The sequence below is a fragment of the Gossypium hirsutum genome, chromosome D02 (assembly GCF_007990345.1).
Source record: "Gossypium hirsutum isolate 1008001.06 chromosome D02, Gossypium_hirsutum_v2.1, whole genome shotgun sequence".
In the NCBI taxonomy this organism is placed as follows: Eukaryota; Viridiplantae; Streptophyta; class Magnoliopsida; order Malvales; family Malvaceae; genus Gossypium; species Gossypium hirsutum.
This window is the reverse complement of record NC_053438.1, coordinates 37,465,520-37,609,698: the sequence shown is the minus strand read 5'-3', so window position 1 is coordinate 37,609,698 and position 144,179 is coordinate 37,465,520. Positions and strand designations below refer to the sequence as shown.

General features: G+C 36.1%; 2 protein-coding genes, 4 non-coding genes and 1 pseudogene across 6 annotated transcripts; all 7 read left to right on the top strand.

The window, feature by feature from the left end:
• Nucleotides 1–20,516: 20,516 nt before the first annotated feature.
• Nucleotides 20,517–20,623, top strand: LOC121214996 (small nucleolar RNA R71). Its single transcript, XR_005910731.1, has one exon. It is a non-coding gene; the product is annotated as a small nucleolar RNA R71 (small nucleolar RNA).
• A 6,926-nt stretch (nucleotides 20,624–27,549) lies between these two features.
• Nucleotides 27,550–27,636, top strand: LOC121215125 (uncharacterized; annotated as a pseudogene).
• A 14,905-nt stretch (nucleotides 27,637–42,541) lies between these two features.
• Nucleotides 42,542–42,648, top strand: LOC121215238 (small nucleolar RNA R71). The gene has a single exon (XR_005910967.1). It is a non-coding gene; the product is annotated as a small nucleolar RNA R71 (small nucleolar RNA).
• A 40,100-nt stretch (nucleotides 42,649–82,748) lies between these two features.
• LOC121215228 (small nucleolar RNA R71) lies at nucleotides 82,749–82,855 on the top strand. Its single transcript, XR_005910957.1, has one exon. It is a non-coding gene; the product is annotated as a small nucleolar RNA R71 (small nucleolar RNA).
• Nucleotides 82,856–104,789: 21,934 nt separating this feature from the next.
• Nucleotides 104,790–109,009, top strand: LOC121214546 (uncharacterized). Its single transcript, XM_041088316.1, has 5 exons — nucleotides 104,790–105,023; nucleotides 105,173–105,904; nucleotides 106,178–106,390; nucleotides 106,859–107,289; nucleotides 107,464–109,009. Exons 1-5 carry the CDS (start codon nucleotides 104,790–104,792, stop codon nucleotides 109,007–109,009), a joined length of 3,156 nt encoding a protein of 1,051 aa, XP_040944250.1.
• Nucleotides 109,010–131,855: 22,846 nt separating this feature from the next.
• LOC121215237 (small nucleolar RNA R71) lies at nucleotides 131,856–131,962 on the top strand. The gene has a single exon (XR_005910966.1). It is a non-coding gene; the product is annotated as a small nucleolar RNA R71 (small nucleolar RNA).
• Nucleotides 131,963–137,505: 5,543 nt separating this feature from the next.
• On the top strand, nucleotides 137,506–140,274 carry LOC121214545 (uncharacterized). Its single transcript, XM_041088315.1, has 4 exons — nucleotides 137,506–138,237; nucleotides 138,513–138,751; nucleotides 139,134–139,616; nucleotides 139,791–140,274. Exons 1-4 carry the CDS (start codon nucleotides 137,506–137,508, stop codon nucleotides 140,272–140,274), a joined length of 1,938 nt encoding a protein of 645 aa, XP_040944249.1.
• The last annotated feature ends 3,905 nt before the right edge of the window (nucleotides 140,275–144,179 follow it).

The following is a 144,179-nucleotide window of genomic DNA, read 5'->3' as shown; positions in this document are numbered from 1 at the left end:
GAACTTTTCAAGGGTTTTAGACTTATGGCGCATGAGATAAACATACCCATATCTACTGAAATCAGTAGTAAAAGTAATAAAGTACTAAAATCCACCTCTAGCCTATGTATTCATTGGTCCACATACATTAGTATGTATTAGGCCCAATAAATCACTAGCTCGCTCACTTTTACTAGTAAAAGGAGCTTTAGTCAATTTTCCCAAAAAGCAAGATTCACATACTTCAATTTGTTTGAAAACAAATGAATCCAAACCATCTTTATGGAGTTTGGATATGCATTTCTCGCTTATGTGGCCCAAATGACAATTCCAAATATAAGTTTGATTTGAGTCATTTATTTTAGATTTTTAGTATTTATGTTGTAAATGGGATTAACTTGATCTAAAATATAAAGGTCATTCACCAATTGTGTCGAACCATAGAAAACATTATTAAGATAAAAAGAACAACAATTATTCTTAATAATTATCTCAAAACCAAATTTTGTCTAAACAAGAAATTGAAATAATGTTCTTAGTCAAACTGGGCACAAAATAACAATCCTCTAAACATAAAACAAGTCCACTAGGCAAAGACAAATTATATGTTCCTACAGCTAATGCAGCAACTCTTGCTCTATTTCCAACTCGTAGGTCCACATCTCCTGTAGTCAGAGTCCTACTCATTTGCAGTCCCTGTATAGAAGTACAAAAATGAGAACCACAACCAGTATCTAATTCCCAAGAAGTAGTGGTTGATAAATTAATATCAATAACATAAATACCTGAAGTAGACACTCCGCATGCTTTGGCCTTCTTGACTTCCTCAAGATGGACAAGGTAGTACCTTTTCTAATGTCTAGTCACACCACAGTGGAAGCAGTTTCCTTCCTTAGCCACCCCTCCTTTTGGCTTCAGTGCAGCCTTTCCATTTTTAGATTTGGGTCTGTCTTTTCCCTTAGACTTTGCCTTAACTTTAACTTTACCCCCTTCCCTTGTTATTATAGACCATCAGAATGGGCTTAGGTCAAGCCTTTTTAATGTTACTTTTAGCAGTTCGCAACATGCTGAGTAACTGTGGTAGAGTCTTGTACATTTTATTCATATGGAAATTGAGGACAATTTGGCTATAGCTATCAAGCAATGATTGCAGAGTAACATCAATGACCAACTCTTGGCTTAGTGGAAATCCAAGTTTAGACAGGCTTTCTATATAGCCTATCATCTTAAGAACATGAGAACCTACTGGGCTTCCTTTTGCCAGCTTACATTGGAAAAGGGCCTTAGAGGTATCGAACCTCTCTTGTTGTGAAGTTCTTTCAAATGCTTAGGATTCATTTGGAAAAGGGCTTTCTATATGTCCTTGTGTTGCTTCTACAGCTTAGGATTCATAGTGGCAGGCATAAGACATCCAACGTCTACCATGTCATTGAGATGCTTCTTATAAACATCTCAATCAACCATCGAGGCATTACTAGGTGGTTTATTAGGCAGGGGTTGTTCAATGACATATAATTTTCGTTCTTGTTTGAGGACAATCCTCAAGTTATGGAACCAATCAAGGAAATTCAAACCATTCAATTTGTCCTTCTCAAGGATTCATCGTAACAAAATGAGTAAATTTATGAAGTTTATGTTAACCATTAAAAAGACTTTACTAAATGATGCTCCCACTATTTTATTCAAAACTAATAACCCTCATATTTTAATTTCGGAAAGACTTTTTTAAATTTTTTTCTAGTGGGTAAGGATCCATATTTCACCTCTTCTTAAGATTATGGTAATTTAAGTAAGCAACACTTGCTAATTACATCACATATAACTCCTAAATATTTGGTGAACAACTCTAGTTCTAATCATATTATGATTTATCCAAATCACTTGCCTCTAGGTTTCTAATCCTATTAGAGTAACCTAGTTAAGTCACTAACCAATGTTTTAACCAGCGAATATCACTTGCTTATTCTTCGCGTTTAACCAAGATAGATACTAGTACTTTACTTTAGCAGAACCTACATAGTATCGATCGAGGCCTTAATGAGGCCAATGATTGGAAGGCTATGTCAACTTAATATTTTGATTGAGGGAATTTTATTGAGGTTGCATCTCACCAATTATGGTCTACATTAGTCCATTTAGTCCTTTAATTGATCTCATCAATTAATATTGTTAATTGTTATCAAATTTTAACATTTGGCATCTTTTAAACCTCCATAGAAACTCATACATGAATAAGTAAAGTAGTAAATAAATGCAATAGTTATAGCCCGTAAACTAAGATGGTTCCTCCCAAGCCAATGGGAGAACCAAAAGGAAACATAAAGGTGTAAGTCGTTTCATAAGCTTCTTGTCCACTTTATTTGGCCCATATTTCTTCTCGTCTGGTCTATAGCAACTCATGCAATTTACAATTTGTAGAAACTCATTTACATACAAGAGAGTAAGATAAGAAGAGGAATACAAGAGAAAAGTAGTAAGGCACGACACGTAGGTCGTATTTATAAAATTTACAACATTTTCAAATGGTTATTGGGCTATAACTATGCATTTCAAACATCGTGCATGTCAAACATAGCAAATAGAATACAACGTGTTTTATCCAACATTTAAAAAAAATTTAAAAGTGAATCATTAAAAGTCTATTCTACTTTTGTGACCTACACTCGTGGTCCTTGTTTTGATCCGGCTTGAAAAGCTTGCAGTGCAACCTGCTTGGGACAAGAAATAAATTAAGAAAAAAAATAGGGATTTGTGATGGATGCCGAGGTGTGGGGGCAGAGCCCCTACAGTATAGACCGCACACACTGATGGGATTACTGTTCAACCGGATATGCTTGAAACATCACGATTTGATAACTTTTATGAACAATATTGTGTTTTCAGGATTTTCATCCTTGAGGTTTCTTACTGGAACAAACCTTGTTCCAAGTCCAAATGAAAACAACCAGTTAACTTTTAACTGGAAATCGCAACTTCAACACTGTCATCAAAGTAACAGATTTGTTAACACTTAACAAAAACTAAACCAAATAGGCCACAAATTGTAATTAACATTTAATCGATAATTGAAAGGAACAGATTATGCATATCACGACTTAAAGGAGTATTAACAAATATCACATATTCAAGTTAAATAAAAATTGCAACAAAAATAAAGCATGCATCTCATACAATTGCATCACCCAAGTATTTAAACCTGAGTCTGTATCGCACAAGTGGCTCTGATACCACTGTAGGATCATCGGCAGACCCCATGGCGTAGCGACAAAATTAAATCAAGTGTTCACATCCAAGGATCCATGTGCGAGGAACTAATCGGGGTAAGAAGGGAATGAATGATTACTTTTAATCATCTGGAAAAATCAAAGATAACTATTGTGAAACTGATTGCACAATTGTATGTCGATTCCAAGCTACTATGAAAAGTTTCAGCCTCTACCTAATCCACCTAGTGGACAACGAACGTCACAATCTCTTTAAAACTTTTTCAAAAAGAATTTTCTATTGACGGCTGCTAGACCTCACTCTACTTATTTCAGGATTATTAGGTTTTTCTTCAAAACCCTATGTTTCCTAATTCGAAAATAGTTGATATTTTAATATGAATCAAAATTACTTAAAATAATTAATCGAATATAATAATTATAATTACCATAATTATAATAATGTTTGACCAAATAATTATAATTATAATAATTATAATAATATTCGATCGTAAATTATAATTATAATAATTATAACAAGGATTTTGGTAAATTATGTTTAGTTAAATTCTATATGAATCAAATTCATATATATCAATTTAACCATGTTCTCATTATGTGTACAACATACTTGTACATATAATTCATTCAATATTTAACTGTGCAATAAATTAATTCTATAATCAATTTAATTCATGTGACAGCTAAAAACAATACCAACTATGTTTGTATTTCGTTCGTTTCAACCATAGGGTGTGACCCTGTAGGTTCTTGTAACGTTAGCAGTAATACTAAAATGATTCTAATATTACAAACAATGAGTGGCATCTAGCGATGCATCATTGCTACCTAAGTTACAAGAAGTAATGATTCAAGATAATCTCTCTGTGATTAACCTTTCATGTATTAAATCATTTTTTGTCCTTTATATCTAGAATGGACACAAGTCATGGAATAATCACAGTTGTATAGTCCATCTAATGTTTCTTGATATCCTAAGTACTATGATAAACAAATAAGTATGATGTCTCATATCAACTTATTCGAGCATGTCCATGCATTTCTTTTCTCACTCAATCAAGTGGCCTAAGATATTGCTCCCATTATGGAGGAGGGACAAATACTGTATTGATCAACCATATCCCACTACATAGACTGTGGTATATCCAACATCAACCTTTATAGAACAACTAATTATGATGGACATTTGACTAAATCGAAATAAGCAACTCACGATGTTGGGATAATGATGATCTCAAGTCTGAGGATCATATACATAGTAATCACTATAAGTGATGTTGTGACTATGACATAATAATCCAAGAAACATACTCATAGCGGGTCAGTCCAATATGTTGTTCTTTAACACATACTCATGTATGAATTTTGACATCCCATGTCAATGACAACACTTTGTCATCAATAAACTACACGTTAGTCTTAATGCATTATTGTTGTCCAAGCCCATAATAATACTCGACTAATGACCTTTTAAGAATAATCATATTATTCTTAGGACATTATTAGAATAAAAACTAAAATAATAATGGTAATGCCTTATATTAATAAAGGAGGTAAAACAAATATGTTATTACAATCATCTCATAATTGATTTTTGGGCATACTCTCACACAGGGACCTCCAAATTAATTATCCCAATGCTAATTTGGGTTTCTCCTAATGCCTTAGTCGAACTGGACTACTTTCCCCTACTTGGACAGCTTTGTAACCCAAATAACTATGAGACTTGCTCTTTTCAACAAGACAACTTCAACTTGATCAAATTGACTTCTCTTGACTCAATTTGTTGTCTTTACCATACAATTTAGGTGGTGTATAACTCATGTCCATGTATGATTTAAAAGAGCCCCCACAGTTATTAATTCAATGGTCCCACTACAATAATTAAAGCACAAAAATAACTATGTAACATAAGATAATTAAATTATGCAAAATTTAATAAATAAATCCATAAAATTGCATAATTTACTAAATTATGCCCATTGTCTCAATATGAACAAAAATCACCCAATTAAATATCCAAATACTCGAGAATAACATAAATTCTAAGTAAAAATATGATTTAAATAGCTATAAAAATCTATATAATTTTAGTTTACACACCCCAAACTTAATCCACTGCTCGTTCAAAGTAATCTTTCACGCAAAGAAAAAGTTTAGGGCAATCTTGTACAATATTTACATAGAATCAACTTTTCAGATAATCATACTGCAACAAATTTTATGCACACAAACTCTTCTTGCTGATAAGTTGTTCATATGCAATAAATAATTTCAAATTTTCATATCAAGTAAAAGAAGATGTCAGTAATAATCATAATTCGTATGCTTTTCAAAGTTATACATAAATCCTACCATCCAATTATTCTTCCTTATTGTTTATTTAGCAAAGCAATCCTGAGGTCTAATAGTGGTCTTCATATGTTGAACTTAGTAATTTCTCTCCACTAATGTGGTCGACATAATGATAAAAATCAATAGGTCTTTCATAGCATTGTAATGGGGCTAGGCTCAAGGAAAGGATTAAACGAAGTGGATTTTAGGCTCAAATAACCTTAAACTTGCCTTGGACCTTGCACAGCACAATTCACCTTTCTCTTTAGGGTTAACACCCTCAAACTTAATTTTGAAGCTCATATTTCTCATCACTTGATCATACATTTGATCGTACATCATTTGATCAATTTTTTCCACATTTGATCTCTTTTTTTTAATCACATCAAATACCTTCTTTTAACTTCTCCCCAAAATTTATTCACCAAAAAAAGTAAAGTTTGTCTCAAAAATTAGGATAAAATTTATAAAAAGATAGTAAACGGGCTTATGATGTATGTAGATCAAATAAATAGGTCGTATAGTTTAAATTAGAGTTTCAATGGTTAATTTTAATTACGATAAGCTTGAAAGGCTCAAACGATCCAAAAAAAATGTGCCTATATCATTTTCAGATTCTTATGTCTCCTAGGATTTCACCTCAAGAAAGTTACTAACCTAATTCTAAACACTTAAACCTCCATGCATGTATAATTCAAAGAGAGAAAAATTTTCATGGCAAAATATTGTATTGAACTTATAAAACATAACTAATTATGATTATGATAACATAAATTCAAAAAAAAACTTAAACAAAATTAGCAATTATAATTTCATATGGTCTAACTTATAAACAAAAATTTTCTCTGAGCACTTATTTATTTTAGCATACTTATGTGTGAAAATTGAAAAAAAAAACATAAACAAACAAGATTAGCCCTTACCCCCCTTCCCATTTAAAAAGAAGCAATTTCATCATTACATAATAACAAAGCAATGAATGAAAACTATACACTAGATAAGATTGCAATCAAGAGAGGTGAGTTATGAAGATTGCATAAATACCAAGTCTTTTTTTTCCATTCCAATCCTAGAAATGTACATTCACATTACCACATGATTTTGCTTTTTATTAGAGAATAAAATTTGGACTTAATTTATTCATGTATTTCCAATTATTCAATTTTTATTATGTATAAAACAAAATATTCCTAAAGTAAATAAAGAAGCTTAAGAATAATACTAAGAAAAAGAACAAGAAACCCCCATTTTATTCATTTGTATCAACCCATTTGTCGTTCTCCTTTGCCTTCTCGTTCTCATTTGTATTCATGACCTCTTCTTGCCATGTCTCGAAGATATGATCTGGGAACTCAAGAGTGAAACTATTAGAGATATTCTTAAAAGTATTCCTTATGGAATCATCTCTAATTTTTGCATATTTCCAATAAGTCTATTGTTGGTTATGCATAACTTTCCACATATTCATCATAGTGGAAAATTTTGATTTATTTATAGTGTTTGAAGAAGGGGTCATCAGAATGGTCAACTCAGAATTAACACTTGGCTTAACTGGTTCAACAATATTTTCTTCCACCCTAGGTTCAGGGTTGTTTGGTTCACCTTCAGATTCTACTTCTTCTGTTTCATTTATTGAGTCAACTTCTGATTTAGATTTGGTTGATGACTCATCAGATTCTGGTTCGTTCGACTCATTTGGCTCCATCTCATTCAACTGTTCAACATTCTTCACTAACCTTTCAAGATCATGTCTTGTTATGCAACATTGGACATAACTGCCCTTTAGGTTTTCTTATGATTTAACTTGGGCCCTCAAGTAAAGTGAAGTAATCAATAATGGAAAATAATCACTTCCTGCCTTTCTCCTAGCACAATTTTGGATTTCTTCAAGAATAATTTTCCCAACATTGATAGATCTTTCTGTCATAATTGCATACAACAAAAGCATTCGTTCCATCAAGATGGTGGAACTATGTAAGATAGGTATGAAGCTATATCGAACAAAGTAGAACCATACCGTAGCCACTAGTTTTAAGTACTTCCTTCAACAAGAATGACTTTTGTACTTTGTTATACTCCATTAGGATCCTGGATTTGTAACGACATTAAGTATTTGTTGAAGAAAATCCTAATTGATATTTGTCATCAAGACAAAGTATTCATCTTCTTCAATATTAAACAAATTAAACAAATCATTAATTGATTTAGAAGTAAAGGGTACCTTCTTCTTACGAACAAGAACTTCAGGAATGTGTGGCACAATTAAATTGGCATAGAATTCTCGTACTAACTCCTCTTTGGGGAATTATTGTGTATCACAAAACTGATTCTAATTTAAGGCTTCAATTGTTTTTCGAATTGACAAAGGCACAATCATATTATCATTTCTCTCCAAATTGAAACCTTTTTCTGGCATCATAGCCTGATTTTTTAATATGGAATCAAATATTTCCCTTGTTTCATCATATTGAATCACAACCGAATTTTTGACTAAATTTTTGGAAGATCTAGTTCTTTTACAAAACATGGTGACTTTTCCAAAAAACAAGAAGAATTTCAACTTTCTAAGGTGAAGGTTGCGGTGGCAAAGGTATTGCGATAACAAAAAGGGAAACTTTGGGGTGTGGTGCTATGGTGACGGTGATAGAGATGATTGCTACGACAAAGGAATGTTGTGGCGAAAGGAAGAGGTTAAAACTAGGAAATTTTGGAAAAGAAATTTGAGGACTTCTTAAGGCAACGGCAAGGAGAAAAGAAGTTCGTCGCTAGGGTTAAGGCTAATTACTTGAGTGGTGTCAAAAATATGATGGAAGAGAGGGGTTTATATAGTAGTAAACTAGGGCAAATTGTTAGGTAAAAATTAGCTAAAAGGGATGCTTGGGCAACAAGGCATGAAGGGAAGGAGATGTGGCAGAAAATTAGGGTTTTGAGGGGTCGTATAGATGGCAAAAGTGGGTATTTTTCCTCCTCTTTTGGGCCTCGAGCCTAGACTATGATTATTTCTTAAATTAAACGAAAAATAGACTGATTTGTACTTGGGCCAACTTAAATCTCTTATTGAACATAAAAATAGAAATAAAATTGAAATTGAAAACAATAATTAAAAAATCATTTAGGCTACTTAGAAAATAATTCTCAGAAAATTACATTAAATTAAGTTCTCTAGATAGGTTGGGGGTCACAAATGGTCCCGCTTAAGTCTCAATCTCTTCAAAAAAAATTAATTTTATGTACTAATTCAAGAAAATTTTCTAATTGTGTCATTTAAAAATTAAAATTAAAACTAAAATTAAGGATCCATTAAGTCGAGCGCGATATTAGCTCACTCAACATCATTATTCCAAAAGTATTTGAAACGATAGCTATTAACTTTAAAAGTACGTCCCTTTTTATCTTGTAATTCCACCACTCCCTACGGATAAACTTTGTGAATGATGTATGGTCCTTTCCATCGAGATTTGAGATTTCCAGGAAATAATCTTTGCCTTGAATCAAACAACAAGATTTCTTGACCTTCTTTTAATTCCCGAGGTTGTATACGTTTTTTTATGCCATCTCTTAGTCTTTTCTTTTTACATGCTGGCATTCTCAAAAGAAAACAATCTTAACTCCTCCAACTCATTAAGTTGTAACATTCTTCTCTCACCGAATTGCTTTAGGTCTAGATTTAATTATTTCAAAGCCCAGTAAGCTTTATTTTCCAACTCAAGTAGCAAATGGCATGCCTTTTCAAAGACTAAATGATAAGGAGCCATTGCTAACGGTGTCTTAAAATTTTTTTGATAAGCCCATAGAGCATCATCAAGCCTCCGAGAGCAATCTCTTCAGTTAGGTCAAACTTTTTCTCAATAACTCCTTTGATCTCACGGTTTACCCGTTCAACTTGCCCATTTGACTGTAGATGATAGGCAGTAGCAATTTGTGTTTCACATCATACTTGTCAAGAAACCACTTAAGCCATTTGTTTAGAAAATGAGATCCTTCATCAATAATTATAGCTCTTAGAGTCCTAAACTATGTAAAAACATGCTTATGTAAGAATTTCATGACTACCTTAGCATCATTTGTTAGGTATGCCTCGACTTCCACCCACTTGGATACATAGTCAACAACCACTAAGATCTACCTGTTACCATAAGAAGAAGGAAACGGGCCTAGAAATTTAATGCCCCAAACGTTAAATAATTCTACCTCTAGGATATTTGTCAATGGCATCTCATTTCTTATTGAGATGTTCCCAGTCCTTTGGCATCGATCACAATTCTTCACATCCTGAAACACCATTGGCCAGAAAAATCCAGCTTTTAAGATCTTTGCTGCAGTGCAGGAACTACCAAATTGTCCCCCACTTGGAGATGAATGGCAATGGTATAGGATCTCCCCAATCTTACTTCTAGCTACACACTTGCTGATTATATTATCTGCAAATTGTTTAACCAAAATGGGCTCCTCCAAGAAATAATACTGATATCGTGAAGGAATTTCTTCCTTTGTTGGTATGTCATTTCTAGAGGCATTATTCCATATGCTATATAATTTTCAAAATCGGTAAACCATGAAGTTTCATGGATTTGATTTACCTTGAAGATATGCTCATCCGGAAAATTTTCATTATTTGGAATGAGTGACAAGGTTACCTCGTTTTGTTCTAACCTCGACAGATTACCAGCTCCTTGATTTTCAACTCCCTTTATGTCTTAGATCTCAAGGTTAAATTCTTGGAGTAGGAATACCCACTGAATCCACCTCAATTTAGCATCTTTCTTCGCGAGTAAGTATTTGATGGCCGCATGATCAATAAACATTGTGACTTTTGTACTTATAAGATAAGAACGAAACTTGTCAAAAGCAAAAACTATAGCAAAGATTTCTTTTTCAGTTACTGTGTAATTAAGTTGGGCTCATGTCAAAGTTCTACTTGCATAGAAGATCGGATGAAACACTTTTTTTCTTCTTTGCCCCATCACATCCCTCATAGTAAAATCGCTTGTGTCACACATCAACTCAAAAAGTGAGTTCCAATAAGGTGTAACGATTATTGGGGCTAAGATTAATCGATTTTTCAACTCTTCAAAAGCTTCCAAGCATATTTTTCTAGAAAAGTACACAAAGGTTTGGAAATTTTTTTAAAAATATTTAATAAACCTTCGGTAAAAAACCAACATGGCCTAAAAGAACTTTTAACACCTTTAACAATGACTGGTGGTGGCAACTTTTCAATCACATCCACCTTTTCTTTGTTGATTTCGATCCCGTTTCAGGAATTTTTGTGTCTTAAGATAATTCCTTCCTTAACCATAAAGTGACATTTCTCTTAGTTAAGTTAAAGATTTGTCTCCTCACATCTCATCAGTACCCTAGCCAAATTACTCAAACAAACATCTTAAAAATTGCAAGTGCATTACATAAACTGAAAGGCATTCACCTAAAAGCAAACGTACCGTACAGGAAAGTAAAAGTCATTTTTTGTTGGTCTTCCAAGACTACAACTATTTCGTTATATCTCGAATATCCATCTAAGAAACAGTAAAATTCTTTATCTACCAGTCAGCTCAACATCTAATCCATAAAAGGAAACAGAAAATTATCCTTTCGTGTAGCTTTGTTTAATTTTCTATAATCAATACAGATTCTCCAACCCGTGACCATCCTCGTCAGGATTAAATCATTTTGTTCATTCTCGACAATCGTGATTCAACCTTTCTTTTGTAACACCCCTAACCCAAATCTGTCGTTAGAATAAGGTTACAGAGCACTACCGGAGTTTACATTTCAAACTATCAAAATTTTATTCATTTAATTCACAACATCAATCATAGTAAAATCAATCAATAACATACATATTTTTCCTTATATGAGCCCTTATACAAGCCCTCAAGGCCCTAAAAACACATTAGAAACAAGCCGGGACTAAATAAAAAACATATAGAAATTTTCAAAAAAAGATGAAAATTTTCAAACTATAGGGGTCACACAGCCATGTGGCCAGGCCGTGTGGGTATTCGAAGTAGGGACACAAGGTCGTATCCCAGCCCGTGTTCGTGCCCGTGTAACTCTCTGACTTGGTTCATATGGCTAAGCCACATGCCCGTGTGGTAGGTTGTGTACCCTTCGAAATGGCCTGGAACGACGGAAATATGCAAGTGTACACAATCGTAACAACTAATAAAGTGACAAGTAAATGTCGAGTTATCGAACCCACAGGGACTGTGAAAAGAATTATTTATGAATGCTATTTAAAACACTTTGGTGAACAAAAATATTTTGTTTGAAGAGGGTGATTAAAAACTAAGATTTTAAACTAAGTGAACTAAATAAATAAATCTTAAATGCACGATTTCAAAATACAATTTTAATCAAGATGACATAATTGTGTTAGATTAATTACATTTCTTAACTTAGAATTATTAAAATCATGTTTATATTGTTACGAATAAGTTTACGGCAACTCAGTAATTTTATAACTTATGAACATACTCACCTACCAAAATCCATTTATCTCATGAATATATCCCTATGTCAATTCAACTGATTAAACAAATCTTAATAGGCAAATATGTTATTGCACATACATATTTATTAAATCAAAATAATCTCTTGTACATATCCCTATGTCAATTCAAACAATTAACTTGATTTAATAAGCACATAAAAGACTATGTGAGGTAACAAAGTATCCTTACCTTGAAACAGTTTAATCACAATAATCTTGCAAGTTATGCAAGGCAAATGCAACGTCAGATACCATTGCTAATCTAACCTTCAGCTACCTTAGATGATTACACATGCACTGATTAAGTACTGTGCCCATTAATTAAAATTTCAATCCGTTTAAATAATTTATTCATTAGTTACCTAACAATTGTAATGCAAGAATAACTTAGTCATGATTTTACTTAATCAAGCATCTTACCGAGACCCATAATAACATAAACACAATTTTAATAATTTTAACAAACGAAATGAAATCAACCTAACACGAATTAAATTCATGATAATTTGATTAAATTAACCATTCCAACAACATAAAAATTCATAAATATGTTTAGCATAACAACAACAAAAATTAAAGAGACAGGGAACAAGAATCAAATCTGGCATTTTTCTGTGCCTTAACTAGTTGCTCCGTTATTCCTTCTTCATTGTCCTTGTCGACCAAGGCTACTATGAACACTTAATTGCTACTCCAAATAGCTGGTGAATGCCCCTTTCCCAAGAGGAGAAATCGGCAACAGAGCAAGGGAATTTTCGAATGGAAAAGAAGAGAGGAAAGATGTGAATGCTTGAGGTGTGTTTTTCAAATGACCGGCCTAAGGGGGTTTTTATAGCTGAGGAGGGCTGCTAAAAATAGCTAAAATTATCTGCCAAAGAGCCCTCCCTTGGCCAGCCACACATGTGGCAAGGTTGATAGTTTCAACTTTGCTAATTTAGGCTTGGGGCAAATCTATAAAACCACCAATTGTGGAGGGGTTTGAATACAACTTGAACAAGTCTTCAAAGGCCTCTTTACAAGCTTAAATAATCAGCTAATAAGCTGATTTGGGTAAGCTCTTGGGACGGTTTTTGGGCTGTCCATTTCTTGGTCGATTCAGTTCACTCGGTTCAGTTCAACTAGACCACTTTTCCATAATTAATTAATAATAATTTATTAACCCAAATTTAATTGGATATAAGTTAAAATTAATTATATTATGAATTAATATATATAATTTTGGACCGTCTTAGGTTGAAATTTAGTTCACCTCGATACTTCAAATTGCTTATCGGTTTTGCGCTTCTAGTAGTGTCTACCGAGCCATTTTTCGCCCTTTGTGCAAATCTGTCGAAAATAACCGAAATTCATCAAAATTAATTATAAAATTAACTAAAATTAAACATGTTCATTTTTTAAGTGCACTTTAATTATTTTGTAAAAATTAATTATTTTTTCGATAAGAATTTTATCGAAACTGTATGATTTTAAGTTAAAATGGGTATGTAAAAATGTGTAAATTTCCGTGTTTCCACACCCCCAAACTTAATTCATTGCCCGTCCTGAGTAATGCACAAATTAAAAAGAATTACTCAGAAAACACCTTTGTAAAATTCCTTCAAAATAATATTCTTCCCAGAATTATGAATTTAATATACTTATGCTCAAAAACAAGAAATTTTATAGTTATGCTACTTAAGTATACATATCGTTCAAGTGAATCTCAACAACTATTATGATAGCACAATTAGACCAAATGCTTCCTTAACAAGACATGTTAACCCTTACCAATTTGATTTTATTTTCCTTGTTCAAGATTAAGCTGCAAACATTAAGTTTAACTTAAGCCTTCATATGTTGAACATAACAATTTCTCTCCACTAATGTAGGTAGCATAGAAAACTTGAATCAATAGGTCTTTAAAAAGGTTGTAACGTAGCTAGGCTAGAGGTAGGTAAAAGATAGATAGATTTAGGCTTTTAAACCCTAGACTCGGCTTCAATCAGAGCTTTGGAATAATTTCCCTCAATACACCAACTTACTTTGCTTTGTACATCTATTTTCTTTCAAGTACATGTGCTCTATTTTTTTAGCATTTTACTGTACGTACTATAATTTTTAAAGCATTTGATACTTCTTTCAACTCCCCAAAACTTATTTTCAAAAAATATTCTAAATAGTACTGAGTCTAGTGTTTGGGACAATTTAAAGATAATTAAGAGAGAAGTGATGGCTAAATATTGCAAGGGTTCAAATAAAATTAGGCCATATAGTCTCAAAGTTGGGTTTCAAAGGATAAAATTTCATCAAGGTTGGCTTGAAAGGCTCAAACGGTCCAAACAAGAGTTGCCTAAATCATTTTCAACATTCCATGCTTCCTAAGATTTCACCTCAAGAAACTACTAAGTCAATTCTAGAGACCTAAACTTTCATGTCTTCCTACCTTTCTTAAGGAACTAAAAATTTTATGGTACGATTTGCATGCTTTATTAAAAATACATTTATATCTTTATCCAGCTAACATAACAATTTATTGAAATAATAAAACTTTATTTATATTGAAGTTTAGCATACTTAACAAAATTTCAAATTATTGAACAAAATATATCCTAATCATAATTAAAAGAACTATTTATTCTGAATGGAAATAATTTCAATTTTTCGGTCCCCCTACTTAAAATGAACAATGTCCTTATTGTTTAAAGCGAATAGATAAAATTTAGGAGAAAAATTGGTCTTACCACCTTTTTTGTAAAAATTAAGAGCTCTTAAGAAAAACAATTTTGAATCAAAAGATGGAAATTAAAATAGGTTGAGGTGTTTTTGGCTAAGGACGGGTGAAAGGGTGATGTGTCGCTCGGGTATGCAAGGTAGCAGCGCACAGCAAGGGATGGATGTGAGCAGCATGCGGATCATTGAGCAAGCCTGGTGTGGGCACGCGCGGGGTGCTGCTGACCGATCAGCTGGGCGATGCTGTGACTAGGGAATTTTTAGGAGGTTTCGGCACTTAAGGGTTTTGGTGTTTTTGGAGGGAATGGTGTATGAATGAAAAAAAAACAAGAATAGATGGGTGGAATTTGTAGTGAAAGGAATAGGAGCTAGAGTAGAATTCTTAAAAATTCTAAGTTCTAATTCTACTCAAAGTAAATAACAATTAATAATTAATATAATGCATATTAAATTATTATTTTCTATAAATTTATTAAGATAAAAACTTATCGAATAAAATATGATTAAATTAAAACTAATTCTAACTCTAAATAAAGTTGATAATAATTAATATATATTATAATGGATATAATTATATATTAATAATTATCATCTTTTCTTTTTTTCTTTTTTTATTGAACTAAAAACATTTATTCTAGATGCTTTTTGAAAATATTTACAAAAAAGAGGCATCTAATTTTTAGTATTTGCAAAAAGAGCAACCAAATTTTTTAAAAATAATTCAATTAAGTTCCTATACATAACGAAAATTCAAAATTGAGTTGTAACATAAAACTTGGATCAAAATTGACCCTTTCATTTGAAAAACTAAAAATTTATTTTGTCATTTAGGGAATAATTTCTTGGGAAATTATGTTAAAATAAATTCCCAGGAAAGATTGGAGAGGTCACAAGCGGTCCCGCTTAAGTTCCAATCTCCTAGATAGAATTTATTTAAGCATACTAATTCCGAAAATATACCCTAAATCATTTATTCAAACAGAAGAACAAGAAAAATTAAATATCTGATAAAATGAACGAGGTTTTATTTTTTCAATTTTATCTCCCCAGTAATGTTTCAAACGTTGAGCATTAACCCGAAAATTACCTCCCTTACCTTGAAGTTCAACAACTCCGTATGGATAGACTCGATGAATCATAAATGGACTAGACCAACGTGATTTTAACTTACCTGGAAAGAACCTTAATCTGGAATTGAATAATAAGACTTGCTGACCTGCTTCAAATTCTCGAGCTCGAATGTGCTTGTCATGTCAACTTTTGAGTCTCTTCTTAAGTAATTTGGCATTCTCGTATGAAGACAATCGAAATTCTTCTAACTCGTTAAGTTGAAGCATCTGTTTCTCTTTGGCACTTTTGAGATCCAAGTTGAGTCTTTGGAGAGCCTAGTAAGCTTTGTGTTCTAAATCCAAGGGTAGATGGCAGGCTTTCCCAAAGACTAACCTATAGGGTGACATCCCTAAAGGTGTCTTGTATGCTGTCCTGTAAGCTCATAAAGCATCGTCCAGTCTTTTGGACCAATCTTGTCGGTTCAGGAAAACTACCTTCTCAAGTCTACCTTTGATCTCCTTGTTTGCCAGTTCAGCTTGCCCATTCGTTTGCAGATGGTAAGCTGTAGCGACCTTGTGTTTCACTCCATGTTTATCTAATAACCATTTCAACCACTTGTTCACAAAATGGGACCCTTCATCACTGATGATGGCTCTTGGGGTTCCATACCTTGTGAACACATGTTTCTACAAAAACTTTATTACAACCATAGCATTAATTGTCGGATATGCCTCTGCCTCAACCCACTTAGACACATAGTCTACTGCTACTAATATGTACTTGTGACCAAAAGACAGAGGGAAAGGATCGAGAAAGTCAATACCCCAAACATCAAATAATTCTACCTCAATGATGTTTGTTCGAGGCATCTCATTTTTGTTGGTGACATTTCTGACCCTTTGACATTGATCGCAACTCTTTACGTAAGCATATGCATATTTGAATAGTGTTGGCCAAAAGAATTCAGCTTGCAATACCTTGGCTGCAGTACGTGTACCTCCGAAGTGTCCCCCACTAGGAGCTGAGTGACAATGGTATAAAATCTTATGTACTTCATCTTCTGTCACACATCTCCTGATCATTTGATCTACACACTTTTTAAACAAATACGGTTTTTCCTACAAATGTACTTCACATTGTAAAGAAACTTTTTCTTTTGATGATACGTCTTATCAATCGGCATCAAACCACAAGCTAAAAAGTTAGCAATATTAGCAAACCAAGGGGTATTATGGACATGATTTACCTTCAGTATGTGTTCATCTGGAAATGTCTCTCGAATTGGTATAAGAGGAGAGTTCCCTTCTTGCAGCTCCAATCCGGACAAGTGGTCTGCTACTTGGTTTTCCATTCCCTTTTGATCTTGAATTTCTAGATCGAACTCTTGAAGTAGAAGTACCAATCGGATCAGTCTCGGCTTAGCGTCTTTCTTGGCAAGTAAATACTTAATTGCCGAGTGGTCCATATAAACAGTCACTTTGGCACCTACAAGATAAGATCGAAACTTGTCAAAAGCAAACACAATAGCAAGTAACTCTTTTTCTGTTACTGTGTAATTCAATTGAGCTTCTGTCAGAGTCTGACTCGCATAGTAGATGGGATGAAAAACTCGGTTCCCTCGCTGACCTATGATAGCTCCGATCGCGAAGTCACTTGTGTCACACATCAATTCAAATGGCAAATCCCAATCTGGTGTGACTATTATGGGTGTCGAGACTAACCGACTCTTCAAATCGTTGAAAGCTCTTAAGCACTCCTCATCAAATTTAAATGTCGTGTCCTTCTCCAATAATTTGCAGAAGGGTTTAGCAACTTTGGAAAAGTCCTTGATGAATCTTCGATAGAAACCGTCGTGACCCAAAAAGCTCCTAACACCCTTTACAGATATTGGAGGTGGGAGTTTCTCAATAACATCTACATTTGCTTTATCTACCTCGATTCCATGTCTTGTTATCCGATGCCCTAGAACAATACCTTCTCGTATCATGAAATAACACTTTTCCTAGTTAAGTACAAGGTTTGTTTCTTCGCATCGCCTTAGTACCTTGGATAGATTAGCTAGGCAATCATCATCTGTATCTCCGAATACTAAAAAATCATCCATAAAAACTTCCAAATATTTCTCAACCATGTCAGTAATAATAGACATCATACATCTTTGAAATGTAGCAGGTGCATTACATAAACCAAATGGCATGCGCCTAAATGCAAATGTACCATATGGCCAGGTGAATGTTGTCTTGTGCTTATCTTTCGATGCTATAGTAATATGATTATACCCCGAGTATCCATCAAGAAAATAGTAATAGTCTCACCCTATGAGTCTATCCAGCATCTGGTCCAAAAACGGCAAAGGAAAGTGATCTTTCCTAGTTGCCTAGCTTCTGGTAATCGATGCAAATTCTCCATCCTATAATCGTTCTAGTCGGTATAACCTCGTTATTCTCATTTTTAATGACCGTGATACCTCCTTTCTTTGGCACACACTGGACCAGACTTACCCATGAACTATCTGAGATGAGGTAAATTATACCCGTATCTAACCACTTGATGATTTCTTTCTTGACTACGTCCTTCATGATGGGGTTCAGTCTCATTGTCCATCAATCGTCCCCTATTCGCCATCTTCTAAGATAATCTTGTGCATGCATACAGATGGACTAATTCTATGAATATCGGCTATGGTTCATCCGATAGCCTTCTTGAACTGTTTCAACACCAGGATGAGTTTCTTTTCTTACTCAGTAGTTAATTCTGCTGAAACAATCACAGGTAGAGTAAAAAAGTTACCTAAATAAACATATTTCAAATGTGAGGGAAGTACCTTTAGTTCTAATTTAGGTGGCTCCTCGATTGATGCTTTTGGTTGGGCATAATCCTTTTTCTCTAACTCCAAATATTCAAAGCGGGATTGCGGGTTAAATCCCCTTTGATTAGCTTCTAACAAAGCTAAGTATTCATCCTCCTCTTCATCATTTGGAGGATCTGATGTCAAAATTTGTTCCAATGGGCCCTCAACATAATTGAGTTCCTTCTCCATGATTAAATCCTCTAAATCGGACACTATAGAACAATCATCAATTGTGTCAAGAAATCACATGGACTTAAAAATGTTAAATGTTACCTGATCATCCTAAACACGTATAGTAAGCTCGCCCTTCTGCACATCAATAAGGGTCCTTCCGGTTGCTAAGAATGGCCTTCCTAAGATGATTGGAACCTCTTTGTCTGCTTCAAAGTCTAGAATCACAGAGTTAGCAGGAAAGATCAATTTGTCTGCACGTACCAATACATCATCGATTTTTCCTTTTGGATGTGCTAAGGATCGATCTGCTAATTGAAGTGTAACCGTAGTAGGTCTAACTTCACCTATCTCTAACTTCCTAAATATTGACATGGGCTTCAAGTTGATGCTCGCACCCAAGTCACGTAATGTCTTACCACAATATGTTGCTCCAATATTGCAAGGTATGGCAAAACATCCAGGATCCTTCAATTTTGGGGGTAGTTTGTCTTGAAGATATGCACTGCATTCCATCTTTAGGGCTACCGTCTCAAATTCTCCAAGCCTTCATTTTTTAGACAGGATATCCTTCATGAATTTGACGTAGTTCAGCGTTTGTTCGAGTGTTTCAACCAACAAGATGTTGATATGAAGTTGATTGAGTACGTCTAGGAACTTCTTGAATTAAATTTCCTGCTTCTGCTTCTGAAGTCTTTGAGGGTAGGGTGGTGAAGGTTTCTTTACTGGAACTGGTTAATTCGTTTTCTATGGCAATTCTGCATCTAACAGAGTTATTAGTTGATCAGAATTACCTGGTTTAGAAGCTACCTTGTTAGATTTTGCAAATTAAATTTCCGGTGAGACTGGAATTTCAACACTCGGTTGAACTTCCTCTGAGTCTTGAGCGTCAGCTGGCTCCTTCTCAACATCGACAGAATTGGGATCTAAAGTCTTTCCGCTCCTCAATGTTAACGCTTTACAATGCTCCTTCTCTAGACTCCTCGGATTATCCGTATCACTAAGTAAAGCACCTTGTGGTCGGTTTCTGAGTTCAGTTGTAAGCTAGCCCACTTGATTCTCCAAATTCCTTAGAGAGGCATCATTTTTCGCCATGTATGCCTTTAATAGATTCTCTAGGCTATGGGATGGTTCAGCTTGGGTTGGTTTCTAAGCTTATTGGGAAAAACTAGGTGCTTGGGTCGATCTAGGTTGGACATAATTGTTACTGGTTCCTACCCTACTCCAGGAAAAATTTGGGTGGTTTCGCTATGATGGGTTATAGAAATTGGATTGCAGCCCTTGCCTTCCTCAATTTTGGTTCTGGTTACCCACGTAATACACAGATTCTGGGTTTGATGGACATTCTTCGAACAAATGTCCTTCCCCACAATAAACACAGGCTACATTTTCAAATTGATTCAGTAGTTGTGCCGCAAATCTATTACACCCATTAGTAGTAAGATTTTTTAACATTGAGGATATTGATGATACTTGAGATGCGAGTGAAGTAAGAGCGTCTACTTCATGTATTCCAGTAACTCGTCTTCCTGACGCTGCTTGATTGGTTGGCCATTGATAATTGTTACTGGCAATCCTCTCGATGATTTCATAAGCCTCATTATAAGACTTAGAAAGGAGAACACCATTAGCAGAAGCGTCCACTACCATCCTCGTGTGAGCATTGAGACCATTATAAAATGTCTCAAGTTGTATGCAATGTGGGATTCCGTGATGAGGGCACTTCCGTAATAATTCTTTGTACCTTTCTCATGCCTCACATAATGACTCATCATCTATTTGTTGGAAAGTAGTGATCTCGTTCCTCAACTTAGCATTCTTGCTAGGTGGGAAATACTTCATAAGGAATTTTTCTGCTAACTCTTGCCATGTTGAAATTGTGTTTGGCGGTAATGAGTTCAACCAAGCTCGAGCTCTGTCCCTTAGTGAATATGGGAACAACTTCAATCGTAATGCATATTTGGGTACTTCGACTAACTTAAAAGAATTGCACACCTCTATAAACAGTCTTAAGTGTAGGTGAGGATCTTCGGTAGGCATTCCACTGAATTGGCCCACTATCTGATTCATCTGGAACATGACTGGCTTCAACTTGAACAGTTGTGCCTCAATTTCTGGTCTCCTAATACCCGGATTAAGGTCATGAAATACTGGCATGGCATACTGTCTCAAAGCTCTATCCCTATCATCAGCAATAAGGATAGGATTTTGAGCAAGGTTTGCTCCGTTTCCTTGATTAAGATTTTCGAAATTCATCTCTTCAGTCCTTATCTGACTTGCTTGTCTTCTTCGCTGTCGAAAAGTTTGTTCAATCTCAGGGTCTACAAAGAGTAAATCGATGACTCGGTTAATACTCATAAACACCTGAAATAATCACAGAAAAATTAACTAAGTTAAAACAGAAAAATAAACCGAAATGCAAAACTAACAACTTCACAAATAATGACTTTTTAAAACACAGTCCCCGACAACGGTACCAAAAACTTGGAACGACGGAAATGTGCAAGTTTACACAATCGCAACAAGTAATAAAGTAACAAGTAAATGTCGAGTTATCGTACCTATAGGGACTGTGAAAAGAATTATTTATGAATGCTATTTAAAACACTTTGGTGAAGAAAAATATTTTGTTTGAAGAGGGTGATTAAAAACTAATATTTTAAACTAAGTGAACTAAATAAATAAATCTCAAATGCACATTTTCAAAATACGATTTTAATCAAGATGACATAATTGTGTTAGATTACTTACATTTCTTAACTTAGAATTCTTAAACTCATATTTATATTGTTACGAATAAGTTCATGGCAACTCGGTAATTTTCTAACTTATGAACATACTCACCTACAAAAATCCATTTATCTCTTGACTATATCCCTATGCCCATTCAATCGATTAAACAAATCTTAATAGGCAAATATGTTATTACACATACATACTTATTAAATCAAAATAATCTTTTGTACATATCCCTATGTCAATTCAAACAATTAACTCAATTTAATAAGCACATAAAATACTATGTAAGGTAACAAAGTATCCTTACCTTGAAACAATTTAATCACAATAATTTTTCAAGTTATGCAAGGCAAATGTATCGTTAGATACCGTTGCTAATCTAACCCTCAGCTACCTTAGGTGATTAAACATGCAGTGATTGAGTACTGTGTCCATTAATTACAATTTTAATCTATTTAAATAATTTATTCATTAGTTACCTAACAATTGTAATGCAAGAATAACTTAGTCATGATTTTACTCAATCAAGCATCTTACTGAGGCCTATAACAACATAAACACAATTTTAAAAATTTTAACAAACGAAATGCAATAAACCTAACAAGAATTAAATTCAAGCTAAATTGATTAAATTAACCATTCCAAAAACATAAATATTCATAGATATGTTTAGCATAACAACAACAAAAATTAAAGAGATAGGGATCAAGAATCAAATCTGGTGTTTTTCCGTGGCTTGACTAGTTGCTCCATTCTTCCTTCTCCGTTGTCCACGTCGACCAAGGCTACTATGAACAATTAATTGCTGCTTCAAATAGCTGATGAATGCCCCTTTCCCAAAAGGAGAAATCGGCAAGGGAGCAAGGGAATTTTGGAATGGAAAATATGAGAGAAAGTGGAGAGAAGAGAGGAAAGATGTGAATGCTTGAGGCGTGTTTTTCAAATAACTAGCCTAAGGGGGTTTTTCTAGCTGAGGAAGGCTGCTAAAAATAGGTAAAATTATCAGCCAAAGAGCCCTCCCTTAGCCGGCCACACATGTGGCAAGGTTGATAGTTTCAATTGTGGAGGGGTTTGAATGCAACTTGAACAAGTCTTCAAAGGTCTCTTTGCAAGCTTAAATAATCAGCTAATAAGCTGATTTGGGTCAGCTCTTGGGATGGTTTTTGGGCTGTCCATTTCTTGGTCGATTTAGTTCACTCGGTTCAATTCAACTGGATCACTTTTTCATAATTAATTAATAATAATTTATTAACCCAAATTAAATTGGATATAATTTAAAATTAATTATATTATGAATTCATACATAAAATTTTGGACCGTCTTAGGCTGAAATTTAGTTCGCCTCGATACTTCAAATTGATTCTCGGTTTTTGCTTCTAGTAGTGTCTGCCGAGCTATTTTTCGCCCTTTGTGCAAATCTGTCGAAAATAACTGAAATTCATCAAAATTAATTATAAAATCAATTAAAATTCAATATGTTCATATTTTAAGTGCACTTTAATTATTTTGTAAAAATTAATTATTTTTTCGACAAGAATTTTATCGAAACTGTTTGATTTTAAGTTAAAAAGGGTATGTAAAAATCTGTAAATTTTCGTGTTTCCATGGCCTCACATGCTCGTGTGCCAGGCCGTGTAACTGCCTGACTTGCGACCCTTTTGTAAGCTATAGGAGACACACGACCATGTTGCCTGGCCATGTATCACACATGACTTAGACACACGCCCGTGTCTCTAGCCGTGTGGACGAAAAATAGGCCATTTCCAAGCCATTTTTTCTCACCCATTCATGCACAAACCTAAAATCAATTTTCTACATACAAACAAGCTTTCAAGTTGCACTTAGAACATGTATATCAAAGCTAAATCAATATGGCATATATTCATACAAGCAATATCCCCAAAGGGCACCTCAATCACAACAACTAACATGTACTTTATAGATGCATAATTTAGGCACAAAACAACTAACTTGTAAACCATTTCATATCAATATTTACTTCTATGTTCACATATTATAGCCACACTCATTATACCAATTTGGCCATTCAATGTTCATTAACAAGCATTAGCACAAATAGTCATAAATGTCAACTACATCTAATACACCAAAATAACCACATTCAAACAAATGTAAGAACACACATAGCATATATTTTAACTACCATTCCATCTTCCATCCTTCAAGCCATAAATATACATGCCAACGTAACAACTTAATTCATCAACATCAAAACCATTCACAAGTATTTACCTTCATAACATTATATCAAGTCAAAATATTTATATACACAAACTTAGAAAACAAAGTATCTAAACACCTAACTTAGTAGTTCATCATTATACCAGAAACAACTAACACATATATATACATATATTGCCACATATACATGTCACAACCCTAAAGAGTTCAAAAGCTACCAACAACAGTGGATAGTGTGAGCCGAAGATTCGATCCGTTCCAAGCCAGCAAAAGTAATCTACAAAATGACACACAAACACTTATAAGCTTATAAGCTTAGTAAGAACAAGAAATTTAAATAACTTATCAGTAATTGAATGAAACTCTTATTTTACTTGATTGATGTTACTGAAACGTTAACAAAGCACGTAAGTGCAATCAAAGGTACTGAAGTACAACAGGGGCACGTATGTGCAACCAGGGGTACCAAAATACAACAGGGGCACGTATGTGCGATCAAGGGTTCCAAAGTACAACAGGGGCACCTATGTGCAATCAGGGGTACCGAAGTAAACCAAGGGCACGTATGTGCGATCAAGTATAATTGCATAACAATTAACTACTTAATTATAAAATACGAATACATATGGAAATTTAATTATACCATTTAATACTATGAACTTACTTCGACAACTAGCGCGTAGGAGCAGAATCGACTAATCCGCAACTTTCGTCTTCCCTCGATTTAAATTATGCTGAGGTTTATCTTGATCTACTAAATAAATTCAACCAATTTAATGACTATTCTATTGAATTCAACCCAAATTCACATTTTTGTAAAAATACACTTTTCCCCCTAATATTTTGATTTCTTTACAATTTAGTTCTTAGGCTCGTAAAAATGAAATTCATGCACTTTCACCCCTATCCAAGCCTAGCCAAATTTCATACAAGCTCCTACTAGCCCACACATTTCATTATTTCAAAAATTACACCATGACCATTTCACATTTTACAATTAAATCTCTAATTGACAAATTCATCAAAAATCACTTAACAAAAGTTATTTATCTAACAACAATGTTTCATTTTCTATCATCAAACTTCACAAACAACATAAATTCATTCTTGGAAAAACTTAAATATTTTAACAGTTTTGCAAATTAGTCCTTAGGCTAGCTAGATTAAGCTACAACCAATTTAACCTTTTACTAACCTTTAAAAGAAACATAAATAATGGCCATAATAGTCCACTCAAATTATCAATGGAATAATTACTACATTAACCCTCCAAATATTTAATTTCATCGGTAATGAATCCCTTTAACTTATAGAACTCAAATTTTTACACCTTTTGCAATTTACTCCTTTTTATCGAATTAATGCAAATGGTAAAATTTCTTAACGAAATTTTTATACGATACTACTAACATGCTGTAAACATTGAAATAATAATAAAATAAATATTTTCACATCGAATTTGTGGCCCCGAAACCACTATTCTAATTTCACTAAAAATGGGTTGTTACATCTTTGGTACACACTATAGTAGACTTAACTACGAACTATCTGAGATGGGGTAGATAATTCCTGCATCTAACCATTTGATAACTTCCTTTCGAACTACCTCTTTCTTTATTGGATTGAGTCTTCTGTTCCCATTGATTCTACCTCTTTCACCCTCCTCTAGGATAATCTTGTGCACACAAAAGGACGGGCTTATTCCTCGAATATCAACTATGGTCTAGCTGATCACCTTTTTAAATTTCTTTAAGACTTCAATCAGTTAATCCTCTTAGTGTTCTATTAGTTCCACTAAAACAATCACAGGCAAGGGAGAAATATTACCCAAATAAATGTATTTCAAATGAGAAGGAAGTACCTTAAGTTCAAATTTGAGTGGTTCCTCGATTGACAATCTGGGTTGCGCGTATTCTTGAGCTTCTAACTCCTATGATTCAAACCTTGCTAGTTGAATATAGTCCCTCAGATTGGCTTCCATCAAAGCCATACTTTCCTTACCTTGTTCATCTTCCAATGGCTCAGACCCTAAAGTGTTTTCCAATGGGTCTTCTATAGAATTGTTTTCCCATTCCATAGAAACTAAGGTTTCTATTTCCTCCATTATTGAACGTTCCTCCGTCGAATCAGGAAATTTCATTGCTTTATGAACATCGAATGTTACTTGATCATCTTGAACTCTCTTTGTGAGTTCACCTTTTCTCACATCTATTAATGTTCTTCTTGTGGCTAGAAAAACTCTCTCCAAGATGATCGACATTTCTTTATCTACTTCAAAATTTAAGACAATAAAATCAGAAGGAAAAATAAACTAGTCTAGACATATCAGAACATCCTTGATATTTCCTTCTGGATATGCCAAAGATCGATCCATTAATTGAAGTGTCACAGTTATGGGTCTTACTTCACCTATGCCCAACATATTAAAAATAGACTTTGGCATCAAGTTGATGCTTGCTCCAAGATCACATAAAGCTTTACCATAGTAAGATTCTCAAATATTATAGAGTATAGTATAGCTTTCGGGGTCCTTCATTTTTAAAAGTAGTTTAATCTGTAGGAATGCACTACACTCCTTCATTAATGCTATAGCCTCAAACTCGCTAAGCCTCTTTTTCTTTGACAGGATATCTTTCATGAACTTGAAATAGTTGGGAATTTATTCTAAAGCTTCTACCAATGGTATATTGATGTGAAGCTACTTTAGAATATTAAAAAAATTCTTGAATTTTACCTCTTATTTGTGCTTATGTTGTTGGAGTCTTTGAGGATATAGAGGTGATGGAGCTTTGGCTTGGACTGGTCAACTCTTCTAGCGTATTGTATCTGCATCTAAAGAAGGTGTTAGCTTATCAAAATTCACTAGTTTAGATTTTACCTATTTAGACTTGGTAGAATCTGGCTTTTCTGATACAGAAATTTCAACTGTCAGTTGATTTTCCTCTTCCTTGGTGGGCTCGTCTACAACCTCAACTACATTGAGTTCCAAAGTCTTCCCACTTTATAAAGAAACTATTTTGCAATGCTCCTTACCCGAATTCCTTGGATTTTTTGTGTCACTCGACAAGGCTCCTTGCGGTCTATTACGAAGCTCCGTAGCTAACCGACCGACTTGGTTCTATAGATTTTTCAGTGTTACTACTTGACTTTGGATTAAGGCATCATTCTCCTCCATGTACGCCTTCAAAAAATTCTCTAAATTGTTGGACGATTCAACTTGCAGTGGCTTCTGAACTTGTTGATTGAACTCTTGGGGTTGATTTAATCTATGCTCATGTAGTTGTTGTTCGATCCAAATCCTTGGTTACTCCAAGAAAAGTTTGGATGGTTACGCCATGAAGGATTATAGAAGTTTGACTATGGTCCTTGTCCACTTCTATTTTGGTGTTGATTCCCTACGTAGGAAACAAACTCAGGATTTGATAGACAATTCTCGAAAGAATGATTGTCCCCATAATATACGAGGAAATAACATCAAAGTGACTTGGTGGCTGAGTTACAATGTGATTTAAACCATTAGTAGTAAACTATTTCAACATTGATGAGACAGAAGAAACCTGAGCTGATAATGAAGTAAGGGCATCTAGTTCATGCACTCCAACTACTCGTATTCCTGAAGCTACTCGATTTTTTGGCCACTGGTAGTTGTTACTGGCTATTCTCTCGATGATCTCATAAGCCTTATTATAAGAGTTCGACAAGAGAGCACCATTTGCAGAAGCATCTACTACCAACCTTGTGTGTGCGTTGAGACCATCATAAAATGTCTCTAATTGGATGCAATGTAGAATCCCATAGGCATCTACGAAGTAACTCCTTAAATCTTTCTCATGCCTCTTATAAGGATTCATCATCCATTTGTTGAAAAGTGGTGATCTCATTCCGCAACTTAGCATTTTTGCTAGGTGGGAAATACTTTACCAGAAGCGTTCAGCTAATTCTTGCCATGTTCAAAATGAATGTGGTGGCAACGAGTTAATCCCTACTCATGCTCGGTCTCACAATGAGTATGAAAACAACTTCAATCTCAATGTGTCTTCAGTTACACCAGCTATCTTAAAGGAATCACTCACCTCCATGAATAGTCGAAGGTGAAGGTGTGGACTTCTGTGGGCGTTCCACTAAATTGGCCCATTGTTTAAAGCATTTGAAACGTCACAGTCTTCAATTCAAATTGTGGTGCCTCGATCTCCGGTCTCCTAATTCCCAGATTTAGCTAATTAAAAAGTGGCACAACTTATTACCTTATAGCTCGATCCCTATCATCAACAATAAGGATTGGATTACGAACATTAGCAGCTCCATTCCCTTAAACATCATTTTGATTTTCAAGGTCCATCTCTATGGCTTGTCTTTGGGCTAATCTTTCTCATCTTCTTGGTTGAAATGTCTGCTCAATTTCAGGGTCTACAGGAAGTAGATCGATGATTCGATCTATGCTCATAAGCACCTAAAAAATCAAAAAAAATAAAAAATTAATTAAATAAAGAATAAAAATAAATAAACTAAATTGTAAGAAATAATAATGACTAAATTAATAGTCCCTGGCAATGGCGCCAAAAACTTGTAATGTGTAGGTTTATGCAAGTGTCCACAATCATTATCAAGAAATAAGTAAGTAAAAGAGTTATTGTCTCCATAGAGGTTGTATCTATTAATCAAATAATTTCAAAATTATGGATTTACAAGTTGGTAAAGAAAACACAATAATTTTTAAGTGATAGATGTTAAAATTAAATTAATTAACTAGATGCAAATTAACCTAAATGCAAATGAGATGAACTAAAATGCAGGGTGATAGCAATTTCACAAGTTCAACAACAATAACATGAATAAGCTAGAACAATTACAACACTTGACTCAATCCATTTTCATCATGTTTAACAATGTTCGGAAAATATTCCATGGCAACTAGATCGTTCATTAACTGGGAATCTCATATAAGTTCAACCGAATCTTATACTTAGAAAAATATGCATAAACCAATGTCATAATTTAACTAAGGATTCCTTAGGATTTATGTGAAGTAACAGGGATGAATTAGATTTGAAATAATTTAATCACATAAACCTAAAGTTATCTAAGGTGATAAGTTATCTTAATATATTATGAACTCGTAATTTATTCTATTAGGATATAAATTAAGCCAGCGCCTTCCAATTATCGTGTCCATTAGTTATCATCTAATTAGGCTTGACTAACTAATTCTAATGCATTCAAACATATTTTAATGCATGAAATATATAATTATTTTAAATGGAAGCATGAACAACTAATGCACAAAACAATATAAACATGAATTAAATGAATTTTATCTAGTCATTACAATTATTATAACTAAACAAAATTAATTCATCATTGTCAATGGAAAAACATCACAACAATTTGAAAATATGTTGAATAACTAAGAACAAAATTAAGGAATAGGAAAGAAAAAACTTTTGATGATTTCGGTGATTCTTTGAAGACCGATCATGGTGGCTTCCTCCGATTCTCGTGATTCCTCCATTGCAAAATGCTCCTCAAGGTGGCCGGCCAAGAGTGGTTTTCCTTAAGGGAAATGCTAGCTAAGGGAAGTGGAGAAATGGACTGCTTATGCGTGGAAAAGAAGGGAGAAAAGATGAGAGAAAGATAAGAGGAATGTGAATTGAGAGATGCCTCAAATGGGAAATGATGGGTGGTATTTATAGAAGAGGGATGGCTAGGGTGTTTGCTAAAAATAGCATGGAGATCCCTTGAAATGCTCCCTTCCTTGGCTGACCATGAAATGTGGAGGAAAAGGTTGATTGTTTCTTGATTCATGCTTGATTTCATGCATGAATCATGCAAGGGGTTAGAAGGTTTCTTAGGTATTAGTCGGGGGCTAATTTTTTATTTTTTCACAAGTGTAGGGACCTCAAAATTAATTTTCCCAAGCTAATTTGGGTTGTTCCTGATGCCTTAGCCGAATTGGACTACTTTCCCCTACTTGGACGGCTTTGTGACCCAAATAACTATCAAACTTGCTCTTTCCAACAAGATAACTTCAATTGGATGAAATTGATTTCTCTTGACTCAATTTATTGTCTTTGCCATCCAATTAAGGTGTAGTATAACTCATGTCCATGTGTGATTTAAATAAGCTCCCACACTTATTAATTCAATGGTCCCACAACAACAATTAAAGCACAAAAATTACTATTTAACATAAGATAGTTAAATTATGAAAAATTTAATCTGTAAAATTGCATACTTTGACTAAAACTATGCCTATTGTCTCAATATGAAAAAAAATCACCTAGTTAAGTATCCAAATACTCAGGATTAATATAAATTCTAAGTAAAAAAGTGATATAAATAGCTATAAAAAATCTACATAATTTAGAGTTTACAGTGCCTAGGTGGCATTCTGCTAGCCTTTATGGCATACTCTAATCTGGCCTTTATGGCATATTTTGATATGTCCTTTTGTGGTATTCTATTAGCCTATGTGGTAATCTGACATGGCCTTTGTGGTATTCTGCTAGCCTTTGTGGCGTACTTTATAAATTGCATTTGTGGCTAAATCTGTATGTCGCCTTTATGGGGGTATTTTGTTTGGCCCTAGTGGCGTACTATGGTAAATCTGTAATAAGAATATGTTTTGTCTGAAGCTTTAATATGATTCAGCATGTTCAATTAGAGTATATGCTGTGATTATCTGCCAACCTAGTATATAGGTGTATTTAGTACAAGAGTTCGTCAATTCGAGTTAGAACTACTATGGTAGAATTCTAAGCTATTTGACATATGTGTTTAGAATCATGTTTTGTTCTAAACTCTGTTAGAATCTATGATGTTTGGTATATTAGATATCTAATGTTCGTTACAAAGATGTGTATAATTCTTTTGAACAATTTGGAGAAACTCTCATCTATATGGTTATGTGTTGGGATAAATCATAGTTCAGTTTAGATTATGATTCGATTTATCAAGATCAATAAGGGTATCCGCTAAAAGAATGATTAGTAAGGTATCCACCAAAAGTATGACCAATTAGTGATATCCGTCAAAAATAGTGCTTGCGATTAATTGTTTAAGAATAATTGTTGAATTTTTTTAAAAGAAAATGAAAAGTGTGGTGTTTGAATGTCGAGACCTAGAGCTAGCCAAATAGTTGAATGAATGAGGATATGGCATGAATGATGAGAGGCGTATAAGTATGAAAGTATACAATTGAAACTGGGAAAGTATTCACTAAAGATAGATACAGGAAAGTCCAATTATTCAAGATGAAGAATTTCATGAAAATTTAAAAAGGTAAGTTGTATTCATAACTCACTAAGTTCCTTTGAACTTACTAGCGTCATGTTTATGATTCAGGTTTTGTCCTGTCAGTGTAAGAACTTGAGGAGATGATGCGAGGATTGTGCCAAAGAAGCAGCATAAGGGGGATACTATGCATACAATAGACGTATAAGAAGAATTTGCATTTAGTAGGACTACGCCATTTGAATTTGTCTTTTGTAACTTACGTGTTATACTAAAATTTTAGCAAGATCAATATGATATGTTATTTGCAAATACTTCTTTTGTTCACTAAGTAAAGAGTTTTTAATCAAATTATTGAGAAATGTTTTCAGTAATGAGTTTTTGTCTTTTATTTCAAAAATTTTGTTAAGTTTTCTATGTAGTAATACCCAAAACCCGGACTTGGTGAATTGGGTCAGGTGAAGGGCATTACAGATGATTTCCAAGTAAGTGATTCTAAACTGTCGTATTTACACTTTAACCCCTCAAATTTTGAGTATTTACCCTTGGGCAACAAAATTTTTCTTACTTTTGCGATTTAATCCTTTCTTGAATTAATATGTCATAATATACTTCCCAATGTTGACATAACTCAAAATTACCCTTTTTATCACTTTATTTCCTTATTTTACTATATCAGGAATATTATCTTACTTTCTTACTGTAGTAATTTTCGGGGTATTACATTTCTCTCCCCCTTAAAATAAATTTCATCCTTGAAATTTCCTTGTTTTCTTTTTTTTTTTATCATGAACTTCATTTTCCTTTCCATAAGAATAGAAGACCTTTAGTAGATTACTTTTGGAGTTATTCATATAATCTTATATTTCATTTTTGCTTAATTTACAAGGAAATTCATAATTAATATACATTCTCAATTTCCTTTAAATATCAAACATATAATGATTTATTGGTATATATATTAATTCATACTTCAACTTCAAATTTTCAAATTATATTTCACTTAGTCATTACATGATCTCATGTATTTTTACTTAGTCAATTTCCCGATGAACACTTCGGAATAATAACAGATACACGATGGATTCAGCACACAGCAATCACCCTTTGTAATCAATGATATCCGGTGAAATTAGCACATATCAACCACCTTTATAAATAACGATATCCGGTGGAATCAACACATAGCAACCACCTTTATAATTAACAATATCCGGTGGAATCAACACATAGCAACCACCTTTATTTTCATGGATATCTGTTTTATTCTGAGGGTTCAACCGGGAATTCTCACTTTTTCTCACTTTCTTTTCACTATTTCTTTTCCTTATAACCCTTTTTCTATTCTCGATCATTAATATCACTTCATCTCTTCTTATATCCCGAATAATACGTTCTCTTGTTACTATCCACCTATACTCTTCTTCTTCTTTTTTATTCAATATTTCAAATATGAATCAGAGATAATCTTTTATCTTATAACGAAAATTGTTTTCCTTTTTAGCGGAGGCCTAGTAGACGAAACAGAACATTTAGGATATACGGGATTGACACAGAGGTGCATTATTATGCACTATTAAACAGAGAGCACTAAAGTGTTATACAGAGAGCACAGATGTGCTAAACGGAGAGCACCAATGTGCTAATAATCGGAGAGCACTAACGTGCTAGTAATCAGAGAACACTGACGTGCTAATAATCAGAGAGCACTGACGTGCTAATAATCAGAGAGCACTGATGTGCTAATAATTAGAAAGCACTAATGTGCTAATAATCAGAGAGCACACTAAACTCCCTTAATATCCTAATAGTTCTAATCTCATCTATTTGGGTAAGTTATTTCATGCATGCATATCACTTTTACACTTTTCGCCTAATGCTTTTACATGCTTTTCAATTTAATTCTTGTACCAATAATTTGTGCATTTATATCCTCTCTATCTTTAACAAATGTAATATATTTCAATTTAATGACATTATTTGTTAAGCATGAAAAATAAATCGTGCCACTATTTCTGTTAATGAAAATATGATTTACATGTTAAGCATGCCCACTGTAGTGTTTTGTAATAGAAAGTTGATTCACATGTTAAGCATGCCCTCTAAAAACTTTTGTTTTTGTATGTCATATCACATGCATAGGGTTGGGATAATATTGAGAGGAGGAAGGTTCTGTCAGTTTAATGATCTGCACATTTTGGTGGTCAACCATATTTTCTAGCAGTTTATCTGCAATTGTGGTGGCTTGTCTACATATATCTGTCTCTGGCAGCTTGTTTGCATTATCTGGTGGCTTGTCCACATTTTGAGGCAATATTTGGTTCGTGAAATACGAGATTTGAGGCAATGCGAACAAATTTTCATTGGTAATAAAGAATTCAAGCCTATTTCTTTAATGAGATGATGTACCCCATAATCTCTGTATTTCGATTCTACACTAGATCGAGATAAACATTTTGCTTCTTACTTTTTCAAGACACCAATTTTTCTCCTACAAATACACAATACCATGTAGTGGATTAGCATCTACAAAACATTTAATGCTAGTATGCCCATGATTCTTGTATAGTTGTTCTAGGTGCTTCTTTTGAGTAACATAAAATCTATTCTCAATGTTGAATTGTTGGAGCTGTCATAAATTGGTTGACAGCAATGATTGCATACGCGATATTTGGACCATACTTCTTAGACTTCTAAAGTAGACCACCATTTTCTTTCATGAGATGCAAATTAGGAATCATAGGAGGGCTGCAAGGTTTCACTTCTATTTTCATTGTTTTTGTCAACAAGTCAAGCTACTTTACTCCTTGTCACCTCGACTCCCGAAAAATATTTCAATACCCCCAAATCTTGTGTGAAATTTACCATGAAGAAATTACTTAAGAACCAAAATTCATGCACCATCATTTTTCCATAATAGCGATGTCATCGACATATACAACTAGAAGAATGATGCCAATTTCAAAATTTTCGTAGAATACTGAATGGTTGCTTCTGCTTTTCTTCATACCATAATTTTGGAGTACTTGATTAAAATTTTCAAACCATGCTCGAGGGATTTGTTTTAGGACGTACAAGAAATTACTCAAATACCAAACTCTCTCATAGTCCCCCTTGAGCACCGAACCTTGGTGGCTGCTCCACAAAACTTTTTGAAGGCCATCATGCAAGAAAACATTCTTAATACCCAGCTGATGTAATTGCTAGCCATGATCTGCCAAAGATAGAAATAGGCGATTGAAGGCTATCTTAGCCACCGGAGAAAATGTATCCAAATAATCCACTCTATAAGTCGGAGAATATCCTTTGGTAATAAGACAAGCTTTAAGACAAGCAAGAGACCCATTATGGTTAACTTTGATTGTAAAAATCCACCAAAATCCTAATACCATTCTTTTCCAGAGCATTGATTTCCTCAAGCATTGCATTTCACCAACCGATATGGCTCAATGTCTCGTCTACAACTTGGGAATAGACGCAAAATCTAAAGAACAAGACAAAGGGGAAAGATGGTTATAAGAAATGTCATTAGCAATAGGATAGATGTATTGATGTTTACCTATGCGCAGGGTAATAGGGAGGTCAAGATCAGTTGGAGTGTAACAACCTACACCCGACTTGATCGTCGGGTCTAGGAATGGAGTGTCACAAATTAAAACCAAACTTAGTGGGGGAATCAAATTAAAAAATCTAACACCTTGAGCTTAGCAAACTACTATATGAATTGTGGCGTTAACCCAAATATCGAATGACATATAAGCTTTAAAAGCCGACTTTATGCAGTAATACACTATGTACAAATAAACAACATAATTTCAACATTTGGTGAAAGCCTTTTGATCCTTGATATATATACTGTTGGATCGCTTGTACGCCCTGTGGTGTAGTGGAAAAAAATATTTCAACAATCATCAACCATGGGTCCATGTACGATGAACGAATTGGGTTGAAAAAGAGTTGAAGATATACCTTTAGGATCTAATTTCTTTTTGCGATGCCGATTCCAACCTGCAACTAAAAACGTCTCGGCCTTTATGTAGTCCACCCAGTCAAAATAAACAACAAAAATTCTCTTGAACTTTTCAGAAAAAATGTTCAAAACGGCTGCTAGACCCTTTTTTACTTTTTTTTCTTTTCTTGGTAACCCTAACGCACAAAGGACTTATATTTCTTTTATTATTCTGACCTAACAAAAACGAAATAATTCCCTTATAATATTTTAAAGAAACATATGAAAAGCATATTAAAAAGATTATATTCTTTCCAAAAGAATATCAACTTCCATGTCATTTTATCTTTGACCAAAATTATTGTTATAATTATTTATATTAATAATTTTGGTAAACTATATTCAGTTAAAATTTTATATGAATCAAATTCATATATTAATTTTAACTATGTTCTCTATTTGTATATAACAAGTTTGTACATATAATGTGTTCAAATTTTAACTATCAAATTAAATTAATTCAATAATTAATTTAATTCATGTGACAACTAAACACAATACCAACTGTATTTGGATTTTATTCGCTTCAACTATAGGGTGCGACCTTATAGGCTCTTGTAACGTTGGTAGTAATACTAGAATATTTCTAATGTCACAAGTAATGACTGACAACTAGAAATGCACCATTGCTACCCAAGTTACAAGAAGTCATGATTCGACATAATCTTTTTGTAATAAAATTTCATAAATTATATCCTTTTATCCTTTATATTTAGATTGGATACAAGTCATGGTATAGTCATACTTGTATAGTTCAATATCATATTTATTGATATTCTGAGTAGACTACAATAAACAAATAAGTGTAATACCTCATATCAACTTATTTGAGCATGGCCATTCATTTCTAGTCTCACTCTATCAAGTGGCCTAAGATATTGCTCCCATTATGTAGAAGGGATAAATCTTATATTGATAAATCATATCCCACTACATAGATTGCGACATACCCAATATTAATCTTTATAGTACACCCTGTTATGGTAGACATTTGACTATATCAAAGTATACGACTCACGATGTTGGGACAATGATGATATTAAGTCTGAAGATCGTATACATAGTTATCACTATGAGTAATGTTGTGACTATTACATAATAATCTAAGAAACATACTGATAGCTGTTTTGTCCAATATGTTGTTCTCTAACACATACCCATGTATTGATTTTGACATCCTTATGTCAACGACAACACTTTGTTATCAATCAATTACACATTAGTCTCAATGCATTATTATTGTCCAAGCCCACAATAATACTTCACTAAGGACCTTTTAAGAATAATCATATTATTCTTAGGACTTTATTATTAATCAGTTTATTTACACATAGAAAAAGAAACTAAAATAACAATGATAATGCCTTATATTAATAAAAAAGGTTAAACAAGTATGTGACTACAATCATCTCATGATTGATCTTTGGGCATACCTTAACATATAGAACATAAAATATGCTAACTCTCATTTAAAATTTCAAAATTTATTTTTGGCTGACTGCCAACATTTTAAAACAGTTTGATTGAGTGCCCAGTAATACTACTCATAAGAACCCAAGAGTAGAAAATCAATTGTTCAGACACAAGTTTTTGAATTTGAAACTGGCGGAATTTAACATTTATCCTATCCTAGTTAGTACATGTTATGAACGTAAATAAGAGATGGCTCATGAAAGAGGCTGCGATTCTAACTGGATCCCTTCAAAATATAATCTTTCAACCTAAACACCTGAAAATAAGAAAAAGAAACTATGTAAATTCATAAGAACTTATTGATTTTCGCAGAAGTACAACCTCGCAATACATGACCAAATTAATTAAACCATTTAAAATACATACCACTATAGACAGATGCAATTTTCCCTTTTTGAAGTATCCGCTGGCGGATACCATCCGCAAGTGGATACAATCAATTATTGGATATTATTTGCTACCGGATTCTAATATTTGTAGACACATGCCAACGACGACTCTATTAGCATGCCACCATTTTAAAACTAACATTTATAACCATTTCAACGTACTATTTACACTTCATGCAAATATACACACATCATCTAAACATATTTATGCACCTCTATACTAATACACCCCATTGCTTGTACTAGCTTCTGATCTTTGTTCTGAAAAGTCAATATTCCAGTTCCACCATGCCGCTCTATAGAGCCAGTAGACCAATTATACCAATCGAACCTTTACAAACCCTTCTTGTTAATTCGAACACTTAAGTGTTCCCTGTAAGGTCAGGTATTCAACAGTCATGATTTGCATCAATGTACCATATCAGAGGTGGAACATATAGTAACAATTTTCTTTTCTTTTCACCATCAAACGTATCAACACTCCGATACCTCTTTTTGTCGATCTGGATGTAGAGCTTATGCACCAAGAAAGGAGTATTCATATTGATGCACATGGAAGAATCATATCTATGATGTACTGACCTTACCAATACATGCATTGTCTCACTTCCACATTCCTTTGACAGACACAACAAAACCAAAGGTTAGGACTTTCATGCAGAAGTTAGGACAACTCACCAGAGTAAATAGTAGGACAATTTAAACATGTTGATACAATTAACAGACACAGAGTACAAGGAACTCACTAGAAACGTTCATATAGGGTTTTATCTACTCAATGTGTTCTTTTCCCTTTGCACTAGGACATTCTCTCGTTTCTTTGGCTGAAAACAATAAAATAACTATTTTAAATACAAAAACAATCGAAATTCATCATAATAGTAAGAAGTTGTAAACATGTAAATAGTTTGCAGAAGGAAGTTTTCTTCTTGTCAAACATTTTAGATGAAAACCCTAATGAACAACTCCTACAAATACCTTTTACTTTTTGGTGAAAACTTAAAGAAGGATTTAAGGAGTTTAGTAGCAGACAACATAAAGAAGGTAGCTTCTATAAGCTTAACGATCAGTTCTTCTGTTAACAATAAAGAACACTTCTAAGTTTTCTTCGATGATAACAAAGGTGAGTAGAGAAGATAAAAATAAAAGTCTTCTCTCCACTCCTGGGTTGTATTATTTATAGCAAAACTCTAATCCAAATCCCACTCTAAGTAGGTTCTCTAATCAATATCCATGCACACACATTTCCACTAATTAATTAATCATATTCTACGCATTTCTCCAAGTGTCTTGGTTATTAAGATGTTAACCTCACTAGGATACCACTTGATTTATACGTGTCCCACTCACCATGATTTCTTACTCAACTAATACATTTACAACAACACAAAACACTGGTGGCAGACTTATTAGTGGGAGGATCCGCCAAACAAAGAACTCACCAACTATAGAATGAGAGTCCACAAGCTTGGAGAAGCTCAGCGAAACACTTCGACAAGGAATTCGCCAATGCCAACTAGTCTAAATCTCGCGACTTAGGTAGCTTCGCTAGTACAATCTTCCAAAAATATTAGTTCACCAAGTGAGAGTTTGGTATGAAGGCAAATTAGATGACGTAAATGTTGGTATAGAACATGTATCTTGAGTTTCTTGTCTTATGGAATACACTTGAATGATTGATGGTTTCTCAAATGTAGGTACAATAGCAATAGAATCAAGACCACTAGAATGTGAAGTGAAACAACTTGCAGATGAAGAGGAAATAAACATAGGCTAATCAATCATCATCCTCCCACTAACTAGTGGAACTCGAAGGTATGTCGTCAAAGGTCACAACAGTTGACACCAAATATTTGAGGAGCTCAAGGCAATAACATATGTACCCTTTTTGAAGACGAGAATGACCTAGGAAAACACATCTCAAATATTTTGGATCCAATTTAGTGGCATCTAGCAATGCATCATTGCTACCCAAGTTATAAGAAGTCATGATTCGACATAACCTTTTTGTGATTAACCTTTCATGCATTAATCCTTAAGTCCTTTATCTCTGGAATGAACACAAGTCATGGAATAGTTACACTTGCATAGTCCATCCCATGTTTCTTGATACCTTGAGTAGACTATGATATATAAATAAGTATGACATCTCATATCAACTTATTTGAGCATGGTCGTGCATTTCTAGTCTCACTTAATCAAGTGGCCTAAGATATTACTCCCATTATGTAGGAGGGACTTATCCTATATTGATCAACCATATCCCTCTACATAGGTTGTGGTATATACAACACCAGCCTTATAGAACAACCAGTTACGGTGTACGTTTGACTGTATCAAAATATACAACTCACGATGTTGGGATAATGATGATCTCAAGTCTGAGGATCATATACATATTAATCACTATGAGTAATGTTGTGACAATTACATAATAATCCAAGAAACATACTCATAGCGGTTCAGTCCAATATGTTGTTCTCTAACACACATATTCATACATTGATTTTGACACTCCATATCAATGACAACTCTTTATCATCAATCAACTACATGTTAGTCTTAATGCATTATTGTTGCCCTAGTCAACAATAATACTTGACTAAGGATCTTTTAAGAATAATCATATTATTCTCAGGACATTATTATAAAACAATTTATTTATACACACAGAAAAGAAACTAAAATAATAATGGCAACGCCTTATATTAATAAACATGGTAAATCAAGTATATTATTACAACCATCTCATGATTGATCTTTGGGCATACTCTTACAGGTTGGTGTGAGGTGGCCGGTCTTGTGAGGGGGATGTTTGGCGACGACGTCAGGGGGTTGTGGTTGGGAGCTTGGGAAAGGGCGGTTAGAGGGAAGAAGGGAGGAAAAAGAGAAAGAGAAAATAAGAGGAAAATTTAGGGTTTAGAGTTTAAGTGGGTGACACAGTCGTGTAACGACCCGTGTTGGGCCACGCGACTGTGTCACACGCCCGTGTGCAACTCCCTCAAGCCGTGTACGTTTCAAAATTTGAACCCAGTCTTCACACGACCTCGGACACTCCCGTGTGTCCAGGTTTTGTGTGATCTCCTTTGCTTCACCCATGCCCGTGTGCAAGGCCGTGTGGGGTACACGGTCTCACACAAGACCGTGTGTCTCGGCCATGTCTCGCACACGGCCTTGTCTCTTACCCATGTAACCCACTGTCTTTAAATTAAAATTGAAAAATTAGCTCTAGTGCTCACACAACCTAGGATACGCCCATGTGTTCAGGCCGTGTGTGCTAGACGGCCATGTTCCCAGGCCATGTAAACCATCTTAGACAGTGTAACAATCGAATTTTGGAAAAATTAAGTCCAAATACTCACACGGGCAAGGACACGCCCGTGTGTCCAGGCTGTGTGACATACACAGCCATGTTTTTATATCGTGTAACGCTCTATCATTTGCTCCCTTATGCACACGACCATGTCGCCAGGCCGTGTGACTCACTGTTAATTCCCTTATTGTGCACACGGCCTGGGACATGCCCATGTGTCCAGGTCGTGTGGGTCAAAAACAAAATTTTATTTAATAAATTAATTTAATTATTATGCAATAAAATTAAAAGAATTAGCAGAATTTAAACACTTGGGTTGCCTCATGAGAAGCACATATTTATAGTTTAAGCTCGACTTACCTTGTGCACGCGCGGTCATGGTGGTTCGCGGATCCGAAGCTCCACTTTCTCATTATTAAATATTCTACCAAGATAAGGTTTGAGTCGAGTATTGTTTACCTTAAATATGCCGAACTCAGAATGAGTTACCTCGACTATACCATCGGGGAAGATGTTCAGTAACGTAAATGGGTTTGATCCGTTTGCCTCAAGCTTCGAAGGGGCAATTGGTGGATCCGTTTTTTCCAGTAGTACTTTGTCCCCAACCTTAAATTGGTTCATTCCATTCACATGCTCATTATGGCATCACTTTGACTCTTCATTGTGTTTTTTTGGTTTCTCATTGACATGTGTTCGCCATTAATCTAGTTCATCGATTTGCACCATTCGTTCTTCATAAGTTATTCTGTTTTTGTCACCTTGATTGAAACATGGCTCCATCATGCTTTCACAAGGAATTTCCTGAAAAGAAGGTTGAGCCACATGGTTACTAACATTCACAGAACATTTAAAATCATCTCGATCCCTAAAGACTCTCACAGAATCACGTGGTTGGAGAATAAACTTCTCGTCACCTACATGAAGTACAAGATCACTTGTACCAACATCGATAATAGTCCTAGTAGTTGCTAAAAAGGGGCAACCTAAAATCAAAGGTACGTCACTACCCTCATCTATGTCTAACACAACAAATTCAATAGGGAATATGAATTTGTCAATTTTTACAAGCACATCCTCAATAATACCCTTAGGATATCTAATGGTTCTATCCTCTAATTGAATACTCATCCTAGTGTGTTTAGGTTTCCCGAGACCTAGTTGTTTAAACATTTTATAGGGCATAACATTAATACTAGCCCCTAAATCAGCCAAAGCATTATCGATATTTAAACTACTAATGAGACAATGAATAGTAAAACTCTCTAGATGTTTTAGTTTGTTGGGTAGTTTATTCTAAAGAATGGCCGAGAAGATTGCATTAATCTCTACAGTCGATGAGTCGTTTAACTTCCTTTTGTTTGCCAACAACTCTTTTAAAAATTTAACGTAATTTGGCATCTGCGAAAGAGCTTCAACAAACGGTAAATTAATATGTAATTTTTTAAGAGCTTGAGGAATTTACAAAATTGTTCGTTTGTGTGGTCTCTCTTCGTCGCGCTAGGACATGGCACTCGAGGTGTATATTTTTTACAGCCGACTTTTTCTCTTTCCTATCGTCCACAACCTTATCATTCTTTACCATAATTTCTTGCCTCGGTTCTTGTTCAAATTCAACTAACCCTTCTTCGTCTCGAGTAGTAATTGCATGAAGCTGCTCCCTTAGGTTAGTTTCAGTGTTGCTAGGCAAGCTACCTTGTGGTCATTCCAAAATTATCTTAGCAAGTTGTCCTATTTTGTTTTCAAGTCCTTGAATTGATGCTTGCTGGTTTTTTAGTGCTACCTCAGTGTTTTGAAAACGGGCTTCTGACACTAAGATAAACTTTTTCAACATCTCCTCAAGGTTAGGCTTTTTCTCTTGCTAATAAGGTTGTTGGAAGCTTGGAGGTGGTTGTGCTCTTTGATTTCCTTGACCACCCTAAGAGAAATTGGGATGCTTCCTCAAACCTGCATTATAGTTATTACTATAAGGGTTATTTTTATGCCTAGAATTATTACCCATATAATTAACTTGCTCGTTCTCTGTGCTAGGACTGAAGGGTAAACATTCTAGATTATTTATTCCACCTTCATTTGCATCGCATTGCATCACCCGATGTACCTGCATGGAAAGATATAAACCATCAATTTTCTTATTAAGTAATTTTATCTGGTTTGATAACATGGTGACTGCATTTAAATTAAAGACACCAGCTGTTTTCATTAGCTTTGTCCTCATGACTTGCCACTGATAGTTATTCAGTGCTATCTCTTCAATAAATTCATAAGCCACTTCGGGTGTTTTATTGTGTAGTGTACCACCAGCTACTGCGTCAATTAATTGTCTAGTTGAGGGATTCAAACTGTTATAGAAGGTTTGAAACTGTAACCATAAAGGTAACCCATGATGAGGGCACGTTCTCAATAAGTCATTGTATCTCTCCCATGCATCATATAAAGTCTCTAAATCGATCTGAACAAAAGAAGAGATATCATTCCTCAACTTGGCTATCTTAGTCTAAGGAAAGTACTTCAGCAAGAATTTTTCGATCATTTAAGCCCATATAGTGATGGAACCTCGTGGTAAAGAATTTAACCACTATTTTTCTTTGTTCCTCAACGAGAATGGAAACAATCGTAAATGAATGGTGTCATCAATGATGCCATTAATCTTGAAAGTGTCACAGATTTCCAAAAAATTAGCCAAATGAGTATTTGGGTCTTCATCTTGCAAACCATCGAACTGAACATAATGTTGTACCATCTGAATTGTGTTCTGCTTCAGTTCAAAATTATTTGCAGCAATGGTGGGCCACACAAACTCTATTCAACCCTAATTAGAGTGGGCTTGGCATAATCGTACAAAGTACGAGGAACAAGAGCTACAACAACTATAAGAGGAGGTAGCTGAATATTCTGATTATCACCCATCTCCTCAATAATAATGACGTCCTCTTGTTCGTCTACTATATTTTGTCGACTCTGCCTTACTCCTTTATGGTTTCTGAAAGCAGTATTTTCAATCTCGCTATCAAAAAGTAATGGTCCTGACAGGTTACTTCTAGTCATAAACCAAAAGTATTTGCTAGAAGCAAATGAAAAGAAATAAATTAGAACGTAAAAATTAAACTAAAAACAAATATATAATAAAAATAAAAAATGGTTAAATTAATAAAAATAAAGTGTTCCTAATATTTTAGTCCCTGAAAATGACACCAAAAACTTAATGTGTCTCACTTGACTAACTAAAAAATACAACTAAGGTAAGTGCACGTATCGATAAATAGTATAGCTATGGTGAGTAGACATATCGTATCCACGAGGACTAAAAGTATTAGTAATTTTTTTTCTATTATTTAGCTGACAATTTGGAGTGATGGGTTTTAAACTAAAATTACTAAACTAATTTACTAAGAACTCAACAGAGAATGAAATAGGAAAATAATCGAAAGATAACCAATGAGAGAGGCAATACCCAGGAATGAATCCACCTAGACTTCACCTATTATTATGAATCTTAATTAAACGATTAATTCACTTAGTATCTTGATCTGTAGAAATCCTTAAATTATGCAAATATCTCTTTCGAGAGTAAGAGCAACTGACTCTAGGTTGATTAATTGAAATCTCTTTCTAATTAAAACCCCTATCGTCGCATTAACTCGATCTATGGATTCCCTTATTAGATTTGACTCTAATCCGGTAGATTTATGTCATCCTATTTCTAGGATTGCATGCAACTCCACTCAATTATGCTAGATCTACTCTTAAATAGGGACTTTTCCTCCACTGAATTAGGCACATTAAACATGTATTAGTATCCCAAAAATATTAAAATAAGATATAAGCACACATAATTGAGAATAAGAATCAAGTATTTATTGCGTAAAAATAGTAATTAAATAATAGAGTTCATCATAGGTTTCATCCTCCCTAGCTATCTAGGGAATTAGTTCATAATCCTGAATAAAAACATCTCAAAGTCAGAAAAACCACAAGAAACAAAGAAATTCATAAAAACTTCAAAAGAAATTAAAATGAGGTCTTCGATCTTGACGGAAATTTGCTTTGGAGTTGGCTCCAAAGGTGTTCTTCGAGTTGTTTCTTCAATATTCTCTGATGGCTCCCATATCTCTTCTTTTATTTGGTATTTATATACTTTGGAATGCCCAGAAAGCCTAAAAATTGTGTTTTTCCACATGTTTGGAAAGCAAGGTATGAAATCGACATGGGTTGGCACATGGGCGTGTGTCTAACCTGTATGGCTCCTGAAATCTGCTTGATTTGTCTGATTTTAGCTCGTTTTTCACTCCTTTCGCTCCCAAATGCTCACCTAAGTATAAGAAAATGAATTAAAAAGGATTAGGAGCATCAAATTCACCAATTTGCATAAATAATCCTCCAAAAATGCATTAAGAATGAGATTAAAATATGTTAGTTTTATCATTTATCAGACTTTAATTAGGGTTCAGAAAGAAAATGCATCAAGCACAAAATGAGGTAGCAAGGGATATAGTTTTCTCAAAGTGACAGAGAGAACAAAAGGATGCCATTTATCATTTCAAAATATGGTTAATCTCATCACAAAGGTCATTCTTGGGAATGCGCCCATCTTTTCAATTTGAATTGCGCATAATTTCATGTTTGCGTCACAATGTTGTAAAATCATCGATCAATACCTAAAACCTCACAATTTGTTCCCAATGTGGAAGGTGATCCTTCGATAAGGGTCAATTTTGAACAAACAAGATGGCCCAAAGTGGTTAACAGGGAATGAAATATTTTCTTCTAGTGAAGGATATTTCAAAAAAAAAACTATCCTTCGTCAGTTTGAACATGGCCAACTTATTAAGTAATTAACCTTAAGGAGAATGCAAGATTCCAAAGTAAAATGTAACCTCAAACGTAATTCACAAGAAAAGAAAAATAAAAAAGGCCAATATTACTTAATGTGAATAACTATTTAAGAACAATCAAGCTTAGTTTTTAAGCAAAGTGATGCAATCGAGACCCATGAGCTATCAAGTGCTACTGACACTTCTCTCGAGCTGCCCAAAGGACCCATTACTCGAGCTAGGGCTAAAAAGTTCAAGGATGCAGTTTCAACTTTGGTGGATCGGGTTTGGGGTGAATCCGTGGCCGGCCTACTTGAAAGCTCATGGACCAGCAAGATGAGCAAACCGTGCACTCTACTTCAAGCTCATTTAGCTCAACTTTAGCTCATTGAGCTTGTCCTTAGCTTATTCAGCTCAACTTTAGCTCATCTTAGCTTGCAATTATTTTGCTGAAATAATTATTTAATTTGTTTTTAGTTAAAGTAGTTAAGTAGTTAATTAAGTTTAATTCTGGTCAAATAATAATTGAATGTTATTAAATATGTCCTAATTAGTTTAAGTGTTTTAAATATGTCCTAAACTCATACAAATATTTAATTAGTTCACCGAATTTTATGTGCAGATTTTTATTCATTTGCTGCCGAAAATAATGTGCTTGATACATCATTAATTTGCTGCTTTATTTTGATGCAGGAATTTTCCTTGGGCAGCATGGGTGCATGCATTCATCCTTGTGATGATGTTCACACCTCTCGAAAATCGAATGTTTAGCCAAATTTTTTCATCTCCAAACATCCACATGCAGCTCATTTTAAGCATTCACACTAAGGACCTTTCAGCTGATGATGTCCACACCTCTCGAAAATCGACTTTTCACACTTGTGTGGCTGTTCAAAGATCTCTTCAATGCTTCTATCTTTTCAGCCAACAAGTGCCAATTTAAGGAGTCATTTAAAAGCCTGGCCGAATCTAGACAAGGCCATTTGTCTATCAGTGCATTCATCTCTACAAGATTCATTTGCTTAATGTTTAAGCTGCCCATTGGAGCTCCCATTCAGCCGAATCTTTCTAGGGAATTAATTCTGGAATTTTCTTGATTTTTCTTAGCTTTTAAGTCTGTCTATTCGGCTAGCTTATGCAGAACTATAAATATTTGCTTGATCATTTGTAAAAGGACTTTTTGCCAATTTTATAATATACTGAATATTTTGTGAGAATTTTCTTCTCTAAATTTCGTCTACAGACTCCGTTGGCTTATCTACTAGTTAGTGGCGTTAACCCTGCTCTTTGCAAATCGAACTTATCACTTTTTCAACCAAAGTGTGGCGTTCTTCTTATACCGAGGTTCCTATCACTGATAGATAGTGGGTCGAGGTCCTTTTACATCATTCATCCTCCTCCTTAAGAACATATAAGATTCGGGTCAGGACTTAACCTTAGTGTTGGTTCTTTCTTGTTTTTAATCCTATTAATTCGTTTTCCATTCAAACCGAAATTATCTTTTGCCAACTAAACCTTTTCCTTTTAGTAACCGAACCATTGTACATAACAACTCCCTTGCACATAATTTGAACCCCAAGTGCCATTTCAAAGACTATTACATTTATAATTGAAGCAATACGAACGAGACTACTTCGTTAGACGATCGGACAACAAAAGCGACTCAACTCAATCAAACGAGGCTGGTTCGCATCAGTTGGTATCAGAGCTACTTAAAACAAAGAGTTCAGACGTTCGAAACAATTCTAGAGTAGGTCTATTGTAAAAAAAATTTGAAAAAAAATTCGTAATTTCAAGTTCTAGTATTTTAATTAGCTTGCTAATTTCGAATATATTGTTAAAGAAAAGAATACGAAAAAAAAGAAGAAATCTTTTCAAAGTGTATGTTGGTTGAATTCTCAATCAGCAAAAGTTCTTTCAAGTCTTTCATCAACCTTTTGCGCCACACTTAAACCCATTTTTACCTTTATTTCAAGCCTACCCATCACCATTACATCTACCGTCCTTTGTAACCCTTTGAAACCGACCCTCTAAACTAAAGATTTAGCCTTACCGAGTCTTATATGAAATTACAAGAGAAGAAACAAGAGGAAAAAGGCACGAATGTGTGAGCACATCTGAGAGGAGGTAAAAGCCAAAAGAGTGTAAGCACGAGTGTGAGTGTCGTTCTATCTTTCTTTCCTGAGTGAACGTGAGTATTTGTGGTGAGGAATTCTTACTATGTCACAAAGTCCCCAGCGAAACATGGCAGAAAGACCCGAAAGGCAACCGGTAAGAAATGTTGTTCCTAGAGGAGGAGGAGTTCCCGATTTAGGCCAACAAGCCCTCTTAAGAGAATTTCAACGAATGCTTCGAAATGAACTTGAATCCATCAATGAGAGGCTAGATCGAGTAGAAGGAAGGGGAACACGAGAAGGAACCCCTCAAGGACCAAGACGGGAGCGAGGGCGAGCAAGACTTCCTGAAGATGAACTCTATGAGCCAAGCGAGTTGGAGAGTGACCAAGCGTCGAATCAAAGTAAAAGACGACGTGGTCCAAGGCAACGAGGTCCTAGGGAACGAGATCGAGTTGATGAGGACTTAAAGAATATCAAACTTTCTATTTCCCCATTCCAAGGGAAATCCGACCCGGAAGTCTATCTAGAATGGGAGAAGAAAATCGAGTTGGTCTTCGAGTGTCACAACTACTCGGAAAGCAAAAAGGTGAAGTTAGCCGCAATTGAGTTCTCCGACTACGCAATGATATGGTGGGATCAACTTACCACGAGTCGAAAAGGAACAGAGAGCGGCCAATCTCTATGTGGATCGAAATGAAAGTCGTAATGCGTAAGAGATTTATACCCTCTTATTATCATCGTGAACTTTATCAAAAGTTACAAAATCTTACGCAAGGAAATAGAAGCATGGAGGATTATTATAAAGAAACGGAGATCGCCATGATAAGTACGGACGTGGAAGAAGATCGTGAAGCAACCATGGCCCGATTCTTAGCCGGCCTTAACCGAGATATAGCTAATGTGGTGAACCTTCAACACTATGTCGAAGTTGTTGATATGGTGCATGTTGCCATCAAAGTCGAAAAACAATAGAAGAGAAAAAGTTCTAGCCGAGCCTTTCCTAGCACCAACAAGTCTCAAAGTTGGAACCAACGCACGAGTAAGAAGGATTTTTCTAATCGCACTAAAGATCATCCTTTGTCTTCTAAGATGAATAAACCCGTTGGTGAAACCAGCAAAGTCAAAGAAGTTGCCATGCCAAATCGATCAAGAGAAATAAAGTGCTTCAAGTGTTTAGGGAGGGGCCATATTGCGAGCCAATGCCCTAACCGAAGTAACATGATCGTGCGGGCTAATGGGGAAATTGAATCTGAGGAAGAAGATGATGAAGAACCCGTGAAAACTACCGAAGAGGAGGACGAACTTGAATACGCTGTTGATGGCAAAATCCTCATCATTAAACGAAGCCTTAGTCTTCAAAGTGTTGAAAACGAACAACAAAGGGAGAACATTTTCCATACATGTTGCCATGTGCAAGGCAAGGTGTGTAGCTTGATCGTGGATGGCGGGAGTTGTACAAATGTGGCCAGCACCTTAATGGTTGAAAAACTCGGCTTGCCAACAACTAAGCACCCTCAACCTTACAAACTTTAATGGCTTAATAACGGAGGGGAGTTGAAGGTAACTAAGCAAGTTTTGGTGCCGTTCACTATCGGAAAATATTCCGACGAAGTTCTATGTGACGTGGTACCCATGCACGCTGGTCATATGTTATTGGGTCGTCCATGGCAATTCGATCGTAAAGTCATTCATGATGGCTTCACAAACCGCTACACTTTCAAATATGATGGGAAAAATGTAACCTTAGTTCCAATGACGCCGAGGCAAGTTTATGAAGATCAATTGAAACTGAGAGTCTGTCGAAAAATTTCGAGAGAATGTACAAAAAGAAAAGAATGAAAAAGAGAGTAAAAAACACATTGAGAAGAAAAAAGAAAAACAAATGAAAAACGTGAGAGAGAAAAATAAATCGAATGAACAGAAAAAGAGAGAAGAAAAAAAGCAAAAAAAAGATGAGTGTTTATGCGAAAGGGAGTGATTTTAGGAAATCTTACTTGATGAAACAATCGGTTCTTGTACTTATGTACAAGGAAACTCTTTTCAACACTAAATTGGATCAAAATTTTCCCTCTTCGATTGTTTTCCTTTTGCAGGAATTCGAGGACGTATTTTCAGAAGACATTCCTAGTGGGTTGCCACCCATTCGAGGAATAGAACACCAAATCGACTTCATTCCCGGAGCGTCTATTCCAAATCATCCAACTTATCGTACTAATCCCGAAGAGACCAAAGAATTGCAAAAAAAAGTTAATGAAGTTATGGAGAAGGGATATATACGAGAAAGCCTTAGCCCATGCGTTGTACTGGTATTATTGGTGCAAAAGAAGGATGGAACATGGGGTATGTGCGTGGACTGTCGCGCGGTGAATAAGATCACTATTAAGTATCGACACTCGATACCACGTTTAGATGACATGCTAGATGAATTGAGTGGTGCTCAATTATTTTCCAAAATTGATATAAAGTGCGAATACCACCAAATTCGGATGCGTGAAGGGGACGAGTGGAAAACTGCTTTTAAGACGAAGCATGGACTATAGGAGTGGCTGGTCATGCCATTCGGGCTTACCAATGCGCCCAGCACCTTCATGCGCTTGATGAACCATGTTCTTCGTTCTTTTATCGAAAAATTTTGCGTTGTCTATTTTGATGACATACTTATTTATAGCAAATCTTTAGATGATCATTTGTTGCATTTAAAATCTTTTTTGGATGTGCTTAGAAAAGAATCATTGTATGCTAATATTAAAAAATGTACATTTTGCACTAACAAGGTTATTTTCTTAGGTTTTATGGTCAGCTCGGAGGGACTGGAGGTTGACCAAGACAAGGTGAAAGCGATTCGAGAGTGGCCAAAGCCCACGAGCATCAGCCAAGTGAGGAGCTTCCACGGGTTGGAAAGCTTCTATCGTTGATTTGTTCCAAACTTTAGCACGTTGGCAGCACCTTTAACTAGTGTGATAAAAAAATCTTCTACCTCTTGTTGGAATGAAGAACAAGAAAAATCCTTTATTGCTATCAAATCTTATTTAATTAATGCTCCATTACTTGTGTTGCCTGACTTTGCTAAAATGTTTGAAGTTGAATGTGATGCATCAGGTGTCGAAATTGGATTCGTTTTAACGCAAGATGGGAAGCCCGTGGCTTATTTTAGTGAGAAGTTAAATGGAGTTGTTCTTAATTATCCAACGTACGACAAGGAAATGTACGCTCTAATTTGAGCTCTCGAGACTTGGCAGCACTATTTATGACCAAAAGAGTTTGTCATACACTCGGATCATGAGGCGTTGAAACATATCAAGGGCCAAGCAAAATTGAACAAACGACACGCTAAATGGGTAGAGTATTTAGAATCTTTTCCTTATATCATCAAATACAGGAAAGGTAAGGAAAATGTTGTGGCTGACGCATTATCTTGTCGATATACCTTGTTATAACATTTGGATGCAAAGTTGCTTGGATTTGTCTTTTTAAAGGAAATGTATGTTGATGATGCTGAATTTGGTGCTATTTATAAATCTTGTGAAAATAAAGTTGTTGATAAGTATTTCAGGTTTGACGGATTTCTTTTCCATGAAGGCAAGCTCTGTGTGCCGCAAAGCTCAATACAGAAATTGTTGGTGATCGAGGCACATGGTGGCAGACTCATGGGCCATTTCGGAGCGGCGAAGACATTGTCAACCCTCTATGAACATTTCTTTTGGCCTGGAATTAGAAAAGATGTTGAACGGGTTTGTAGCCAATGTATAACTTGCAAGAAGGCCAAGTCCAAGATTAATCCACATGGACTCTACAAACCATTGCCCATATCTAACGCACCATGGGTCGATCTTTTTATGGATTTTGTCCTAGGTCTTCCAAGAACTAAAACGGGGAATGACTCTATCTTTGTTGTTGTAGATAGATTTTCGAAAATGTCACATTTTATAGCTTGCTCTAAAACTGACGATGCTGTTCATATTGCCAACTTGTTCTTTAGGAAGGTTGTACGACTTCATGGAATTCCGAGAACAATCGTATCCGATCGAGACACAAAGTTCCTAAGTCATTTTTGGAGGTCTTTATGTGGAAAACTAGGAATGAAGCTATTGTTCTCCACAACATGTCATCCCCAAACGGATGGACAAACGGAGGTTGTGAATCGCGCATTATCAACTTTATTGCGAGCTATCATTCAAAAGAGCCTCAAATCATTGGAGGAGTGCCTACCGCATGTGGAATTTGCTTACAATAGATCCATTCATTCTGCCACTAAACATTCACCGTTTGAGGTCGTGTATGGGTTCAATCCTCTAACCCCATTAGATTTGCTTCCCTTGCTTAATGATCAGCTTGTTCATGCTGATGCCAACCGAAAAGTCGATTATGTAAAGCAACTTCACCAAAAAGTGAGAGCCAACATTGAAGCTCAAACCGAACAATATATGCGAGCTACAAATAAAGGAAGAAAGCAGGTAGTGTTCAAACCTGGAGATTGGGTTTGGGTGCACATGAGCAAGGAACGTTTCCTGGCCCAACGAAGGTCAAAGTTGCTACCAAGAGGATATGGTCCCTTTCAAGTTTTGGAACGAATTAATGAAAATTCTTACAAGCTTGATCTCCCAGGTGATTATAACATTAGCGCAAGCTTTAATGTCGCTTATTTATCTCTGTTTGATACAGGTAGTGATTTGGGGACAAATCGCCTCGAAGAGGGAGGGAATGATGCAATCGAGACCCATGAGCTATCAAGTGCTAACAACACTTCTCTCGAGCTGCCCAAAGGACCCATTACTCGAGCTAGGGCTAAGAAGTTCAAGGATGCAATTTCAACTTTGGTGGATCGGGTTTGGGGTGAATCCGTGGCTGGCCTACTTGAAAGCTCATGGACCAACTAGATGAGCAAACCGTGCACTCTACTTCAAGCTCATTCAGCTCAACTTTAGCTCATTGAGCTTGTCCTTAGCTTATTCAGCTCAACTTTAGCTCATCTCAACTTGCATTTATTTTTTCTAAAATAATTATTTAATTTGTTTTTAGTTAAAGTAGTTAAGTAGTTAATTAAGTTTAATTCTGGTCAAATAATAATTGAATGTTATTAAATATGTCCTAATTAGTTTAAGTGTTTTAAATATGTCCTAAACTCATACAAATATTTAATTAGTTCACCGAATTTTATGTGTAGATTTTTATCCATTTGCTGTCGAAAATAATGTGCTTGATACATCATTAATTTGCTGCTTTATTTTGATGCAGGAATTTTCCTTGGACAGCATGGGTGCATGCATCTTAGGTTCATTGCATTTGGGTGATACATGCATGGCACCCCAAATGAATGTTCAGCCAAAATTTTTCATCTCCAAACATCCACATGCAGCTCATTTTAAGCATTCACACTAAGGACTTTTCAGCTGATGATGTTCACACAAGTGACTCTCGAAAATCGACTTTTCACACTTGTGTGGCTATTCAAAAACTCTCTTCAATGCTTTTATCTTTTCAACCAACAAGTGCCAATTTAAGGAGTCATTTAAAAGCCTGGCCGAATCTAGACAGGGCCATTTGTCTATCGGTGCATTCATCTCTACAAGATTCATTTGCTTAATGTTTAAACTGCCCATTGGAGCTCCCATTCAGCCGAATCTTTTAGGGAATTAATTCTGGAATTTTCTTGATTTTTCTTAGCTTTTAAGTCTATCTATTCGGCTAGCTTATGCAGAACTATAAATATTTGCTTGATCATTTGTAAAAGGACTTTTTGCCAATTTTAGAATATACTAAATATTTTGTGAGAATTTTCTTCTCTCAATTTCGTCTAAAGACTCCATTGGCTTACCTACTAGTTAGTGGCGTCAACCCTGCTCTTTGCAAATCGAACTTATCACTTTTTCAACCAAAGTGTGGTGTTCTACTTATATCGAGGTTCCTATCTCTGATAGATAGTGGGTCGAGGTCCTTTTACATCATTCATCATCCACCTTAAGAACATATAAGATTCGGGTCACCACTTAACCTTAGTGTTGGTTCTTTCTTGTTTTTAAGCCTATCAATTCGTTTTCCATTCAAATCGAAATTATCTTTCGCCAACTATACCTTTTCCTTTTAGTAACCGAACCATTGCACATAACAACTCCCTTTCACATAATTTTAACCCCAAGTGCCATTTCAAAGACGATTACATTTATAATGGAAGTAAGACGAACGAGACTACTTCGTTAGACGATCTGGCAACAAAAGCAAATCAACTCAATCAAACGAGGCTAGTTCGCATCACAAAGTATTTTTTCACTGCATCAGAATTTACAGGGTTCAACATATTGTCTCTGTCCATTTCAACAAGAATTAGTGCTCCACCAGAGAAAACTTTCTTCACCACATACGATCCCTCCCATTTTGGTGTCCATTTTCCCCGATGATCATGAACATATGGCAAAATCTTCTTCTGTACTAGATCCCCTTCTCTGAATTGCCTGAGTTGTACCTTCTTATTATAGGCCTTGATCATTCTTTGCTGATACAACTGGCCATGACATAAAGCTGCTAATATTTTTCCTCAATTAAATTCAACTGCTCATATCTCTCTAGCACCTCCCTTAACACTTGTAGAGATGGGATTTGCACCTTGATAGGTAAAACAACCTCCATGTCATACACTAATGAAAATGGAGTAGCTCTAGTTGAAGTCCTCACTGATGTACGGTATACATGGAGAGAAAAAATGAGTTTCTCATGTCAATCCCTATACATTTATGTTGTCTTGGAAATGATCTTCTTGATATTCTTATTTGCGGCCTCGACTGCCTCACTCATATTTGGATGATATGGTGAAGAATTGTGATGCTTGATCTTAATTTGTGTACTAACCTCTTCTATCAAGGCATTACTCAAGTTCTTGGCATTTCTGAGATGATTCTTTTTGGTAAACTGTACCGACAAATGATCTATCTTTTCAGAAATTTACAGATCACTGATTGAGTTACATTAACATATGAAGTGGCTTTGACCCACTTGGTGAAGTAATCAATCACTACAAAGATGAACTGATGTCCGTTTGATACTTTTGGTGTGATTGGGCCAATGACATCCATGCCTCAAATTGAGAACGACTAAGGAGTTGTCAAGACATGAAGATTGGTAGGAGGAGCATTAATATTGTCTACATAAATCTGGCATTTATGACATTTTTGAGCATAATTTAAACAATCTCGTTCCAATGTCAACCAGAAATATCCAGCCCTCATGATTTGCCTTGCCATCGTATGTCTGTTACTATGTGCTCCACATACTCCATCATGGATTTCTTTCATTATCTGATTCGTCTCTTCTGTGTTGACACATCTCAATTGGGTTTGGTCACGTCCTCTTTTGTACAAAAACTCATTGTCCAAGAAGAAACCCATAGCCAGCCTCTAAAGTATTCGTTTATCATTTTTTGAGGCACAATCCGAGTATTGTTGGTATTGCAAATACCGCTTTATGTGAACAATATCATGGTTTCCCATCCATTCCCGATCCTACTCCTGCGCAATGGGCCGATAAGTTCTTGACCCTTAGCTGTATAAGTTATACTTCTGTTTCGAATCCTACTTTGAACATGGCGGCTAGAGTAGCTAATGCATCTGCTAACTGGTTTTTTTCTCTTGGCAAATGACAAAATTGGACATCATCAAATTCTTTGATTAGCCTATGCACATATGTTTGATAGTGAATCAGCTTGGAATCCATTGTTTCCCATTCTCCTCTTAATTGCTAAACAACTAATGCTGAGGCACCAAAAACTTTTAAAACCCTGATCTTTTTTTCAATAGCGATCTGAAGTGCCAAAATGCATGCCTTGTATTTAGCTAGATTGCTCATACAGGTGAACATCAATTTAGCTGTAGTAGGAAAGTACTAACCACTTGGGGAGATTAGTACTGCCCCAATCCCATGCCCCATCATGATGGATGCTCCATCAAAATACACCCTCCAAATTTATTCTTCGCACTTCGAAATTGACATGATCTCTTCGTGTGGGAAATCAAAACTCATGGGCTCATATTCCTCTTTCGTACGATCCTCCAAAACTTTCGCGACTATGCTTCCTTTTATAGCCTTTTGGGACATGTACATGATGTCATACTCAGACAATACCACTTGCCAACGAGCAACTCTCTCTAACAATGATGGCTTCTCGAAAATGTACTTCAAAGGATCTATTTTTGTGATAAGGAAGGTGGTGTGATACAACATGTATTGCCTTAGTCAACGCGCAATCCATGCTAAAGCGCAACACATCTTTTCCATATAGGAATACTTGGCTTCATATTCTATAAACTTCTTGCTCAGATAATAGATTGCATGCTCTTTCTTGTTTGAATCATCTCGTTGCCCTAGAACACAGCCTATAGAATTATCTAGCACTATCAAAAACAAAATCAAAGGTCTTCCTGGCACCGGGGGAATCAAAATTGGTGGCTTAGCCAAATACTCTTTTACTTTCTCAAACACTTTTTGACAATCTTCAGTCCATTCAGCATCACTATCCTTACATAAGAGCTTAAAAATGGGATCACATTTATCCGTTAACTGTGAGATGAAACGAGACATGTAATTTAACCGTCCCAAAAAACCTTTTACCTCATTTTGATTTTTAGGGGATGTTAAATCTTGAATTGCTCCAACCTTGTCCGGATCTATTTCAATTCTCCATTCACTCACTACGAAACCTAACAACTTCCCCGACTTTACCCCAAAAGTACATTTTGCTAGATTCAATCTCAATTTATATTTCCTCAATCTTTCAAGTAGTTTACGGAGGTTTTCCACATGACTTTCCTCCCTAGTGAAGTTTGTTATCATATCGTCAACATAAACATCAATCTCTTTATGCATCACATCCTGAAACAGTGTTACCATTACTCATTAAGACATGGCCCTAACATTTTGTAAACCAAACGGCATGACCCTACAAAAAAATTTCCCTAGGTAGTGATGAACGTGGTCTTTTCCATGTCCTCCATCGTCATTATGATTTGATTATACCCCGAGAATGCATCCATGAAAGAGAAAACATAATGTTTAGCAGTGTTATCCACCAGTGTGTCTATATGAGGTAACAAAAAATTATCCTTGGGGTTGGCTCGATTCAAATCTCTATAATCAACGCATATTTTGACTTTTTCATCCTTTTTAGGCACTGGTACAAGATTTGCCACCTATACTGGGTATTTAGCTACTTCTAGAAATACCCTATCAAATTTTTTCTTGACCTCTTCTTTAATGTTCAACAGCATCTTAGGTTTCATCCTTCTCAACTTCTGGTATACGGGCTTGCAAATTGATTTCAAAGGTAGTCTGTGTTCCACAATATTGGTGTCCAAACCCAGCATATCTTGGTATGACCATGAAAACACATCTAAGAACTCAATAAGTAGATCCTTCAACAATTGACTTTGCTCTGGCATCATCATCACCCAGATTGATTAAATATATTCCCTCCAAGTGGAGTTCTATACGCTTCTTTTCTTGTTCAAATAGCCTCAAAAACTCTTGTTTAAAATAATGTTTATAAATAAACAAATGAGTGAATGAGTGAATGAATGGATGGATAAATGATTGAATGATTGAAATTGGGGCACATTGTTGTAAATATACTCGAATATAAACATTTTCATTCATGGAAGGTTCGAAAATTGTTCAACTTACAAATTTTTTTTCCATTTTTCATTCATACTTAAAGAAAATCCTAATCGATCCTATTGCCATAGGACAAATCTCTATTTGCTGTTCTTCTTCTTCCTCCTTATGATCTTGATGAAATTTTGATAATGTGCCTGACGCACCTCCAGAAGTTCCATTGCAGGCTCGTTCCTAGTCACAAAAGGGGTAGATTCTTTTTTGAGTTCTTCAATCTGTTCACATATGTCTTCGACTTGCTAAGCGAAAACCTAACCTTCCCTGTACATTGTTGTAAACACCTCTTGTTGGCTGACTGCCATTTGTTCCACTGCGATAAAATGCTCTGCAAGCTCCTATATTCTTTCATGACCTCTTTGTTTTGCTCTTCTTTTGTCTTTAATTCTTTAGTCAGACGACAAATTTCCTCCTCCAGCACCTCCATTTCAGCAGTTTTTTCCTGCTCTAAGTTTGCTCTTGTTCTCGCACTTTCTGGAGTTCATTAGCTCACAAACTCGGATCCGCCTCCAACCTCTGAATCTGAGCAAACAAGTCAAATCTTTCACATTGACGTCGTTCTAACTATATTATTAGTTCTTCCCCTCTTCCCTTCATGTCTAATCAGTTTTGTTGTTGTTGCCTCATGATTTCTTCTTGTTTTTCCTTTACTTATGACTGATGCTACTCTCGTTGCTATTTGACCTCTTCATCTCTTCCCCTCAGATGCATCTCTAAATCATGTATATTTTCTGTTAGCTCAGCTACGTCATCTAGGACTTTCCTCTTTCCCTTGAATTGCGCTGACATAGAGATTTTGCTTCTTTTCTTAGGTGCCACTGGATATACGTTTCCGAAGGGGAATGGTTGAAACAGGTTCCTAATTGCAAGCTCAAGGTTTGACCCCACTTGATTCATATCTCTTCCAATTTCTTCCAAAATCCTGGGTCATGAACCAAAGCTTCCATCTTGTTTAGACCAGTTGTAGCAGGTACACATTGATCATACCTATATTGGCTCAAAACCATCAATAAGGAATAACTGATGGCTCCCCATATACCAATTAAGGGAACCCACAATTGACCACCGTACCCGTTAAGTATCGTGCTCCAAATAATCATGGAGCCCTTCCATTATGTTTCTTGGTATGTCAATGTACTCAGGTTCTGAACCCACTACTCAATCAATTGGTTTGGATGCCACTCATTTTTCAGAAATTCCTCTATAGGCCTGGTCCAAAGAACAAACACCTGACGGAATCGCTTATAGAGGCACCTAATATGACTTTCATCCATACGAACAACAATTGTGCGCATCCTAAGAAATGCTGTCTCCTTTCCTTCTAATGAAATTGAGTGAAATGATGGTTTCAGCTAAGACTGCTAGAGCAAGATTAACCATTTTTCAATCTGAAATAGAAAATTAGCTAGCTCTACACTCACATATCCCAGAGCTTTTAGGAATACAATCAACCCATATACGGTAAACGCGAATAATGCCAAATGTCTATCATTGCTAGCCTTTCCCATAGCATCCCTAATGTGGGACTAGGAAATACAGGGACCATTTTTATCTTTTAATCTTGCTTTCACTGTATCTACAAGTAATCCCATCAGATTGGTTAAGGGTTCCCAGAAATCGACGTTCTATTTCCAATATATCCTGAGCAGATCTCTAAAGTTGTAGTGGAGAAGGGTAGAATATTCATTGATACTCGGTACCATATCCACTTCATTAAACGTAAAACACCTATAAGTGGGAACCCAAAAACATACCATAGCCTTCAATAGGGCATCATCCGGTTTAACGAACAAAAGATATGCTACATCGCCATACTTGTCTCGAAATCATGTTTTCTTAGCCTCGTCCCATTATTTCCATATTCTCTTTAATTTATCTTTGTGATTTCTCTTACAGTCCATACGGACTGTATGAGGCATGCTCGAGTCAAAACTAGTTATCTGGCAATCACCTTCTCTGCTCTGAGTATCCTCTGACATTCTTTCTATTATCCCTATATTTTCTACCCTATGTCGAGCAATCGAATCTTCTCGAAGTTTGTTCAAGTCGAATATAGTTGCTACACTGTGCCCCAGGTATTTGAATGATGCATGAATTATGCCATGGAGAGACACAAACACAAGAAAAACAATGTCAGTAAAAAGAAGAAATACAGTGAAATGAAAAAAATGTCAAATTCATTCATAGAGCATTGCAGAAAAATTCAAAACAAAAAACATACGAATAAATGATCTTGAGGTCCTATAGAGTATTATTACGATAGGTAAGGTACGGTTCTTATGTCTAGGCTTCACATTTAAAATTGTCATTACATGCTGGCTTACAGTTGACTCTAATGCACAGGGAACCTAGGGCTAAAATACGACATCTATAGGGATGCGTTCCCCTTTAAAAAGGGTTGACCCTTGGGTGGTAAGACTTCCCTAGTGTAGACGGTAGCATTCGCTACACAAACATCTTTGTCCATTTTAACCATGGAGTAGTCCTTTAAATTATGCGGTGACATATTGCCACACGAAAACCTAAGGCTACTCCTCCTAAACGATATGCAACATGAATGACAACTATAGTCGTGCCACGATGGTAGAGTCGACATACGCATTAATCAATTTCATCGATAAAAGAATAAACAAACACATTGGCATACACATCAAAATAGGATAAGCAAATGAAAGGAACAAATAAATCAATATTTAATACATTTTCAAAAATTTAAAATGACATTAGACAATTAAATAAATCAAGGCACAAATAAATAAATCTAATATGCAAAAATACTAAAAAACCTAGCTCTCAAACCTAAGTAAGTCGACTTACTAACATCCCTAGTGGAGTCGCCAAGTTGTCATAACGTTGCCTACATAAGAGTACGGGGGCCTAGTAAGCAAAGTTAGACACAGAGGGCCTAAATTAACATAGAGTCACCACTAACCAATTAGGGCTAGGTTGGTTAGCCACCTATCGTCTAAAAATCTAGAATTAATACTACAGAAAAATCCTAAAAGTCTAGACTCGATCTCATCACCAAATTTTGGGTTCGAGAGTATGATTACGTGTGGGGAAGGTTATAGCACCCCTACAATGCTTATCCGGGGATAGTCCTACAGGGTCTTAAGAGCTTGATTTTTTTATTTAAGCATATTAATGTCTTAATCTAGGCTAAAATCTTATGAAAATCTTAAATAAAAACTCTAAAGAAAATGCCTCCGGTTTACTTGTAACTCGATTAAGATGTGTTCATCAAACTTACCTAATTTGAAACTTAAATTAGAGATTTTTACTTTTAATGGGAACCCTAAAAGATACCTAAATAATTCTAGTAAAATACTTTCAATTCCTAAAATTAATTCTATTTTAGAATTCTAAAGAAAACGTAGAAATTACCAATGAATTAAGAGAAATATTAAAATTCATCTACAACTTATTCGATCTTTTATTTATTTTTTAACAAATTTAATTAATAACGTTGAACTTATCAAGATCTTACGAAAGTATCCTATGTCAGGTTTATGCTTTACCTTACTTTAAAATTCTTGATATAAGGCTTAAATTCGTCAAAATCCTAAAATAATATATCTTAAATAACATTTATTAGCTTTCTTAAAAAGTTTCTAAAGTAAAATACTTAGACCTACTCATGATTTACAATTCACCTACAAAAATCTTTAGCTTTAATCTTGAACAAAGTCCTAAAGAATATTTACATATTAATTTAAGATTATAAAGAGGAATCCTATACAATATTTAAAATTAGTTTAAAACCCTAAAAAAATCCTACATATTATTTATAATTTTTCTAGTGTAAACGGTAGACAAGATCTTAAAGACTAACCTAAATTCAAATGTAAAAACCTTATTGTTTCATTAAAATGTAACACCTACTTACCTAACTTCATGTCAACAATTATAGGATGGAAAAATGACTTAAAGTTCCCTCTTTTAAAATGAATAGTAATAAAATAGAAAAATTAATTAAATTGGCTAAAGTTAATGAAAAGTTTAAACTCTTTCAAAAATGGAAATAATAAAAAGAAAACTTAAATAAATGAAATAAATAAGACCTTAACATGATGATGATAATAATAACAATAATACACCTTAGTCACAATACAATAAAAGAATCAAAGTAACATAAGTAAATAATATTAAAATGTATGTAAGGGGAATGTTTAAAAAAACATAAATATAAATAGACATGAAAATGAATAAAGACGAAATAAGAATAAATAAAAATTATACAAGTGTGAATAAATATAAAACATTAAAATAAAGTGCATAGTTTACATTAAATATATAAGGTATAAATGTAAATGAAAGGGAAGATATAAGTGTAAATAATTTATTAAAGATGGAAGCAAAATGACATAGTTGATTTTGGGACTAAAAGATAAAAAATTGGAAGACAGAGGACTGATGTAGCAATTAATTTGCTTTTAATTTATAAATTTCGGATTAAATCGAAGGCTTGAATAAACAAAATGGTTACGGGTGTAAATAGGCCAGAGAGTGAGGGCAGTGTTGTAAAAAATGAGGTATTTTTTGTAAATTTAAAAAGTAAGGGGTGGAAATAAATTACTCATTTTTGGCACCTATAAATAATAAAAAAAAAACTATTCACTCTTTCATTTTAACCTCATTTTTTTCAAAAAAAATATTTTCCTCTTTCTCTTCCTCTTTCTATGTTGGCCATGGCTCCACCACCAGAGAGGCCAACGGCTCTCCAACCTCCAGTGGTGGAGCCACCGCATACGGTGGCCAAAATTTTTTAAATTTTTTTTGTAGAATCGAAGTTTTCTTTAAAAAAATCACTACTTTCTTTAAAAGTCAAAGTTTTATTTCGAAATAGTTGAAAAAGATCAAAACTTTGTTTTAAAAAATTTAAATTTTTCCTTAAAAATGACTAAAAAACATATTTTTATTTTAAAAATCTAAACTTTCTCTTTTTTTAAAAAATATTATTTTTTTAAAATCAAAGCTTTTATTTCGAAATAGTTAAAAAAAATCATAACTTTGTTTTAAAATTTTAAAATTTCCTTTGAAATGACTAAAAAAATATTTTTTTATTTTTAAAATCTAAACTTTGCCTTTTTTAAAAAAAATTCCCAAGATCAAGCCTTTTTTTTCTAAAAAAGAATAGAAAGGGGAAGGGAAAAAAAAGATTTTTGGGGCTCTTAGGGGTGGACGACCGACGGTCCGATGACATTCCCTTCATTGGAGCCCAAAACCCGATCCCTCATGACATGTCTATGGCCAAAAAAGAAAAAGATAGAAGAAAAGAAAAAAGAGAAACTAGAATGCTTGTTGTTGTTGTTGTTTTACTCTTTTTTAAGAACAAAATATGAAAAGCCTCCTATTTTTTATTCTTTCATTTCATTTCATGTATATATATTGTTTTTAATCTTTTTTATTTGTAAAAAAGATAATAATAATATTTAATAATAATAGTAATGATAATGATAATAATAATTTGAGCCCTTGACAGGCCCAAAAAGGAAAGAAAAAGGAAATAAAAACAAAGGCCTCCATTTGATCAAAATTGAGTGGGCTTCGAACGGGACCAAGAGAGAACAAATATACAAATGGGCCCCTAATTGGGCTCAGACAAATATAAAAAAAATTTACTAATGGTAATTAATGTTCCCAACCAAATTCGAATTCAGTAACATAGGCTCGAAACATATCTTTTAGCACTTGAATAATGCATTTTGATTGGCCATCAGACTAGGGATGGAATGTTGTGCTGAAAGTCAACCTTGTACCTAACGATTCGTTCAACTGCTTCCAGAATCTTGAGGTAAAGAAAGGGTCTCGGTCGAAGATAATAGACACAGGCACACCATGAAGTCTAACTATCTCATAGATATACAGTAACACCCAAACCCAGCCCAGTCATTATGGCCAAATTCAGAAAGCTACATTGGACACCAGAATGGACCAGGAAAACTTTCTTGAATTTGAACGTACTTTTTTAAACCATTTGTGTGGTTCGTTCAAATCTAGTAAAATCAAATGTTCAACTTTATTTTCAATCTCATTTCAAAAACCATTTGTCGACGAAAATGGTCGAAATAAACTTTCAAAATTTTGAAAATTATTTTAAAACTATTGGTTTATCAATTCAAAGCAAATTAAATAAAGCGTTTATTTTAATTTCATAAAAAACCGTGCAAATTTCAAGAATCAAAATAAATAATATCTCAATTGTAAACATTCAATCATTTATTCAAAACTATTTCGACTTTTCAATCGTACTTCTAAATCATTTGTCTTTTTATTCAAAATTGGAGAACTTGGTTTTTCGTCATTATTTCGGAAATAAAAACATATTAACTTCATAAATCAAATGTCTTTAGAAAACTCATCTGTAAACATTAATAATTTTGAAAACTAAGTCTAATTATATTAAAAACTCATTTTTCATAAATGCAGCGGAAAAATGTGTTATTGACAGATTCTATTTTAAAAATTCAGTTTCAAGTGAAATCTTATCAAATATTAATTTATCCAGTTTTTAAAACCTAATGTCATGGAAGCAATTTATGCAAATCAAAATAAAAAATCCCCAAAATAAAGCCCTATGCCACAGTCCATACTCAAATTTATCACAAACCCAAAATATCAAAATAAAATTTAATTACTTTAATTTAAAAAGACTTTCGAGAAACTCTTCAAATGCCACCATCAAATCCTAACATCGGGGTTATATGTAAAATCAGAAAACTAAAGGTGTAACACCCCAAACCCGGCCTAGATGTTATGGCCGAATCTGGCGATATCACATTGAAGTGTTTTTCGAAAACATAGTTTCAATAAAAAAACCCGTTCCATATTAATTCTCGTTTATTGAAAACTCAAGTTGTCTTTAACAGTTTTTTGATCATATTAGTTTGTTACTATATTTAAAACATTGTTTGATGCGGAAGCTTTTACAGTATTTTACGAAAATGTGGTGTCTTGAAAAGCATACATCTTTTGAAAAGCCGCGTCCTACTACTATCAATAAAATTTTAAATATTTAAAATCCCAAATTAAAAATTAACATTTTAAAAAGGCCTTATTACAATCAAATACCCAAATTAAATTATTACCAGTAAAAATCCAGTATAGAAGCAGGTGCAGTTGTGTGGCCACCTCCAAGTCTCTCGCAGCACCGGTCCCTAGGACTGGGGATTACCTGTAAAATAAACAGAGGGGTGAGTTTACAAAAACTCAGTGTGTGACCCCATATAAGCAAAATGACCAAACAGGCCCTAGGCAAGTACAGTTTGGGCCTAAGCCCAATTCAATAACAGTTCAGTTCAATTAGGCCTTAGCCCATTATAGTATCAGTAACAGTTCAAACATGCAATCAAAAATCCTACCCAACCAGCCTCTACACTCCACTCCGTCTAGCCCAACACTCTATGTGGGGATAATATCACCCACCCATCCTTACATTCCAAAATTAGCACTGGTTGCGGCACTAAACAGTATTTGCAGTAGAGCTGCCAGTACGCTACACTTCTTCCAATAATAATCCCATTCTCATGCAACATATCATACATGTATGCAACATATATATATCGTGGCATGTTTATATACAGTCATAAATAACATAGAGCATGTAGTCATTTTATAACATAGGGGCATAATAGTCATTTTACCACGTGGGGGCATAACAGCCATTTTATATCAGTTTAGGAGTCTAGGTGTACTTATCAACCCATCAGTACATCCACAGTCATCTCGGGCGACCCGTGCAACCTTAACAGTCAAACAGTGAAATTGGGCCTAAGGCCCATAATGCGAGCCCATATGGGCCTACACACTCATGTGGCCCACATAGCATAGGATTGGTCTCGATCATGAAAATCACACAGTTTGGCCCAATAATCTCCTCACGTTCGTGTGTTTTACCCATGTGGGGCATACAAGCCCTTTGGGCCCACTCGGCCCATCAAGGCCTAAAACGGCCTAAGACCACGAAATCACTCATGGTGGCCGCAACAGTCTAATGCCCACATTTTATGCATTTGGTTTACCATACGAGTGAGCATACGCTCGTGTAGCGTTAATTGTCATATTTTTCGGCTTTTGCCGGTTTACGATTTGGGCAGTGTTTACACACGTATTTCGGTATTTCACCGATATTGTTTACAGAGTACTGTTACACACCTTGGTTCTATTTGTTGAGAAAATCGCCCACACCTTTGGAACCTACACTTGACCAACAATCCTCAATTATTCACTTAAGCAGTTACTTAATCGAACAAGCATAAGTTATCCCAATCGTTATAACCACAACAACCTACCTTTGATCGAGTGATGAAAAAATTTCAAATGCTTCAATACCACTTGCAACTCCTTCACTACTCGAGGAGTTCTAAAAATTGAAAAGAACACAAGAGTAGTCGGCTTGTTAGTGTATGAAAGGAGTAGAATAGTTACAGATTAAGAGAAAACAAGAAGAAGTCGAGTGCTCTTACTGATTTGTCGGAGAATAGTCACTACACCTAGGACACAGTAGCGATAGGGGAATGAAGTAATCCACTTAGATACCAAGATGATAAGGGAAATCAGTTTAGAAGAGAAAGAGCAAAGAACACGAAGGAAGGGTAGAAGGTATATTCAATCAGTAATAGAAAAAAAAGAGAAGAGGACTAGCCAAACACACACCTTGCACCATTCAGAAAAAAAAGAAAAAAAGAGAGATACGGTAGACTTAAGCAGAGAAAGAAATTGCAAACGAGAGAAAAGAAATGAGACACTTAGAGTAATTTCAACCAAAAAGGAAGGTTGTCAAAAGTGGAATAGAAGAATATGCCAAAAACTCCTACCACATTCGGCCAAAGAGAAGAAGAAAGGAAAAAAAACCTAGAATGAGGCATACCAAATGAGGAGTACCACTCTAGCCAAAATTCTTGAGTGCCAGAGTCCATTCCTGCACAACACTCTCTCTCCCCTTATTTCCCTTAATTTTCTCCTAAAATCCCTCCTCAAATCTTTCCACCTGATCACACCTCCCCTCAACCACTCAATTTGAATTCTCCTCAACCACTTCAGTGTTTCAGTCAAACTCCAACACCCCCCACGGCAAAGCAGCAAGATAAACACTCCCTTGCCTCCAGCAAGATTCGAATCTTAGACCACTGGCATAGGTAACACGCCACTTACCCCCTAAACCAATAGGCTTTTTATGTCATGCTTTACCCACAATAATTTAAAAGCCTACTAACTATAGGCAAGGGTTTCCTTCCTTAAAAATATATTTTTTTGCACAAGCCCAGGCTACCCAAGACTTCTCAGACACTCCCAAACACACCCAAATCACTAAACCACTGAAGCAAACAAGTAGTTGTGTTACAAACATGCAAAAATAAATACTTGGATTTTTGGGGCGTTACAAAAGGGGGTGGGCTCTTAAGCTTAGTGTGAGATTAACATAAACACAATCACTTACATATAAACATATACATTATACAATTATAATAATCATATCAATTTCATATAACTCAATATTTCATACTTATACTATGCATGATCATGTCAATACACATTTCGTAAAACAATGTAGATTTTATGAAAACGGTCCTACATATCTCTGCTATGAACCAAAATTGAGTTCCCCAGAACTTGTCCATCCAACACACCAAATTTGTGAACAGTGTCACCAAAATCGCAGATATACTGCCACATAATCAAAATTGTGAACAGTGTCACATTAATGTAGATAAACTGTCACATACTTCCACCTTTCACATATCCCACCCCATGCATGTGATATGGCCAAAATCACTCAAATCATATAGGCAACATGCAAATCACATACGTACACATGGTACCAAAATTTCACATTTTATAAATCATGCGAAAATCACATATGTCATAAGATCACATAACATGAGAATGAGGTTTTCATAATTTTCATATCATTAATAATAAACAAATCACACATCATACATATCACCAAAACCAATGGTTTTAAATCACTTACTTGACATAGTCCATAACGATGGGTTTTATCTCTCTTAATGGATACGTAAAGTATCCTAATCAAACATAACTTAAAATAATAATTTTAACAATATACAACATAGGTTTATTTTTGTTTAATGTTAAAACCCACATTTGATCATAGATCCGATTTGCAACAACTCTCTAAGAACACCCACACGGGATCAAACAATTAGATTACATATTCAATACACAATAGTGATCTTACATTAATAACGATCATTATTAAGGTTGATACGATAATTGTAATATCCCTAAACTGGGACTAGTAGTTTCGAGTATATTTTTCGGGTTCTGAGCGTGAATTTAGGAATTTATCGGGTTAATAGTAATTTTTAATTTAATTTTGGAGGTCAATTTCATCTAAAATCATTACACAATAATCTGTAAAAATAAAAATATTTTTTGGGAAAATTAATTTGAAAGAAGTTAAAAAATTATTAGTGAAAATAATTAATTTTGGTCGAAAAATAATTTTAAAATATTTTTTATTGGGGTTAATTTGAGTTAAATTTAAATATTAATTAAACTAGATTTAATTGTAAAATAAGAGAAATTTTGGAGTATTTATTTGGAAAATAAACCTTTAAATTCAGAATTTTGGAAGGAAATTATTAATTGGTAAAGTAAGGCAAATGTGGGCTGGTCATTGGGCAAATTTCTCAATTTTTAAATTTCTAGTGGGTTGTTTCACTTTTAAACACAATGCATCTGGCCTACTTTTCACACCATTTACATCAGATTAGGGAGCTATAAAATTCATTTTCTTTGCATGGTTTTTAAGATCTATCATTAGAGAATAGATTCAACAAATTTCCTTCTCAAAATACACTCTATTTTCACCCGAAATTAATCACAAAAATAGCCAAAAATATTTTAAAATTTCTCAAGATTCTTGAATCAAGATTTCCAATCAAACGATTTAGAACGAATCAAAGGTAATTATTATTTCTAAACTTATTTTAGGATGATTAGAAGCATATTTACATGATTTGAGTGATAATTACATTATTTTTTATCAATGTCATCTTCTTCAAATGCTTAAGGTGATTTAATGGTGAATCTTGAATTTGGAGAGAAAATCCACAAATCAATGGATGTTCCAAATCAAAATGGATCTATTACAAGTTTTTTTATCTTATTTTTCAAGATTAAACATGTTTTGTAATGTAATTTAAAAGAATTCGAATTTCATCATTTTCATGAATCGATTTTTTAGATTTTTGTAAAATTGATTGAAATATGAAATTGATGCTTAGTATATGTTTAATTGGTCTAGTATTGATGTTTGGAAGTGATTAAGAGGGCTGGAGTGATCGATTTTGTGAGGAATCGAGTTTTCTACATGATGATACAAATTTGGTAAGGTAAATTTGAGTGAGAATTTTGTGTAGCCTAGTTGATGAAAATTTGTGTTTATTATATCTTTTGAAAGGTGGTAATATCTATTTTATCTCTATTGAAGCTTTGAATCTTGAAGAGGATCGAGCTAATCGAATTGAAGCTTGGATTTGCTTGTTGATCACTTGGTTGTGGTTGAGTTGGTTGTGTGGTGAGTGTTATTAAAGGGCAATTTGGTAAATTGACTCTCACTTATGCTTAATTAGATTATTAATTACTGATTGCAAATATTTAATTGAGTTTTGAAATGTTAATTTTTCAAGATTATTGATATATGTTTAAGTGATGAAATTTTTGTTAAGTGTTGGTAAGTGAGCATCTAGTGATTTTATGTGCTTGATTTGATTAATTATAACGGTGAACTAAGAAAGTATATTTGATTTTTTTATTCATGGTATGTTGATATTTCAATTGATAAATGAACATTGATAATAGGTAATTGGTATGCTAGATTTAATTTGATGTTAAAATGGCTATGTTACATGATTCACATATGCATTTTTGCACTTTAAATTGAGCACATTATTGACTGAAATTATGTTATGATTGATTGATTATATTGGCATTATATCAGGGTGGATCCACTGGATATAGTTGGCATGTCACAGGATTTGTGAGTACTCACCATATTAATATGTTATTTGTGAGCAATGAGGCTCTAGATAGACTGATTTGGAGTAGATAAGGGAGTGTTGAGCTTGTGTCTCCACTCAGCGGGACTGATTTGAGGATATATAATAGAGTGTAGAGCTTGTGTCTCCATTGATTATTATATGTCATGATTATTTGAGGAGCCGAGCAAGAGAATTCCAAGAGATTAAGGCTCAATAGAGATTTAGTTACACGTTTTAGAAATGTTAACTGGGCATTATGGAACTTCTGGGACTTAGTTTAATTTTTGTTGTAATTGGACTTGGACATTGGACATTTTTAATTTTTGATGGTTTTATAATATCATATATGCATGTTTGAGTTTGATTATTGAATAACTTACTATGTATTGTAGCTTGATAACATAGTGATTGATAACACGGTGTGTGAGGCATGATGTTTACACTAACCATTGTTTAAATAAAGCTTCCATTAAGTGGTTTACTAGCGACTAAGGTGCGTCACTTGTTTGAATTAATCGGTGGGTGATATGCAAGAATGTTTAATTCTATTTAATTGAGGCTTAATTGGTATTAATAAATTCAACTGAAGGTGTATGTATGATATTTAAATGTACTTAAATCAGGTTTAATTGGCCATTAAAATACTCAAAATCAGGTTTAAAATCGAATATTTCGTACAAAAAAAACTGTAGTGGACTATTGGGAGTTTGAATTCTGGTCTTTTTAAATTGATTCACAAATTACTTCTGCATTAATAAATAATTAATAAATTGATAAGATTAAGGTGTTATAAGGTCAGGGCGTGTCTTGGGAGGTCGTTAGCCAGAGAGTCACTTAGGTGGCTAATGTAACACTTTGAATTCAGGTCGGTCTGTCTCGGTCGAATTTGGAGTGTCAAATTTGGTGGTATCAGAGCCAGGTTAGGATTTAAAACATTAGGTTAGCTTCGGGTTGTTGAATATTAAAATTACGATCTTGTATTTATGACATTTACTTGCTTATGTTGTTTAAAACCACATGTTTTGCCTATGCATGTTCTTTTCGATATAAATTGTTACTAAGGTAAGATTTGGGAACACAATGCCCTATAGGAACTATACATAGTTAATCTTGGGCCTCTTGCCGCTACTCACTCTTGGTACATTTTCTTTACTCTTGTCTTTAGTATATGATAGTCGTTATGCCTCCGTGTCGCAATCAGGGTAGTATGGAGGACGATGCGCCGCCACGGGATGATGCTCAAATAGGCCCATCAAGCACTTCATATCAAAGATGGTCGGGGCACTACAGCGTATCGCTGATGACAGCGTTACTTCGGCTCATCAGGGTTTACCGGTGGTAAAGAGTTTCGTAGTGTTAGGGAAGGTGATTCGACACGTGTCAAGTATTGGTTAGAGGGTGTTGTTCATATTCTTGGTCAGATGGGTTGGTCTGAAGAGGATAAGTTAGGTTGTGCTGTGTCACGGCTGACGGATAAGGCTCATAGATGGTGGTTGATTATCAAGAGGGGTACTACGCTGAATCGTTTAACTTGGGACTTCTTCTTATCGTCATTCTAGATGAAGTTCATGGGCGAGTAGTATCTCAAGGCTAGGAGAGGAGAGTTTATGGGTCTCGTCCAGGGTACTCTATTAGTAGACGAGTATGAGGCTGAGTTTTTTCGGTTGAGCTAGTATTCTCCCGAGTTGGTAGCTCATGATGTGAGCCATTGTAAGAGGTTCAGGTTCAAACTAAACTGCGAGATTAAGTTCTATTTGGTTGTTCAGAGTACCGAGGTCTTTAATGAGTTGGTTGAGAAGGATCGTGCACTTGAGAAGACTTTGGGAGAGGAGCCCAAAGTTGTTTCATCTAGATCTATTAAGAGGACGACCGATGCTGCTAGTGGGTCTGGTCGTAAGGGGAAGAGAGGTTGTTTTGCTAGATCTGATTGACATGTTGTTTGTAGTTGTGGTCAGGGTAGACAGGCTATGAGAGCCGAAGCTGGTCCTACTAATCAGGGTTGTGCTATATGGAATTTGTGTGAGCACTGTAATCGTCAACATCCGGGAGATTGTTGGAGGTTGATGGGTGCTTGTCTGGCTTGTGGTTCAATAGAGCATTGAGTTAGCGACTGCCCGAGGAGAGCGCTTGTTGTTCACAATCGACTTATTGTTGCTGCTACTGCACCTGCTGATACGAGCCAAGGAGGTGACACTCAAGGTGTTGTTTTTCCTAGTGGTCCAATCACTCGAAGCAAGGCACGACAATTAAAATCAAAGATGAATGCTTTTGTCCAAGACTTTGTTGCTACAAATTTAATTCATCATGTTTGTGACGTTGACAAATACGGGAATGCAATTCACTGGACCAATCATGGAATAGTGCAAGCCCATAAATTGGTGGATTAATCTTTTATGTATCTTATTATTATTATTTACTTAATTCTCATTAGTTGGGACACATCACTTATGAGTTAAGTAATTTTATTGGTTTGGTTATTATTTATTTATTTTCTTAGATAATTTTAAAGAGTTTTATTAGGGTTCAATTACTCTTGTATTTTGCCTATAAATAGGCTTGCTTTCTACACATTGGGGGGGTCGAATAAAAAGAGAGTATTTTTTTCTTCCAAATTTGTGTGAGGCAAATTTTTGAGAGTAGAGTGATTCTTCTCTTGCTATTTAATTTGGAGTTTGTTACTTTCGAGGGTATTCCGGAGTTACAAATATTTAAATTTCTTTCCCGTTCATCGGTGTTTCTAGAGGTTCTTCTTCTAGGGGTTTCGTAGGGAGCCGCTCAATCATTGGCATTTTTGGTTACAAGTTAACCAAGGGTTCCATAGGGCAAATCTATCCTTTTTTTCTTTTATTATTATTATTTAACTAATTTTATTTATTCTCTTTTTATTTCTAATTTGTGTTTCTCTTGTGTCTAGATCCGGGTTTTTTCATCAGTTGGTACCAGTTTTAGGCCATTCGGTGTTATTTTTGAAGCTAAAAAAAAGTTGCCTACCTTTCATACGTAGGTTTCTTCTTTTCCTATTATTGTTATTATTTTTATTTTTATTTTTCCCAAAATTGAATTTCTTTTCCTTCTTCTTTTCTTGACTCAAGTATAATTAAAGCTTCAATTTTTTAAAATCTTAAGACACCAAACGTTTCCGATTTTTTTTTAAATTTTGGGTAGAGTTTTCTTAAGTTTTCTTCTTATTAAAGCTTTCCTTTGACTCTAGAGTTAGGGATCGTTGCAGGTCTACGTTTTTTTGTTTCTCTTATGCTTTCTAACACTTTGTTTCTTCTTGTGCTAGCAAATATTAAAAGCACGCACAATTCCTTCATCCGTGTAGCCTCCATTACGAATTGCCTCGTCAAGTTTATTGGCCTCTCAGAGCAATTAGGGTCTTCATTGTTTCTTTGAAGTTTGCACCTCCGTTATTTGATCTTGATTAGTAACCCTCTCCAAACATATTTACAAGTTTTGAATCATTCAGAGAGTTATTCTTTTGAGAGCTAACGAGTGAGGTTATTATTATTTTTTCTTTTTTGTTCCTGTTTGTTTGATCTTTCACAGATACCATGCCGCTCACTAGATCCCAAACTAGTAAAAATGAAGAAGATGAGCAAAAAAGAGAGAACGATCCTTTGGTCAAGTTGTTACAAAAAGAGATGAAAAAGTTGCAAACTCAAATCAAACATTGCATGACCCAGATGTTACAAGAGCAAAGGGAGTATCTTGATACAAAACTTACAACTCAAGAGAGATACATTACCGATAATTACAAGAAGTTGAACGAAGCCTTTATAAGCCGATCAAATTCGCGAGATTGAACTTTTAAATGAAGGGAGGACCATGTTTTTGATGATAACTTTGAGTCCGAGTATGTACCTAGAGAAAGGTTGGAACGAAACAATGACACCCCCAAACCAAAATTTCCTTCTTTCTCAAGGAAGAATGATCCTGATACTTACCTTGATTGGGAGGAAAGGATGGAAGCAGTCTTTGCTTGTTACAATTACTCTGATGAGAAAAAGGTAACATACGCTGTCGCTGAGTTCATTGATTATGCATTAACATGGTGGAATCAATTATGTAAAAACAGGATTCTTTATAGAGAGCAACCTATTACTACTTGGGTTGAAATGAAGCGCATCTTGCGAAAACGGTTTGTTCCACCATACTATTATCGAGAGCTCCATCAAAGACTCCAACATCTTGTTCAAGGAGATAGATCTGTGGATGACTACTACAAAGAGATGGAGACTATTCAGATTAGAGTCAATCTTGTTGAAGAGGCTGAGGTGACTATGGCTAGATTCCTTGCCGGCCTAATGCATATCGAGTTGAGTCACAACACTACATGGATGTTGAAGAGATACTTCAAACCGCACTCACCATTGAAAAGAAATTACGAAAGAAAGGGACAACGAGGGGTGCTAGTTCTGTTTCTAATCCTACTTGGAGAGGAATTGGCAAAAACAAGATGATAGATTATGGAATGGGAGAGATGCACGGTTCAAGCCAAATGAGCCTAGAACTTACTCCAAAGATAGAGGCATGCCTAATTCATTTAAAGGTTCTACTTCTACTAATTGAGCTCCATCTTCTTCTTCTACTTCTCCTAGTGCCATTAAGCAGCCAAAAGATATTACCTGCTTCAAATGCCAAGGAATGGGTCACTATGCTCGAGAATGCCCTAATAAAAAGTCATTGGTGATTCGAGAAGATGGCGAGGTTGATTTTGAGTCTGATAACGAAGATGAGATGCCTCATTTGGAAGATGCTAATGATGTGCATACTCATGATGGGTATGAAGAATACTTGGAGTATGGTGAAAAAGCACTTGTTGCTCGAAGGGCTTTAAATGTCCAGTTTAAAGAGGAAGGGCGCGAACAAAGAGATAACATTTTCCACACGAGATGTTTGATTGGTGGACAACCTAGTTCATTGATCATCGATAGTGGAAGTTGCACCAATGTGGTGAGTTCTTCCCTTGTTGAGAAACTTGGCCTACCTTGTGTGAAGCATCCAAAGCCATACCGCTTGCAATGGCTGAATGATAGTGGAGAGGTAAAAGTATCTAAACAATGCTTAGTTTCATTTTCCATTAGTAGATACTCTGATAACGTTTTGTGTGATGTTGTTCCAATGCAAGCTGGGCACATATTACTTGGACGGCCATGGCAGTTTGATCGACGAGTAAATCATGATGGTTTCCTTAACCAATATACCTTTGTGTTCCTTGGAAAGAAGTTTACTTTGGCTCCACTTCCTCCTCAAGAAGTCTACAATGATCAACTCAAACTTGCTAGTGAGATGGGTAAGGGAAGTGAGGTAAAATCATTGAAAAAGGCTGAGAGTAAAGAGACCCTTAATGTTAAAAGCCAACTTAAAGGCCCAACATTGGTGAGTGATTGCACACACAAGTCACGAGATGAGAGAGTGAGTTTATTCGCTAGGTTTCGAGATATCAAATTTGCTCTTTATACAAAAAAAACATTTGTAATTATTAGGTTTAGGGAAAACTTTGTTTTGACTAACTCTAATAGACATTTACCTAGTTGTTTTCTTGATCTTTTGCAAGATTTTGAGGATGTATTTCCTTCTAAAATGCCTAAGGGATTACCTCCTTTACGAGGGATTGAACATCAAATTGACTTTGTGCCTGGTTCGAGTATTCCGAATAGACCAGTCTATCCAAGCAATCCTAAAGAAACTAAGGAGTTGCAAAGGCAAGATGAAGATCTCTTAGAGAAAGGGTAGATTCATGAGAGTCTAAGCCCTTGTGCGGTCCCTGTACTTCTCGTCCCAAAAAAAGATGGTTCTTGGAGAATGTGTGTTGATCGTCGTACTGTCAACAAGATTACGGTAAAGTATCGATATCCAATTCCTCGATTTGATGATATGTTGGATGAGCTTAATGGTGCATGCATTTTCTCTAAAATTGACTTAAAAAGTAGTTACCATAAAATAAGAATGAAACAAGGTGATGAATGGAAAACTGATTTTAAGACTAAGTATGGCCTGTATGAGTGGTTAGTCATGCCATTTGGCTTAACTAATGCTCCTAGCACATTCATGAGATTAATGAACCACATACTTAGACCTTTTTTAGGAAAATTTGTCGTTGTGTATTTTGATGACATACTGATTTATAGCAAAACTTTGAATGATCATGTTGGGCATGTTAAATTAGTATTGGATGTGTTAAGGCATGAACGACTCTTTGCTAATCTTGGAAAATGCACCTTTTGTACGGATAAGCTTGTTTTTTTGGGTTTTGTGATAAGTTCTACAAGAATCCATATGGATGAAGAGAAGGTAAAGGCAATTAAAGAATGGCCTATCCTAAAACTGTTTCTGAGGTAAGGTCTTTCCTTGGGTTAGCCGATTTCTACCGCAGGTTTGTTCGTAACTTTTCCACAAGTGCTTCGCCTTTGACCGCACTTATTAAAAACGATGTATCTTTTCATTGGACAGATAAGCAAGAATTAGCATTTAATGAACTTAAAGATAATGTAATGCTCCTATTCTTGTTTTACCTTTGAGATTGAATGTGATGCTTCTGGAGTAGGTATAGGTGCCGTCCTCATGCAAGATAGTAAACCACTAGCCTACTTTAGAGAGAAACTTGGTGGAGCACATTTGAACTATTCAACCTATGATAAAGAGTTGTATGCCTTGGTAAGGGCATTAGAAGTTTGGCAACATTACCTTTTACCAAAAGAGTTTGTGATTCACACTGACCATGAATCACTTAAGCACTTAAAGGGACAAGGTAAGTTGAACAAGCGACATGCGAGGTGGGTTGAATTCATTGAATATTTTCCTTATGTTATAATGTATAAGAAAGGTAAAGATAATATTATGGCTGATGCTCTATCAAGGAGGTACACTTTACTTAGTACTTTGCATACTAAGTTATTAGGTTTTGAGTATCTCAAAGATTTATATGCCACTGATTCTGATTTTGCAAGCATTTATGACGGATGTGAACATGGTGCATTTCACAAATTTTATAAGCATGATGGCTATCTTTTTTGAAATAATAGACTATGCTTACCAAAATGTTCAATGCGAGAATTGTTGGTTCGAGAGGCTCATAGTGGTGGTCTTATGGGTCATTTTGGAGTCACTAAGACTTATGATGTTTTACATGAGCATTTTTATTGGCCTAACATGCGAAAACTTGTTGAGAAAATTTGCTCTACTTGCATTACTTGTAAACAAGCTAAATCCACTGTGATGCCTCATGGTCTATATACTCCTCTTCTTGTTCCTAGTTCACCTTGGACTGACATTTCAATGGATTTTGTAATAGGTTTACCAAGGACAAAGCATGGACGAGATAGCATCTTTGTGGTTGTGGATCGATTTTCTAAAATGGCTCATTTCATTCCATGCCATAAGACTAATGATGCAACCCATGTTGCCGATCTATTTTTCCGTGAAGTTGTGAGATTACATGGAATCCCAAGGACGATCGTTTCCGATAGAGATGCAAATTTCTTAGTCACTTTTGGAAGGTGTTATGGGGTAAGTTAGGTACTAAACTACTTTACTCTACTACATGCCACCCTCAAACTGATGGTCAAACCGAGGTGGTAAATCGAGTTTTGGGATCTTTGCTTCGAGCCATAATAGGTAAGAATGTTAAATCTTGGGAAGAATGGATATCCTATGTTGAGTTTGCTTATAATCGTTCTGTTCATTCTTCCACAGGTTTTACTCCTTTTGAGATTGTGTATGGCTTTAATCCACTTACTGTTTTAGATTTGCTTCCTTTACCTTTGAATGAGATTGCTAATTTAGATGGTGAAAGGAAAGCTGATTTAGTGAAAGAGATCCATGAGAAGGCTCGTAAAGCCATTGAGAAAAAGAATGAGTCCAATGCACATCGAGCTAATAAAGGGCAAAAGCAAGTCTTGTTTGAACCTGGAGATTGGGTATGGGTGCATATAAGGATGGAATGATTTCCTTCTAAGAGAAAGAATAAACTTGATGCACGAAGAGATGGACCATTCCAAGTACTCGAGAAAATAAATGACAATGCTTATCGCATTGATCTTCCTGGTTAGTATAGTGTTAGTGCTACTTTCAATGTTTCTGATCTTTCTCCTTTTGAATTTGATGTAGGTTCAGATTCGAGGATGAATCTTCTTGAAGAGAGGGAGAATGATACGAGCCAAGGAGGTGACACTCAATGGGTTGTTTTTCCTAGTGATTCAATCACTCGAAGCAAGGCACGACAATTAAAATCAAATATGAATGTTTTTGTCCAAGACTTTGTTGCTACAAATTTAATTCATCATGTTCGTGACGTTGACAAATTTCGGGAATGCAATTCACTGAACCAATCTTGGAATAGTGCAAGCCCATAAATTGGTGGATTAATCTTTTATGTATCTTATTATTATTATTATTTACTTAATTCTCATTGGTTGGGCCACATCACTTATGAGTTAAGTAATTTTATTGGTTAGGTTATTATTTATTTATTTTCTTAGATAATTTTAAAGAGTTTTATTAGGGTTCAATTACTCTTGTATTTTGCCTATAAATAGGCTTGCTTTCTACACATTGGGGGGTCGAATAAAAAGAGAGTATTCGTTTTCTTCCAAATTTGTGTGAGGAAAATTTTTGAGAGTAGAGTGATTCTCTCTTGCTATTTAGTTTGGAGTTTGGTACTTTCGAGGGTATTTCGGAGTTACAAATATTCAAATTTCTTTTCGTTCATCGGTGTTTCTAGAGGTTCTTCTTCTAGGGGTTTCGTAGGGAGCTGCTCAATCATTGGCGTTTTTGGTTACAAGTTAACCAAGGGTTCCATAGGGCAAATCTATCATTTTTTTATTTTTTTTTATTATTTAACTAATTTTTCTTATTCTCGTTTTATTTCTAATTTGTGTTTCTCTTGTGTCTAGATCCGGGTTTCCGCATCACCTGCTCCGGCTCAAGGCTGAGACTGTGGCAGAGGTGATGGTGGTAGAGCTGTTGGTCAGTGTGGTGTCGTTCGAGGTGGTGATAGTGGTCCAGCCAAAGTTTATACAGTGACGGAGCCTCGGACTAGAGAGGCGACTGATGTTATTGCAGGTACTTTCACGCTACAATCTTTTCCACTTCTAGCTTTAGTTGGTTCTGGTGCGACGAGATCATTTATTTTGAGAGACGTAGCTAGAGAGTTAGGGATTGCTATAGAGATTCTAGTTCAAGTGTTGTGGTTAAAAGCCTTCTAGGTGATAGTGTAGTGGTGGGTCGGGTATATCATTGTTTTCCTCTGATGGTTCAGGGACATGTGTTTCTAGTTGATCTGCTTGATTTGCTATTTTGGGGTTTCAATATCATTCTTGGCATAGATTGGTTGTCTGAGCATCAGGCGAAGGGGGATTGCGAGGCAAAGTTGGTGACCTTGTATGGTGCTGGTGGTTCCGAAGTGGTTGTTGTGGAAAAGTAGGTTTTAGTTGTTGTCGAATGTGATATCTTCGCTCCGCGTTAAGAAGTTGGTCTGGAAAGGTTGTAAAGCTTATCTAGCCTATGTCCTGAATACTGATAGTAAGGAGATAAAGTTGGATGAGATTTAGGCTATTTGTGATTTTCCAGATGTGTTTCTTGAAGAGTTGCCTGGTTTACTGTCAGATAGAGAAATCTAGTTTAATATTAAGCTCTACCCCGGTACTGCTCCGGTGTTTGTTGTGCCACACCGCATGGCACCAAAGGAACTGGATGAGTTGAAGTTGCAGTTGCAAGAGATTTTGGATTGTGGGTTCATTCGTCCGAGCGCGTCTCTGTGGGGAGCACCGATGTTGTTCGTTAAGAAGGATGGGACATTGAGGCTGTGCATCGACTATCGCCACCTGAATAAGTTAACCATCAAGAATAAGCATTCGTTGTTGAGGATTGATGATCTTTTTGATCAATTTCAGTGAACTTCGGTTTTCTTAAAGACTAAACTACAGTTTGGGTACTACTAGTTAAAGGTTAAGGACTCGGATGTGATGAAGACTACTTTCAAGACTCGATATAGTCACTACGAGTATCTTGTCATACCATTTGGATTGACGAATGCACCTGTCACGTTTATAGACATGATGAATAGAGTTTTTCATTCCTACCTAGATCGGTTCGTAGTGGTTTCATAAATGATATATTAGTGTATTCCTGATCTGAGGATGAGCACTTGAGAGTAGTTCTGCAAGTTTTGCGGGAGAAGCAGTTGTATACGAAGTTGAGTAAATGCGAGTTTTGGCTTCGGGAGGTGCTGTTTCAGGGTCATGTCGTTTCAGCTAAGGGTATTCAAGTTGATCCGAAGAAAGTTGAAGTGATTGTGGATTGAAAGTCGCCGAGGTCTGTTTTTGAGGTCAGGAGTTTTCTGGGGTTAGCTAGTTATTACCGTCGCTTTGTCGAGGGGTTTTCGAGCATCGCTACTCCTTTGACGAAGTTGCTTCAGAAGAACACTACCTTTGAGTGGACTGTTGAGAGGTAGAAGTGTTTTGAGAAGCTGAAATTAGTTTTGAACAAAGTGCCGTGTTGACGTAGCCGATATCCGGTAAGAGTATGTGGTCTATACTGATGCTTCTTATATGGGACTGGGTTGTGTGCTAATATAGGAGGGTAGGGTAGTTGTTTATGCGTCAAGGTAGTTGAGGACGCATGAATGCAACTATCCGACTCATGATCTTGAGTTAGTTGTTGCAGTCTTCACGGCCAAGATTTGGCGTCACTATCTGTATGGTGAGAGGTGTGTGATTTACACCAATCAGAAGATTATTACGTATCTCCTAACCTAGAAAGAGTTAAACTTGAGACAGAGGCATTAGATTGAGTTACTGAAGGACTATGATTGTGTGATAGAGTACAATCTGGGTAAAGCGATTGTCATTGCAGATGCTTTGAGTCGCAAGTCTTTTGTGGATTTGAGGGCTATGTTTGCGAGGCTATCTGTTTCGAAGGATGGTGGCCTGTTGGCTGAACTTCAGGTGAGACCAGTTCTTTCGCAGCAGATTCTTGAGTGTCAACCTTCTGATGAGAGTTTGGCCTGTCAGATTCGTCAGGTTGAGTCGAGAGTTCAGGAAGATTTTGATCTCAACTCTGATGGTATTCTGTGTTTTCGAGGTCTTTTGTAAATTTCAGAGGATAAGGATCTGAGGCATTTGATTCTTATCCAGGCACATAGTAGTCCTTATGCTATGCATCCCAAAGAGAACAAGATGTTTCAGGACCTTCAGGTTTTGTATTGGTGGCCTCGGTTGAAGAAGGATGTTGCCGACTTTGTTGCAAGATGCTTGATTAGTTAAAGAGTGAAAGTCGAGCATCAGCGTCCATCTGGTTTGCTTCAGCCTATTTAGATTCCTGAGTGGAAATGGGAGCAGATTACGATAGACTTCATTTTGGGTTTGCCTTTGACTCCGACTCGTAAGGATTCAATCTGGGTGGTTGTGGATAGATTTACGAAGTTTGCTCATTATCTGAGAGATTGCTTATAATAATAACTGGGAGGTAGCTGGGATCGTCACTAGCCATTAGCCGAGATTGCTTATAATAATAGCTTCTAGAAGAGTATTCAGATGGCACCATTCGAGGCTTTGTATGGTCTTAGGTGTAGGACTTCTTTCTGTTGGTTCGATATGGAAGAGAAGAGTAGCTTGGGTCCAGAGTTGGTTCAGGAAATTGAGGATAAAGCGAGACTTGTTTACGATTGGTTAAAAGCTGCTTCTGATCGGCAGAAGTCTTAAGCTAACTTGAGACATCGAGACATTGAGTATGAGGTCAAGGATAAGGTCTTCTTGAAGGTTTCGCCTTAGAACAAAGTTCTGAGGTTCGAGAAGAAAGGTAAGCTCAATCTGAGATTCATTGGCCCTTATAAAGTTGCCGAGAGGATTGGATCGGTTGCTTATCGTTTGTTGCTATCGCCTAAGCTGAACCGTATTCGCAACGTCTTCCATGTTTCCATGCTATGGAAGTACCGATCTAATCCTTCTCAGGTTGTTCCGGTCGAGTAGATTAAGATTAGCTCTGATCTTTCATACGAGGAGGAACCGGTTGCGATCCTAGATCTTGAGGTCAAGGTGCTATGCAACAAGACGGTTCCGTTAGTGAAAGTTTTGTGGCTTAACCACAAAACAGAGGAAACCACCTAGGAATCGAAAAATGTAATGAAACATCAGTATTCGTACCTGTTCGATTTAGGTAAAATTTCGAGGACGAATTTTTTTTCAGAGAGGACAGTTGAAATAAATATTAATGAAAATAATTAATTTTGGTCGAAAAAGAATTTTAAAATAATTTTTATTATGAGTTAATTTGAGTTAAATTTAAATATTAATTAAATTAGATTTAATTGTAAAATAAGGGAAATTTTGGAGTATTTATTTGACAAATAAACCTTTAAATTCAGAATTTTAGAGGGAAATGATCAATTGGTAAAGTAAGGGAAATGTGGGAGTGGCCATTGGGCAAATTTCCCAATTTTTACGTTTCTGCTGGGTTGTTTAACTTTTAAACACAATGCATCTAGCCTACTTTTCACACCATTTATGTCATGTTAGAGAGCTATAAAATTCGTTTTCTTTGCATGGTTTTAAAGATCTATCATCGGAGAATAGATTCAACAAATTTCTTTCTCAAAATACTCTCTTTTCACTCGAAATTATTCACAACAATAGCCAAAAATATTCTAAAATTTCTCAAGATTCTTGAATCAAGATTTTCAATCAAAGGATTTAGAATGAATCGAAGGTAATTATTATTTCTAAACTTATTTTTATGATGATTAGAAGCATATTTTAAAATTACATAATTTTTATCAATGTCATCTTCTTCAAAAGCTTAAGATGCTTTAATGGTGGATCTTGAATTTTGAGAGAAAATCCACAAATCAATGGATGTTCCAACTCAAAATGGATCTATTAGAAGGTTTTTTATCTTATTTATCAAGATTAAAAAATTTAACGAGCAGATTGCATTAATCTCTACAGTCGATGAGTCGTTTAACTTCCTTTTGTTTGCCAACAACTCTTTTAAAAATTTAACGTAATTTGGCATCTGCGAAAGAGCTTCAACAAACGGTAAGTTAATATGTAATTTTTTAAGAGCTTGAGGAATTTACAAAATTGTTCGTTTGTGTGGTCTCTCTTTGTCGCGCTAGGACATGGCACTCGAGGTGTAGATTTTTTTACAGCCGACTTTTTCTCTTTCCTATCGTCCACAACCTTATCATTGTTTACCATAATTTCTTGCCTCGGTTCTTATTCAAATTCAACTAACCCTTCTTCGTCTCGAGTAGTAATTGCATGAAGCTGCTCCCTTAGGTTAGTTTCAGTGTTGCTAGGCAAGCTACCTTGTGGTCATTCCAAAATTATCTTAGCAAGTTGTCCTATTTTGTTTTCAAGTCCTTGAATTGATGCTTGCTGATTTTTTAGTGCTACCTCAGTGTTTTGAAAACGGGCTTCTGACACTGAGATAAACTTTGTCAACATCTCCTCAAGGTTAGGCTTTTTCTCTTGCTGATAAGGTTGTTGGAAGCTTGGAGGTGGTTGTGCTTTTTGATTTCCTTGACCACCCTAAGAGAAATTGGGATGCTTCCTCCAACCTGCATTATAGTTATTACTATAAGAGTTATTTTGATGCCTAGAATTATTACCCATATAATTAACTTGCTCGTTCTCTATGCTAGGACTGAAGGGTAAACATTCTAGATTATTTATTCCACCTTCATTTGCATCGCATTGCATCACTCGATGTACCTGCATGGAAAGATATAAACCATCAATTTTCTTATTAAGTAATTCTATCTGGTTTGATAACATGGTGACTGCATTTAAATTAAAGACACCAGCTGTTTTCATTAGCTTTGTCCTCATGACTTGCCACTGATAGTTATTCAGTGCTATCTCTTCAATAAATTCATAAGCCACTTCGGGTGTTTTATTGTGTAGTGTACCACCAGCTACTGCGTCAATCAATTGTCTAGTTAAGGGATTCAAATTGTTATAGAAGGTTTGAACTTGTAACCATAAAGGTAACCCATGATGAGGGCACGTTCTCAATAAGTCATTGTATCTCTCCCATGCATCATATAAAGTCTCTAAATTGATCTGAACAAAAGAAGAGATATCATTCCTCAACTTGGCTATCTTAGTCTAAGGAAAGTACTTCAGCAAGAATTTTTCGATCATTTAAGCCCATATAGTGATGGAACCTCGTGGTAAAGAATTTAACCACTATTTTTCTTTGTTCCTCAATGAGAATGGAAACAATCGTAAACGAATGGCGTCATCAACGATGCCATTAATCTTGAAAGTGTCACAGATTTCCAGAGAATTAGCCAAATGAGTATTTGGGTCTTCATCTTGCAAACCATCGAACTGAACATAATGTTGTACCATCTGAATTGTGTTCTGCTTCAGTTCAAAATTATTTGCAGCAATGGTGGGTCACACAATACTCTATTCAACCCTAGTTAGAGTGGGCTTGGCATAATCGTACAAAGTACGAGGAACAAGAGCTACAACAACTATAAGAGGAGGTAGCTGAATATTCTGATTATCATCCATCTCCTCAATAATAATGACGTCCTCTTGTTCGTCTACTATATTTTCTCGACTCTGCCTTACTCCTTTATGGTTTCTGCAAGTAGTATTTCCAATCTCGCTATCAAAAAGTAATGGTCCTGACAGGTTTCTTCTAGTCATAAACCAAAAGTATTTGCCAGAAGCAAATGAAAAGAAATAAATTAGAACGTAAAAAATAAACTAAAAACAAATATATAATAAAAATAAAAAATGGTTAAATTAATAAAAATAAAGTGTTCCTAATATTTTAGTCCCTAAAAACGACACTAAAAACTTAATGTTTCTCACTTGACTAACTAAAAAATACAACTAAGGTAAGTGCACGTATCGATAAATAGTATAGCTATGGTGAGTAGACATATCGTATCCACGAGGACTAAAAGTATTAGTAATTATTTTTTCTATTATTTAGCTGACAATTTGGAGTGATGGGTTTTAAACTAAAATTACTAAACTAATTTACTAAGAACTCAACAGAGAATGAAATAGGAAAATAATCGAAAGATAACCAATGAGAGAGGCAATACCCAGGAATGAATCCACCTAGACTTCACCTATTATTATGAATCTTAATTAAACGATTAATTCACTTAGTATCTTGATTTGTAGAAATCCTTAAATTATGCAAATATCTCTTTCGAGAGTAAGAGCAACTGACTCTAGGTTGATTAATTGAAATCTCTTTCTAATTAAAACCTCTATCGTCGCATTAACTCGATCTATGGATTCCCTTATTAGATTTGACTCTAATCTGGTAGATTTATGTCATCCTATTTCTAGGATTGCATGCAACTCCACTCAATTATGCTAGATCTACTCTTAAACAGGGACTTTTCCTCCACTGAATTAGGCGCATTAAACATGAATTAGTATCCCAAAAATATTAAAATAAGATATAAGCACACATAATTGAGAATAAGAATCAAGTATTTATTGCGTAAAAATAGTAATTAAATAATAGAGTTCATCATAGGTTTCATCCTCCCTAGCTATCTAGGGAACTAGTTCATAATCCTCAATAAAAACATCTCAAAGTCAGAAAAACCACAAGAAACAAAGAAACTCATAAAAACTTCAAAAGAAATTAAAAGGAGGTCTTCGATCTTGACGGAAATCTGCTTCAGAGTTGGCTCCAAAGGTGTTCTTCGAGTTGTTTCTTCAATATTCTCTGATGGCTCCCATATCTCTTATTCTATTTGGTATTTATATACTTTGGAATGCCCAGAAAGCCTAAAAATTGTGTTTTTTCACATGTTTGGAAAGCAAGGTGTGAAATCGACATGGGTTGGCACATGGGCATGTGTCTAACCTGTGTGGCTCCTGAAATCTGCTTGATTTGTCTGATTTTAGCTCGTTTTTCGCTCCTTTCGCTCTCAAATGCTCACCTAAGTATAAGAAAATGAATTAAAAAGGATTAGGATCATCAAATTCACCAATTTGCATAAATAATCCTCCAAAAATGCATTAAGAATGAGATTAAAATATGTTAGTTTTATCATTTATCAGACTTTAATTAGGGTTCAGAAAGAAAATGCATCAAGCTCAAAATGAGGTAGCAAGGGATATAGTTTTCTCAAAGTGACAGAGAGAACAAAAGGATGCCATTTATCATTTCAAAATATGGTTAATCTCATCACAAAGGTCATTCTTGGGAATGCGCCCATCTTTTCAATTTGAATTGCGCATAATTTCATGTTTGCCTCACAATGTTCTAAAATCATCGATCAATACCTAAAACCTCACAATTTGTCCCCAATGTGGAAGGTGATCCTTCGGTAAGGGTCAATTTTGAACAAACAAGATGGCCCAAAGTGGTTAACAGAGAATGAAATATTTTCTTCAAGTGAAGGATATTTCAAAAAAAAAACTATCATTCGTTAGTTTGAACATGGCCAACTTATTAAGTAATTAACCTTAAGGAGAATGCAAGATTCCAAAGTAAAATGTAACCTCAAACGTAATTCACAAGAAAAGAAAAATAAAAAAGGCCAATATTACTTAATGTGAATAACTGTTTAAGAACAATCAAGCTTAGTTTTTAAGCAAAGTGATGCAATCGAGACCCATGAGCTATCAAGTGCTAACGACACTTCTCTCGAGCTGCCCAAAGGACCCATTACTCGAGCTAGGGCTAAGAAGTTCAAGGATGCAATTTCAACTTTGGTGGATCGGGTTTGGGGTGAATCCGTGGCCGGCCTACTTGAAAGCTCATGGACCAGCAAGATGAGCAAACCGTGCACTCTACTTCAAGCTCATTCAGCTCAACTTTAGCTCATTGAGCTTGTCCTTAGCTTATTCAGCTCAACTTCAGCTCATCTTAGCTTGCAATTATTTTGCTGAAATAATTATTTAATTTGTTTTTAGTTAAAGTAGTTAAGTAGTTAATTAAGTTTAATTCCGGTCAAATAATAATTGAATGTTATTAAATATGTCCTAATTAGTTTAACTGTTTTAAATATGTCCTAAACTCACACAAATATTTAATTAGTTCACCGAATTTTATGTGCAGATTTTTATTCATTTGCTGCGGAAAATAATGTGCTTGATACATGATTAATTTTCTGCTTTATTTTGATGCAGGAATTTTCCTTGGGCAGCATGGGTGCATGCATTCATCCTTGTAATGATGTTCACACCTCTCGAAAATCGAATGTTCAGCCAAATTTTTTCATCTCCAAACATCCACATGCAGCTTATTTTAAGCATTCTCACTAAGGACTTTTCAGCTAATGATGTTCACACAAGTGACTCTCGAAAATCGACTTTTCACACTTGTGTGGCTGTTCAAAGACTCTCTTCAATGCTTCTATCTTTTCAGCCAACAAGTGCCAATTTAAGGAGTCATTTAAAAGCCTGGCCGAATCTAGACATGGCCATTTGTCTATCAGTGCATTCATCTCTACAAGATTCATTTGCTTAATGTTTAAGCTGCCCATTGGAGCTCCCATTCAGCCGAATCTTTCTAGGGAATTAATTCTGGAATTTTCTTGATTTTTCTTAGCTTTTAAGTCTGTCTATTCGGCTAGCTTATGCAGAACTATAAATATTTGCTTGATCATTTGTAAAAGGACTTTTTGCCAATTTTATAATATACTGAATATTTTGTGAGAATTTTCTTCTCTCAATTTCATCTAAAGACTCTGTTGGCTTATCTACTAGTTAGTGGCGTCAACCCTGCTCTTTGCAAACCGAACTTATCACTTTTTCAACTAAAGTGTGGCGTTCTTCTTATACCGAGGTTCCTATCACTGATAGATAGTGGGTCGAGGTCCTTTTACATCATTCATCCTCCTCCTTAAGAACATATAAGATTCGGGTCAGGACTTAACCTTAGTGTTGGTTCTTTCTTGTTTTTAAGCATATCAATTCGTTTTCCATTCAAACCGAAATTATCTTTTGCTAACTAAACCTTTTCCTTTTAGAAACCGAACCATTGTACATAACAACTCCCTTGCACATAATTTGAACCCCAAGTGCCATTTCAAAGACGATTACATTTATAATTGAAGCAATACGAACGAGACTACTTCATTGGACGATCGGGCAACAAAAGCGACTCAACTCAATCAAACGAGGCTGGTTCGCATCAGTTGGTATCAGAGCTACTTAAAACGAAGAGTTCAGACGTTCGGAACAACTCCAGAGTAGGTCTATTGTAAAAAAATTCGTAATTTCAAGTTCTAGTATTTTAATTAGCTTGCTAATTTCGAATATATTTTTAAAGAAAAGAATATGAAAAAAAAGAAGAAATCTTTTCAAAGTGTATGTTGGTTGAATTCTCGATCAGCAAAAGTTCTTTCAAGTCTTTCATCAACCTTTTGCGCCACACTTAAACCCATTTCTACCTTTATTTCAAGCCTACCCATCACCATTACATCTACCGTCCTTTGTAACCCTTTGAAACCGACCCTCTAAACTAAAGATTTAGCCTTACCGAGTCTTATACGAAATTACAAGAGAAGAAATGAGAGGAAAAAGGCACAAGTGTGTGAGCACATCTGAGAGGAGGTAAAAGCCAAAAGCGTGTAAACATGAGTGTGAGTGTCGTTCTATCTTTCTTTCCTGAGTGAACGTGAGTATTTGTGGTGAGGAATTCTTACTATGTCACAAAGTCCCCAGCGAAACATGGTAGATAGACCCGAAAGGCAACCGGTAAGAAATGTTGTTCCTAGAGAAGGAGGAGTTCCCGATTTAAGCCAACAAGCCCTCTTAAGAGAATTTCAATGAATGCTTCGAAATGAACTTGAATCCATCAATGAGAGGCTAGATCGAGTAGAAGGAAGGGGAACACGAGAAGGAACCCCTCAAGGACCAAGACGGGAGCGAGGGCAAGCAAGACTTCCTGAAGATGAACTCTATGAGCAAAGCGAGTTGGAGAGTGACCAAGCTCGAATCAAAGTAATAGATGATGGGGTCCAAGGCAACGAGGTCCTAGGGAATGAGATCGAGTTGATGATGACTTAAAGAATATCAAACTTTCTATTTCCCCATTCCAAGGGAAATCCGACCTGGAAGTCTATCTAGAATGGGAGAATAAAATTGAGTTGATCTTCGAGTGTCACAACTACTCGGAGAGCAAAAAGGTGAAGTTAGCCACAATTGAGTTCTCCGACTACGCAATGATATGGTGGGATCAACTTACCATGAGTCGAAGAAGGAACAGAGAGCGGCCAATCTCTACGTGGATCGAAATGAAAGCCGTAATGCGTAAGAGATTTATACACTCTTATTATCATCGTGAACTTTATCAAAAGTTGCAAAATCTTACGCAAGGAAATAGAAGCGTGGAGGATTATTATAAAGAAATGGAGATCGCCATGATACATGCGGACATGGAAGAAGATCGTGAAGCAACCATGGCCCGATTCTTAGCCGGCCTTAACCGAGATATAGCTAACGTGGTGGACCTTCAACACTATGTCGAAGTTGTTGATATGGTGCGTGTTGCCATCAAAGTCGAAAAACAATAGAAGAGAAAAAGTTCTAGCTGAGCCTTTCCTAGCACCAACAACTCTCAAAGTTGGAACCAACGCACGAGTAAGAAATATTTTTCTAATCGCACTAAAGATCACCCTTTGTCTTCTAAGATGAATAAACCCGTTGGCGAAACCAGCAAAGTCAAAGAAGTTGCCATGCCAAATCGATCAAGAGAAATAAAGTGCTTCAAGTGTTTAGGGAGGGGCCATATTGCGAGCCAATGCCCTAACCGAAGTAACATGATCGTGCGGGCTAATGGGGAAATTGAATCTGAGGAAGAAGATGATGAAGAACCCGTTAAAACTACCGAAGAGGAGGACGAACTTGAATACGCTGTTGATGGAAAAATCCTCATCATTAAACGAAGCCTTAGTCTTCAAAGTGTTGAAAACGAACAACAAAGGGAGAACATTTTCCATACACGTTGCCATGTGCAAGGCAAGGTGTGTAGCTTGATCGTGGATGGCGGGAGTTGTACAAATGTGGTCAGCACCTTAATGGTTGAAAAACTCGACTTGCCAACAACTAAGCACCCTCAACCTTACAAACTTCAATGGCTTAATAACGGAGGGGAGTTGAAGGTAACTAAGCAAGTTTTGGTGCCGTTCAATATCGGAAAATATTCCGACGAGGTTCTATGTGACGTGGTACCCATGCACGCTGGTCATATGTTATTGGGTCATCCATGGCAATTCGATCGTAAAGTCATTCATGATGGCTTCACAAACTGCTACACTTTCAAATATGATGGGAAAAATGTAACTTTAGTTCCAATGACGCCGAGGCAAGTTTATGAAGATCAATTGAAACTAAGAGAGTCTGTCGAAAAATTTCGAGAGAATGTACAAAAAGAAAAGAATGAAAAAGAGATTAAAAAACACATTGAGAAGAAAAAAGAAAAAAAATGAAAAACGTGAGAGAAAAAAATAAATCGAATGAACAGAAAAAGAGAGAAGAAAAAAAGCAAAAAAAGATGAGTGTTTATGCGAAAGGGAGTGATTTTAGGAAATCTTACTTGATGAAACAATCGGTTCTTGTACTTATGTACAAGGAAACTCTTTTGAACACTAACGAATTGGATCAAAATTTGCCCTCTTCGATTGTTTCCCTTTTGCAGGAATTCAAGGACGTATTTCCAAAAGACATTCCTAGTGGGTTGCCACCCATTCGAGGAATAGAACACCAAATCGACTTCATTCCCGGAACGTCTATTCCAAATCATCCAACTTATCGTACTAATCCCGAAGAGACCAAAGAATTGCAAAAAAATGTTAATGAAGTTATGGAGAAGGGATATATACGAGAAAGCCTTAGCCCATGCGTTGTACCGGTATTATTGGTGCAAAAGAAGGACGGAACATGGGGTATGTGCGTGGACTGTCGCACAGTGAATAAGATCACTATTAAGTATCGACACTCGATACCACGTTTAGATGACATGCTAGATGAATTGAGTGGGTGCTCAATTATTTTCCAAAATTTATCTACAGAGCGGATACCACCAAATTCGGATGCGTGAAGGGGATGAGTGGAAAACCGCTTTTAAGACGAAGCATGGACTATAGGAGTGGCTGGTCATGCCATTCAGGCTTACCAATGCGCCCAACACCTTCATGCGCTTGATGAACCATGTTCTTCGTTCTTTTATCAGAAAATTTTGCGTTGTCTATTTTGATGACATACTTATTTATAGCAAATCTTTAGATGATCATTTGTTGCATTTAAAATCTTTTTTGGATGTGCTTAGAAAAGAATCATTGTATGCTAATATTAAGAAATGTACATTTTGCACTAACAAGGTTATTTTCTTAGGTTTTATGGTCAGCTCGGAGGGACTGGAGGTTGACCAAGACAAGGTGAAAGCGATTCGAGAGTGGCCAAGGCCCACGAGCATCAGCCAAGTGAGGAGCTTCCACGGGTTGGAAAGCTTCTATCGTCGATTTGTTCCAAACTTTAGCACGTTGGCAGCACCTTTAACTAGTGTGATAAAAAAAACTTCTGCCTCTTGTTGGAATGAAGAACAAGAAAAATCCTTTATTGCTATCAAATCTTATTTAACTAATGCTCCATTACTTGTGTTGCCCGACTTTGCTAAAATGTTTGAAGTTGAATGTGATGCATCAGGTGTCGAAATTGGAGTCGTTTTAACGCAAGATGGGAAGCCCGTGGCTTATTTTAGTGAGAAGTTAAATGGAGTTGTTCTTAATTATCTGACGTACGACAAGGAAATGTACGCTCTAATTCGAGCTCTCGAGACTTGGCAGCACTATTTATGACCAAAAGAGTTTGTCATACTCTGCCACTAAACATTCACCGTTCGAGGTCGTGTATGGGTTCAATCCTCTAACCCCATTAGATTTGCTTCCCTTGCCTAATGATCAGCTTGTTCATGCCGATGCCAACCGAAAAGTCGATTATGTGAAGCAACTTCACCATAAAGTGAGAGCCAACATTGAAGCTCGAACCGAACAATATATGCGAGCTACAAATAAAGGAAGAAAGCAGGTAGTGTTCAAACCTGGAGATTGGGTTTGGGTGCACATGAGCAAGGAACGTTTCCTGGCCCAACGAAGGTCAAAGTTGCTACCAAGAGGATATGGTCCCTTTCAAGTTTTGGAACGAATTAATGAAAATTCTTACAAGCTTGATCTCCCAGGTGATTATAACATTAGCGCAAGCTTTAATGTCACTGATTTATCTCCGTTTGATATAGGAAGCGATTTGGGGACAAATCACCTCGAAGAGGGAGGGAAATCGTTGCCCATGAGCAATGCATGTGTTAAATTGATGGAAAGGGAGAGGATGCTTTACTAGTGTGTATATGTGTGTATTAGCCAAGTTTTGAACTTGAAACAAAAGGGTGTTTAGTCAATACAAGTGGCCATACTTGTAGAATGTATTAAGTGTTCAAATCGGCCCCAAAATAGACATGCATATTCGGCCAAGGGGGAAAAATTAGCTAAAATGTTGAGTTTGATTCATGATTCCATACATATGTGACTTTAATGTCTAATGTATAAATATGGGCTAAGTGCCTTGTGTTCCTCTTTTCGATGCTCAAATGATTAAACCAATTTATTTGTTTAATTAAGCTCAAGAGCAAAGGGGAACTAAATCCGATAAAGGTAAGGAAAAAGTGGTCGAATAGCTATCGGAATCGTTCGACAACACCCGAGGTAAGTTCTTGAGTAAAAGAGCTTAAATTATGATGTGATTAGATCATGTTTTGAGCAAATTAAAATCATGCTCTTTGTGTGGCTATTGAGCCGAATTTGCAAGAATGATAAATGTCTTGTGTTTGTGTTTTGCTAACGAAAATGAAATACGAATGGTCCATGATTTATTGTTAAATGTGCATGGTTATTTGAATGATGTCCGGGCTAAGTCCCGAAGGCTTGTGCTAAGTGACAATATCCGGACTAAGATCCGAAGGCATTTGTGCGAGATACTAATTCCGGGCTAAGCCCGAAGGCATTTGTGCGAGATACTAATTCCGGGCTAAGCCCGAAGGCATTTGTGCGAGTTACTAAATCCGGGTTAAGTCCCGAAGGCATTTGTGCGAATTACTATAACCGGGCTATGTCTCGAAGGCATTTGAACGAGGAGCTATATCCGGTTAAATTCCGAAGGTACGTGATTTGGGAATGAATGAACTTGCTGTAAAATTCCAGTTAATACTCTCGAAACATCCCAACATTGAGGTATGTTTCGTATGTGCTTGAATTTAGTTGAGCCCTTACAAATAAGTATTCGCTCAGTTGATAAACGAGCTACCGGCCTTTGGCTGAATTGATCTTTTGTGTATGTACATAAGGGTTGATAATGTGAAGCAAGTACGATATCGTAAATTTGTGCAATATGAATGCTATACTTTTGTTGTGCTGGAATTCCTTGCTCAAAACTTACTAAGCATAAATTGCTTACTCCGTTTCATTGCTCCTCTGTTTTACAGATTTGGTTCTCCAGCTATCGGACTCGGGATCTTGAGGTCAAAGTCGCCCACACTATCAAAGCCCCCCTTTTGGTACAATTTTGGTTGAACTTCGAAATGGCATGTATAGGACTACCCGTTTGTTGTGGGTCGTGGACCCTTTGGACTTGTATAAATTTTGGATAGCCATGCGAAAATGGCTTATATGTGTTTGAGTATATTGTTATAATCATTTGGTGTGGATATGCTTGACAAGGATTGGCCATGGGGATGGTTAATCACTTTCATAAATCGTGCTATTTATGCAAAAAGGGCTAGTTGAATCATGGAAACCATGAAATAGGTAAAGTCTACCTTAAAGGCAGATGCTGACAGCAGCAGTGATGTAGATTTGGAAAATCACTAAAAATAGTAGGAAGGGAATTAAATAGTGAATAAATTATGTAAACAAACCTTGATGAATCTACTTTCATAGGAAAGTAACGAAACAATCATACGGACAGTATGTTAAGAGATATTCAGGTTCTCGTGAGACAGGGCCAGAACGGTTTCTGGATTTCCTGTTCTGATTTTGGAAATTCATTATAAATTAACCAGAGATAATTAGGAGTCATACCATATATGTATAGATTACTCTCTGAGTCTAGTTTCTATAGAAACAAACGGCATCAGTATTGGAGCCCTGTACAAGGAGATATCCAAGTCGTAATGCGCAAAGGTCAGGGTAGTCGATCCCTGTAACATGGGAGACTTTGACTAATAAACTGTACTAATTGGCCCGACCAAAAATTCTAGAAAAAAATATGTAGATGGGTATATGAGTCTAGTTTCAGGGAAAAATCACGAAACTGATTTTCGAGTTGTGAAACTCAAGATATGATTTTTAAAGCGACTAGTACGCAGATTGGCAGTGTCTGAGAAATATTTTTATAAGGGGTTTAAAGTCTGTTAACACCTCGTGTTCGACTCCGGTGTCGGTCTCGAGTTCGGGGTGTTACAGCGAGAATGTTTAATTCTATTTAATTGAGGCTTAATTGGTGTTAATAAATTCAACTGAAGGTGTATGTATGATATTTAAATGTACTTAAATCAGGTTTAATTGGCCATTAAAATACTCAAAATCAGGTTTAAAATCGAATATTTCGTACAAAAAAAACTGTAGTGGACTATTGGGAGTTTGAATTCTGCTCTTTTTAAATTGGTTCACAAATTACTTCTACATTAATAAATAATTAATAAATAATAAGATTAAGGTGTTATAAGGTCAGGGCATGTCTTGGGAGGTCGTTAGCCAGAGAGTCACTTAGGTGGCTAATGTAACACTTTGAATTCAGGTCAGTCTGTCCCGGTCGAATTTGGAGTGTCAAATTTGGTGGTATCAGAGCCATGTTAGGATTTAAAACATTAGGTTAGCTTCGGGTTGTTGAATATTAAAATTACGATCTTGTATTTATGACATTTACTTGCTTATGTTGTTTAAAACCACATGTTTTGCCTATGCATGTTCTTTTCGATATAAATTGTTACTAAGGTAAGATTTGGGAACACAATGCCCTATAGGAACTATACTTAGTTAATCTTGGGCCTCTTGCCGCTACCCACTCTTGGTACATTTTCTTTACTCTTGTCTTTAGTAAATGATAGTCGTTATGCCTCCGTGTCGCAATCAGGGTAGTATGGAGGACGATGCGCCGCCACGGGATGATGCTCAAATAGGCCCATCAAGCACTTCATATCAAAGATGGTCGGGGCACTACAGCGTATCGCTGATGACAGCGTTACTTCGGCTCATCAGGGTTTACCGGTGGTAAAGAGTTTCGTAGTGTTAGGGAAGGTGATTCGACACGTGTCAAGTATTGGTTAGAGGGTGTTGTTCATATTCTTGGTCAGATGGGTTGTTCTGAAGAGGATAAGTTAGGTTGTGCTGTGTCACGGCTGACGGATAAGGCTCACAGATGGTGGTTGATTATCAAGAGGGGTACTGCGCCGAATCGTTTAACTTGGGACTTCTTCTTATCGTCATTCCAGATGAAGTTCATGGGCGAGTAGTATCTCAAGGCTAGGAGAGGGGAGTTTATGGGTCTCGTCCAGGGTACTCTGTCAGTAGATGAGTATGAGGCTGAGTTTTTTCGGTTGAGCTAGTACGCTCCCGAGTTGGTAGCTCATGATGTGAGCCATTGTAAGAGGTTCAGGTTCAAACTAAACTGCGAGATTAAGCTCTATTCGGTTGCTCAGAGTACTGAGGTCTTTAATGAGTTGGTTGAGAAGGCTCGTGCACTTGAGAAGACTTTGGGAGAGGAGCCCAAAGTTGTTTCATCTAGATCTATTAAGAGGACGACCGATGCTACTAGTGGGTCTGGTCGTAAGGGGAAGAGAGGTTGTTTTGCTAGATCTGATCGACATGTTGTTTGTGGTTGTGGTCAGGGTAGACAGGCTGCGAGAGCCGAAGCTAGTCCTACTAATCAGGTTTGTGCTATATGGAATTTGTGTGAGCACTGTAATCGTCAACATCCGGGAGATTGTTGGAGGTTGATGGGTGCTTGTCTGGCTTGTGGTTCAATAAAGCATTGAGTTAGCGACTGCCCAAGGAGAGCGCTTGTTGTTCACGATCGACTTATTGTTGCTACTACTGCACCTTCTGATACGAGCCAAGGAGGTGACACTCAAGGTGTTGTTTTTCCTAGTGGTCCAATCACTCGAAGCAAGGCACGACAATTAAAATCAAAGATGAAAGCTTTTGTCCAAGACTTTGTTGCTACAAATTTAATTCATCATGTTTGTGACGTTGACAAATACGGGAATGCAATTCCCTGGACCAATCTTGGAATAGTGCAAGCCCATAAATTGGTGGATTAATTTTTTATGTATCTTATTATTATTATTTACTTAATTCTCATTGGTTGGGACACATCACTTATGAGTTAAGTAATTTTATTGGTTTGGTTATTATTTATTTATTTTCTTAGATAATTTTAAAGAGTTTTATTAGGGTTCAATTACTCTTGTATTTTGCCTATAAATAGGCTTGCTTTCTACACATTGGGGGGTCGAATAAAAAGAAAGTATTTTTTTTCTCCCAAATTTGTGTGAGGCAAATTTTTGAGAGTGGAGTGATTCTTCTCTTGCTATTTAGTTTGGAGTTTGTTACTTTCGAGGGTATTTCGGAGTTACAAATATTTAAATTTCTTTCCCGTTCATCGGTGTTTCTAGATGTTCTTCTTCTAGGGGTTTCGTAGGGAGCCGCTCAATCATTGGCGTTTTTGGTTACAAGTTAACCAAGGGTTCCATAGGGCAAATCTATCCTTTTTTTTCTTTTATTATTATTATTTAACTAATTTTATTTATTCTCATTTTATTTCTAATTTGTGTTTCTCTTGTGTCTAGATCCGGGTTTTCGCATCAGTTGGTATCAATTTCAGGCCATAAGGTGTTATTTTTGAAGCTAAAAAAAATTGCCTACCTTTCATACGTAGGTTTCTTCTTTTCCTATTATTGTTATTATTTTTATTTTTATTTTTCCCAAAATTGAATTTCTTTTCCTTCTTCTTTTCTTGACTCAAGTATAATTAAAGCTTCAATTTTTTAAAATCTTAAGACACCAAACGTTTCCGATTTTTTTTTTAATTTGGGTAGAGTTTTCTTAAGTTTTCTTCTTATTAAAGCTTTCCTTTGACTCTAGAGTTAGGGATCGTTGCAGGTCTACGTTTTTTTGTTTCTCTTACGCTTTCTAACACTTTGTTTCTTCTTGTGCTAGCAAATATTAAAAGCACGCACAATTCCTTCATCTGTGTAGCCTCCATTACGAATTGCCTCGTCAAGTTTATTGGCCTCTCAGAGCAATTAGGGTCTTCATTGTTTCTTTGAAGTTTGCACCTCCATTATTTGATCTTGATTAGTAACCCTCTCCAAACATATTTACAAGTTTTGAATCATTCAGAGAGTTATTCTTTTGAGAGCTAACGAGTGAGGTTATTATTATTTTTTCTTTCTTGTTCCTATTCGTTTGATCTTTCACAGATACCATGCCGCTCACTAGATCCCAAACTAGTAAAAATGAAGAGGATGAGCAAAAAAGAGAGAACGATCATTTGGTCGAGTTGTTACAAAAAGAGATGAAAAAGTTGCAAACTCAATTCGAACATCGCATGACCCAGATGTTACAAGAGCAAAGGGAGTATCTTGATACAAAACTTACAACTCAAGAGAGATACATTACCGATAATTACAAGAAGTTGAACGAAGCCTTTATAAGCCGATCAAATTCGCGAGATTGAACTTTTAAACGAAGGGAGGACCATGTTTTTGATGATAACTTTGAGTCCGAGTATGTACCTAGAGAAAGGTTGGAACGAAACAATGACACCCCCAAACCAAAATTTCCTTCTTTCTCAGGGAAGAATGATCCTGATACTTACCTTGATTGGGAGGAAAGGATGGAAGCAGTCTTTGCTTGTTACAATTACTCTGATGAGAAAAAGGTAACATACTCTGTCGCTGAGTTCATTGATTATGCATTAACATGGTGGAATCAATTATGTAAAAGCAGAATTCTTTATAGAGAGCAACCTGTTACTACTTGGGTTGAAATGAAGCGCATCTTGCGAAAACGGTTTGTTCCACCATACTATTATCGAGAGCTCCATCAAAGACTCCAACATCTTGTTCAAGGAGATAGATCTGTGGATGACTACTACAAAGAGATGGAGACTATTCAGATTAGAGTCAATCTTGTTGAAGAGGCTGAGGTGACTATGGCTAGATTCCTTGCCGGCCTAATGCAAATCGAGTTGAGTTACAACACTACATGGATGTTGAAGAGATACTTCAAACCGCACTCACCATGGAAAAGCAATTACGAAAGAAAGGGACAACGAGGGGTGCTAGTTCTGTTTCTAATCCTGCTTGGAGAGGAAATTGGCAAAAACAAGATGATAGATTATAGAATGGGAGAGATGCACGATTCAAGCCAAATGAGCCTAGAACTTACTCCAAAGATAGAGGCATGCCTAATTCATTTAAAGGTTCTACTTCTACTAATCGAGCTCCATCTTCTTCTTCTACTTCTCCTAGTGCCATTAAGCAGCCAAAAGATATTACCTGCTTCAAATGCCAAGGAATGGGTCACTATGCTCGAGAATGCCCTAATAAAAAGTCATTGGTGATTCGAGAAGATGGCGAGGTTGATTTTGAGTCTGATAACGAAGATGAGATGCCTCCTTTGGAAGATGCTAATGATGTGCATACTCATAATGGGTATGAAGAATACTTGGAGTATGGTGAGAAAGCACTTGTTGCTCGAAGGGCTTTAAATGTCCAGTTTAAAGAGGAAGGGCGCGAACAAAGAGATAACATTTTCCACACGAGATGTTTGATTGGTGGACAACCTAGTTCATTGATCATCGATAGTGGAAGTTGCACCAATGTGGTGAGTTCTTCCCTTATTGAGAAACTTGGCCTACCTTGTGTGAAGCATCCAAAGCCATACCGCTTGCAATGGCTGAATGATAGTGGAGAGGTAAAAGTATCTAAACAATGCTTAGTTTCATTTTCCATTGGTAGATACTCTAATAAAGTTTTGTGTGATCTTGTTCCAATGCAAGCTGGGCACATATTACTTGGACGACCATGGCAGTTTGATCGACGAGTAAATCATGATGGTTTCCTTAACCAATATACCTTTGTGTTCCTTGGAAAGAAGTTTACTTTGGCTCCACTTCCTCCTCAAGAAGTCTACAATGATCTACTCAAACTTGCTAGTGAGATGGGTAAGGGAAGTGAGGTAAAATCATTGAAAAAGGCGGAGAGTAAAGAGACCCTTAGTGTTAAAAGCCAACTTAAAGGCCCAATATTGGTGAGTGATTGCACACACAAGTCACGAGATGAGAGAGTGAGTTTATTCGCTAGGTTTTGTGATATCAAATTTGCTCTTTATACAAAACAAACATTTGTAATTATTAGGTCTAGGGAAAACTTTGTTTTGACTAACTCTAATACACATTTGCCTAGTTGTTTTGTTGATCTTTTGCAGGATTTTGAGGATGTATTTCCTTCTAAAATGCCTAAGGGATTACCTCCTTTACGAGGGATTGAACATCAAATTGACTTTGTGCCTGGTTCGAGTATTCCGAATAGACCAGTCTATCCAAGCAATCCTAAAGAAACTAAGGAGTTGCAAAGGCAAGATGAAGATCTCTTAGAGAAAGGGTAGATTCGTGAGAGTCTAAGCCCTTGTGCGGTCCCTGTACTTCTCGTCCCAAAAAAAGATGGTTCTTGGAGAATGTGTGTTGATTGTCTTACTGTCAACAAGATTATGGTAAAGTATCGATATCCAATTCCTCAATTTGATGATATGTTGGATGAGCTTAATGGTGCATGCATTTTCTCTAAAATTGACTTAAAAAGTAGTTACCATAAAATAAGAATGAAACAAGGTGATGAATGGAAAACTGCTTTTAAGACTAAGTATGGCCTGTATGAGTGGTTAGTCATGCCATTTGGCTTAACTAATTCTCCTAGCACATTCATGAGATTAATGAACCACATACCTAGACCTTTTTTAGGAAAATTTGTCGTTGTGTATTTTGATGACATACTGATTTATAGCAAAACTTTGAATGATCATGTTGGGCATGTTAAATTAGTATTGGATGTGTTAAGGCATGAACGACTCTTTGCTAATCTTGGAAAATGCACCTTTTGTACGGATAAGCTTGTTTTTTTGGGTTTTGTGATAAGTTCTACAAGAATCCATATGGATGAGGAGAAGGTAAAGGCAATTAACGAATGGCCTATCCTAAAACTGTTTCTGAGGTAAGGTCTTTCCTTGGGTTAGCCGATTTCTACCGCAGGTTTGTTCGTAACTTTTCCACAATTGCTTCACCTTTGACTGCACTTATTAAAAACGATGTATCTTTTCATTGCACAGATAAGCAAGAATTAGCATTTAATGAACTTAAAGATAAATTGTGTAATGCTCCTATTCTTGTTTTACCTTTGAGATTGAATGTGATGCTTCTGGAGTAGGTATAGGTGCCGTCCTCATGCAAGATAGTAAACCACTAGCCTACTTTAGTGAGAAACTTGGTGGAGCACATTTGAACTATTCGACCTATGATAAAGAGTTGTATGCCTTGGTAAGGGCATTAGAAGTTTGGCAACATTACCTTTTACCAAAAGAGTTTGTGATTCACACTGACCATGAATCACTTAAGCACTTAAAGGGACAAGGTAAGTTGAACAAGCGACATGCGAGGTGGGTTGAATTCATTGAATCTTTTCCTTATGTTATAAGGTATAAGAAAGGTAAAGATAATATTATGGCTGATGCTCTATCAAGGAGGTACACTTTACTTAGTACTTTGCATACTAAGTTATTAGGTTTTTAGTATCTCAAAGATTTATATGCCACTGATTCTGATTTTGCAAGCATTTATGACGGATGTGAACATGGTGCATTTCACAAAATTTATAAGCATGATGGCTATCTTTTTTGAAATAATAAACTATGCTTACCAAAGTGTTCAATGCGAAAATTGTTGGTTCGAGAGGCTCATAGTGGTGGTCTTATGGGTCATTTTGGAGTCACTAAGACTTATGATGTTTTGCATGAGCATTTTTATTGGCCTAACATGCTAAAACTTGTTGAGAAAATTTGCTCTACTTGCATTACTTGTAAACAAGCTAAATCCACTGTGATGCCTCATGGTCTATATACTCCTCTTCTTGTTCCTAGTTCACCTTGGACTGACATTTCAATGGATTTTGTAATAGGTTTACCAAGGACAAAGCATGGACGAGATAGCATCTTTGTGGTTGTGGATCAATTTTCTAAAATGGCTCATTTCAGTCCAAGCCATAAGACTGATGATGCAACCCATGTTGCCGATCTATTTTTCCGTGAAGTTGTGAGATTACATGGAATCCCAAGGACGATCGTTTCCGATAGAGATGCAAAATTTCTTAGTCACTTTTGGAAGGTGTTATGGGGTAAGTTAGGTACTAAGCTACTTTACTCTACTACATGCCATCCTCAAACTGATGGTCAAACCGAGGTGGTAAATCGAGTTTTGGGATCTTTGCTTCGAGCCATAATAGGTAAGAATGTTAAATCTTAGGAAGAATGGGTATCCTATGTCGAGTTTGCTTATAATCATTCTGTTCATTCTTCCACATGTTTTACTCCTTTTGAGATTGTATATGGCTTTAATCCACTTACTATTTTAGATTTGCTTCCTTTACCTTTGAATGAGATTGCTAATTTAGATGGTGAAAGGAAAGCTGATTTAGTGAAAAAGATCCATGAGAAGGCTTGTAAAGCCATTGAGAAAAAGAATGAGTCCAATGCACATCGAACTAATAAATGGCAAAAGCAAATCTTGTTTGAACCTGGAGATTGGGTATGGGTGCATATAAGGATGGAATGATTTCCTTCTAAGAGAAAGAATAAACTTGATGCACGAGGAGATGGACCATTCCAAGTACTCGAGAAAATAAATGACAATGCTTATCGCATTGATCTTCCTGGTTAGTATAGTGTTAGTGCTACTTTCAATCTCTTTCTAATTAAAACCCCTATCGTCGCATTAACTCGATCTATGGATTCCCTTATTAGATTGACTCTAATCTGGTAGATTTATGTCATCCTATTTCTAGGATTGCATGCAACTCCACTCAATTATGCTAGATCTACTCTTAAATAGGGACTTTTCCTCCACTGAATTAGGCACATTAAACATGAATTAGTATCCCAAAAATGTTAAAATAAGATATAAGCACACATAATTGAGAATAAGAATCAAGTATTTATTGCGTAAAAATAGTAATTAAATAATAGAGTTCATCATAGGTTTCATCCTCCCTAGCTATCTAGGGAATTAGTTCATAATCCTGAATAAAAACATCTCAAAGTCAGAAAAACCACAAGAAATAAAGAAACTCATAAAAACTTCAAAAGAAATTAAAAGGAGGTCTTCGATCTTGACGGAAATCTGCTTCGGAGTTGGCTCCAAAGGTGTTCTTCGAGTTATTTCTTCAATATTCTCTGATGGCTCCCATATCTCTTATTCTATTTGGTATTTATATACTTTGGAATGCCCAGAAAGCCTAAAAATTGTGTTTTTCCACATGTTTGGAAAGCAAGGTGTGAAATCGACATGGGTTGGCACATGGGCGTGTGTCTAACCTGTGTGGCTCCTGAAATCTGCTTGATTTGTCTGATTTTAGCTCGTTTTTTGCTCCTTTCGCTCTCAAATGCTCACCTAAGTATAAGAAAATGAATTAAAAAGGATTAGGAGCATCAAATTCACCAATTTGCATAAATAATCCTCCAAAAATGCATTAAGAATGAGATTAAAATATGTTAGTTTTATCATTTATCAGACTTTAATTAGGGTTCAGAAAGAAAATGCATCAAGCTCAAAATGAGGTAGCAAGGGATATAGTTTTCTCAAAGTGACAGAGAGAACAAAATGATGCCATTTATCATTTCAAACTATGGTTAATCTCATCATAAAGGTCATTCTTGGGAATGTGCCCATCTTTTCAATTTGAATTGCGCATAATTTCATGTTTGCCTCACAATGTTGTAAAATCATCGATCAATACCTAAAACCTCACAATTTGTCCCCAATGTGGAAGGTGATCCTTCGGTAAGGGTCAATTTTGAACAAACAAGATGGCCCAAAGTGGTTAATAGAGAATGAAATATTTTCTTCAAGTGAAGGATATTTCAAAAAAAAACTATCCTTCGTTAGTTTGAACATGGCCAACTTATTAAGTAATTAACCTTAAGGAGAATGCAAGATTCCAAAGTAAAATGTAACCTCAAACGTAATTCACAAGAAAAGAAAAATAAAAAAGGCCAATATTACTTAATGTGAATAACTGTTTAAGAACAATCAAGCTTAGTTTTTAAGCAAAGTGATGCAATCGAGACCCATGAGCTATCAAGTGCTAACGACACTTCTCTCGAGCTGCCCAAAGGACCCATTACTCGAGCTAGGGCTAAGAAGTTCAAGGATGCAATTTCAACTTTGGTGGATCGGGTTTGGGGTGAATCCGTGGCCGGCCTACTTGAAAGCTCATGGACCAGCAAGATGAGCAAACCGTGCACTCTACTTCAAGCTCATTCAGCTCAACTTTAGCTCATTGAGCTTGTCCTTAGCTTATTCAGCTCAACTTCAGCTCATCTTAGCTTGCAATTATTTTGCTGAAATAATTATTTAATTTGTTTTTAGTTAAAGTAGTTAAGTAGTTAATTAAGTTTAATTCTGGTCAAAAAATAATTGAATGTTATTAAATATGTCCTAATTAGTTTAAGTGTTTTAAATATGTCCTAAACTCATACAAATATTTAATTAGTTCACCGAATTTTATATGCAGATTTTTATTCATTTGCTGCCGAAAATAATGTGCTTGATACATGATTAATTTGCTGCTTTATTTTGATGCAGGAATTTTCCTTGGGCAGCATGGGTGCATGCATTCATCCTTATGATGATGTTCACACCTCTCGAAAATCGAATGTTCAACCAAATTTTTTCATCTCCAAACATCCACATGCAGCTCATTTTAAGCATTCACACTAAGGACTTTTCAGCTGATGATGTTCACACCTCTCGAAAATTGACTTTTCACACTTGTGTGGCTATTCAAAGACTCTCTTCAATGCTTCTAACTTTTCAGCCAACAAGTGCCAATTTAAGGAGTCTTTAAAAGCCTGGCCGAATCTAGACATGGCCATTTGTCTATCGGTGCATTCATCTCTACAAGATTCATTTGCTTAATGTGTAAGCTGCCCATTAGAGCTCCCATTCAGCCGAATCTTTCTAGGGAATTAATTCTGGAATTTTCTTGATTTTTCTTAGCTTTTAAGTCTGTCTATTCGGCTAGCTTATGCAGAACTATAAATATTTGCTTGATCATTTGTAAAAGGACTTTTTGCCAATTTTATAATATACTGAATATTTTGTGAGAATTTTCTTCTCTCAATTTCGTCTAAAGACTCTGTTCGCTTATCTACTAGTTAGTGGTGTCAACCCTGCTCTTTGCAAACTGAACTTATCACTTTTTCAACCAAAGTGTGGCGTTCTTCTTATATCGAGGTTCCTATCACTGATAGATAGTGGGTCGAGGTCCTTTTACATCATTCATCCTCCTCCTTAAGAACATATAAGATTCGGGTCAGGACTTAACCTTAGTGTTGGTTCTTTCTTATTTTTAAGCACATCAATTCGTTTTCCATTCAAACCGAAATTATCTTTTGCTAACTAAACCTTTTCCTTTTAGTAACCGAACCATTGTACATAACAACTCCCTTGCACATAATTTGAACCCCAAGTGCCATTTCAAAGACGATTACAATTATAATTGAATCAATACGAACGAGACTACTTCGTTAGACGATCGGGCAACAAAAGCGACTCAACTCAATCAAACGAGGCTGGTTCACATCAGTTGGTATCAGAGCTACTTAAAACGAAGAGTTCAGATGTTCGGAACAACTCCAGAGTAGGTCTATTGTAAAAAAAATTTGAAAAAAAAATTCGTAATTTCAAGTTCTAGTATTTTAATTAGCTTGCTAATTTCGAATATATTGTTAAAGAAAAGAATACGAAAAAAAAGAAGAAATCTTTTCAAAGTGTATGTTGGTTGAATTCTCGATCAGCAAAGGTTCATTCAAGTCTTTCATCAACCTTTTGCGCCACACTTAAACCCATTTCTACCTTTATTTCAAGCCTACCCATCATCATTACATCTACCGTCCTTTGTAACCCTTTGAAACCGACCCTCTAAACTAAAGATTTAGCCTTACCGAGTCTTATACGAAATTACAAGAGAAGAAACGAGAGGAAAAAGGCACGAGTATGTGAGCACATCTGAGAGGAGGTAAAAGCCAAAAGAGTGTAAACACGAGTGTGAGTGTCGTTCTATCTTTCTTTCCTGAGTGAACGTGAGTATTTGTGGTGAGGAATTCTTACTATGTCACAAAGTCCCCAGCGAAACATGGTAGAAAGACCCGAAAGGCAACCGGTAAGAAATGTTGTTCCTAGAGGAGGAGGAGTTCCCGATTTAGGCCAACAAGCCCTCTTAAGAGAATTTCAACGAATGCTTCGAAATGAACTTGAATCCATCAATAAGAGGCTAGATCGAGTAGAAGGAAGGGGAACATGAGAAGGAACCCCTCAAGGACCAAGACGAGAGCGAGGGCAAGCAAGACTTCCTGAAGATGAACTCTATGAGCCAAGCGAGTTGGAGAGTGACCAAGCATCGAATCAAAGTAAAAGATGACGGGGTCCAAGGCAACGAGGTCCTAGGGAATGAGATCGAGTTGATGATGACTTAAAGAATATCAAACTTTCTATTTCCCCATTCCAAGGGAAATCCGACCCGGAAGTCTATCTAGAATGGGAGAAGAAAATCGAGTTGGTTTTCGAGTGTCACAACTACTCGGAGAGCAAAAAGGTGAAGTTAGCCACAATTGAGTTCTCCGACTACGCAATGATATGGTGGGATCAACTTACCACGAGTCGAAGAAGGAACAGAGAGCGGCCAATCTCTACGTGGATCGAAATGAAAGCCGTAATGCGTAAGAGATTTATACCCTCTTATTATCATTGTGAACTTTATCAAAAGTTGCAAAATCTTACGCAAGGAAATAGAAGCGTGGAGGAATATTATAAAGAAATGGAGATCGCCATGATACGTGCGGACATGGAAGAAGATCGTGAAGCAACCATGGCCCGATTCTTAGCCGGCCTTAACCGAGATATAGCTAATGTGGTGGACCTTCAACACTATGACGAAGTTGTTGATATGGTGCATGTTGCCATCAAAGTCGAAAAACAATAGAAGAGAAAAGTTCTAGCCGAGCCTTTCCTAGCACCAACAACTCTCAAAGTTGGAACCAACGGACGAGTAAGAAGGATTTTTCTAATTGCACTAAAGATCACCCTTTGTCTTCTAAGATGAATAAACCCGTTGGTGAAACCAGCAAAGTCAAAGAAGTTGCCATGCCAAATCGATCAAGAGAAATAAAGTGCTTCAAGTGTTTAGGGAGGGGCCATATTGCGAGCCAATGCCCTAACCGAAGTAACATGATCGTGCGGGCTAATGGGGAAATTGAATCTGAGGAAGAAGATGATGAAGAACCCGTTAAAACTACCGAAGAGGAGGACGAACTTGAATACGCTGTTGATGGAAAAATCCTCATCATTAAACGAAGCCTTAGTCTTCAAAGTGTTCAAAACGAACAACAAAGGGAGAACATTTTCCATACACGTTTCCATGTGCAAGGCAAGGTGTGTAGCTTGATCGTGGATGGCGGGAGTTGTACAAATGTGGCCAGCACCTTAATGGTTGAAAAACTCGGCTTGCCAACAACTAAGCACCCTCAACCTTACAAACTTCAATGGCTTAATAACAGAGGGGAGTTGAAGGTAACTAAGCAAGTTTTGGTGCCGTTCACTATCGGAAAATATTTCGACGAGGTTCTATGTGACGTGGTACCCATACACGCTGGTCATATGTTACTGGGTCATCCATGGAAATTTGATCGTAAAGTCATTCATGATGGCTTCACAAACCGCTACACTTTCAAATATGATGGGAAAAATGTAACCTTAGTTCCAATGACGCCGAGGCAAGTTTATGAAGATCAATTGAAACTAAGAGAGTCTGTCGAAAAATTTCGAGAGAATGTACAAAAAGAAAAGAATGAAAAAGAGAGTAAAAAACACATTGAGAAGAAAAAAGAAAAAAAATGAAAAACGTGAGAGAAAAAATAAATCGAATGAACAGAAAAAGAGAGAAGAAAAAAAGCAAAAAAAGATGAGTGTTTATGCGAAAGGGAGTGATTTTAGGAAATCTTACTTGATGAAACAATCGGTTCTTGTACTTATGTACAAGGAAACTCTTTTGAACACTAACGAATTGGATCAAAATTTTCCCTCTTCGATTGTTTCCCTTTGCAGGAATTCAAAGACGTATTTCCGGAAGACATTCCTAGTGGGTTGCCACCCATTCGAGGAATAGAACACCAAATCGACTTCATTCCCGGAGCGTCTATTCCAAATCATCCAGCTTATCGTACTAATCCCAAAAAGACCAAAGAATTGCAAAAAAAAGTTAATGAAGTTATGGAGAAGGGATATATACGAGAAAGCCTTAGCTCATGCGTTGTACCGGTATTATTGGTGTAAAAGAAGGACGGAACATGGGGTATGTGCGTGGACTTTCGCGCGGTGAATAAGATCACTATTAAGTATCGACACTCGATACCACGTTTAGATGACATGCTAGATGAATTGAGTGGTGCTCAATTATTTTCCAAAATTGATCTAAAGAGCGGATACCACCAAATTCGGATGCGTGAAGGGGACGAGTGGAAAACCGCTTTTAAGACGAAGCATGGACTATAGGAGTGGCTGGTCATGCCATTCGGGCTTACCATTGCGCCCAGCACCTTCATGCGCTTGATGAACCATGTTCTTCGTTCTTTTATCAGAAAATTTTGCGTTGTCTATTTTGATGACATACTTATTTATAGCAAATCTTTAGATGATCATTTGTTGCATTTAAAATCTTTTTTGGATGTGCTTAGAAAAGAATCATTGTATGCTAATATTAAAAAATGTACATTTTTCACTAACAAGGTTATTTTCTTAGGTTTTATGGTTAGCTCGGAGGGACTGGAGGTTGACCAAGACAAGGTGAAAGCGGTTCGAGAGTGGCCAAGGCCCACGAGCATCAGCCAAGTGAGGAGCTTCCACGGGTTGGAAACCTTCTATCGTCGATTTGTTCCAAACTTTAGCACGTTGGCAGCACCTTTAACTAGTGTGATAAAAAAATCTTCTGCCTCTTTTTGGAATGAAGAACAAGAAAAATCCTTTATTGCTATCAAATCTTATTTAACTAATGCTCCGTTACTTGTGTTGCCCGACTTTGCTAAAATGTTTGAAGTTGAATGTGATGCATCAGGTGTCGAAATTGGATTCGTTTTAACGCAAGATGGGAAGCTCGTGGCTTATTTTAGTGAGAAGTTAAATGGAGTTGTTCTTAATTATCCGACGTACGATAAGGAAATGTACGCTCTAATTCGAGCTCTCGAGACTTGGCAGCACTATTTATGACCAAAAGAGTTTGTCATACACTCGGATCATGAGGCGTTGAAACATATCAAGGGCCAAGCAAAATCGAACAAACGACACGCTAAATGGGTAGAGTATTTAGAATCTTTTCCTTATATCATCAAATACAGGAAAGGTAAGGAAAATGTTGTGGCTGACGCATTATCTTGTCGATATACCTTGTTATCACATTTGGATGCAAAGTTGCTTGGATTTGTCTTTTTAAAGGAAATGTATGTTGATGATGCTGAATTTGGTGCTATTTATAAATCTTGTGAAAATAAAGTTGTTGATAAATATTTCAGGTTCGACGGATTTCTTTTCCATGAAGGCAAGCTATGTGTGCCGCAAAGCTCAATACAGAAATTGTTGGTGATCGAGGCACATGGTGGCAGACTCATGGGCCATTTCGGAGTGGCGAAGACATTGTCAACCCTCCATGAACATTTCTTTTGGCCTGGAATGAGAAAAGATGTTGAACGGGTTTGTAGCCAATGTATAACTTGCAAGAAGGCCAAGTCCAAGATTAATCCACATGGACTCTACAAACCATTGCCCATATCTAGCGCACCATGGGTCGATCTTTTTATGGACTTTGTCCTAGGTCTTCCAAGAACTAAAACGGGGAAGGACTCTATCTTTATTGTTGTAGATAGATTTTCGAAAATGTCACATTTTATAGCTTGCTCTAAAACTGACGATGCTGTTCATATTGCCAACTTGTTCTTTAGGGAGGTTGTACGACTTCATGGAATTCCGAGAACAATCGTATTTGATCGAGACACAAAGTTCCTAAGTCATTTTTGGAGGTCTTTATGTGGAAAACTAGGAATGAAGCTATTGTTCTCCACAACATGTCATCCCCAAATGGATGGACAAACGGAGGTTGTGAATCGCGCATTATCAACTTTATTGCGAGTTATCATTCGAAAGAACCTCGAATCATGGGAGGAGTGCCTACCGCATGTAGAATTTGCTTACAATAGATCCATTCATTCTGCCACTAAACATTCACCGTTTGAGGTCGTGTATGGGTTCAATCCTCTAACCCCATTAGATTTGCTTCCCTTGCCTAATGATCAGCTTGGTCATGCCAATGCCAACCAAAAAGTCGATTATGTGAAGCAACTTCACCAAAAAGTGAGAGCCAACATTGAAGCTCGAACCGAACAATATATGCGAGCTACAAATAAAGGAAGAAAGCAGGTAGTGTTCAAACCTGGAGATTGGGTTTGGGTGCACATGAGCAAGGAACGTTTCCTGGCCCAACGAAGGTCAAAGTTGCTACCAAGAGGAGATGGTCGCTTTCAAGTTTTGGAACGAATTAATGAAAATTCTTACAAGCTTGATCTCCCAGGTGATTATAACATTAGCGCAAGCTTTAATGTCGCTGATTTATCTCCGTTTGATACAGGTAGCGATTTGGGGACAAATCGCCTCGAAGAGGGAGGGAATGATGCAATCGAGGCCCATGAGCTATCAAGTGCTAACGACACTTCTCTCGAGCTGCCCAAAGGACCCATTACTCGAGCTAGGGCTAAGAAGTTCAAGGATGCAATTTCAACTTTGATGGATCGGGTTTGGGGTGAATCCGTGGCCGGCCTACTTGAAAGCTCATGGACCAGCAAGATGAGCAAACCGTGCACTCTACTTCAAGCTCATTCAGCTCAACTTTAGCTCATTGAGCTTGTCCTTAGCTGATTCAGCTCAACTTCAGCTCATCTTAACTTGCATTTATTTTTTCTAAAATAATTATTTAATTTGTTTTTAGTTAAAGTAGTTAAGTAGTTAATTAAGTTTAATTCTGGTCAAATAATAATTGAATGTTATTAAATATGTCCTAAACTCATACAAATATTTAATTAGTTCACCGAATTTTATGTGTAGATTTTTATTCATTTGCTGCCGAAAATAATGTGCTTGATACATCATTAATTTGCTGCTTTATTTTGATGCAGGAATTTTCCTTGGACAGCAAGGGTGCATGCATCTTAGGTTCATTGCATTTGGGCGATACATGCATGGCACCCCAAATGAATGTTCAGCCAAATTTTTTCATCTCCAAACATCCACATGCAGCTCATTTTAAGCATTCACACTAAGGACTTTTCAGCTGATGATGTTCACACAAGTGACTCTCGAAAATCGACTTTTCACACTTGTGTGGCTATTCAAAGACTCTCTTCAATGCTTTTACCTTTTCAACCAACAAGTGCCAATTTAAGGAGTCATTTAAAAGCCTGGCCGAATCTAGACATGGCCATTTGTCTATCGGTGCATTCATCTCTACAAGATTCATTTGCTTAATGTTTAAACTGCCCATTGAAGCTCCCATTCAGCCGAATCTTTCTAGGGAATTAATTCTGGAATTTTCTTGATTTTTCTTAGCTTTTAAGTCTGTCTATTCGGCTAGCTTATGCAGAACTATAAATATTTGCTTGATCATTTGTAAAAGGACTTTTTGCCAATTTTATAATATACTGAATATTTTGTAAGAATTTTCTTCTCTCAATTTCGTCTAAAGACTCCATTGGCTTATCTACTAGTTAGTGGCGTCAACCCTGCTCTTTGCAAACTGAACTTATCACTTTTTCAACCAAAGTGTGGCGTTCTTCTTATACCGAGTTCCTATCTCTGATAGATTGTGGGTCGAGGTCCTTTTACATCATTCATCATCCACCTTAAGAACATATAAGATTCGGGTCAGCACTTAATCAATTCGTTTTCCATTCAAACCGAAATTATCTTTTGCCAACTATACCTTTTCCTTTTAGTAACCGAACCATTGCACATAACAACTCCCTTTCACATAATTTGAACCCCAAGTGCCATTTCAAAGACGATTACATTTATAATTGAAGTAAGACGAACGAGACTACTTCGTTAGACGATCGGGCAACAAAAAAAACTTAACTCAATCAAACGAGGCTGGTTCGCATCACAAAGTTTTTTTCACTGCATCAGAATTTACAGGGTTCGACATCTTGTCTCTGTCCATTTCAACAAGAATTAGTGCTCCACCAGTGAAAACTTTCTTTACCACATACGGTCCCTCCCATTTTGGTGTCCATTTTCCCCGATGGTCATGAACATATGGAAAAATCTTCTTCAGTACTAGATCCCCTTCTCTGAACTGCCTGAGTTGTACCTTCTTATTATAGGCCTTGATCATTCTTTTCTGATACAACTGGCCATGACATAAAGCTGCTAATCTTTTTCCTCAATTAAATTCAACTGCTCATATCTCTCTAGCACCTCCCTTAACACTCGTAGAGATGGGATTTGCACCTCGATAGGTAAAACAACCTCCATGTCATACACTAATGAAAATGGAGTAGCTCTAGTTGAGGTCCTCACTGATGTACGGTATACATGGAGAGAAAAAATGAGTTTCTCATGTCAATCCCTATACATTTATGTTGTCTTCGAAATGATCTTCTTGATATTCTTATTTGCGGCCTCGACTGCCTCATTCATATTTGGATGATATGGTGAAGAATTGTGATGCTTGATCTTAATTTGTGTACTAACCTCTTCTATCAAGGCATTACTCAAGTTCTTGGCATTTCTGATATGATTCTTTTTGGTAAACTGTACCGACAAATGATCTATCTTTTCAGAACTTTACAGATCACTGATCGAGTTACATTAACATATGAAGCAGCTTTGACCCACTTGGTGAAGTAATCAATCACTACAAAGATGAAGTGATGTCCGTTTGATACTTTTGGTGTGATTGGGCCAATGACATCCATGCCCCACATTGAGAACGACCAAGGAGTTGTCAAGACATGAAGATTGGTAGGAGGAGCATTAATATTGTCTACATAAATCTGGCATTTATGACATTTTTTAGCATAATTTAAACAATCTCGTTCCAACGTCAACCAGAAATATCCAGCCCTCATGATTTGCCTTGCCATCGTATGTCTGTTACTATGTGCTCCACATACTCCATCATGGATTTCTTTCATTATCTGATTCGTCTCTTCTGTGTTGACACATCTCAATTGGGTTTGGACACGTCCTCTTTTGTACAAAAACTCATTGTCCAAGAAGAAACCCATAGCCAGCCTCTAAAGTATTCGTTTATCATTTTTTGAGGCACAATCCGAGTATTGCTGGTATTGCAAATACCGCTTAATGTGAACATATCATGGTTTCCCATCCATTCCTGATCGTACTCCTGCGCAATGGGCCGGTAAGTTCTTGACCCTTAGCTGTATAAGTTATACTTCTGTTTCGAATCCTACTTTGAACATGGCGGCTAGAGTAGCTAATGCATCTGCTAACTGGTTTTCTTCTCTTGGCAAATGACAAAATTGGGCATTATCAAATTCTTTGATTAGCCTATGCACATATGTTTGATAGTGAATCAGCTTGGAATCCATTGTTTCCCATTCTCCTCTTAATTGCTAAACAACTAATGCTGAGGCACCAAAAACTTTTAAAACCCTGATCTTTTTTTCAATAGCAATCTGAAGTGCCAAAATGCATGCCTTGTATTTAGCTAGATTGCTCATACAGGTGAACATCAATTTAGCTGTAGTAAGAAAGTACTAACCACTTGGGGAGATTAGTACTGCCCCAATCCCATGCCCCATCATGATGGATGCTCCATGAAAATACACCCTCCAAATTTATTATTCGCATTTCGAAATTGACATGATCTCTTCGTGTGGGAAATCAAAACTCATGGGCTCATATTCCTCTTTCGTACGATCCTCCAAAACTTTCGCGACTATGCTTCCTTTTATAGCCTTTTGGGACATGTACATGATGTCATACTCAGACAATACCACTTGCCAACGAGCAACTCTCTCTAACAATGATGGCTTCTCAAAAATGTACTTCAAAGGATCTATTTTTGTGATAAGGAAGGTGGTGTGATACAACATGTATTGCCTTAGTCAACGCGCAATCCATGCTAAAGCGCAACACATCTTTTCCATATAGGAATACTTGGCTTCATATTCTATAAACTTCTTGCTCAGATAATAGATTGCATGCTCTTTCTTGTTTGAATCATCTCGTTGCCCTAGAACACAACCTATAGAATTATCTAGCACTATCAAAAACAAAATCAAAGGTCTTCCTGGCACCGGGGGAATCAAAATTGGTGGCTTAGCCAAATACTCTTTTACTTTCTCAAACACTTTTTGACAATCTTCAGTCCATTCAACATCGCTATCCTTACATAAGAGCTTAAAAATGGGATCACATTTATCCGTTAACTGTGAGATGAAACGAGACATGTAATTTAACCGTCCCAAAAAACCTTTTACCTCATTTTGATTTTTAGGGGATGTTAAATCTTGAATTGCTCCAACCTTGTCCGGATCTATTTCAATTCCCCATTCACTCACTACGAAACCTAACAACTTCCCCGACTTTACCCCAAAAGTACATTTTGCTAGATTCAATCTCAATTTATATTTCCTCAATCTTTCAAATAGTTTACGAAGGTTTTCCACATGACTTTCCTCCCTAGTGAACTTTGTTATCATATCGTCAATATAAACATCAATCTCTTTATGCACCACGTCCTGAAACAGTGTCACCATTACTCATTAAGACATGGCCCTAACATTTTGTAAACCAAATGGCATGACCCTACAAAAAATTTTCCCCAAGTAATGATGAACGTGGTCTTTTCCATGTCCTCCATCTTCATTATGATTTGATTATACCCCAAGAATGCATCCATGAAAGAGAAAACATAATGTTTAGCAGTGTTATCCACCAGTGTGTCTATATGAGGTAACAAAAAATTATCCTTGGGGTTGGCTCGATTCAAATCTCTATAATCAACGTATATTTTGACTTTTCATCCTTTTTAGGCACTGGTACAAGATTTTCCACCTATACTGGGTATTTAGCTACTTCTAGAAATACCCTATCAAATTTTTTCTTGACCTCTTCTTTAATGTTCAACAGCATCTTAGGTTTCATCCTTCTCAACTTCTGGTATACGGGCTTGCAAATTGATTTCAAAGGTAGTCTGTGTTCCACAATATTGGTGTCTAAACCTAGCATATCTTGGTATGACCATGAAAACACATCTAAGAACTCAATAAGTAGATCCTTCAACAATTGACTTTGCTCTGGCATCATCATCACCCAGATTGATTAAATCTATTCCCTCCAAGTGGAGTTCTATACGCTTCTTTTCATGTTCAAATAGCCTCAAAAACTCTTCTGGTACAACTTCCTCTTCTTCCATCCCATGATCATTATAGTGAACATAATTATGAGAATTTGATTCAAAGATGTCATTTGGATCATTTATCAATTCATGAGGTATATCCCTGAAATAATTATGAGTATGTATATTGGTAGATGAATGAAAACTATTGAATGAATAAAAGTGACTAGGGACATAATCCAAATTTGATTTCATTAAAGAGAAAATAGTTTTACATGGATTTTTTAAGGAAATTAAATTACCTGAATGATATTAAACTTTGATATAATAACTCTTAAAAATGATTACATCTCAAAACACTCAAGGATAGCAAGTAACTGTATGAGCTGCTAGTTGTCCAAGGTGGGTGTTATACCGGTGAGCTATCATTTGTCCTTTTTCAAATTGCATTTATTTCTAAAGTTAGAAAATTATTTGGATTTTTCATAAAAATGTTCTTTATTTTTTTAAAATAATGTTTATAAATAAACAAATGAGTGAATGAGTGAATGAATGGATGAATAAATGATTGAATGATTGAAATTGGGGCACATTGTTGTAAATATACTCGAATATAAACATTTTCATTCATGGAAGGTTTGAAAATTGTTCAACTTACAAATTTTTTTTTCCATTTTTCATTCATACTTAAAGAAAATCCTAATCGATCCTATTACCATAGGACAAATCTCTATTTGCTGTTCTTCTTCTTCCTCCTCATGAGCTTGATGAAATTTTGATAATGTGCCTGAGCCACCTCCAGAAGTTCCATTGCAGGCTCGTTCCTAGTCACAAAAGGGGTAGATCCTTTTTTGAGTTCTTCAATCTGTTCACATATGTCTTCGACTTGCTAAGCGAAAACCTGACCTTCCCTGTACATTGTTGTAAACACCTCTTGTTGGCTTACTGCCATTTGTTCCACTGTGATAAAATGCTCTGCAAGCTCCTATATTCTTTCATGACCTCTTTGTTTTGCTCTTCTTTTGTCTTTAATTCTTTCAAATTTCCTCCTCCAGCACCTCCATTTCAGCAGTTTTTTCCTCCTCTAAGTTTGCTCTTGTTCTCGCACTTTCTGGAGTTCATTAGCTCACAAACTCGGATCCGCCTCAAACCTATGAATCTGAGCAAACAAGTCAAATCTTTCACATTGACGTCGTTCTAACTATATTATTAGTTCTTCCCCTCTTCCCTTCATGTCTAATCAGTGTTGTTGTTGTTGCCTCATGATTTCTTCCAGTTTTTCCTTTACTTATGACTGATGCTGCTCTCGTTGCTATTTGACCTCTTCATCACTTCCCCTCAATAGCATCTCTAAATCATGTATATTTTCTGTTAGCTCAGCTACGTCATCTAGGACTTTCCTCTTTCCCTTGAATTGCGCTGACATAGAGATTTTGCTTCTTTTCATAGGCGCCACTGGATATACGTTTCCGAAGGGGAATGGTTGAAACAAGTTCCTAATTGCAAGCTCAAGGTTTGACCCCACTTGATTCATATCTCTTCCAATTTCTTCCAAAATCCTGGGTCCTAAACCAAAGCTTTCATCTTGTTTAGACCAGTTGTAGCAGGTACACATTGATCATACCTGTATTGGCTCAGAACCATCAACAAGGAATAACTGATGGCTCCCCATATGCTAATTAAGGGAACCCACAAATGACCATCGTACCTGTTAAGTATCGTGCTCCAAATAATCATGGAGCCCTTCCATTATGTTTCTTGGTATGTCAATGTACTAAGGTTCTGAACCCACTACTCAATCAATTGGTTTGGATGCCACTCATTTTTCAGAAATTCCTCTATAGGCTTGGTCCAAAGAACAAACACCTGACGGAATCGCCTACTTAATCTAGGCTAAAATCTTATGAAAATCTTAAATAAAAACTCTAAAGAAAATGCCTCCGATTTACTTGTAACTCGATTAAGATGTGTTCACCAAACTTACCTAATTTGAAACTTAAATTAGAGATTTTTACTTTTAATGGGAACCCTAAAAGATACCTAAATAATTCTAGTAAAATACTTTCAATTCCTAAAATTAATTCTATTTTAGAATTCTAAAGAAAACGTAGAAATTACCAATGAATTAAGAGAAATATTAAAATTCATCTACAACTTATTTGATCTTTTATTTATTTTTTTAACAAATTTAATTAATAACGTTGAACTTATCAAGATCTTACAAAAGTATCCTATGTCGGGTTTATGATTTATCTTACTTTAAAATTCTTGATATAAGGCTTAAATTCGTCAAAATCCTAAAATAATATATCTTACATAACATTTATTAGCTTTCTTAAAAAGTTTCTAAAGTAAAATACTTAGACCTACTCATGATTTACAATTCACCTACAAAAATCTTTAGCTTTAATCTTGAACAAAGTCCTAAAGAATATTTACATATTAATTTAAGATTATAAAGAGGAATCCTATACAATATTTAAAATTAGTTTAAAACCCTAAAAAATCCTACATATTATTTATAATTTTTCTAGTGTAAACGGTAGACAAGATCTTAAAGACTAACCTAAATTCAAATGTAAAACCCTTATGGTTTCATTAAAATGTAACACCTACTTACCTAACTTCATGTCAACAATTATAGGATGGAAAAATGACTTAAAGTTCCCTCTTTTAAAATGAATAGTAATAAAATAGAAAAATTAATTAAATTGGCTAAAGTTAATGAAAAGTTTAAACTCTTTCAAAAATGGAAATAATAAAAAGAAAACTTAAATAAATGAAATAAATAAGACATTGACATGATGATGATAATAATAACAATAATACACCTTGGTCACAATACAATAAAAGAATCAAAGTAACATAAGTAAATAATATTAAAATGTATGTAAGGGGAATGTTTAAAAAAACATAAATATAAATAGACATGAAAATGAATAAAGACGAAATAAGAATAAATAAAAATTATACAAGTGTGAATAAATATAAAACATTAAAATAAAGTGCATAGTTTACATTAAATATATAAGGTATAAATGTAAATGAAAAGGGAAGATATAAGTGTAAATAATTTATTAAAGATGGAAGCAAAATGACATAGCTGATTTTGGGACTAAAAGATAAAAAATTGGAAGAAAGAGGACTGATGTAGCAATTAATTTGCTTTTAATTTATAAATTTCGGATTAAATCAAAGGCTTGAATAAACAAAATGGTTACGGGTGTAAATAGGCCAGAGAGTGAGGGCAGTGTTGTAAAAAATAAGGTATTTTTTTGTAAATTTAAAAAGTAAGGGGGTGGAAATAAATTACTCATTTTTGGCACCTATAAATAATAAAAAAACTATTCACTATTTCATTTTAACCTCATTTTTTTCAAAAAAAAAATATTTTCCTCTTTCTCTTCCTCTTTCTATGTTGGCCATGGCTCCACCACAAAGAGCCCAACGGCTCTCCAACCTCCAGTGGTGGAGCCACCGCATACGGTGGCCAAAATTTTTTAATTTTTTTTTGTAGAATCAAAGTTTTCTTTTAAAAAATCACTACTTTCTTTAAAAATCAAAGTTTTATTTCGAAATAGTTGAAAAAGATCAAAACTTTGTTTTAAAAAATTTAAATTTTTCCTGAAAACTGACTAAAAAACATATTTTTATTTCAAAAATCTAAACTTTCTCTTTTTTTTAAAAAATATTATTTTTTTTAAATCAAAGCTTTTATTTCGAAATAGTTAAAAAAATCATAACTTTGTTTTAAAATTTTAAAATTTCCTTTGAAATGACTAAAAAAATATTTTTTTTTATTTTTAAAATCTAAACTTTCCCTTTTTTAAAAAAAATTCCCAAGATCAAGCCTTTTTTTTCTAAAAAAGAATAGAAAGGGGAAGGGAAAAAAAAGATTTTTGGGGCTCTTAGGGGTGGATGACCGACGGTCCGATGACATTCCCTTCATTGGAGCCCAAAACCCGATCCCTCATGACATGTCTATGGCCAAAAAAGAAAAAGATAGAAGAAAAGAAAAAAGAGAAACTAGAATGCTTGTTGTTGTTGTTGTTGTTTTACTCTTTTTTAAGAACAAAATATGAAAAGCCTCCTTTTTTTTATTCTTTCATTTCACTTCATGTATATATATTGTTTTTTAATCTTTTTTATTTGTAAAAAAAGATAATAATAATAATATTTAATAATAATAGTAATGATAATGATAATAATAATTTGAGCCCTTGACAGGCCCAAAAAGGAAAGAAAAAGGAAATAAAAACAAAGGCCTCCATTTGATCAAAATTGAGTGGACTTCGAACGGGACCAAGAGAGAACAAATATACAAATAGGCCCCTAATTGGACTCAGACAAATATAAAAAAAATTTACTAATGGTAATTAATGTTCCCAACCAAATTCGAATTCAGTAACACAGGCTCGAAACATATCTTTTAGCACTTGAATAATGCATTTTGATTGGCCATCAGAATGGGAATGGAATGTTGTGCTAAAAGTCAACCTTGTACCTAACGATTCGTTCAACTGCTTCCAGAATCTTGAGGTAAATAAAGGGTCTCGGTCAAAGATAATAGACACAGGCACACCATGAAGTCTAACTATCTCACAAATATACAGTAACACCCAAACCCAGCCCAGTCATTATGGCAAAATTCAGAAAGCTAAATTGGACACCAGAATGGCCCAGGAAAACTTTCTTGAATTTGAACGTACTTTTTTAAACCATTTGTGTGGTTCGTTCAAATCTAGTAAAATCAAATGTTCAACTTTATTTTCAATTTCATTTCAAAAACCATTTGTCGACGAAAATGGTCGAAATAAACTTTCAAAATTTTGAAAATTATTTTAAAACTATTGGTTTATCAATTCAAAGCAAATTAAATAAAGCATTTATTTTAATTTCGTAAAAACCGTGCAAATTTCAAGAATCAAAATAAATAATATCTCAATTGTAAACATTCAATCATTTATTCAAAACTATTTCGACTTTTGAATCGTACTTCTAAATCATTTGTCTTTTATTCAAAATTGGAGAACTTGGTTTTTCGTCATTATTTCGGAAATAAAAACATATTAACTTCATAAATCAAATGTCTTTAGAAAACTCATCTGTAAACATTAATAATTTTGAAAACTAAGTCTAATTATATTAAAAACTCATTTTTCATAAATGCAGCGGAAAAATGTGTTATTGACAGATTCTATTTTAAAAATTTAGTTTCAAGCGAAATCTTATCAAATATTAATTTATCCAGTTTTTAAAACCTAATGTCATGGAAGCAATTTATGCAAATCAAAATAAAAAATCCCCAAAATAAAGCCCCATGCCACAGTCCATACTCAAATTTATCACAAACCCAAAATATCAAAATAAAATTTAATTACTTTAATTTAAAAAGACTTTCGAGAAACTCTTCAAATGCCACCATCAAATCCTAACATCGGGGTTATCTATAAAATCAGAAAACTAAAGGTGTAATACCCCAAACCCGGCCTAGATGTTATGGCCGAATCTGGCGATATCACATTGAAGTGTTTTTCGAAAACATAGTTTCAATAAAAAAACCCGTTCCATATTAATTATCGTTTATTGGTTAGAGGGTGTTGTTCATATTCTTGGTCAGATGGATTGTTCTGAAGAGGATAAGTTAGGTTGTGCTGTGTCACGACTGACGGATAAGGCTCACAGATGGTGGTTGATTATCAAGAGGGGTACTGCGCCGAATCGTTTAACTTGGGACTTCTTCTTATCGTCATTCCAGATGAAGTTCATGGGCGAGTAGTATCTCAAGGATAGGAGAGGGGAGTTTATGGGTCTCGTCCAGGGTACTCTGTCAGTAGACGAGTATGAGGCTGAGTTTTTTCGGTTGAGCTAGTACGCTCCCGAGTTGGTAGCTCATGATGTGAGCCATTGTAAGAGGTTTAGGTTCAAACTAAACTGTGAGATTAAGCTCTATTTGGTTGCTCAGAGTACCGAGGTCTTTAATGAGTTGGTTGAGAAGGCTCGTGCACTTGAGAAGACTTTGGGAGAGGAGCCCAAAGTTGTTTCATCTAGATCTATTAAGAGGACGACCGATGCTGCTAGTGGGTCTGGTCGTAAGGGGAAGAGAAGTTGTTTTGCTAGATCTGATCAACATGTTGTTTGTGGTTGTGGTCAGGGTAGACAGGCTGCGAGAGCCGAAGCTGGTCCTACTAATCAGGTTGTGCTATATGGAATTTGTGTGAGCACTGTAATCGTCAACATCCGGGAGATTGTTGGAGGTTGATGGGTGCTTGTCTGGCTTGTGGTTCAATAGAGCATTGAGTTAGCGACTGCCCGAGGAGAGCGCTTGTTGTTCACGATCGACTTATTGTTGCTGCTACTGCACCTGCTGATACGAGCCAAGGAGGTGACACTGAAGGTGTTGTTTTTCCTAGTGGTCCAATCACTCGAAGCAAGGCACGACAATTAAAATCAAAGATGAATGCTTTTGTCCAAGACTTTGTTGCTACAAATTTAATTCATCATGTTTGTGACGTTGACAAATACGGGAATGCAATTCCCTGGACCAATCTTGGAATAGTGCAAGCCCATAAATTGGTGGATTAATCTTTTATGTATCTTATTATTATTATTTACTTAATTCTCATTGGTTGGGACACATCACTTATGAGTTAAGTAATTTTCTTGGTTTGGTTATTATTTATTTATTTTCTTAGATAATTTTAAAGAGTTTTATTAGAGTTCAATTACTCTTGTATTTTGCCTATAAATAGGCTTGCTTTCTACACATTGGGGGTCGAATAAAAAGAGAGTATTTTTTTCTTCCAAATTTGTGTGAGGCAAATTTTTGAGAGTGGAGTGATTCTTCTCTTGTTATTTAGTTTGGAGTTTGTTACTTTCGAGGGTATTTCAGAGTTACAAATATTTAAATTTCTTTCCCGTTCATCGGTGTTTCTAGAGGTTCTTCTTCTAGGGGTTTCGTAAGGAGCCGCTCAATCATTGGCGTTTTTGGTTACAAGTTAACCAAGGGTTCCATAGCGCAAATCTATCCTTTTTTTTCTTTTATTATTATTATTTAACTAATTTTATTTATTCTCGTTTTATTTCTAATTTGTGTTTCTCTTGTGTCTAGATCCGGGTTTTCGCATCAGTTGGTATCAGTTTCAGGCCATTCAGTGTTATTTTTGAAGCTAAAAAAAAGTTGCCTACCTTTCATACGTAGGTTTCTTCTTTTCCTATTATTGTGATTATTTTTATTTTTATTTTTCCCAAAATTGAATTTCTTTTCTTTCTTCTTTTCTTGACTCAAGTATAATTAAAGCTTCAATTTTTTAAAATCTTAAGACACCAAACGTTTCCGATTTTTTTTTAAATTTGGGTAGAGTTTTCTTAAGTTTTCTTCTTATTAAAGCTTTCCTTTGACTCTAGAGTTAGGGATCGTTGCAGGTCTACGTTTTTTTGTTTCTCTTACGCTTTCTAACACTTTGTTTCTTCTTGTGCTAGCAAATATTAAAAGCACGCACAATTCCTTCATCCGTGTAGCCTCCATTACGAATTGCCTCGTCAAGTTTATTGGCCTCTCAGAGCAGTTAGGGTCTTCATTGTTTCTTTGAAGTTTGCACCTCCGTTATTTGATCTTGATTAGTAACCCTCTCCAAACATATTTACAAGTTTTGAATCATTCAGAGAGTTATTCTTTTGAGAGCTAACGAGTGAGGTTATTATTATTTTTTCTTTCTTGTTCCTATTTGTTTGATCTTTCACAGATACCATGCCGCTCACTAGATCCCAAACTAGTAAAAATGAAGAGGATGAGCAAAAAAGAGAGAACGATCCTTTGGTCGAGTTGTTACAAAAAGAGATGAAAAAGTTGCAAACTCAATTCGGACATCGCATGACCCAGATGTTACAAGAGCAAAGGGAGTATCTTGATACAAAACTTACAACTCAAGAGAGATACATTACCGATAATTACAAGAAGTTCAACGAAGCCTTTATAAGTCGATCAAATTTGCGAGATTGAACTTTTAAACGAAGGGAGGACCATGTTTTTGATGATAACTTTGAGTCCGAGTATGTACCTAGAGAAAGGTTGGAACGAAACAATGACACCCCCAAACCAAAATTTCCTTCTTTCTCAGGGAAGAATGATCCTGATGCTTACCTTGATTGGGAGGAAAAGATGGAAGCAGTCTTTGCTTGTTACAATTACTCTGATGAGAAAAAGGTAACATACGCTGTCGCTGAGTTCATTTATTATGCATTAACATGGTGGAATCAATTATGTAAAAGCAGGATTCTTTATAGAAAGCAACCTGTTACTACTTGGGTTGAAATAAAGCGCATCTTGCGAAAACGATTTGTTCCACCATACTATTATCGAGAACTCCATCAAAGACTCCAACATCTTGTTCAAGGAGATAGATCTGTGGATGACTACTACAAAGAGATGGAGACTATTCAGATTAGAGCCAATCTTGTTGAAGAGGCTGAGGTGACTATGGCTAGATTCCTTGCCGGCCTAATGCAAATCGAGTTGAGTTACAACACTACATGGATGTTGAAGAGATACTTCAAACCGCACTCACCATTGAAAAGCAATTATGAAAGAAAGGGACAACGAGGGGTGCTAGTTCTGTTTCTAATCCTGCTTGGAAAGGAAATTGGCAAAACCAAGATGATAGATTATGGAATGGGAGAGATGCACGGTTCAAGCCAAATGAGCCTAGAACTTACTCCAAAGATAGAGGCATGCCTAATTCATTTAAAGGTTCTACTTCTACTAATCGAGCTCCATCTTCTTCTTCTACTTCTCCTAGTGCCATTAAGCAGCCAAAAGATATTACCTGCTTCAAATGCCAAGGAATGGGTCACTATGCTCGAGAATGCCCTAATAAAAAGTCATTGGTGATTCGAGAAGATGGCGAGGTTGATTTTGAGTCTGATAACGAAGATGAGATGCCTCCTTTGGAAGATGCTGATGATGTGCATACTCATGATGGGTATGAAGAATACTTAGAGTATGGTGAGAAAGCACTTGTTGCTCGAAGGGCTTTAAATGTCCAGTTTAAAGAGGAAGGGCGCGAACAAAGAGATAACATTTTCCACACGAGATGTTTGATTGGTGGACAACCTAGTTCATTGATCATCGATAGTGGAAGTTGCACCAATGTGGTGGGTTCTTCCCTTGTTGAGAAACTTGGCCTACCTTGTGTGAAGCATCCAAAGCCATACCGCTTGCAATGGCTGAATCATAGTGGAGAGGTAAAAGTATCTAAACAATGCTTAGTTTCATTTTCCATTGGTAGATACTCTGATAAAGTTTTGTGTGATGTTGTTCCAATGCAAGCTGGGCACATATTACTTGGACGGCCATGGCAGTTTGATCGACGAGTAAATCATGATGGTTTCCTTAACCAATATACCTTTGTGTTCCTTGGAAAGAAGTTTACTTTGGCTCCACTTCCTCCTCAAGAAGTCTACAACGATCAACTCAAACTTGCTAGTGAGATGGGTAAGGGAAGTGAGGTAAAATCATTGAAAAAAGCTGAGAGTAAAGAGGCACTTAGTGTTAAAAGCCAACTTAAAGGCCCAACATTGGTGAGTGATTGCACACACAAGTCACGAGATGAGAGAGTGAGTTTATTCGCTAGGTTTCGAGATATCAAATTTGCTCTTTATACAAAACAAACATTTGTAATTATTAGGTTTAGGGAAAACTTTGTTTTGACTAACTCTAATACACATTTGCCTAGTTGTTTTGTTGATCTTTTGCAGGATTTTGAGGATGTATTTCCTTCTAAAATGCCTAAGGGATTACCTCCTTTACGAGGGATTGAACATCAAATTGACTTTGTGCCTGGTTCGAGTATTCCGAATAGACCAGTCTATCCAAGCAATCCTAAATAAACTAAGGAGTTGCAAAGGCAAGATGAAGATCTCTTAGAGAAAGGGTAGATTCGTGAGAGTCTAAGCCCTTGTGCGGTCCCTGTACTTCTCGTCCCAAAAAAAGATGGTTCTTGGAGAATGTGTGTTGATTGTCGTACTGTCAACAAGATTATGGTAAAGTATCGATATCCAATTCCTCGATTTGATGATATGTTGGATGAGCTTAATGGTGCATGCATTTTCTCTAAAATTGACTTAAAAAGTAGTTACCATAAAATAAGAATGAAACAAGGTGATGAATGGAAAACTGCTTTTAAGACTAAGTATGGCCTGTATGAGTGGTTAGTCATGCCATTTGGCTTAACTAATGCTCCTAGCACATTCATGAGATTAATGAACCACATACCTAGACCTTTTTTAGGAAAATTTGTCGTTGTGTATTTTGATGACATACTGATTTATAGCAGAACTTTGAATGATCATGTTGGGCATGTTAAATTAGTATTGGATGTGTTAAGGCATGAACGACTCTTTGCTAATCTTGGAAAATGCACCTTTTGTACAGATAAGCTTGTTTTTTTGGGTTTTGTGATAAGTTCTACAAGAATCCATATGGATGAGGAGAAGGTAAAGGCAATTAAAGAATGGCCTATCCTAAAACTGTTTTTGAGGTAAGGTCTTTCCTTGGGTTAGCCGATTTCTACCACAGGTTTGTTCGTAACTTTTCTACAATTGCTTCGCCTTTGACTGCACTTATTAAAAACGATGTATCTTTTTATTGGACAGATAAGCAAGAATTAGCATTTAATGAACTTAAAGATAAATTGTGTAATGCTCCTATTCTTGTTTTACCTTTGAGATTGAATGTGATGCTTCTAGAATAGGTATAGGTGCCGTCCTCATGCAAGATAGTAAACCACTAGCCTACTTTAGTGAGAAACTTGGTGGAGCACATTTGAACTATTCGACCTATGATAAAAAGTTGTATGCCTTGGTAAGGGCAATAGAAGTTTGGCAACATTACCTTTTACCAAAAGAGTTTGTGATTCACACTGACCATGAATCACTTAAGCACTTAAAGGGACAAGGTAAGTTGAACAAGCGACATGCGAGGTGGGTTGAATTCATTGAATCTTTTCCTTATGTTATAAGGTATAAGAAAGGTAAAGATAATATTATGGCTGATGCTCTATCAAGGAGGTACACTTTACTTAGTACTTTGCATACTAAGTTATTAGGTTTTGAGTATCTCAAAGATTTATATGCCACTGATTCTGATTTTGCAAGCATTTATGACGGATGTGAGCATGGTTCATTTCACAAATTTTATAAGCATGATGGCTATCTTTTTTGAAATAATAGACTATGCTTATCAAAGTGTTCAATGCGAGAATTGTTGGTTCGAGAGGCTCATAGTGGTGGTCTTATGGGTCATTTTGGAGTCACTAAGACTTATGATGTTTTAGATGAGCATTTTTATTGGCCTAACATGCGAAAACTTGTTGAGAAAATTTGCTCTACTTGCATTACTTGTAAACAAGCTAAATCCACTGTGATGCCTCATGGTATATATACTCTTCTTCTTGTTCCTAGTTCACCTTAGACTCACATTTCAATGGATTTTGTAATAGGTTTACCAAGGACAAAGCATGGACGAGATAGCATCTTTGTGGTTGTGGATCGATTTTCTAAAATGGCTCATTTCATTCCATGCCATAAGACTGATGATGCAACCCATGTTGTCGATCTATTTTTCCGTGAAGTTGTGAGATTACATGGAATCCCAAGGACGATCGTTTCCGATAGAGATGCAAAATTTCTTAGTCACTTTTGGAAGGTGTTATGGGGTAAGTTAGGTACTAAACTACTTTACTCTACTACATGCCACCCTCAAACTGATGGTCAAACCGAGGTGGTAAATCGAGTTTTGGGATCTTTGCTTCGAGCCATAATAGGTAAAAATGTTAAATCTTGGGAAGAATGGATATCCTATGTCGAGTTTGCTTATAATCGTTCTGTTCATTCTTCCACAGGTTTTACTCCTTTTGAGATTGTATATGGCTTTAATCCACTTACTGTTTTAGATTTGCTTCCTTTACCTTTGAATGAGATTGCTAATTTAGATGGTGAAAGGAAAGCTGATTTAGTGAAAGGAATCCATGAGAAGGCTCGTAAAGCCATTGAGAAAAAGAATGAGTCCAATGCACATCGAGCTAATAAAGGGCAAAAGCAAGTCTTGTTTGAACCTGGAGATTGGGTATGCGTGCATATAAGGATGGAATGATTTCCTTCTAAGAGAAAGAATAAACTTGATGCACGAGGAGATGGACCATTCCAAGTACTCGAGAAAATAAATAACAATGCTTATCGCATTGATCTTCCTGGTTATTATAGTGTTAGTGCTACTTTCAATGTTTTTGATCTTTCTCCTTTTGAATTTGATGTAGGTTTAGATTCGAGGACGAATCTTCTTGAAGAGAGGGAGAATGATACGAGTCAAGGAGGTGACACTCAAGGGGTTGTTTTTCCTAGTGGTCCAATCACTCGAAGCAAGGCACGACAATTAAAATCAAAGATGAATGTTTTTGTCCAAGACTTTGTTGCTACAAATTTAATTCATCATGTTCGTAATGTTGACGAATATGGGAATGCAATTCACTGAACCAATCTTGGAATAGTGCAAGCCCATAAATTGGTGGATTAATCTTTTATGTATCTTATTATTATTATTATTTACTTAATTCTCATTGGTTGGGACACATCACTTATGAGTTAAGTAATTTTATTGGTTAGGTTATTATTTATTTATTTTCTTAGATAATTTTAAAGAGTTTTATTAGGGTTCAATTACTCTTATATTTTGCCTATAAATAGGCTTGCCTTCTACACATTGGGGGGTCGAATAAAAAGAGAGTATTCGTTTTCTTCCAAATTTGTGTGAGGAAAATTTTTGAGAGTAGAGTGATTCTCTCTTGCTATTTAGTTTGGAGTTTGGTACTTTCGAGGGTATTTCGGAGTTACAAATATTCAAATTTCTTTCTGTTCATCGGTGTTTCTAAAGGTTCTTCTTCTAGGGGTTTCGTAGGGAGCCGCTCAATCATTGGCATTTTTTGTTACAAGTTAACCAAGGGTTCCATAGGGCAAATCTATCCTTTTTCTTTTCTTTTTTTAATTATTTAACTAATTTTTCTTATTCTCGTTTTATTTCTAATTTGTGTTTCTCTTGTGTCTAGATCTGGGTTTCCGCATCACCTGCTCCGGCTCAAGGCTGAGACCATGGCAGAGGTGATGGTGGTAGAGCTGTTGGTCAGTGTGGTGTCGTTCGAGGTGGTGATAGTGGTCCAGCCAAAGTTTATACAATGACGTAGCCTCGGACTAGAGAGGCGACTGATGTTATTGCAGGTACTTTCACGCTACAATCTTTTCCACTTCTAGCTTTAGTTGGTTCTGGTGCGACGAGATCATTTACTTTGAGAGACGTACCTAGAGAGTTAGGGATTGCTATAGAGATTCTAGTTCAAGTGTTGTGGTTAAAAGCCTTCTAGGTAATAGTGTAGTGGTGGGTCGGGTATATCATTGTTTTCCTCTGATGGTTCAGGGACATGTGTTTCTGGTTGATCTGCTTGATTTGCCATTTTGGGGTTTCAATATCATTCTTGGCATAGATTGGTTGTCTGAGCATTGGGCGAAGGGGGATTGTGAGGCGAAGTTGGTGACCTTGTATGGTGCTGGTGGTTCCGAAGTGGTTGTTGTGGAAAAGTAGGTTTTAGTTGTTGTCGAATGTGATATCTTCGCTCCGCATTAAGAAGTTGGTCTGGAAAGGTTGTAAAGCTTATCTAGCCTATGTCTTGAATACTGATAGTAAGGAGATAAAGTTGGATGAGATTTAGGCTATTTGTGATTTTTCAGATGTGTTTCTTGAAGAGTTGCCTGGTTTACTGTCAGATAGAGAAATCTAGTTTGATATTAAGCTCTACCCCGGTACTGCTCCGGTGTTTGTTGTGCCACACCGCATGGCACCAAAGGAACTGAATGAGTTGAAGTTGCAGTTGCAAGAGATTTTGGATTGTGGGTTCATTCGTCCAAGCGTGTCTCCGTGGGGAGCACCGATGTTGTTCGTTAAGAAGGATGGGACATTGAGGCTGTGCATCGACTATCGCCAGCTGAATAAGTTAACCATCAAGAATAAGCATTCGTTGTCGAGGATTGATGATCTTTTTGATCAATTTCAGTGAACTTCGATTTTCTTAAAGACTAAACTACAGTTTGGGTACTACTAGTTAAAGGTTAAGGACTCGGATGTGATGAAGACTACTTTCAAGACTCGATATAGTCACTACGAGTATCTTGTCATGCCATTTGGATTGACGAATGTACCTGTCACGTTTATAGACATGATGAATAGAGTTTTTCATTCCTACCTAGATCGGTTCGTAGTGGTTTCATAGATGATATATTAGTGTATTCCTGATCTGAGGATGAGCACTTGAGAGTAGTTCTGCAAGTTCTGCGGGAGAAGCAGTTGTATGCGAAGTTGAGTAAATGCGAGTTTTGGCTTCGGGAGGTGCTGTTTCAGGGTCATGTCGTTTCAGCTGAGAGTATTCAAGTTGATCTGAAGAAAGTTGAAGCGATTGTGGATTGAAAGTCGTCGAAGTCTATTTTTGAGGTCAGGAGTTTTCTGGGGTTAGCTAGTTATTACCGTCGCTTTGTCGAGGGGTTTTCGAGCATCGCTACTTCTTTGACAAAGTTGCTTCAGAAGAACACTACCTTTGAGTGGACTGTCTCGAGGTAGAAGTGTTTTGAGAAGCTAAAATCAGTTTTGACCAAAGTGCCGTGTTGACATAGCCGATATCCGGTAAGAGTATGTGGTCTATAGTGATGCTTCTTATATGGGACTGGGTTGTGTGCTAATATAGGAGGGTAGGGTAGTTGTTTATGCGTCAAGGTAGTTGAGGACGCATGAATGCAACTATCCGACTCATGATCTTGAGTTAGTTGTCGCAGTCTTCACGCCCAAGATTTGGAGTCACTATCTGTATGGTGAGTGGTGTGTGATTTACACCAATCAGAAGATTATTACATATCTCCTAACCTAGAAAGAGTTAAACTTGAGACAGAGGCATTAGATTGAGTTGCTGAAGGACTATGATTGTGTGATAGAGTACAATCTGGGTAAAGCGGTTGTCATTGCAGATGCTTTGAGTCGCAAGTCTTTTGTGGATTTGAGGGCTATGTTTGCGAGGCTATCTGTTTCGAAAGATGGTGGCCTGTTGGCTGAACTTCAGGTGAGACCAGTTCTTTCGCAGTAGATTCTTGAGCGTCAGCCTTCTGATGAGAGTTTGGCCTGTCAGATTCGTCAGGTTGAGTCGAGAGTTCAAGAAGATTTTGATATCAACTCTGATGGTATTTTGTGTTTTCGAGGTCTTTTGTAAATTTTAGAGGATAAGGATCTGAGGCATTTGATTCTTATCCAGGCACATAGCAGTCCTTATGCTATGCATCCCAAAGAGAACAAGATGTTTCAGGACCTTCGGGTTTTGTATTGGTGGCCTCGATTGAAGAAGGATGTTGCCGACTTTGTTGCAAGATGCTTGATTAGTTAAAGAGTGAAAGTCGAGCATCAGCGTCCATCTGGTTTGCTTCAGCCTATTTAGATTCCTGAGTGGAAATGGGAGCAGATTACGATAGACTTCGTTTTGGGTTTGCCTTTGACTCCGACTCGTAAGGATTCAATCTGGGTGATTGTGGATAGATTTACGAAGTTTGCTCATTATCTGAGAGATTGCTTATAATAATAACTGGGAGGTAGCTGGGATCGTCACTAGCCATTAGTCGAGATTGCTTATAATAATAGCTTCTAGAAGAGTATTCAGATGGCACCATTCGAGGCTTTGTATGGTCTTAGGTGTAGGACTTCTTTGTGTTGGTTCGATATGGAAGAGAAGAGTAGCTTGGGTCCAGAGTTGGTTCAAGAAATTGAGGATAAAGCGAGACTTGTTTACGATTGGTTAAAAGCTGCTTCTGATCGGCAGAAGTCTTAAGCTGACTTGAGACATCGAGACATTGAGTATGAGGTCAAGGATAAGGTCTTCTTGAAGGTTTCGCCTTAGAAGAAAGTTCTGAGGTTCGGGAAGAAAGGTAAGCTCAATCTGAGATTTATTGGCCCTTATAAAGTTGCCGAGAGGATTGGATCGATTGCTTATCGTTTGTTGCTGTCGCCTAAGCTGAACCGTATTCACAACGTCTTCCATGTTTCCATGCTACGGAAGTACCGATCTAATCCTTCTCAGGTTGTTCCGGTCGAGTAGATTAAGATTAGGTCTGATCTTTCATACGAGGAGGAACCGATTGCGATCCTAGATCTTGAGGTCAAGGTGCTACGCAACAAGACGGTTCCGTTGGTGAAAGTTTTGTGGCTTAACCACAAAACAGAGGAAACCACCTAGGAATCGAAAAATGTAATGAAACATCAGTATTCCTACCTGTTCAATTTAGGTAAAATTTCGAGGACGAATTTTTTTCAGAGAGGACAGTTCAAATATCCCTAAACCGGGTCTAGTAGTTTAAGGTATATTTTTCTGGTTCTGAGCGTAAATTTCAAATTTTATCGGGTTAATAATATTTTTAATTTAATTTAGGAGGTCAATTTCATCTAAAATCGATTAAACAATAATCCAGAAATATAAAAATATTTTTTGGAAAAATTAATTTTAACTAATTAAATAAATATTAATGAAAATAATTAATTTTGGTCGAAAAAGAATTTTAAAATAATTTTTATTATGGGTTAATTTGAGTTAAATTTAAATATTAATTAAATTAGATTTAATTGTAAAATAAGGGAAATTTTGGAGTATTTATTTGACAAATAAACCTTTAAATTCAGAATTTTAGAGGGAAATGATCAATTGGTAAAGTAAGGGAAATGTGGGAGTGGCCATTGGGAAAATTTCCCAATTTTTACGTTTCTGTTGGGTTGTTTAACTTTTAAACACAATGCATCTAGCCTACTTTTCACACCATTTATGTCATGTTAGAGAGCTATAAAATTCGTTTTCTTTGCACGGTTTTAAAGATCTATCATCGAAGAATAGATTCAACAAATTTCTTTCTCAAAATACTCTCTTTTCACTCGAAATTATCCACAATAATAGCCAAAAATATTCTAAAATTTCTCAAGATTCTTGAATCAAGATTTTCAATCAAAGGATTTAGAACTAATCGAAGGTAATTATTATTTCTAAACTTATTTTTATGATGATTAGAAGCATATTTTAAAATTACATAATTTTTATCAATGTCATCTTCTTCAAAAGCTTAAGATGCTTTAATGGTGGATCTTGAATTTTGAGAGAAAATCCACAAATCAATGGATGTTCCAACTCAAAATGGATCTATTAGAAGGTTTTTTATCTTATTTATCAAGATTAAAAAATTTAACGAGCAGATTGCATTAATCTCTACAGTCGATGAGTCGTTTAACTTCCTTTTGTTTGCCAACAACTCTTTTAAAAATTTAACGTAATTTGGCATCTGCGAAAGAGCTTCAACAAATGGTAAGTTAATATGTAATTTTTTAAGAGCTTGAGGAATTTACAAAATTGTTCGTTTGTGTGGTCTCTCTTCGTCGCGCTAGGACATGGCACTCGAGGTGTAGATTTTTTTACAACTGACTTTTTCTCTTTCCTATCGTCCACAACCTTATCATTGTTTACCATAATTTCTTACCTCGGTTCTTGTTCAAATTCAACTAACCCTTCTTCGTCTCGAGTAGTAATTGCATGAAGCTGCTCCCTTAGGTTAGTTTCAGTGTTGCTAGGCAAGCTACCTTGTGGTCATTCCAAAATTATCTTAGCATGTTGTCCTATTTTGTTTTCAAGTCCTTGAATTGATGCTTGCTGATTTTTTAGTGCTACCTCAGTGTTTTGAAAACGGGCTTCTGACACTGAGATAAACTTTGTCAACATCTCCTCAAGGTTAGGCTTTTTCTCTTGCTGATAAGGTTGTTGGAAGCTTGGAGGTGGTTGTGCTCTTTGATTTCCTTGACCACCCTAAGAGAAATTGGGATGCTTCCTCCAACCTGCATTATAGTTATTACTATAAGGGTTATTTTGATGCCTAGAATTATTACCCATATAATTAACTTGCTCGTTCTCTGTGCTAGGACTGAACGGTAAACATTCTAGATTATTTATTCCACCTTCATTTGCATCGCATTGCATCACCCGATGTACCTGCATGGAAAGATATAAACCATCAATTTTCTTATTAAGTAATTCTATCTGGTTTGATAACATAGTGACTACATTTAAATTAAAGACACTAGCTGTTTTCATTAGCTTTGTCCTCATGACTTGCCACTGATAGTTATTCAGTGCTATCTCTTCAATAAATTCATAAGCCACTTCGGGTGTTTTATTGTGTAGTGTACCACCAGCTACTGTGTCAATCAATTGTCTAGTTAAGGGATTCAAACTGTTATAGAAGGTTTGAACCTGTAACCATAAAGGTAACCCATGATGAGGGCACGTTCTCAATAAGTCATTGTATCTCTCCCATGCATCATATAAAGTCTCTAAATCGATCTGAACAAAAGAAGAGATATCATTCCTCAACTTGGCTATCTTAGTCTAAGGAAAGTACTTTAGCAAGAATTTTTCGATCATTTAAGCCCATATAGTGATGGAACCTCGTGGTAAAGAATTTAACCACTATTTTTCTTTGTTCCTCAACGAGAATGGAAACAATCGTAAATGAATGGCGCCATCAATGATGTCATTAATCTTGAAACTGTCACAGATTTCCAGAAAATTAGCCAAATGAGTATTTGGGTCTTCATCTTGCAAACCATCGAACTGAACATAATGTTGTACCATCTGAATTATGTTCTGCTTCAGTTCAAAATTATTTGCAGCAATGGTGGGTCACACAATACTCTATTTAACCCTAGTTAGAGTGGGCTTGGCATAATCGTACAAAATACGAGGAACAAGAGCTACAACAACTATAAGAGGAGGTAGCTGAATATTCTGATTATCACCCATCTCCTCAATAATAATGACGTCCTCTTGTTCGTCTACTATATTTTGTCGACTCTGCCTTACTCCTTTATGGTTTCTACAAGCAGTATTTTCAATCTCGCTATCAAAAAGTAATGGTCCTGACAGGTTTCTTCTAGTCATAAACCAAAAGTATTTGCCAGAAGCAAATGAAAAAAAATAAATTAGAACGTAAAAATTAAACTAAAAACAAATATATAATAAAAATAAAAAATGGTTAAATTAATAAAAATAAAGTGTTCCTAATATTTTAGTCCCTGAAAACGACACCAATAACTTAATGTGTCTCACTTGACTAACTAAAAAATACAAGGTAAGTGCACATATCGATAAATAGTATAGCTATGGTGAGTAGACATATCATATCCACGAGGACTAAAAGTATTAGTAATTATTTTTTTTCTATTATTTAGCTGACAATTTGGAGTGATGGGTTTTAAACTAAAATTACTAAACTAATTTACTAAGAACTCAACAGGGAATGAAATAGGAAAATAATCGAAAGATAACCAATGGGAGAGGCAATACCCAGGAATGAATCCACCTAGACTTCACCTATTATTATGAATCTTAATTAAACGATTAATTCACTTAGTATCTTGATCTGTAGAAATCCTTAAATTATGCAAATATCTCTTTCGAGAGTAAGAGCAACTGACTCTAGGTTGATTAATTAAAATCTCTTTCTAATTAAAACCCCTATCGTCGCAATAACTCGATCTATGGATTCCCTTATTAGATTTGACTCTAATCTGGTAGATTTATGTCATCCTATTTCCAGGATTGCATGCAACTCCACTCAATTATGCTAGATCTACTCTTAAATAGGGACTTTTCCTCCACTGAATTAGGCACATTAAACATGAATTAGTATCCCAAAAATATTAAAATAAGATATAAGCACACATAATTGAGAATAAGAATCAAGTATTTATTGCGTAAAAATAGTAATTAAATAATAGAGTTCATCATAGGTTTCATCCTCCCTAGCTATCTAGGGAATTAGTTCATAATCCTGAATAAAAACATCTCAAAGTCAGAAAAACCACAAGAAACAAAGAAACTCATAAAAACTTCAAAAGAAATTAAAAGGAGGTCTTCGATCTTGACGGAAATCAGCTTCGGAGTTGGCTCCAAAAGTGTTCTTCGAGTTGTTTCTTCAATATTCTCTGATGGCTCCCATATCTCTTATTCTATTTGGTATTTATATACTTTGGAATGCCCAGAAAGCCTAAAAATTGTGTTTTTCCACATGTTTGGAAAGCAAGGTGTGAAATCGACATGGGTTGGCACATGGGCATGTGTCTAACCTGTGTGGCTCCTGAAATCTGCTTGATTTGTCTGATTTTAGCTCGTTTTTCGCTCCTTTCACTCTCAAATGCTCACCTAAGTATAAGAAAATGAATTAAAAAGGATTAGGAGCATCAAATTCACCAATTTGCATAAATAATCCTCCAAAAATGCATTAAGAATGAGATTAAAATATGTTAGTTTTATCATTTATCAGACTTTAATTAGGGTTCAGAAAGAAAATGCATCAAGCTCAAAATGAGGTAGCAAGGGGTATAGTTTTCTCAAAGTGACAGAGAGAACAAAAGGATGCCATTTATCATTTCAAAATATGGTTAATCTCATCACAAAGGTCATTCTTGGGAATGCGCCCATCTTTTCAATTTGAATTGCGCATAATTTCATGTTTTCCTCACAATGTTGTAAAATCATCGATCAATACCTAAAACCTCACAATTTGTCCCCAATGTGGAAGGTGATCCTTCGGTACGGGTCAATTTTGAACAAACAAGATGGCCCAAAGTGGTTAACAGAGAATGAAATATTTTCTTCAAGTGAAGCATATTTCAAAAAAAAATTATCCTTCGTTAGTTTGAACATGACCAACTTATTAAGTAATTAACCTTAAGGAGAATGCAAGATTCCAAAGTAAAATGTAACCTCAAACGTAATTCACAAGAAAAGAAAAATAAAAAAGGCCAATATTACTTAATGTGAATAACTGTTTAAGAACAATCAAGCTTAGTTTTTAAGCAAAGTGATGCAATCGAGACCCATGAGCTATCAAGTGCTAACGACACTTCTCTCGATCTACCCAAAGGACCCATTACTTGAGCTAGGGCTAAGAAGTTCAAGGATGCAATTTCAACTTTGGTGGATCGGGTTTGGGGTGAATCCATGGCCGGCCTACTTGAAAGCTCATGGACCAGCAAGATGAGCAAACCGTGCACTCTACTTCAAGCTCATTCAGCTCAACTTTAGCTCATTGAGCTTGTCCTTAGCTTATTCAGCTCAACTTCAGCTCATCTTAGCTTGCAATTATTTTGCTGAAATAATTATTTAATTTGTTTTTAGTTAAAGTAGTTAAGTAGTTAATTAAGTTTAATTCCGGTCAAATAATAATTGAATGTTATTAAATATGTCCTAATTAGTTTAACTGTTTTAAATATGTCCTAAACTCATACAAATATTTAATTAGTTCACCGAATTTTATGTGCAGATTTTTATTCATTTGCTGCGGAAAATAATGTGCTTGATACATGATTAATTTTCTGCTTTATTTTTATGCAGGAATTTTCCTTGGGCAGCATGGGTGCATGCATTCATCCTTGTGATGATGTTCACACCTCTCGAAAATCGAATGTTCAGCCAAATTTTTTCATCTCCAAACATCCACATGCAGCTCATTTTAAGCATTCACACTAAGGACTTTTCAGCTAATGATGTTCACACAAGTGACTCTCGAAAATCGACTTTTCACACTTGTGTGGCTGTTCAAAGACTCTCTTCAATGCTTCTATCTTTTCAGCCAACAAGTGCCAATTTAAGGAGTCATTTAAAAGCCTGGCCGAATCTAGACATGGCCATTTGTCTATCAGTGCATTCATCTCTACAAGATTCATTTGCTTAATGTTTAAGCTGCCCACTGGAGCTCCCATTCAGCCGAATCTTTCTAGGGAATTAATTCTGGAATTTTCTTGATTTTTCTTAGCTTTTAAGTCTGTCTATTTGGCTAGCTTATGCAGAACTATAAATATTTGCTTGATCATTTGTAAAAGGACTTTTTGCCAATTTTATAATATACTGAATATTTTGTGAGAATTTTCTTCTCTCAATTTCGTCTAAAGACTCTGTTGGCTTATCTACTAGTTAGTGGCGTCAACCCTGCTCTTTGCAAACCGAACTTATCACTTTTTCAACCAAAGTGTGGCGTTCTTCTTATACCGAGGTTCCTATCACTGATAGATAGTGGGTCGAGGTCCTTTTACATCATTCATCCTCCTCCTTAAGAACATATAAGATTCGGGTCAGGACTTAACCTTAGTGTTGGTTCTTTCTTGTTTTTAAGCATATCAATTCGTTTTCCATTCAAACCGAAATTATCTTTTGCTAACTAAACCTTTTCCTTTTAGTAACCGAACCATTGTACATAACAACTCCCTTGCACATAATTTGAACCCCAAGTGCCATTTCAAAGACGATTACATTTATAATTGAACCAATACGAACGAGACTACTTCGTTAGACGATCGGGCAACAAAAGCGACTCAACTCAATCAAACGAGGCTGGTTCGCATCAGTTGGTATCAGAGCTACTTAAAACGAAGAGTTCAGACGTTCGGAACAACTCCAGAGTAGGTCTATTGTAAAAAAAATTTGAAAAAAAAATTCGTAATTTCAAGTTCTAGTATTTTAATTAGCTTGCTAATTTCGAATATATTGTTAAAGAAAAGAATACGAAAAAAAAGAAGAAATCTTTTCAAAGTGTATGTTGGTTGAATTCTCGATCAGCAAAGGTTCTTTCAAGTCTTTCATCAACCTTTTGCGCCACACTTAAACCTATTTCTACCTTTATTTCAAGCCTACCCATCATCATTACATCTACCGTCCTTTCTAACCCTTTGAAACCGACCCTCTAAACTAATGATTTAGCCTTACCGAGTCTTATACGAAATTATAAGAGAAGAAACGAGAGGAAAAAGGCACGAGTGTGTGATCACATCTGAGAGGAGGTAAAAGCCAAAAGAGTGTAAACACGAGTGTGAGTGTCGTTCTATCTTTCTTTCCTGAGTGAACGTGAGTATTTGTGGTGAGGAATTCTTACTATGTCACAAAGTCCCCAGCGAAACATGGTAGAAAGACCCGAAAGGCAACCGGTAAGAAATGTTATTCCTAGAGGAGGAGGAGTTCCCGATTTAGGCCAACAAGCCCTCTTAAGAGAATTTCAACGAATGCTTCGAAATGAACTTGAATCCATCAATGAGAGGCTAGATCGAGTAGAAGGAAGGGGAACATGAGAAGGAACCCCTCAAGGACCAAGACGAGAGCGAGGGCAAGCAAGACTTCCTGAAGATGAACTCTATGAGCCAAGCGAGTTGGAGAGTGACCAAGCGTCGAATCAAAGTAAAAGATGATGGGGTCCAAGGCAACGAGGTCCTAGGGAATGAGATCGAGTTGATGATGACTTAAAGAATATCAAACTTTCTATTTCCCCATTCCAAGGGAAATCCGACCCGGAAGTCTATCTAGAATGGGAGAAGAAAATCGAGTTGGTCTTCGAGTATCACAACTACTCGGAGAGCAAAAAGGTGAAGTTAGCCACAATTGAGTTCTCCGACTACGCAATGATATGGTGGGATCAACTTACCACGAGTCGAAGAAGGAACAGAGAGCGGCCAATCTCTACGTGGATCGAAATGAAAGCCATAATGCGTAAGAGATTTATACCCTCTGATTATCATCGCAAACTTTATCAAAAGTTGCAAAATCTTACGCAAGGAAATAGAAGCGTGGAGGAATATTATAAAGAAATGGAGATCGCCATGATACGTGCGGACATGGAAGAAGATCGTGAAGCAACCATGGCCCGATTCTTAGCCGGCCTTAACCGAGATATAGCTAATGTGGTGGACCTTCAACACTATGTCGAAGTTGTTGATATGGTGCATGTTGCCATCAAAGTCGAAAAACAATAGAAGAGAAAAAGTTCTAGCCGAGCCTTTCCTAGCACCAACAACTCCCAAAGTTGGAACCAACGCACGAGTAAGAAGGATTTTTCTAATCGCACTAAAGATCACCCTTTGTCTTCTAAGATGAATAAACCCGTTGGTGAAACCAACAAAGTCAAAGAAGTTGCCATGCCAAATCGATCAAGAGAAATAAAGTGCTTCAAGTGTTTAGGGAGGGGCCATATTGCGAGCCAATGCCCTAACCGAAGTAACATGATCGTGCGGGCTAATGGGGAAATTGAATCTGAGGAAGAAGATGATGAAGAACCCGTTAAAACTACCGAAGAGGAGGACGAACTTGAATACGCTGTTGATGGAAAAATCCTCATCATTAAACGAAGCCTTAGTCTTCAAAGTGTTCAAAACGAACAACAAAGGGAGAACATTTTCCATACACGTTTCCATGTGCAAGGCAAGGTGTGTAGCTTGATCGTGGATGGCGGGAGTTGTACAAATGTGGCCAGCACCTTAATGGTTGAAAAACTCGGCTTGCTAACAACTAAGCACCCTCAACCTTACAAACTTCAATGGCTTAATAACGGAGGGGAGTTGAAGGTAACTAAGCAAGTTTTGGTGCCGTTCACTATCAGAAAATATTCCGACGAGGTTCTATGTGACGTGGTACCCATGCACGCTGGTCATATGTTACTGGGTCATCCATGGCAATTTGATCGTAAAGTCATTCATGATGGCTTCACAAACCGCTACACTTTCAAATATGATGGGAAAAATGTAACCTTAGTTCCAATGACGCCGAGGCAAGTTTATGAAGATCAATTGAAACTAAGAGAGTCTGTCGAAAAATTTCGAGAGAATGTACAAAAAGAAAAGAATGAAAAAGAGAGTAAAAAACACATTGAGAAGAAAAAAGAAAAAAAATGAAAAATGTGAGAGAAAAAAATAAATCGAATGAACAGAAAAAGAGAGAAGAAAAAAAGCAAAAAAAGATGAGTGTTTATGCGAAAGGGAGTGATTTTAGGAAATCTTACTTGATGAAACAATCGGTTCTTGTACTTATGTACAAGGAAACTCTTTTGAACACTAACGAATTAGATCAAAATTTTCCCTCTTCGATTGTTTCCCTTTTGCAGGAATTCAAGGACGTATTTCCGGAAGACATTCCTAGTGGGTTGCCACCCATTCGAGGAATAGAACACCAAATCGACTTCATTCCCGGAGCGTCTATTCCAAATCATCCAGCTTATCGTACTAATCCCAAAGAGACCAAAGAATTGCAAAAAAAAGTTAATGAAGTTATGGAGAAGGGATATATACGAGAAAGCCTTAGCCCATGCGTTGTACCGGGTGCAAAAGAAGGACGGAACATGGGGTATGTGCGTGGACTGTCGCGCGGTGAATAAGATCACTATTAAGTATCGACACTCGATACCACGTTTAGATGACATCCTAGATGAATTGAGTGGTGCTCAATTATTTTCCAAAATTGATCTAAAGAGCAGATACCACCAAATTCGGATGCGTGAAGGGGACGAGTGGAAAACCGCTTTTAAGACGAAGCATGGACTATAGGAGTGGCTGGTCATGCCATTCGGGCTTACCAATGCGCCCAGCACCTTCATGCGCTTGATGAACCATGTTCTTCGTTCTTTTATCAGAAAATTTTGCGTTGTCTATTTTGATGACATACTTATTTATAGCAAATCTTTAGATGATCATTTGTTGCATTTAAAATCTTTTTTGGATGTGCTTAGAAAAGAATCATTGTATGCTAATATTAAAAAATGTACATTTTGCACTAACAAGGTTATTTTCTTAGGTTTTATGGTCAACTCGAAGGGACTGGAGGTTGACCAAGACAAGGTGAAAGTGATTCGAGAGTGGCCAAGGCCCACGAGCATCAGCCAAGTGAGGAGCTTCCACGGGTTGGAAAGCTTCTATCATCGATTTGTTCCAAACTTTAGCACGTTGGCAGCACCTTTAACTAGTGTGATAAAAAAATCTTCTGCCTCTTGTTGGAATGAAGAACAAGAAAAATCCTTTATTGCTATCAAATCTTATTTAACTAATGCTCCATTACTTGTGTTGCCTGACTTTGCTAAAATGTTTGAAGTTGAATGTGATGCATCAGGTGTCGAAATTGGATTCGTTTTAACGCAAGATGGGAAGCTCGTGGCTTATTTTAGTGAGAAGTTAAATGGAGTTGTTCTTAATTATCCGACGTACGACAAGGAAATGTACGCTCTAATTCGAGCTCTCGAGACTTGGCAGCACTATTTATGACCAAAAGAGTTTGTCATACACTCGGATCATGAGGCGTTGAAACATATCAAGGGCCAAGCAAAATTGAACAAACGACACGCTAAATGGGTAGAGTATTTAGAATCTTTTCCTTATATCATCAAATACAGGAAAGGTAAGGAAAATGTTGTGGCTGACGCATTATCTTGTCGATATACCTTGTTATCACATTTGGATGCAAAGTTGCTTGGATTTGTCCTTTTAAAGGAAATGTATGTTGATGATGCTGAATTTGGTGCTATTTATAAATCTCGTGAAAATAAAGTTGTTGATAAGTATTTCAGGTTCGACGGATTTCTTTTCCATGAAGGCAAGCTATGTGTGCCGCAAAGCTCAATACAGAAATTGTTGGTGATCGAGGCACATGGTGGCGGACTCATGGGCCATTTCGTAGTGGCGAAGACATTGTCAACCCTCCATGAACATTTCTTTTGGCCTGGAATGAGAAAAGATGTTGAACGGGTTTGTAGGCAATGTATAACTTGCAAGAAGGCCAAGTCCAAGATTAATCCACATGGACTCTACAAACCATTGCCCATATCTAGCGCACCATGGGTCGATCTTTTTATGGACTTTGTGACAGCCCAAAATTGACCCTAGTCGGGAAGTGGTTTCGGGACCGCTAAACCGAGTCACCGAAAGGTTTGAATGTGATGTTTATTGTCTAGAATATGTAATCATGAATGTGTGAAAATTTCAAGCTTCGATTTAGGTGATTGCATGTGAATTTAGTCAATAGGACTTATATGAGAAAATTTTAAAATGTGATAGGTCAATGCATGAGGACCTATTAGTGCATGTGGAAGAAAAAGGGGACTTGCATGTCAAATTCCCCTTCCCTAATATGTAGTGGCCGGCCATGCTATGGGTGGAAACATGTCACCAACATGTTGTGTTAGTGATGTATGGTAAGGAAAATAAAATAATAAGCATGATAATTAAATAATGAAAGGAAGGGTGATGAAAAAAAAAGAAAAAAAATAATAATGGTCTCATGCATACACCCCATTGCCGTGAGCTAAAGGAAGGAAAAGAAAGGTTTTGTTCATCCTTTTTCAACCTCTTTTGACCGAAAATCCTAAGGAAGAGGATTAGGAGGAAGTTTGGCCATGCATGTAACTAGATTGAGGTATGTTTAATGTTATTCTTTGAGATTCATGTATATTTTAAGTTGTAAGTTCAAAATCTACCTAGCCATGGTTCAAACTTTGTTAAATGATGGAGATGACATTCGGCCATGAATGTTACGTTCTTGGTTGGTATTTTGATGTCTTTGGCGATGAGGTAAGGAGATGGTTGACTTTGGGTGTTTAATAAAAGGGTTTGGATGTGAGAGTGTGTGAGAAGTAGAAATGAGGAGTCTTAGCAACTCCATGAAGGTTCGGCCATGGTAGTTTGAGGATTAGAGATTTTATTTCTTGTTAAAAATTTGATGAATCCTAGTGTGTGAAGTGCTTGAACCAACTAAGGATTAATAGATGCATGGGTACAAAGTAGGAAGAATCGGCTACTATGGTTGACACCAATGCCGAATGTAAAGATGTTATAGTAAATAATGTATGTGATTTGAGTTGATAATGTGAAAAAGGATAATTAGATGTATTATAAATGATATAAAGATTTTAGAAATTATTTTGGTTAGGTGTGTGTATGATTAAGTATATTCGGCAATATACTTAAAGTGAGTACTTGATATTATATGGGAGTATGTATATTCGGCCACATGAGTGAATATATATATGATGTTAAATTTGATTATGTATAATGGGCATTAAGATGTGGAACTTAAGAAATGTAGTCATATGTGGAATTACATGATGTTATAGTTGACATTGTACACACATACATCCATTCGGCCATCAACATGAGTAATTAGTGAGGATGGTTGCCGAATATACAAACATACATAAGCATGTGTAATTGAATTATGAATGTTTAACAAGATGGTTAAACTAGTGAATTATTGATTAAGCTCAAGGAGCTAAAGGAGGAGAATCAAGCAAAGGCAAAGAAAAGATCACTGAGTAGCCGAGTTGGAACCGTCTTACCCAACACAAGGTAAGTCATTAAGCATGTAGTTGGTATTATTTCAAATGGTCATAATGTTTATGTATTGATGCTGAATGGAATGAATAAATATACATATATATATATGCATGTACGTATGTGATGATGAAATTGTTGAATGAAAAGAAAAGAGGTAAGATGTACTGAGTTGTTGATCTCGGCACTAAACGTGCGGGTATAACCATTTATGACCATGAGATTGGTGCTAAGTGCGCGGGATTAAATTGTACAGCACTAAGTGTGCGATTTGACTATGTTACACTAAGTGTGCGAAATGGATATGATGCACTAAGTGTGCGAATTGACCATGCGGCACTAAGTGTGCGAGTTTGACTATGTAGCACTAAGTGTGCGATTTGATTACGTAGCACTAAGTGTGCGAGTTGATTATATAGCACTGAGTGTGCGGACTCAATATACATTCGTGAATCATTATGGACACTATGTGTGCGACACTATTGAGTCGATCGCGGACAGCGGATCGGGTAAGTGTATTGAGTACATGGCTAATAGGTGCTATGCTTATACTTGGTGTTGAGCTCGGTAAGTTTGAACCTATGTGACAAATATACTTGAAGTCACGTACATAAAATTTATCGTAGGATGGGTGAAAGGCCGTTTAGTCGTTTGATTGTAACGAAAATAAATTGATTTATGAAAATGCTTCAATGTCCTATTGATGAGTATATGGAATGTGATTGCATGAATTGATATGAAACTGAATCGATAGGTTGGAGGAACTATGGTATGGTTCGGTATGGATGGAGTAAATTGTCTCGTTCCATTTTGTTTCCTCTTGTGATAATGTTATTGATGGATGGTAGTGCATTGCTTATGACTTACTGAGTTATAAACTCACTCGGTGTTTCCTTGTCACCCATTATAGGTTGCTTGGACTCATCTATTTTTGCGGGGTCAGGCCGTCATCGAAGTCATCACACCGGATAGCAAGTTTTGGTACTTTCTTCTTAGTTGGCTTAGAAGAACATTTTGGCATGTATAAGCTATTACATTGTGTTTTAACTTTGGCATGTAAACTTTAAGCCATGCGAAAATGCCACGAATGTTCAATTGAGTTGGATCAAGGGTAGGAATGAAATGGACCTAGTTACTTTCGTAACAGATGCTGGCAGCAGCAGTGTCATGAGATTGAAAAATCACTAAAAATAGTAGGAGTGGAATTAATTGATGAATAAATTATGTAATCGAAGCTCGATGAGTCTGTTTTCATGAGGAAGTAACGAAAAGATCATATGGGCAGTATATTAAGAGATAATCAGATTTTTGTGGAACAGGGCCAGAACGGTTTCTGGATTCCATGCTCCGACTTTGGAAATTCATTATAAATTAACCAGAGATAATTAGGGGTCGTACCATATATGTACAGATTCCTCTCTGAGTCTAGTTTTCATAGAAACAAACGGCATCAGTATTGAAGCCCCGTGCAGGGAGATATCCAAGTCGTAATGGGCAAAGGTCAGTGTAGTCGACCCCTGCAACATGGGAGACTTTGACTAATAAACTGTACTAATTGGCCCGACCAAAAATTCTAAAAAAAAAAACATAGATGGGCACATGAGTCTAGTTTCTGGGAAAAATCACGAAACTGATTTTCGAGTTACGAGACTCAAGATATGATTTTTAAAACGACTAGTACACAGATTGGGCAGTGTCTGGAAAATAAATTTTATAAGGGGTTAAAGTCAGTTAACACCTCGTGTCCGACTCCGGTGTCGGTTTCGGGTTCGGGGTGTTACAGACTTTGTCCTAGGTCTTCCAAGAACTAAAACGGGGAAGGACTCTATCTTTGTTGTTGTAGATAGATTTTCGAAAATGTCACATTTTATAGCTTGCTCTAAAACTGACGATGCTGTTCATATTGCCAACTTGTTCTTTAGGGAGGTTGTACGACTTCATGGAATTCCGAGAACAATCGTATCTGATCGAGACACAAAGTTCCTAAGTCATTTTTGGAGGTCTTTATGTGGAAAACTAGGAATGAAGCTATTGTTCTCCACAACATGTCATCCCCAAATGGATGGACAAACGGAGGTTGTGAATCGCGCATTATCAACTTTATTGCGAGCTATCATTCGAAAGAACCTCAAATCATGGGAGGAGTGCCTACTGCATGTGGAATTTGCTTACAATAGATCCATTCATTCTGCCACTAAACATTCACCATTTGAGGTCGTGTATGGGTTCAATCCTCTAACCCTATTAGATTTGCTTCCCTTGCCTAATGATCAGCTTGTTCATGCCGATGCCAACCAAAAAGTCGATTATGTGAAGCAACTTCACCAAAAAGTGAGAGCCAACATTGAAGCTCGAACCGAACAATATATGCGAGCTACAAATAAAGGAAGAAAGCAGGTAGTGTTCAAGCCTGGAGATTGGGTTTGGGTGCACATGAGCAAGGAACGTTTCCTGGC

Bases quoted from the DNA above. Each gene is read 5' to 3' on its own strand.
- LOC121214546 (XM_041088316.1), top strand. From the start codon at position 104,790: ATGCGTAAGAGATTTATACCCTCTTATTATCATTGTGAACTTTATCAA. The intron at 105,905-106,177 runs GTACAAAAAGAA...TTCCCTTTGCAG, and splicing joins TCGAAAAATTTCGAGAGAAT to GAATTCAAAGACGTATTTCC. The intron at 107,290-107,463 runs GTACGCTCTAAT...CATCAAATACAG, and splicing joins CCGACGTACGATAAGGAAAT to GAAAGGTAAGGAAAATGTTG.
- LOC121214545 (XM_041088315.1), top strand. From the start codon at position 137,506: ATGAATAAACCCGTTGGTGAAACCAACAAAGTCAAAGAAGTTGCCATG. The intron at 138,752-139,133 runs GTATGTGCGTGG...GGATGTGCTTAG, and splicing joins AAAGAAGGACGGAACATGGG to AAAAGAATCATTGTATGCTA. The intron at 139,617-139,790 runs GTACGCTCTAAT...CATCAAATACAG, and splicing joins CCGACGTACGACAAGGAAAT to GAAAGGTAAGGAAAATGTTG.